Genomic DNA, 115144 nt, shown 5'->3' on the forward strand with positions numbered 1-115144 from the left:
TCTAAAATTAAATGTAGTACTTAATACCAAATTTAATATAATAAAGGTCAAAACGGACATGACGGACAAGGCAAACAGAAAAAAACTTTAAAAACTTTTCGATCTTAAAAACTTAAAACAAGATTTCTTACTACATTTTCATTTTTATTATATTATAAATTTTATTTTATTATTATTATAAATTTGTATATAAAGTATACATATTATTGATCAGCGTCAACAGCCGAGACGATCTAGCCATGTCCGTCTGTCAAAAATTTGAAACAAACTTGTTATGCGTGCAAACATAACAAATGCTGTCGAAAAACCATTATAGCTCTATCTCATATAGTCTCTCAGAACCAGTGTTTCATACAGACAGACAGCCAGACAGACGGACAGACGGATGGACACGACGAACACGACAGACAGAAAAAACTTTAAAAACTTATCGATCTTAAAAACTTAAAACACGATTTCTTACTACATTTTCATTTTTATTATACCCGCTACCAATAGGGTAGAAGGGTATTATAACTTTGTACTGGCAGGAAATGTATGTAACAGGTAGAAGGAGGCATCTCCAAACCTATAAAGTATATATATTCTTGATCATCGTCAACAGCCGAGACGATCTAGCCATGTCCGTCTGTCAAAAATTTGAAACAAACTTGTTATGCGTGCAAACATAACAAATGCTGTCGAAAAACCATTATAGCTCTATCTCATATAGTCTCTCAGAACCAGTGTTTCATACAGACAGACAGCCAGACAGACGGACAGACGGATGGACACGACGAACACGACAGACAGAAAAAACTTTATAAACGTTTCGGTCTTAAGAACTTAGAAAATCTATTTTTTTTTTTTAAGAAACTAAATTGTAGAACGTTTGATATTAATTTAAGAATAAACCTTTTTTGTTCAATTTTAATCTCATATCATAATATAATATTTTAAGCACGACTTTTTCTGTATAGACAAAAACAACAGTAAATACTTATTCATTCATCTTTAAATCATTTTAATAGTTAATCCTGTTAATATAATGTATAAAATATTATAGTACTTGCTTTAATCTTTTTAATAGTTTTGCTGCTAATAATGTATAACATATTCTAATTAATTCTTTAATCTTTTTAATAATTTTGATACTAATAATGTATAAAATATTATAGTAAATTATTTAAACTTTTGCACACCAAATGTTGATATTTACAGGGTCACTCTCAGTCAGTCTAGCTAATTGTATTCACTTTTGTAAGGCTTGAGTGTGTGTGATCCACTTTTAGCACTAATTTCTAGTTATTCATTTAGTTGCAACATTCATTTCGACAGCAATTCACACTAGCTGCAACGTTGTGGCAGCTGAGGCAAGGACTCACGAGTCAAAGTGAGTGTGGTAAAAGTAGTCTGTCCATGCGGACTCAAGTTGCCTTTTATTTATCAGCGCTAGAGCAGAGCCATCAAGTTGAATGCCTCCTGCAATCCAGCTTCTCTCTCTCTCTTTCGTTCCTCTTTCCTTCCTCTCTTCCTCGCCTGCCCACAGACGTCGATGGTTTTGCTAGTGACGAAATGGCTCTGGAATGGCAGTTACGCCACTGACAAAATGTTACTCTCCAACTAGTCGTATGCCAAAAAAGGTCATAGGAATATCAAAAATAAAACAAAAACCAAAATGACAGCAACTGCTTCCTCCTATTCCCCTTCCTCTGTCCTCTGTTTTTCCCCTCGCTTCCTAGCTCCATAAAGCGATTCAGCAAAAGCCACGACGAGTTGAGTTCCCATGGGGTTTTTTGGTCTCTGTCTCTGCTTCTGACTCTGCCAGAGAGAGAGAGAGAGAGAGGAGCCAAGGACAAGGGACGGGGGTGAGCACGGGGACGACGACGGGGAGCAGGCGGCAGTTGCTCTTGATGAAAGGGTTCACAACTATTTTCTAACTATGTATTTAGCGCGCATTATGCGACGCCGTCTACATTCCCTCAACTCCCTTTGCCTTTCATTCTGTCTTCCTATCTCTCTTTCTCACTCTCTCTCTCTCTCTTTCTCTTTCGTGCACTCGTGCATTCGTGCACTGAGCGAAATCACAGAAGAAGTTAACTTAATATGTTAAATTATATAAAATGCATATTCTTTCAATCTTCTACCTATAATATAATCTTGTAATATTATACTTTTGTTTAAATTAAATGTTATTCATTGATTTCAATGTTATTTATTTTTCGCAGTGTACTTAGCATTTTGCCTACGTCACTCGCTGTCCAAGCGATGCCTGTTTTTATGATGATTATATGTTTGTTTGGCCCACTGGGCCAGTTAACAGTGGGTCCAATGCATTGGTTATTTGTGATAATAACAGACTTTACATATTTCATTCGTATATTACTAAATAATATATTTATGAAATTTAAAAAAGTTGTTATTTATGTACATTACCAATTTGTTACTTACTTACTTATTAAATTTTAAATTTCGAAATGAATTAATATCAATTATAATAAATAGATATATGCAATTCATACTTCATAATCATAAAATTATTTGCTACTTAAAGTCTATGTTTTTCACCACAAGAATTCATTAAAACTATAAATGGTTAGATAGTCTTTTTTTAATACAACAAGTCCTAGAATATCCTACAAAAGCTTACCTATGAAACTCCTGAATATTTGACTAAAATCATAAAATTTCTCTTTAATCAAATTTAATGCATTTAAAAAATGTTAAAATTAAAAAAAATAATAATAAATAAATTATAATATACTTGACCTACAAATCAGTAGTCATCAGAGCAGGCGCAGCTGCAGTTACTTTTCATTACTTTTCAAATGTGTTGCTTGTAATTCCCAACTTGCGATTAAGCAATGTCTAGTATAAAAGGGGCATACTTTGTGTGGAGAAATCGGCAGTCGAGCTTCCTGCGGTGTCAAGGGTTGCCACACATCCCCGACTAGTTGTGCGGACCAAAACTTTGATGAAATATTGCAACAACAACTTACACAACTAATATAACCGACTTCGATGAAATACAACAACAGCGATCAAGGATGATATTCAACACTTCATAGGAATTTAAGATAAAAGTGAAACAAATCAAATCATCAGATGAGATGATATGTGACCCACCGTGAGAAGCTGCAAAATGATTGCCACTTTTTTGTAAAACAACAAAAATAAAAAAAAAAGTTTAATTATTATTTGACGCTTTTTGTAGAAACAAATTTTTAAACAAAATAAAAAAAAGTGAAAAAATAGTTAAAATAAAAAATGATTATTTAAACATAAAAAGTGAATTAAAGCAAAATTAGAAGCGGCACATAAAAGCTAAATCTAGATAACATACAAATTTTTTGTAATAAAATACAATGACAAATTATTTAAAATTAAAAAAAATATAAATAAAGAAATGCTTGAAAATTTATTTGATCAATTTAAATAAGTGGTTCAAAACTTTAATTACTTTTCAATAAAATTAATAAAATGCATATATAAATAAACGAAATGACAAGAGCATGTTACAAAATTATTATGAAATGCTTCGCAAATAGTTTGTGACCCACTGTGGATAGTCCGATGGTCTGTTGGCTTCAGTGGGACTGCTTGACCCCCCGAACCTCGACCCCGACCCCGACCACGACTACGACCCCTGACCCCTGGACTCCTGACGAGGCCTTCGCCCATGACTGCTTATGCCCACTTGTAACATATTTTTTGGGCAGCGGATTAGTTGCACGCCATGTTGCCACTTGAAGTGTTTATGTGCATGAAGTGCCACAAATACACACACTCACTCACAAGCACACACACACACACACACATTCGCATACTTACATACACACATCGTAGTATAATAGTATATCATGCGACACTTAATAAAAACAATGTGCTCAACATGCCGCCTTAAATGGAAATCCATTTTCAGTGTTTGTTTTTGCTCGCTTTTCATGGAATTGTCTCTCAACTCTTCTGTGTGCGTGTGTGTGTTTGTGTGTGTGTGTGCGTTTTGGTTGAGTTATTTAAATGTCTGCTTTTGCTGGCTCCAAAAATGTATAATTAATTGTTTTAAAGCACATTCTCTTCCACAGTCCATCCACAGAAATTCGTCACCCACTTTTTGTCTCTTTTTGCGAAATGCTTTTCCCATTGGGGAAACTCTATGAAGAGACAGAGACAGAGAGAGAGAGAGAGGAGAGAGAGGGGAGATTGTGGGGGGCGGTCGTCTGCTTACAATATCATTTTGTGGCTTTTGTTTATTGTATTTTGCTGTGATGATGATGATTATACTAACTATATGAATGTATATATATGTTACATACATACATAAGTAGTCCTCGTCACATGCTGCTTAATCGTTTTGGCAATTAGTTAAAGAATTCTAAAGTAAATATAGTTCGTTAACAAATCCGCACGATGAAACACAAACAAATCAAATAAATACAAATCATTAGCAAATAAAATATCCAAATAATTGAGAATGAAATTAATATTTCAAATATTTCAAATTTAACTTTAAACTAAGAAAGTAAAAATCGAAAGAAAAAAATTATTAAATTTAATATTTCAGAAAAAAGACTTTACTTAAAATGTAACTAATTTCCTTAAATACTTAACCTATTAAAATTTCTTCAACTCTATTTAAAAACCACTTTAAAATTTAAATTAAACAATACTTTAGTTATTACTGTCTGTACCAGAAATCGCCATTAGAAATATCTTTTCTGTTACTAAATTTTAAGCAATTTAATATTAAATGCAATTTTAATTCAGAAACACTTCTGTTAAACAGAAAATTTATTCATTTTCATTATTGTTTGGTAAATTTTGTGTGTTTATTCAAATTCGAGTCAAAAAGTTGATCCATTTCTTTATTTTAAGATTCTTTAAATAATTAATTAAATGCACAAATTTAATACAAATTTAGATATGTAATTAAATTGATATATTTTATACCAAGCAATTTTTGCATCATCGTTACTCAAAATCTCTCTCTTTCTCTCTGTCTGTTTGTGCTGTTAATCTGAATTTATCAGTTACCTGCATTATTTGACAAGTTGTAACTAGAAATTGTTGGCTTACAATTGAATGCTCGAATGCGAATGCTCGAAGTGGGGAAGGATTGTGGAAAGGATTGCACAATACTATGGCGATAAATGGATCAATATTCCCAAATGAAATCGCCCCTTTCCTACAAGATATGTGCATAGACAAGCTATTGGAATACGCAGCATAGTTATGCAGTGGATGGGAGAGAGGGATAGGGAATGGGGGATAGGGGATGGAGGATGCCTGTGTTCCGGCTTCGAAGCTTCTGTGGCTCCTATGGTGACCGCCTTAAATTGCATCCTTGCCAAGCAAAACGATTTCTAATGGCGCCTCCACTTAGATTAGGTCAATTGGACTCTGCTCTGAGCTTTCGTTGCAAAAAATCATTCATTTTACATACTCACACACACACATGCACACATACACACTTACAGTAGTAGTAGTATTTGTTGGTCAGAAAGCCAAAGGCGAAAAGTTTTTGATGGTCATTGATGGTGATACGTCCGGCGTTGAACTCTGAGGTAAACGCAAAGGCAGTTGAACAAGCGACTGCGGATGCGATTGTTGAAGCCAGGGCCGGAAGGAGAGCAGGGCTGCAGACTGAGAGTGCGAGTGCGAGTGCGAGTGGGAGTGGGAGTGGGGCTGCCCACTCGGTCACTCTGGTCAGCAAAACTGCTAACAAGCTGCTAGCGACCAAACGTTGACAACCCCATGGGACATTTGGTCGGCTCGGTTAGGTTTAAGTGTTTTATGAACTTGTTTCAATGAAGTCATACAAAGTGCGTATGGGAATGTGTGTGTGTGTATGTGTATGTAAGTGTGTGTGTGTGTGTGTGTGTGTACTTGCAGGTGACATGTGGCAACAGAAGCCATGTCTACGCTTAACCTGACCTGGCCGTGGTCTAGCTCTGACCCGTCCATGTCTGGGGCATTGAAGCTTTTAATTTGATTTTCGTTCAAGTGCGGTTTTCCTATACCCCTCTCTCTCTCACTCTCTCTCTCTCTTTCGCTCTCTCCTCTACGTGTGTATGTTTAGGTATTTGACAAGTTGTGAACTCAATTCGGCTTTGTTGGTTGCATTGAACTTGAGCTTCTGCTGCTGCTACACGTTGCGCTCTAATGAGCGAGCCAGCAGCACACATCTTAATTAAAGCTAGTCCAAAATTGACAAATATTTAACGACTTGCACGACTCTCACATACCCTGAAGTGTGCACACTTCAAACTAACAAATATATAAAAATAACACTTCCCCTCAATATGACGTATATTTAAAAGAGGTTTCTCTGTTTAAAACTATTTTGAGACATCAAAATGATTTGAAAGTAACATTACTTGATATTCGACCATTGCATACAAAGTGTATGCATAATTTGTATTCCTTCTTACGACCACATGTGCTCACATGAAGTTAAGAAAGAAAGAATTTGTATTAATTTATAGTAAAGAAATTCATTTCCCAGATTTCAATTATGTAGTGAAAAATTCTGTATAAACATGTGAAAATATTTCAAATAAATTTAAGGAACTTTTCACATTACATTTCGAGAACAAAAGCTATGCATTATGATATGTGTTTGTAACGATTCAAAATTTGATCAGCCAAAAGGACCAGGCACATATTATGTTAACAATTTGAGAATCGCCGAGAAAGGAGTAGCGAATTTATTCATCTACGGATAGTGTTAATTGTCTGCTAATTTCCACATTCTAACATTCACAACTTAGAAATGATTTTTGTAATGCATGGAATAGAAAGCAAAAGCAAATTGCTAAACGTTTCAAATTTGAGCAGGCATTGAAACAAAAATTTTCAGAATTTACAGAAGGCATTGTATTATTACAGTGACGAAACTGAAATTGGAATACAAACAATTCGATAAAAGGAATAAACAGCAATAAGCATGGCATTCAATCCTGGAGTTTACGAAGCCGTCAACAAATTACTGGCGACTCCGAAGCCAAAATATCCCTACAAGTACAAAAATGTGGAGCTTCATGTTAATCTGAAGAATCACTCTCATGTTTACTTTCATAGATTGATTCGGTTGAGCCACTCGATCCGTACCAAATTGAATGTGTGCGTTCTTGGCGATGAGTTGCACTGCGCTGAGGCTATTAAAAATGGCATACATTGCATTAAAGCAAACATCATATTCAAACCCAAAAAGACCGTCGAATACTATATGAAGAAAATAATCATGACCTATGATGCATTTCTGATTTCGGATAGTCTATGCGCTCAAATGCCAAGCAAAATGGCGGTCCAATTTTTCAGGGCCAACAAAATCTTTCGGCTGTTGAGCCACGACAAACCGATGATGGAAAAAATCGAAGAATTGAAATATACCATAAATTTCAAGTTGATCAACTCACGCAAACTGTGCTCTGTGATTGGCAATCTTCGCTTGACTCCGGAAGAGCTTAATGACAACATCATCACTGCGATTCGTTTCTTAGTCCCGCAGCTCAAGGGTAAATGGGGCAATATCGAAAGCGTCTATATCAAGACTCCCGAGGGAGAACCGCATTTGGTCTTCTAACTGTTTGAATCGTTGCATTTCTGTTTCATCCAATTTAAGTTAAACAAAAATCTGTGACTGCATCAAATAAAATGTAATCTGATGTTTGAAGTTTAAATTATTGCATTTATTTATTGTATATTTTATACAATTTTATCAATTTAACTGAATAATAGACTTTTTTTAATTCTTTTTTATAGAAAGAATTCCTCTAGTAGAAATGTATAAACAGCAATCATAAAATATTCCAGAAACCCGCCAAGTATAGTTTTAGACAAAAATTATAAAAGACCTCTACATATTTCTTCCCGTCTGTCCGTCTAAATAAACACGTATATCTCAGAGATTAATGAAGCTAACGTGCTTGAATTTGGCATGAAGACTATACGACAATAAATCAATAAAATGAATATACAATAAACGTCCCACAACTAATACTGAAATAGAAATGCCACTGACAAAACATTCACCAAATCGAACTGCATGTTTTCTTTTTCGATCAATTCGATTCAATCAGGTCTGTTGACCTTACGACATTAACTTGTGGCATGTTGCACAAGTTGACAGTGAAAATGTGCAGTGCAGCGTAGCGTTAAGCTGGACAAACACTGGACAAAAAATGCTCACAAAGTGGAGCGCAACTTAAGGCAAAGGAACGTAACTCATTTGACAACATGCTGCGGCTGAGCAAAGTGGCCAAGTTTGAATCGGAGCCCGCATCCGCATCGAAGCGAGTCAGCTGGCGAAGCATTATAGCACTGAATACGGATGAATTTTGCCGCAACACAAGCATACACGGACTCAAGTACATCAACAGTCGCAAACTGCACATTGCAGACAGGTGAGAAACAAGCACACAAAAAAACGACAGAATGATAAAAAAAAACAATGAAGGAATACAAACAATTCGAGTGCAGAGGGTTCTTTGGCCTGGCTCTGTTCTCGGTGCTTTGCTTTGCCGCCTATTTGATGCAGGACGCCTTCGTCCGTTGGAACACAACACCGGTGATTGTGGGCATCAATCCGGAGCCGACGTACATAACAAACGAACCATTCCCGGCGATTAGCATCTGCAATCTGAATCAGGCCCTCGCCAGCCAAGCTGCCCACATCCTCAACGACACCTCGAAGTTTGCCATGCTGCAGGTGTTGTGTCGTCGCAAGCTCAATTCCCAATTTAGTCGCGGCCTCAACAACTGGGAGCAGCTCATTAGCAATGTGTGTTTGTGTGTGTGTGGGTCACTTACACTATTTTGAAATTACTTAATTTCTTCTTACTTCACACAAACACAGATTTCACAGCCCTGCAGCGATCTGGTGATTAGCTGTCGCTTTGGTGCCGTTGACACGCGATGCGAACGCACTTTTCATCCCATTGTCACGGACGAGGGACTCTGCTGTGTCTTCAACATGCTGCATCCACGATTCATGTACAAACACAAGTAAGCACTTTGTCCGTCCGTCTGTCCGTCTGTCTGTCCAAGCGTCCCAATCTTCAAAAATGCGGAAGCTAATTATCTTTTTAGTATTTTTTATCATTATTTGTAACATATTTCAAGTAGCGCCATTCCCTTTTAAATTTATAACATTTAAAAGTAATAAATTTGTATTTACTTATAGTCGCATAATACCATTTTAAAGATGCTAATTTAGCTCTTATCTTCAGTAACGCATAAAAAGCTTTTCAAGCCATCCTCAAAAGTTGCATTGAGTATTACCCACAAATCATAACATAGTTTAGACTTTAAAAGACCTTTTACTTCACTTCAATTGAGATTTTTGAAAAAGGTTTACCAAAAACCTTGAAAAGCTCTTCAAATTATGACAGGTTTTGACATTTTTTTAGCTTTAAAAGCTTTACAAGCCGTCCTCAAAAGTTGCATGAAGATCACCCACAAATCATAGCAGTCTTTAGACTTTAAGAGACCCTTTACTTCTCGCTTCAAAAAATAGTTCAAAGTTATGAATTGAACTTGTTGAAAAAGCTTTGCCCACAATCTTGAAAAGCTTTAACATTTAATTGGCATATTTTTAGCTTCTTCAATACGACTTCAAAAGACCTTTTGCTTTTCATATCAAATAACTTAAAAAAGGTATTCGTAACCTCTTTCTTCATTGTTAAAGTTATCAATTGAACTTTTTGAAAAACCTTCTCCCACAATCGTGAAAAGTTCTTAAAATTATGGCAGGCTTTGGCATATTTTTAGCTTCTTCAATGCTTGAAAGAGTTATTTATAAGCTAAACATTTCACGAGCATCACTCTAAAATAAGAGTACATACTTACTTATAGTATTCCGAACCCCTTTAACTATTTTTAAAAAATATAAATAAAGGGTCTTACCGCAAAACTCTCTCTCTCTCTGTCACTTAATTTCCGCAGTGTGCCTTTAACGCTGCGCAACATCACCATGGAGAAGAGCTACCAGGCGGTCAATTGGCATGCCGAGCTGGGCTACAGCCGCAGCTTAAAGAAGCCGCATAATCACTACTATCCACGCGCCTCGCTGGGCACTGGTGAATCGCTGGGACTGTCGCTCACACTGGACGTGCAGGCGGCCACATATTACTGCTCGTCAAGTAATAGCATTGGCCTCAAGATTGCGCTGCACAGTCCAAATGAGTCGCCCAATGTGCGAGAGACCGGGATGCTGCTCTCGCCGGGCTTGGAGACCAAGTTGCGCATTGAGCCGACCAAGTTAATGACCGAGGAAGCGTTGCGCAAGGTGCATCGCAAGTATCGACATTGTTTGTTTCGCAGCGAGGGCAATTTGAGTTATTTTGCGCACTACACGCAACGCAATTGCGAAATGGAATGCATGTCGCGACTGTTGTTGCAACACTGCGGCTGCGTTGTCTTCTACATGCCACGCATCCATGGCAACGACACCGTCTGCAGCATACGGGAATCGCACTGCGTGGAGAGCGTGCGTCTGCACACGATTGGTCAGGCGGTTGAATCGTGTCTGGACAATTGTTTGCCCAGCTGCTTTGATCTCACATTCAATGCGATTCCATATTCAACGAAGATCTCGTACAATGACTTCAAGATGGCCAATCCCAGCATGCAGAACTATAGCGAACGGTATGTGGAGAGCAGCATTGCCTTGGTCAATCTGTATTACAAGGAGCACACGTTCCGTGCCAGCAAACAGACCGAGTTCATTGGCATCACCGATTTTCTGTGTGGGTAACAAACACTGTTGAAGAGGCATTCGATTCCATTTCTTGTTTTATTACAGCCAACGTGGGCGGCTTGATGGGCTTGTTTCTGGGTTTCAGTTTCCTCTCGATTGCCGAATGCGTGTACTTCGCCTTCATTCGCCCATGTCGCATCTGCACCGAGCTGCGTCAGCGTCGTCCCGTCTCCACGCTGGAATTGGCCAAAGCATCGCAATGCACAGTCAAAAGGGTCAAGCGGCGAGTTAATACTTTGTTGCCGCAAGTGGTGTGGCAACGACAGCGTCAACGTCAACGTCAGCGACAGCAGCTGACGAAGCATTCACCATTTCACATTTCGGCTGCCACCTGGTTTAAAACGGAACTGGGACTCCAATTGCATCCGGCTTAAAACGTCGTATTTATTATTAGATGTTATATGTTGTGTGTGTGTGTTTTTGAACTATATTAAATCAAAGTATTGTGTAACTACATCATTTTTGGGCAGCGCAAAGTTTTTGGGTCGCTCATAGGCCAGCATAAACTGCTTCGATACTTTCTTCACTTCATCATCAAAAATCTGGCAAAGAGAAAAGATTTTTAATAATTTTAGTTTCCAATTTAATTAGTTTACATGGCATACCATTTATATTTGTTAATGTTTAACTGTTTGTTTTGAGCACATAATACGCTTTTCTTTCAACGCAAATTTCACTCAGGAAATCTACATCATTCTATAATATGTACATATTCTCAAGCTCAAATCAATTCATAAGCAGAAATTCAACTTGAAATTAGCTACAAATAAATAATTAAACTGAAAAGAATTCCTTCTACAAATGTTTATCTTCTCCTACAAATGATAATATTCTCACATTTTAATAAATTATATCATAAATTCGTTACATATTTATAACTTTTAAAATGAGTTATAAGCTGTTGTACTTTTTTGGTCGTGTTTTTGTTTATTCAAAAATAAATTAAGTAATATGTTTTATGTTGCAAAATTTAACTAAAATCCAGCGTTTAAATAAATTCAATACCTCTCTTAGTTTGGTCAGTATAATGATTTGAAGTTGTTGGTAGGTGGTGCTTGAAATAAGCTGTGATCCACTGTCATTTGCTTCTACATAGTAATATCTTGGAACTAGAGCACTGATTAATTAATGAATTGATTCATTAGCTAATTTTTCGTAGTTATATTCCTTCTTAAAATAAAAATCTTGACGATCCTTTCATAACTAAGCAAAAGGTTCCTTCTTTAAATATAAATCCGAACAATCCTTTCCTATTTAACTAATTTAACATATTTTAAATTCTCAGCGTATAATTAACTTTGTAGTATTACTTACATCAGATTCCTTCATTTCAAGCAGTTGTCCCAAATCAAATTCCATGAGGGGCAGGCTTTTGGAGACGAAACGGGCCGCATTTGCAACCTCGGGCACTGCGTGTTTCTGCAACAAAACCATTTCCCACAACGAGCTGTTAATCGCACCGGTCTTTACCGGATCCAGCTCAGTGTCATCAAAGGGATCTGCAATCTCCACAGCTGACAACAGAAGACAACATTCAAATATGCAAATATATTCAGGAAGAACAACAGCATTAGAACTTACCACTTGCGGCAGCTGTGGCGCAGATCAGACGCTTGAGACCCGTGTGACGCAACAATAGATTGCAGACGAAACGTATGAGAATGATGGCATCCTCCGTTGGACTACGCAAAGCTAGACGTGACATGCGTTTGGCAAAAGCAGCCACGAGATTTTCGGGCAAATGCGTCGAAGTCAAAAAGATGTCCGCCAAATAAAAGAGACGCGCCTTATATTTGTTGTAGAACATGCGGGGATAGAACATATTGTACAGCTTTTTATACACATCCGGATACGTGATGTTCTGCTTTTGCATCAGCGAAAAGATGCCCTGCAACGCCAGCAAAGCAATGGGACCATCTAATACATAACAAAACGTTAACAAAATATACAAGATCTTACAGTCATATCAACAACAACAAATTACAACTTACCGAACTGATGCAGCGAGTCCATGAGGAAATCGGTAAGCAATATGGGATTCTCCAAATGCGGTAGAATGCGCTCTAAGAGCACAACCAGCACCTGACGATGCACCTGCTCATCAACGCCGCTGCAACGATCAATGATGCCTTGCCATACGATATTCAACAGCTTTTGCGTGTCAGCCAAATCAAAGCTGCCTGCCATGTGATACTGTTGCTCGGCCAGCACAGTTTTGCCCAAGTCCAATGTATTGACGATGCCCAAATAGTTCAAAGCCTGTTGTGGCGTCTCCACAAAACTAGCCGGCGTCAATTGTGGCAACAGCTCGTAGCTCAACTGCAGCACGTCCAGGCAGCGTGCATATTTCTCAAATGCAGGCAATGCCAAGGCTGGCGACGTCTCCGATTCAATTAAGGCACCCAGAATGCTGCTCAAATGTTTCTTTGGCCAATTCCCATTGTTGTGCTTGATGTGCTTTGCCTCGGTCACAATGAGTTGCATGGCAACTTTGAGTGCAACGTTGGCATCTTCTTTGTTGGTGCCCGCCAAGCGCTGCAGCAGCCAGCTCCACGTTTTATTGTAGAGTGCAAAGCATTTGGCATTGGGATCCGTGTCCAATGTTTTCTTGAGCTTTGCTTTCGCTTTCGCCTTGGACTTTTTGCCGGGTTTGGTCAGCTCTTCGTCGGCGGGATAAACACTTTGACGCTTCAGTAGGTTCTTAAAGATCACCTCAATAGTGTGCATGAGACCCACTTGATGTGCGTACCCCTCCTCAGCCTGGAAACCATGTATAAATTTAGTTATTTTGCATAAACACAACACATTTAACTTACAAAAAGTTTAACAATGCCACCCAGTACTTTGGTATCGACTTGGGTGGCATTCAAAAAGGCATTTGCCTTTTGCTGCAGCTCGACGGGCACATTTGAACGTTTGGCGAGTGTGTCCAACGCTGGAGCTCCTTGTTTCGCTTTATTTGTGTGTTTCATGATCGTATTTTCAAAACGTAAATAAAACGCGACACATCCAAATATAAAACGTGCGCGGCGAACTGCTGACTAAAATGCGGGGCTGCCAACTTGTGTGTGGACTGGACGCAACAAGCACGCGTTTTGGGCAAATTTTGCGCATTTCTCACGTTTATTCATCTGCAGCACATGTGTGTTCGTTGTTTGTTTATTTTTTTTTTTTTAATTGATATTATAAATAATTAAAATGAATGTGAGCACGGATTTTAAGCCTGTACCAACGCGTGCTGCGCTTGCACTACAGAAGAGTGCCAACAAAACAGAATTCACGGCTCTAGTCTTTCAAGAGCCGCAGACTGCAGCAACAACAAAAACAAACACAACAGGCGAAGGAGCTGAGGCTACATCAACAAATGCTAAGGACACAAAGACGGACAACGAATTCGACATGAAGCGCGCACGCCATGAGGTTCTCAACTTTGCTATGGCCAATCAACGGACCAGTAAAAACAAGCGCAAAATGGAAATATTTCAGCTGATCAAATTGGGCGCCAAGCCGCCGAAGAAGGCGTACAAAAACTACAAAGATCTGAAAGCGGAACGGCAGCGGCTCCAGGATATTCGCGAGCAGCGCAAGAAATTCCATCAGTTGGGCAAAAATCAAGCGGGCGCCGCTAGCGTTAAATGTACAACGAAAACGCAGCGAAATCAACGCGATAAGAAGCGAGCACCAGTTGCAAATATTGGCCAGCATTATGGCAAAGCCGAGACAAAACTGAAAAAGCGTAATTAAAGCATATTTCAAACAGAATTTTCAACATGGCCTGTTTTATTTTGTAAACAAAACGCATACGCATATGTCTGTTATGCGATGTTTATGTTTATTTTTTTATACCTGGCAGCCCAAAATGCGATTAGCGTTGCCAATGTATTAATAGCCTTTAACATTTTTATTTATCACACAATGAAGTTTCAAATGCAGAATGCGTAGCTATATTTATGTTTTAACTAAATACCTATGTAAGGGCATTTTTTATAGTTCTGCATTTGTACTTAGTAAACAAATGTATTTACATATCTTATGTATATTTTAATTATTTGGCAACCCCAAATGAGTTGGCGCTGCCAATCTTTTGGAAATCATATGTTTCTATTGCTATTGTTGTTGTTTTTTTTTTGTGTGCACTTGATTATTGGTCAGACGTGCGATTACGTGAATTCAGTTAGAAGCATTAAGAATTGTTATTAATTGCGAACAATACAAAATGAACGCAGCTCCACGTGCCGCCATCAATCAGCTACTACGACGCGCCTACAGCGCTGCAAGTGGTGCCTCCAAGCCCACAATCACTTCGAGTGCCGCTCCAGCTTCAGCTCCTGTTAAGAATGTGACTGGTCTGAGCAGCGCCTGTGTGAAGCCCACATCGACACCAGTTGGACCAGGAGCGTCAGCTAGCAGCGGATACAAAGTGCCCGAATATTTCTGCTTCAATCGCTTCTCTTATGCCGAAGCTGAGGTTGAGATGGCCAAATATCGCTGCCCTCAGCCATCTGCGGTGAAGAAGTAAAAGCGATTAAACAAACAATGTAATTATTTAGATGAAATGCATATGTATAATAAAAAACGTTAAAGAAAACGCAGCAAGCCAGTAATTATTTGACAAATTAATATAGGCACGCACATATATATATATATATATATATATATATATATATATATATATGTATAAACATATATACATATATGCATATATTGTGTAGCATATACAGTATATTTGTGTGTGTGTCTGCTGCATTGGCATGCCAACCTGTTGACCAAGGTTGGCAGCGCACACCAGCGCGCTCTGGTCTTGCAAACACACACACACAAGTTGGCAGCACCGCGATTTGCATTTATTTTTGTGCTCTCGTTCTCTCCCTCTTTTTCACTGCTATTTCTCATCGTAATTTCATGGCGAGTGGCAGTGCTGTGCTGTTCTGTTCTGGTTAATCGACATCGAAAATATTGAGCGCGGGAAGTGATAGAGAGATATTCCAACACACACTGTGTTGTTTTCACATCCAATTTGTCGTTGCAGTTAATAACACCAAAAAAAGTAAATCGCAATTTTATTTTTTTTTTCATTGCGTTCGTCTGCAAATTATTACAAAATAAATGAAAACGAAAAAATAAATGCAAAACAAACTGTGCAAGCAAGCAAGCAGTAAGCCACGGGGTAGGGAAGCGCAGCTCTCTTCATTGTGTTGTTTGTGCGTGTATGTGTGGTACAGTTGGGTAGAAAAAACATTGCTGGCCTGGCAGCGCCGTACAGCAGAACCAGCACAGTAAAAAAAGAAAATAGAAACAGTGAAGCAAGCAAAACTCAAAAAAAGAAAAAAAAAAAACAAATATATAATAATATAGTGACGTTATTTATTTATGAATTGCAAACTGTGTGTAAATGAAAAAGCCGTCGAACATTAATGAATTAGTGCAAAATAAAATGAACGGTGTTGCCAATTTGCTAATATTTTACAGCAGCAGGGAAGACTTCACAAACGCAATCGCAATCGAACGCAGTGCAGTGAAAGCAGAAATCATAAACGACGTTTATGCAAAGAAAAACGAAAAATGTAAAACCTTTTCAAAACGTAAGTGCAGTCTAAACAAAAAAAAAATGGTCTAGGTGAAAAAAAATTGCAATTAATTGAAAGGGGCAACACAGCAGTAGTTGATTAGCAGATATGCGCGTAGTTATATCTATTAAAATATATATCAGCGAGCTAGATAGATATATGCATATATATATGTGTGTGAGCGTGTGTACCTCAACTGGCGCGCAAAAATTTAGCATAGTGTAGTTTGCCTGAGATTGCCTGCTGCCGCTAGCCAAAACCAAAAATGTCTAAAATGGGCGCCAGAGTTGTCGCGCATTCACGATTAGAGAGGAGCGCGTGATTGATGCACGTAAAAGAATATTTAGGAAAATATATTAATCGAAAATGCCAAGTCAAGAAATATTTCATTTTCTTCGTGATTAGAATACATTGGCAGCTTCATCTAATTAAAGAGTAGCGCGCCAAAACATAGAGATATTATTTATATATATATATAGAGAGAGAAATGTATTTCATAAAAGTAATGTAAAATAAAATTGTGTCATATCTAATTACTTATGCCATACCTAATTAGGATAGTTTGCCATGGTTGCCACTGCGCTGCATTAGTATTGTTTTGTTATTTGGCAGACGATTTAAAAAATGTGCATTCTCTTTACGATTGCGTTTTCTTGACTCTTTTAATTCAATCAATTTGCAGTGATATATGTAAAAAATGCGAGCTGGTAAAAAGACGGCAACAGCAGCTGACACGACAGGCAAGACTCGACCGTGCATAGTTTATGTGAAGAATCTAAAGGAATCTGAGACCACTGAGTTGATCAACAATTCGACGCACTACAGCAAGCAACAGCAACGCAACGCATCAGGCAAGCGCAACATAAATACAACAACGTTCAAGGAGAAGGAAAAGGAGAGGGAGAGGGAGAAGACAGGAGATCTGAGAGAGACGCGCACATCGAGACGTGCCACATCCATAGCAAACGTGGAACTGTTGCCCAAGCGAGCAAACGCAGCCGTTATCGGCAAATCTCCAATTGTGGCTTCTGTACGCGGACGTCCTCCCATCAAGCAGCAGCAGCTGCAGCAACAGCAGCAGCTGAAGCGACGCAACACCGAGTTTCCAGTGGCAAGAACTCCTGTTGCTGCTGCTGCTGCCACAACTTTGGCTGCTGTGAAGCGACGGGACAACAACAACACAACCATCACAACAACGACAACAACAACGTCGTCAGCGAAAGGCAACAAAATGTACAAACAATCCAAGTTGGCCATGTCGTCATCAGCATCGTCGGCCATTGTCACATCACCGCCACCGACAATTGCCGCAAGTCGTTCGCGTCGCTCGATCAAACCGAATCCCAAATATGCCAGCGATGACATGGTGACACCCAAATATGTTGCCGCCCTGGCCAGCGATACGCCCAACAAGCGAGGAGGCGGGGCCAAGCAACTGTTTCTGGACGACGACGATGACGAGGACGATGATCTGCATGATTTGATTGAGGAGGATAACGATGATGAGCTCACCGATGCCGCCTTCAATCCGCAGCTGCACAAATCCGACGATGACGACGAAATCAGCGAGGCGGAATTCGAGGAGCAGCTGCGACGCGAGAAGGTGCCACCGAAACGTGGTCGTGGACGACCACCAAAGCATCCGCATGCCATTGCCGCCGCAGCGGCTGCTCAAGCGGCACGCAATGCGGCCCAGGCTCAGGCGGAACAGCGTGGCAGCGGCGGACGTGGCAATGTGGCGTCAGTAGGTCGCGGCGGCGGCACACATCTGCAGCAGCTGCGCCGCTCGATGGCCGTCAATCATATGGTACGCTCCAATCCCATGACGTTGGTGGGCAACAAACGCAAGCTGGAGGATCATCAGGATGGCCCAGTGGCACGCAAACGCATGGCCACCGAATTGAATAGCAGCGGCGGCGTTGGCGGACGCACAGCACCTGTTATCAATGGCAGCACATCGGTCGCAAAGACAGCGGCCATCGGACTGCTGGGCAATCAGAGCAAGACCAAGCTCATTGTGAGCAGCAACAACAATAGCGCAGGCGGCGGCATGCGCTTCATACAGACAACAAATGCCAAGCAACAGTCGCAGCAGCAGCAGCAGCAACGAGCTGTGTCCAATTTCAAGTTGAACTCGGCGTCGGCAACGATGCCGGGACGTCCGATTGGCAGTGTGGGCGTGGCACGTTCCGGTCCAGCGGCACGTCCAGTGGCCGGCAGCCAGCAGCGCGGTGTCGGCAGCGGCGGCGGTGGCGGTGGCCTCAAGATGCACAAGGCGTCGATGGGCAGCGGGGCGGCAGGCAATGCCAAAGTGAAGGTGGAGAGCAGCAGCAACGATGAGGTGCCGACATTTACCATTGTGAATATCGATGATATTATCAATCAGGATGATGTGCTCATCTCGCGCACCTCGAACAACAATCGCAAGACGCCGCACACGCCACGCAACATCAGCAGCAGCAGCAACAGCAATAACAACAACTCACGCTCCACGTCCGCCAACAACAACAGCAGCAGCAACAGTGCAACGCCGCTCAGCAACAACACAACTGGCAACAGTTTGAATTCGAGCGGCAAACGCATCAAGATGCTGTCGACAACAACAACAAGCACAGCGGGCAAAACAACGGGCGGCTTAAAGCAACTGACATTGGCGGAAGCGACAAAGCCGCGTCCACGCATCCTTAACGCTGAGATGGGCAAAAAGACGCCGGTGATGAAGCCACTGATGTGCATGGGCAAGGAACTGTGTCCCACGCCCAGCGATGGCGGCGATACCGAAGACGATGAGGATCTAATGTCGCATGAGATGGCCGATGAGGATGACATTGCAACCATATCACCAACCACAGCAGCCACAACAACGACAACAACAGCAGCGGGAAGTGGAGCATCGCAATCGCGTGTTGTGCGTCGCGTGCAAACTGCTAAATGGCTGCCAAATGCTGCACGACGCAACATTTTGGCGACGACACCGAATGCGAGCAATAAGCAACAGCAGCAACAACAACAACAGCTGGTGACAGATCGCAAGCTGACAAAGCTGCTGGGCGAGGGCAGTGATGATGATATGGTCTTTAAGAAGCCGGCAAGTCCGTCAACCTCATTGTCAGCCACAAACACGCCACAGCAGTCGGCGTTAGGTTTGCGTCGCTCCAAAGAGAATGCGAATGCCAATGCCAATATCATTATTAAAACCAGCAACAGTCCGAGCAACTTGGATGAGGCAACGACCATTGATGGCGATGTGGCTGCTGCCATGTTGTTGGATGGGGCAACAACAACAGCGGTTGCTGCGGACACGAAAACAACGGGCATTATCAAACAAGAGGCGAAATACTTTCCACCCGAAACAACCACATACTGTGAGGAAGATGGACGGATTGTGAAGAAGATCACATGCTATGAGACCTGGCATGTGATTAGCACACCCCGCGAGTCCATCACAAAGACACGCCAGCAACGCACCTGCCTCGAATTATCGCTGGCCAAGCTTGCGAATGTCGCCACACGCATCAAAGTCCCCTCGAGCAAATGGACCAGCAAGGTGACGCTGTACAAGGTGTCGCCATCGCTGATGCAGCGCCAAACGATGACCATATTCACCGGTGATCTGAAGACCTACAACATACCCGAGGAGGAGCGTCACAAATATCAGCCATCGTGTGTCCTGTTCCGACGATCGGTGCTCGATCGCAGCAAGTGCCGTGTGCCCTTCGATCGTGCCATCATCTTTAAGAACAAATGCTTCTATGCGAACATCGAGGGCAAGCATGTCAATTTGCTGGGCGCACCCGAGGTCGTGAATACCATTAAGGATGTGGAGATACTCATCGATATCGTTGATTCGCTGGCATTATCAAGCAATCTTGTTGAAATGGTTACTTCCAAGTAGTTCGTGAGCGGGGGGCACAACGGGGGGATTATGCTGTATGCTGTATAAAATATGCAACAAATAATTCAAAAAACAAAAAAAAGAAGAAAAAAACACAATACTACGTAATTAATTATGTAGAATCCGGACAGTTGAGAGTAAGTGGCGTACAAAATTCTTTGAAGAGAATTTGGATCAATTTGATATGATATGATGGGTTACGCTGAATGTTTCTTTTTTTTTTTAATTCGATTTAACTTAGTTGTAATAGTTACTTTAGCGTAATAGTTACTTTAGCTGCTCGTTATATATCTACATAAAAAATATATAATAAAACAATTCAACACAAACACACGCAAAAACCAACAACAACAACAACCACAACACAGCAATAACAACAATTTATACACATGCATATTTTATATATATACACAATTTTAATTTTCAATCATTATTTTGATAATATATTCTAAATGTGTAATGATGTATATCGGATAAATCGGAATAATCCCCAAGAGCAAAACTGTATAATTCGAGAGTCGAACGCGACTTTCAAAGTAAACCTAAAAATTAAAGAAAAACCAACTCTATAATTTTTAATAAATAAGTTTTACATAATGTATGTATGTAGGGCATAAATAATTTTTAAAAAAAAACTAAAAAAAAAAAACAAAAAATCGAGATAGAAAACCACTTTTTAATTTGCAAATATATAAAACTGTAGTTGATTTATATTGTAAACAAAAAAATAAAGAAAAATAAAAACGATCCGTAAAGAAAACAACATTACAAGATAAGGCGCGAATGCGCATATTTAAATTTATTTCTACATTTAAAGCAATGACGAGGGAGTAATAAATAAACATATATATTATTTTATTTCTTTATATACGATTAAAAGTTTAATCTAAAAGCTAAATGCATTGTATTTTTCAATCATTCTGGTTGGGTTTGGATTTTCAAAATAAATAAATTGTTTAATATTTCAGTACAACTTCAACGAATGCCAGTGTGTACACACTTGAAATGTGGCCCATAATTGTCATTTGTGTTTGTGCTATCGATTTTGCAACCCTCTGAAGTTTTGTTGTTTGATCGAGTGCAATTTATTAATTGTTACAGCATACAGACTTAATTTAAATGTTTAATTTCATTTGTACAATAGTTTTGTGGGTGCATACCTTTTCGGGGTAAGAAGAATCGATAGTTATCAATCGATGTGAACTTTTCTTCTTTGTGTGCCTGCAAAACAGCGTGACCGCATATGTATATTGCTAAATATACTATTTGAAGATGCGAACTTCAAGTATAAAACTCGCATTATTTAAATGGGAAAGCTTCTTATTAGTCCTGCTGCCAAAAAAAAATATTAATAAAGCAAACCGTCAAGTTTCTCATAGAAATACATGAAAAACAAACATAATACCAACATCAGCGGTCACACTGAAGTTGGCTTGTTTAAAATTCACATCGATAACTATCGCGTATGCGTGCGTGTGTGAGTATGTGCGGCGAACGTGTTGAGCATCCCTGGTTCGATACACGTATCGATATCAGTCTAGCGCTGTCAATTATTTACCTATATATATATATTTTGTCTCCCCACAAAAAATTATAATTATAAACGCCCAACCAAAAAGTAAAAAACAAGAAAAAACTAAAGAAAAACTAACGCAAAAAAACACAAAGTAAAAGTGTGCGGCAGCAAGCAATTGCGGTGATTGATGTGGTCTGTGTGTGCGTGTGTGTGTGTAGGAGCGAACAGAGGAGGGAGCAAATGAAGGAGGAGGAGCGCTGCTTGCTGCGGCTCCATTGACAACCCAACCCAAAAAAGCAGAAGCACAGCGACAAGCAGAAACGAGAGGAGTACACATACAGTGCATAGAAGAAGAGCGAGCGCAAAGGGAAAAACGCAGACAACAAAAAAAAAAAAAAAAACGAAGAAAACTGTGGAAACTGCATAATTAATATTTAACACATACAGTAATACACATAACTTAAGAAATTACATTGTATAAGTTAGGCAGCCTCCCCCACCCCCCACAAACATCAAAATGGATACCGAGCGCGGAGCAACAAATAATGGACAAGAGACGAAGGTGATTTATCACATCGACGATGAGAGCACTCCATATTTGGTCAAAATACCCATATGCTCGGCTCAGGTGACGCTCAAGGACTTTAAGCTGGTGCTGAACAAACAGAACAACAACTACAAGTATTTCTTCAAGTCGATGGACGCGGACTTTGGTGTCGTCAAAGAGGAGATCGCCGACGATGCCACCATATTGCCTTGCTTCAATGGACGCGTCGTCTCGTGGCTCGTCTCCGCCGATGGCACCAATCAATCCGACAATTGCTCCGAGCTGCCGCCAAGTGAATGCGAAATGCGTGTGCGCACTCATCTAATGCAACAACAGCAGCAACAACAGCAACAACAACAACAGCAGCAACAGCAACAGCATCTACAACAGCAATCACAACAGCAAACACAACAGCAATCAACACAGCAACAGCAGCAACACAAGTTGCCGCTGCAACTGCTGCAAGCGCCGCCACTCACATATCAATCGGCCTCGGTGCTCTCCAGCGATCTGGATTCCACCAGCCTGTTTGGCACCGAATCCGAACTGACCTTGGATCGCGACATGACCGACTACAGCAGCGTGCAACGGTTGCAGGTCCGCAAGAAGCCGCAGCGTCGCAAAAAGCGTGCGCCCAGCATGTCGCGCACATCCTCGTACAGTTCGATCACCGACTCGACAATGTCGCTGAACATCATCACGGTGTCGATCAACATGGAGGCCGTTAACTTTCTGGGCATCTCAATTGTTGGCCAATCGAATCGCGGCGGCGATGGCGGCATCTATGTGGGCAGCATCATGAAGGGCGGTGCCGTCGCCTTGGATGGTCGCATCGAGCCGGGCGACATGATATTGCAGGTGAACGATGTGAATTTCGAGAATATGACCAATGACGAGGCGGTGCGTGTGCTGCGCGAAGTCGTCCAGAAGCCGGGACCGATCAAACTGGTTGTGGCCAAGTGTTGGGATCCCAATCCCAAGGGTTATTTCACCATACCGCGCACGGAACCGGTGCGTCCCATTGATCCCGGCGCTTGGGTGGCGCACACACAAGCGTTGACCTCACATGACAGTATTATGGCCGATATACCGGAGCCGATCAAGGAGCGACTCGATCAGAACAACATTGAGGAGATTGTGAAGGCCATGACGAAACCGGACAGTGGCCTCGAGATACGTGATCGCATGTGGCTGAAGATAACCATACCGAATGCATTTATTGGTGCCGATGCTGTAAATTGGGTGCTCGAGAATGTGGAGGATGTGCAGGATCGACGCGAGGCCAGACGCATTGTGTCGGCGATGTTGCGCAACAATTTCATCAAGCATACCGTGAACAAATTGACATTCTCCGAGCAATGCTATTACGTGGTGAACGAGGAGCGTAATCCAAATATGCGATTGGCCGGCATGCACAATAATCCCCATGGCATGGTCGGTGGACCGCATGGCGGTGGGGCATTGAGTCATGCGGACACCGAGAGCATCACCAGCGACATTGGTCCGTTGCCAAATCCGCCAATCTATATGCCATACTCGGCCACATATAATCCAAGTCACGGCTATCAGCCGATACAATATGGCATCGCCGAGCGTCACATTTCGTCCGGTTCGAGCAGCTCGGATGTGCTCACCAGCAAGGATATCTCGGCGTCGCAGAGTGACATCACCTCGGTCATTCATCAGACCAATCAGCTAACGATCGCTGCGCATGGCTCCAATAAATCATCGGGTTCATCGAATCGCGGTGGCGGCGGCGGTGGCGGAGGAGGCGGTGGTGGTGGAGGTGGCAATACCAACGATCAGGACGTATCCGTATTTAATTACGTATTGTAGAAATCTTTTGCAATGAAATTGTGTGTTTATTATTAATTAATATAATTATTCTTTTTATACATATACGAGTATACAAGCGAAACAGAAACAGAAACAGAAAACAACAAAAACAAAACAATATAATATGTATATTTATAAGAAGCTGATCATAACGAAGTCGCAAGATATTGACGATGATAATGATAATGATGATGATGATGATAATGATGTGGACACTGTGTCAAGTAGGATTAGCTCGAGACGTGACGCCTCCGCAGCATGGATTACACGAATGCGATTGCGATAGAAAGAGAGAGCGCGTCGAGAATGAAAGTGAAAGAGAGAGAGAGAGAACAAGTTGCATGGGATGAATGGAAGCCAGCTTGTAATGAGCATAAGAATGAGATGATAATTTTGAATAAAGTTCTAAGAATTTAGTAATCAAAAACAAAAACAAACAACAACAAAAAAACAAATAAAAAATATAATGCATAATTTTTGCCAATTTATTTGTGTGTTCTTAAGCACTTTCTTATCTTGAATGTGTGATTTATTGATTTTTCAGCTCCTTGTGATAAAACAAACACAAAAACTTCCTATCCACTGGCAATGTGAACGATAAAAATACCAAAATTGCATAGATAAGCGCATTAACAATGGAAAAATGTATAATTTACAAATATAGATTATTATTTGCTAGCTTTTACACTGTTATTTTGAATTAGGCGCGCGGCATACGTTTTACAGCACTATGTCAAACATCGAAATGTATGCAGTAGTATATTAATACTGCAATTGGGTGTCTGGCAACGCTCTAAAAAAGTAAAGTTCTAAAATTTCGGTTTGTAAATGGTGAAGTTTTCATAGCAATAAATAGTGTAGTATAATTTATAATAATAACAATATTATTTGTCATTACACAACTACAAAAAATTAAATCGTTATCGATAACTCCCAGTGGTGAGTATGGTGGTATTTGGTATTTCTTATCGTCAGCGGTGCGGTCACCCTGTATTGTGTTTAGGCAACTTTTGTTAGAAATGTCAACAGAAGTTGAAACTTCGACTGCATCTGATAAATTCTCGGCCAATGCCGAAGAACTAGAAAGTTACTATTTAATGCTCGAAGCGGGCAACATACCAGAACTCCAGTGGCAATTCCCGGGCCGTCGTCCACCGTCGCCAGATGCCAGCGCCGGCGTCAACAACAAAGAGCTGGAAGCAGCCACCGAAGCTGTTGAACAAGAGTAAGACAAGCGCTTAAAATAAGCATATGGAATAAATATTTAATTGCTATTCTTTGCTTGCAGGCCACAGAAGGCAAACGACTTTGATTTCAGTGACGATGTGGCGCCAACTCAAATGCGTGTGCGCAGCCAGACTTCGACACCGAAATCGGCGAAGAAGAAGACTGCCAACTTTGCCGGTGTTCTAGAGACGCTTAAGAAGAAGAAGACGGAAGGTTCCTAGCACACAATTAATCCATATAGCATGCAGTTTAACTAGATCCAAAAAGGAACTGGAATTTCAAAAGAGACACATTCATTAGGACACTAGACACAATTGTCTGTTTATTATTTTGTTTATTTATATCATAGTTAACAGTGCTAATTAATTTAAGCTCGTTTAAAATTCTTAATTTCAATTGAATCTTTTCCCGGCAATCTATCGTATTTTTAAATCTTTTCCACATCATATATTTTCGTCCCCTTAGAATAACGAATTTTTTGTAAATAATTATATTTAAGTAGTCTATTTTTAACATACAATAGTTGTATACACAATATATTTATGCATTATATATATAAACCTTAACGTGTTTGTTCTTTTTAGTGAATTCGACATTTCTTATCTGAATTATGTTCATAGTACATTAATTGTTTGTTCATATCTATTTTTCATTTATCTTTAAATGGTGCTCATTCCCTGCAATTCATTCGTATATCTCTCTCTCGCTTCCTCGTACTATTCGCTATCTCTTTCGGTTATGTGTGAACAATGCTATTGCTTTTTTAATGCAGTTGACTATAATTTCAAGAAAATAATTTTATAGAAAAAAGAAGTTTAGAAAATAAACAATATCATTAAATACAAATTTTATGAAAAGAATACAAAAATATATATATATTTAAGATCAAAAATTAAAAATTGAACTATTAGTTTGCTTTCTTGTATCCCTGAGAGCGAACAACTAAATATAAAGCTTAGAAATGTAAAATTGAATTCAATTGTTAAATTCTTTCGCTTCCCCACAGGAAATTCGTGTAATTGCATTGATTTATATTGGTCATAGTTATAGTATGTTTCTTCAATTCCAGATACATATATGTATGAATTGTGTGTTTTAACATTCTGGAGAAATTTAGAAATAAAAATTAGAGTCTAATTCGTTGTGACTGAATAATGAGGGAAACAGAATAAATAATGATGGACAAAATCAAATTAGTTAATGTATTCGTTGTTTTTATTTATTTTTAAATGGCATATGTGTTCATATATATATATATAGTATATACATATATATGCATAAAGTATAATTGACTTCTCTGTGTGTGTGATCCGTAGTCAATTAGCGTTTTTACAAAGGATATATATATATATATATTATTATATAGAATATATAATCTATATGTGCACATAGTAGATTTCTTGAGTAAATTAGTATTAGATAATATACCAATATATATATATATATCATATATATATATTTGATTATTTTATTCGCCTGATTGCGTTAGGGTTTTTGTTACGCTTGCAAAAGCGTTTGTGCAGTTTTTTTTTTCAAATAATTTTCGTTAATTCTTTTTCGTTTTGTTTTCGTTTTTATGTGTTTTTTGTACATTTTAAAATTACATCAAGCTAAGCAATATTTAACAATGTTGTCTAAAAAGTTATAACAAACTAAAATGAGAATTGTTTAAATGCTTTAAACATAAAAGTAAAATGAAGGATTAGAAAAAAGAGATAGGCGTAGTGCATGTGCTTGTTGTCTGTGCTTTTTTTTTTTGTTTTGAGGGGGAAGAGAGAGTGTGTATGGGGGAGGGGGGGGAAAGCACATCCATTTATGTATATATAGTGTGAGAATAGTTGTAGTAGTGTATAAGTATATTTAGCTTAAATTTAAACAAACTTTGTTGCTGTTAAAGCACGTGCGTCCGGCGTTTTTAAAACGCCTCAATTATGTGGGTGGGTGATTCAAGCAGGGTGTGGAGAGGGGGGAAGTACAAGGGTTGTTGGTGTGTGTGTGAGTGTGTGAAAGTATAACAACTTAAAATACTACACGAAATAAATGAAAAACATCAACAAATTGTAGTTTGCGTGTTCACGACACACGGCTAGGCCAAGGTGAACGCTGATAATTAAGCCAAAAAAAAAAAAAATAAAGAGACAATTTTCTCCCCAGTCCATTTGTGTTTTTTTCTCTCTTTTTCATCCTTCATGATTATAATTCGTTGTTAAGTGTTGCCGGCAGTTCGAGTCATTCATCTTCCAATCCGCCTCTGTGATGCTGCTGTTGCAGTTGCTGTTGCTGGGGCTGTGGTTGCTGCTGCTGTTGCTGCTCGAGATTGCCAACATTATCGCCGATTTCACTTTGAATGATCTGTATGATTTGATAGAATGTGGGACGCGATTTGGGCGTCTCATGCCAGCAGGGACGCATCAACTCATTGTACACAAAGTCTGTGCAAAGCTCTGGCTTGGGTAACCTATAAATTACAACACACGGGAAGAAAAGATTCAATAGAATGTCTTTAAAGGTCTTATTTGGAATGTTTACCGCTCGCCACGTCGCAGTCGATTGAGGAAATCTTCCTGTGTAAGTTCCTGGCCAGGCAATAGATTCGGTATTTCGCCACGCGAGAACATTTCAAAGAGCGTTACGCCATAGCTCCAAACATCTGAATACGATGAGAATTTGCAGGTCTCAATGGCCTCCGGCGAGTACCTAAAAATAAATGAATTAATAAAGGAGGAAATCGTATTAATTACAGCATTATTTCAATTACCATTTGATGGGTATATCGCGCTGACTGATGCCATAATAATAGCCATCAGCATTGGCGAATTGCGCCAGACCAAAATCTGAGATTTTCACACACGAACGATCGACTAGAATGTTGCGCGCCGCCAGATCACGATGTATTAGCCCCTTGCCGGACAAATAGTTCATGCCCTGTGTGTACGTCATAAAAAGTGTGAAATTCAAATTGAGTACAAATCATCGTTAAAAATCTTTTGCGTTTCACTTACGCAGGCAATGTCCAAGGCAAAGGCCAAGAGACGCGCATTCGTTAGGCTTGGCTTGCGCGAACTGAGATACACAATAAATGAACCATACTCAAAGTACTCCATGATAATACTCAGCGATTTCTCTGCCCAATACTTGAACTTTACGACATTGGGATGATCCAGTTTCCTCATGATATCAATTTCGCGTATAAAATCATTGGTCACCTGCACCGTTTTGAGTTTCTTGATGGCCACCTGTTCGGTGGGACGTTCCTTGTCATGATATTCGAGTTCGCCGCGATAAACGGTGCCATAGTGTCCTTGGCCAATCTTGTGCTTCTCGCGATAAATCACCTTGCAGTCGGACAGTTGCATGACCAGCGGCAGATCGTGTGAGTGTGAAAAGAATTCACCTGGACCGCTGAATAGATTGCGAGCGGTTGCCTCGTCCATTTCGCATTCAGATTCATGGCGACCATTTGCCATCTGGCCATGTCCATTATTCATGACCATAAATTCGCCCTGATAGTCGCCATCCTCAGCGAACTCCACTGCAAACAAACGAGAGAGGCAGAAATTTAGTTTTGAATATTGTCAATTTGATAATGCAACTCTTACGTGATTCGGCTTCGGTTTCAGGCACATCGTAGTTGCGCTGCAGTCGCGTCTTGATCGCATTGAGGCGCGTAAAGATGTCGTGGTGACTGAAACGCTTCTCGGGATCATCGCTCCAGCCATCCATGATCGTGTTGTACATCTCGGTGGGGCACAGACGCTGATGCAGCGGCTTCAATATGCCGCCATCGATCGAACGATTGCGTATGAGATCGCGTTGCTTCATTCGATCCGGTGCGCATTGTGCACGCGAGAAGATCTCATAGATGGTCGTCGCAAATGCCCACAGCTGTGTGCTCGAGTCCTGTTTGGCGGCCTCCAAGTGGTTGTAGTACTTGATGGGTATCCACGCAGAGCTGGGAAGGTAAAAAGCAGTGAATTAATTAGTTGAATATTTGTTTTGAGTTGTTATAAGTTGTTATTCAACGAAAGTGAGATATCTGCTACTTATTTTGATTAATAGCCAGAAAAGTGATGTATTATTATTAAAATATACCACAAAAATACTAAGATATACCGATATATGGATATTTGGTATACCAAATTAATATACCACAAAAATACTAAGTTACACCGATATATATATATATATATATATATATATATATATATATATATATATATTTGGTATACCAAATTAATATACCACAAAAATACTAAGTTACTCCGATATATATATATATATATATATATTTGGTATACCAAATTAATATACCACAAAAATACTAAGTTACTCCGATATATATATATTTGGTATACCAAATTAATATACCACAAAAATACTAAGTTACTCCGATATATATATATTTGGTATACCAAATTAATATACCATAACAATACTTAAAAAATGCTGAAAGCTATATTTAGTATATTGATATAGTACAACATTATAAATATACCATAGGGTAAAACATACCAGATGTTCAGTCAATGCAACTAAGATCCGTAGTAATATACCACATAACTACTAAAATGTACTAAAGGCCATTTTTGATAGATATATATATATATAGAGCAACATTGCAAATATAGCATAGAATACTGAAATATACCAGATTGTCAGCCAAAGCAGCTAAGACCCGTAGTAAATAAACTTTTTTCCCCATACAAAACTATTTCTCAAATAATAATTGCTATTAACAACATTTTCAGGAATCTTAAATACTTAGTTATTGTATATGTTGTATGAAACAAGAATCGCTGCTGTAGCTTCAAAATTACATTAGTTTTTCAATTTGCTGAGGCAGAAGTGGGTGTGGCTAACATTTTAAATAAACTTGATCTGCGTACAAACATTAGAAGTGCAGCCGAAAAACAATTATAGCTCTAACTGTTATAGTCTCTGAGATCTAAGTGTTTGCACGGACGGACGGACAGACAGACAAATGATCATGGGTATATCATCTCGAAATATACTTAATGGGATCGGAGATGCCTTCAACTGCCTGTTACATTCATTTCCCTTCTACTCTATGGATAGCGGGCATAAAAGATACTCACTCTGATTGCTTGTAGGGACGCGGGTAGCCGGGATCACTGATTTTGGCATCGAGCACATACTTCTCGGGCTCGTATTTGGTAACGTACAGATTCGCACAGCGTATGTAGCTATGGATGATCTTATTATCCTCCAGATAGTGCATGCCACGCACCAAGCCATGCATCACGTCCAGCAGACAATACATGCTTAGATCGCGATGCGCCAACAGGAATTTGTTGAGTGGCCCATACTTGGAGTACTCCATGACCATGGTGTAGGGCACCGATAACGTCAGGCCATAGAGCTTGATGAACTGCGGCGACTGGATTAAGCTCCAGGTGTGCGCGAGCTGTGTGAACTCTTGGAAATTGGCATCGTACTTCAGCATCTTCATGGTGACGGGAACATCCTTGAACGAACCCTGTTGTATCCAATCGCCGCGCATGGTAAACACTTTGTCATCATCGCTGTGATTGATCGAGTCTGTGTGTGTGGATTAACAGGAATTTCATTTATAAATACAGTCAATAGAGTGAAAGAAATCTTTGTCTCTCACCTCGATACCATTGCAAATCGGTTTTGGGATTAAATATCTGGGCATTGCGACGCTGCAGTTCGCCTTCGCTTAATTCCATTTCAGTCTTTTTGGTTTTCAGATTTTTTGGCAAACAGAGCAGCAACAGCGGCGGCTTGTCATACTTCGATGGCGGTATGCGTATGCGATCGTTGCTATCAGTGCGTATAAATTGCGCCAGCTCCGGCAGCTGATCGAATGTGTGCTCATCGCCATTGTAGGCCAGCTTCCAGTGCTTCTCCTTTCGCACAATCTTGAACGTTTCCGTCTGGCAGCGCTCATGATCGCTGTTGCGAGCCACGCTAAAATATACGATATATATATTGAATATTTTCAAATCAATGACTTATAGTTGTGTCAAGCTTAACTCACATGCGTGTGTTGATGTCGATGTAGTAGGTGTTGTATTCACGATCACATTGCCGCACAATGTAGCTGCCACATTTGTCGCCATTCTCGTGCAGCTTCATAAACGAATAGCCGCCACCGATGGGGCCATGACAGCACAGTCTATCGAGCTCCTCCAGCGAGGGCGTCTTGTACGACGGGCACAAGTCCTGCATCCACTTCACGGTTAATCTGTCAGTTGGAAGAGAGAGAGTGTGTAAATTAAATAAAGTCATTAAACTAATTGAAATTCTTAGCTGCATTAAATGTTGATTTTATGCACTTATTACTCAATTGCTGATTGAAATAAATACTGCAATAAATAGTTCAATTGATCTGGCAAATTCTCACAAACTGAAAAACATAAATTAATTGATTTTCAATCGACAAAACGTGCCCAACGAACAAACGATTCATTTTTAGAAATGGTATTAAATTTCGAATGCCGTTATGTGGTTTTTCATGCTTCTGATGCAATAATATTGTACAACTGACTCTGACCGCATTAATTATCAATTTCCAAAGAAGTAGAAGCTAGAAGGCTGCAATTTTGGAAGCTGAAAGAATATTCATTAGCTTATGCTTGACCGAATTCTGCTTGCATGCTCTTTCGATATACTTATTCATTATGCTGACTAATTCTAAGCCTCAACAGTAAGAGCTAGAAGGCTGCAATATTGATATTTTGTGCGCTGACATTGATTGCATTAATTATCAATTTTCAATAAAGTGGAAGATAGAAGGTTGCAATTTTGAGACCTTACTACATTCTATAGCTTGTGCTTTTGATGTACTTATTCTGACAATATTCTTTATGCTGACTGACAGCTTGATTATTAAGTCTAAACGGTAAGAGCTAGGGGGCTGTTTCCATGCTTTTGATACACTTATATGCCATTATTTTTAATGCTAACTGACTGCTCGAATCATTCAATTCTAAACCTTAACAGTAAGATATAGAAGGCTGCTTAGAATTATGAGCTGCTGCTAATTGTTTTACCTAATATAAATGCCCAGATAGGAGATGAACGATTTCATTTCGTGTTCGGTCTCGAAGCGCATGTGATAACCCTTGGGAAAGCCGACAATTTCCATGCGCACCAGCTGCTCGCTCTCCTTGTACAGCGAGAAGATGTCCTCGACCACAGCGACGAGGCTCCACTGCAAATGCAAGTGCAAGAAATGCATTTTCAAGATTACAATATCTACTTCAAAGGAAATTGAGCAATTACTCACTTTGAGCGTGGCCTCTGAGGTGACGCGTGCCACTTTTAGACCGGGCTCGGCTGAATCATGGAACCAGAGACGCACATAGACGGGTATTGTGTTGGGCATCTGTTGCTGCAACACGCGACGCTGTGCATGTTGATGATTCTGATGCCGATGATGTTGTTGCTGTGATGCTGCTGACTGCGACCCGTTGCCATTGCTGCTGCTATCATTGCGTGGATGATGTGCGGTGACTGTCGTCGACAGCGTTGTATTCGAGCCTGTCACCAGCGTTGTGGTCGACGTCCGAGTCGAGTGACTGATACTGTGGCTGCTGCTCCCAATGCCGCTGCTCAGGCTTGGCGGCTCTGTGGTCGATTCGTTGGGGAAATACTCAACGGTGGCCTTAAACTGTTCCGTTAAATATGTGGGCGCCAAATGGCAAATCTGATGCACATAATGCCACTTAAGACTATCGACCGCCGGCTGATTAACGCTCAGCTGGCGGAATGTGCTGCGGATTTTGGCGCGCACAAAGATGCGATGTGCCCGCCACAGACTGCGGGGCAAATACGTTTTGTAGGCCTTCTCTACCGCCTGGGCCGCCAGTTGGCGTTCCTCCTTATCGATTAGCATATCCATGACCGCCAGGCCCATGACCTTGTCCTTGTGGTCGGGATAGCGTATCTCCTGGATCTGTTCGTGCAACATGTCGTAGCGCATCTGATGATACAGATACGTATGGCAATTGGCATCGATTTCGGACAGTTGGCGATCCAATTCAGGGACCCGGAATCGCATGCGAAAGCAATAGCGAACGTTGCAGCTCAAATGTTCGCCAGCCAATTGCCATTTGTTGCAGTTGGCGCTGTTGTTGTTGCTGCTGCTGCTGTGCGAGTTGTTGTTATTGCTAGAGCTACTGTTGCTGCTCCCGCTGCTGCTGTGCTCGCGTATGCCGAACAACAATTGCGCCGCTGGCAATATCTCCATTTGGCGGCACATCATGCAGGAAATCTCCTCGGCGAGCAGTGTGGGCGCAAAGCGATCATAGTCGTCCTTCAGAAAGTTGTAGACGTGTATGTAGCCATCGTTGGCAATGTTCTGACTTGAGCTGCCGCCGCTGCGCAGCGACGACGCTGCCAGGCTGCTGCTGTCCGCCAGCGAAGTGCGTCCGCTGCTGCTGTCGTCCATTTCTTTCCTTTCGCGGCCACACAAGCAACCAACCACACACACACGCACACACACTCGCACTTTTCTAATCAACAAATCGTGTTGTTGTTGTGGTTGTCGTCGGTTGTTGCTTGCGTCGCCACCTCATTAATATGCAGTTTGTTGTTGTTGTTGCTGTTGTTGTTGTTGTTTTCCTTTTCCTTTTTTCTCTTGCACTTGCAACACAAACCTAACAAACAAAAATGTATATAAAACTATCTGCGTCTTTCGTGTGCACACATACACACACACACACAGAGGCGCACACGCACACGCTATAACAATTTACAAATATATAAATACAAAAGACGGAGTACTAAAAAAAAAATAAAGAGTAATATGCAGTAATAGCAAATTTTTTGTTTTTTTTTTTTTTTTGTGTGTGGCTGTCCAAGTTGCAAACTATCGATAACTTGTTGCAGCCCCCACCATGTTCGTGTTGTTTCCCAACACAGTGTTTTTTTTTTTGGGCCAAAAACACTCTGGCAACGCTAACAGTGTCAGTTTTTATATAACCTCAAAAAACACTCGGCGTATAGCAAAAGCACAAAATACAAAAAATTCTAAGTAGCCGTGGGACAAACAGACCAAACATTTTTTTTCTTTCGTGCTATTTCATTTGTAAATTGACTGAACAAACGTAATTGCAACGTGTTATTACATCTTACATATACAATAGAGTAATCATGTCTGACTTTGAGAATCTATCCGGTAACGATAAGGAACTGCAAGAGTTTCTCATGATTGAGAAACAAAAGGCGCAAGTTAATGCACAGGTAACAGACACAAACTTGTATGCATAATGCCGGAGCATATTAAGTAATACAACAATTGTGATTTGCATAGATACATGAGTTCAATGAAATTTGCTGGGAGAAATGCATTGGGAAGCCGAGCACCAAGCTGGATCATGCCACAGAGACGTGCCTCAGCAATTGTGTGGATCGCTTCATTGATACCTCGCTCCTGATCACACAACGTTTTGCACAAATGCTGCAAAAGCAAAGTGGGGGCATGTAATTGCTGCAAACGCAATTGCAATAACAACAATAATACTGTGTGGCGTAAGAAGTACAACAACAACAACTGCTGTAATCAATTAGTTGGACCGTTAGTGGAGCGCACATGTTCGATAGCTATGTGTGTGGAGGCTGGCCAATCAATCGAATACCCTTGTGTTCCGTTTTACTATCGTTTATCGTTTAACACCGCAATAACAACAACAACCACAACAAAACCAAACAAAATAACTTTACACGTAATTTCTAAAAATTTACCATGTAAGAAGCGTTAGAAGAGTTTTTGCTATTACCCTTTTCTTTTCTCTTTTTTTGTGGCTTCCGAATATATTCTTTTGGACACAAAACGGTGCTAAATTTATCCTCTGTCGTTTCACCGTGCAGCGACCGAAACTTTAAAATTCCGAAACCAAAAAAAAAACCCGAGAGCAAGAAGAAAGAATAACACAAATCACACACACACACACAATCTGAAAGACGAAAAGAAACGCAAGATGAACTAGGAAAAAATACATTGTACTATATTGTTTTTTTTTTTGTTGTTAATTTTTTCTCGCATTTTTTTTGGGTTCTTCCAAGGTTGAGAATGTTTGATAAAAGATAAATAAACATTACAACAATGTTAACTAACTAACGACGTATCGTCGTCGTCGCCTCGTTGTTGCTATGTTCTTTTTTCAGCTGTCGATACAAATCAATCATCTTGCTGCGCTCCCCCTCTAGCATGTTGCGTGTGGCAGCTGGCAAATCTTTACGCTTGCCCTTCAGTTGTTGTTTCGTTGGCGTAGCATTCAGCAGCTTCTTCTTTTTCGCCTTGACGGGCGACGACGAAGTTGATGATTCAACAGTGTCTGCGCTCGATGTGGGTTTCTCCATCAGCGACTTGAGCAGAAGATTCGATTTGCTGCCTGGACGCGGCACAGTCTCGTTTTTGGCCGCCTTCCGTGGCAGCGTTTTAAGCGTGGGCGGCGCATGCACAATTTCGCCAAATTTGAAGACATCACGTTTGTATTCGGTAGGCCCAGCAGTCTGCAAATAGGAATAGATTACAAATAATGTTCAAATATGCTTCGTGCTCTTTTGGTGCGTGTCTTAGCTAGGCACATAGTATTATGGTTTGTGTCTGCACTAAGCACCGATTGATATGCATTCTCACCTCATCATCATCGTCGTCCTCTTCATCTGCTTCTTTGTAGGCACGCTTAATCAGCTCCTTGCTGGTCTTCGCATCCATTAGATTTGCCGTCTTCTTCTGTTGCTTCTTGCGTCCACTCTTCGCTAGGTGGCGCTCCTTTTGCTTCTGCTTGAGCAGCTCATCGATCTCGTTCTTGGGACGCTTCTGAACCGTTATTTCGCCTGTCTGCGGATTGCGTATCACATTCACGCCGTATTTGGCCTCGTATTGTGCTTCGCGCACCGATGCGCTTGTCATTCGATTCACACGGCGCAAATAGTCCTCGTCCGTTTCATCGGCCAGCTGCTTAATGTTGGTATGTTTATTATTGCTATTGGATTGCGATTTCTTTGGCAGCTTCGATGTTGTTGCTTTGGGCACATCCTCTTTGCCCACAGCTCCGAATTTGAGCTTTTTGCCTGCCTTGGCAGTGTCGGCCAAACGTTTGAACTGCTGAAATTTGTAAGAACCGCGTTGATCGTCTTTTTGAGTGGGCGGATTGTTTGTCACATTGGCTAGTCTAAAAAACGTATTGTTTAATTTAAATATGCTATGGATCTTCTTTAAGCTACTTACTTCTTTTCACGCTGTTCGATTTGCTGCAGCGGGTCACGAACACCGTGATGTTTTCTCACAGGAATTTTACGCTTTCGAGCCATTATTATAACAAAACAAAAAAAAATAAACGAAATGCGTTTGAACAACAAATAAATGTCAGTGACTCGTGGTCACGTTTGTCAACTGACAGCGTGATCAGCTGTTTGCGGTTACTACATTGCCGATATGTATCGATAAATGGCTAGGCATGCCCCATCAATTATCCTATTGGTTATACTTATCAGATTAAAAAGCAGTAGTGCGACGACACAAGAAAAATACTAAATTAAATAAAAGTTCAAAAATTCGCATAATTTTACAAGAAATTGTGTGAAATATTCATTGTAGTGTAGCCAGCTTTTAGCTACGCCAGTAGTTTTTGGTACTTTTCAAATAATCGTTTGTGGTCACACTGCTTGCATTTGCCGTGCGGTCGGCTGTGCGAATGAATGCTCGCACTGCGCATGCGTCGATTTCAGCAGACAGACAGAACGGCAGACTGTCCGACAGACAGACAGACTGGCAGGCAACGGCAAAGGCAAAGGCAAAGCGAGGCAGTCAGCAGAGCCAGAGCAGCCAGCCAAAGTAACTTGCGAGCTTATAAGAGAGAGAGCAGAAAATCCGTAATATATACATATATACAACATATATATTCTCAACGTGCTTCATGCCAAACGCAAACCGTAACTGTAATTTATTTTATTAAACACAGCAAAAAAGTAATACAAAAAATGCCTGAGGCCAGTGCCAAACGCATGTCCTTTCTTAACGTGTGAGCGTGTATGTAAATTCCAATTGCAATTTCAATTTGTGATACACATATTTAACAAAAAAAAAAAAAAAAACAATGGTAGTTACAATATTTTGATGTCACACACACGCAGATGTAACTACGAAAAATAGTGTGTACATATATCTCTTCTCTATGTACAGTGTAAGTGTGTGCATATGTAACAAAAAAAAAAAAACAAAAAATTAAAAAACGGTCCTCTCGGGTCTTTGCGATTGATGATTATCTGTGTGGTTGTGTGTGTTGTATTTTTTCTTCAATTTTTTATACGGTCCATATTATGTATGCAGCAGTACATACTTAACTATGTAGATGTATGTTCGTATGCATGTAAGCGAGGGATGTTGTTTAAAAATGAATAGTGATGAGTGCCCTGCTGAACATCAAATACAACTCTATATGTGTATGTGTATCTCTCTCTGTGTATGTGTGTATGCCTCTGCCCGTGTATGTGTGTGTAACGTGACAGCCGCAGCATCAGCTGCCCCAAGCGTCAGTGAGCTCATAACGGTGCGCGAAAACGACGAAACCTTTTTTTTATCCAACGTTTTTCTGCATTCTCTTTTTTTTAACGTTCGGGAGTGAGTGAAAACTTTCAACAGACAACAACCGACCTGAACAATAGGAAACTGACAAAACACATAAAAGCATACTTGTAGGCGCATAAAAAATCTCATCATACATTATGTACATCAGATGTAAGCATAAGAGTGTATACATACTTATGTACTGACTTAATTCGCATTGGCGGCAAATTCAGCAGCAATGTTTAATTATGCCACACATACATTAGAAAAATGTATGTATTTCTCACACACATTTACATGTATGTAACAAAGTTTGCTGGGTTAAGCTAAAAATAGCATTAATGCAAAATAACAAAACATACAAACGTAATAAAATAAATCAATGTCTCTTGCAGATGTACATATCTATATGTATGTACATGAATACATACATATGTACAATTAATTTAGCAGGTCTCTAAGTACATCAGTTTGTACATCCGGCTTGCACGTCATTTAACGGGACCCCAAGTACACACACACATATACATCGCATACAGCAAAATCACAACGCAGCGATGCGCGTCAAGGTCATCGCATAAATTTATCGGTGTGTCGCTCAAGCAAACTTGAAGAACACAAAAAAACACAAAAAAAAAATCGAAATGGAAATCGAAAAAGTACTTTATGGTAGATACTACAATCACACACACATCTACTAGCACTCTTGGTATTTTTTATAGCATACTTTAATGAGCTCTGCATGTGCGTGTATGTGTGTGTATATACATGTGCGACCTGCACGTGTAACCTACATCTAAATGTATGTGTGTGTTTGTGCGTGTTAGTGAGAGATATGTAAATGAAATACACACATCGTTGATGATTACACCACACTATATGTGTATATATGTAGATATGGATGTGTATGTGTAATAAGTCGTTTGGATTTAATTCAAGTCTTACATATAAGCTGGCATTTAAGAACATTTCATTGTGCATATCAATCATATGCCACGTGTAATTATTATAATTGCTGCTGCCAAAGCAGCAACAGCAACAGCACAATATAAATTACTTATTGAACGAATGAACGACCGAACGAACGCAGCCCAATCAATTGGCCCTGTTTAGGCGAAACGAAATGAAACGACAAACGACAGGATAAGAAGAGTAGCGAACAGAAGAGAAGAGAAGAAGGCTGTGCAGTAATCGGCTTGTAATGCCAAGCAGCACGAGGTGATTGAACTTGCCGGCGCTGCCAACCTTTCCCCACCCCACCCCATCACGCTGCCCACTCTTCATCCTCACTCGTCGTCTTCAACACACACACACACGCGCACATTTGCGTTCTCATTTGTTCATCAGCTCTTTCTTAGTCGTTCGCTCTTCTTCTTTCGCACTTCGATTGCTGGCAGTAAAAGCAATATGCATTGCAATGCTAAGGAAATGCAAGTTTGATTAAATTCGAATGTTACATTTCTATTTAACTGTGCTGCTTAAATAAAGTTCAGCTTCAACTTTAACTTTCTTAGCCTACTTTGTGGCGCTTGCCATAACATTTTATTTATTAATTATAAATAAATGCTCAATGCTTGATCGCGACACACACATCTACATACACACACATCTATGTATATACATTTTGAGTGAGCTGCAAGTTGAACAAGATGTCGCCACTCAAATTAGCAAGTGATATTGACGCTGAGCGTCAAAGAGGGCAACAAATAATTGAGCACGCCGCGCTCTCTTCAACAGTGTTGCCCTTTTGCTCAATTTTTTTATTTGTGAATGTGTTTTTGTGAACTTCATTAAGAGAGCATTTCGAATTTGGGGGAAAATGGTCGCTGGAAGCATAAGCATTAATTATTGCTGAAGCGTTTTTAAATGTTTTCTTTTTTTTACTCGCAGATCGCAAGCAATGAGCTTTTTAATTTGAATTTTCGTTTTGTTTTTGTTTCGTGCTTTGATTTATAATATGGCAACACTGCTGCGCGCCGCTCTCAAGGAACTACGACGAAGAGGCAGACAGAGAGGCAGGCAATTAGTTTGCTCGCTCGCTCGCACGCTCAGTTAGCCAGGCAGGCAGTCAGAGTCAGTTGTTGTTTTTTGTGGGGGGCGCGCGGGTGTCACGCATAAAGCATATAACATAAATTTGTTCAATTTCAACTCCAAACTATTACAAAATTAAAAAAGAAACTGTAACCAAACAAAAAGAATACCCAAAAATAATACACACAATTTTTGAATAGCTGCCGTTTCCAACATAATTCAGCATATATGCATATTTATGTATGTATATATAGATTGCGTGTGTGCCTGAGAGCAGAGAACTCGCTGAAATAGCGAAAAAGCAGCGCATATTTGTATGTGTGTGTGTGTTTGTGTTTGTGTAGCCTGGCAGACAGCGCAAAGCGGACATAGTGGACAGAGGACAGCAGAAAAAAAATCAGACAATAGTCGCGGCGTTGCCCGCAAACAACATTTTTGGGCGACAAAAATTTCGACATCGCAACGGTTTTTTGTTTTTGTACTTTTTTTGTATTTTATTTTGCTGTTTTGCTGCGTGTGTTTGTGTGTGTGAGTGTCTGTGAGCTGTCAAAGTTAATTATGTGAACTATAATGAGATGTGCAAAGATCAATTAATATACTCAATTTCAACATCAAACATTAAAATATATGTTCAATAACCATTATTACTCCACACACACACACACATACGCATTCAGATGTGTGATAAAAAAACATAAATGTAAAGGAGTGAAAGAGAGAGAAAAGCAAAAAACGATAATAGCAACAAAGTGGCAGACAACGCAACGCAAAACCAACAAGAATAAAAATATATTGAAAACTATAATAAATAGCAACGTTTAGTATACGCAATATACGCATACATATGCACTCAGTGTGTATGCATGTATTAGTGTGCATTTTGTATAACAAATCGTATAACAGAAATATTACAGCCAAGCTTATAACACAAACAGTGATAAATAGAGTTTAACGACATTCAACTAAACACACACAAGCAAAAGGCTCAAAAACTGCAGCCACAATAACAATAACAACAAGAAAAACAAAATCAAAAATAATAATAACAAGAACAACAAACAATATAAAATATACTATATATACAACAGCCACAAAATGCCAGTGAAAAAGCAAGGTAAGAAATCAAGAATATTTCTTCACAATCATATCTTGATGCTTTTATTTATTTTCCACAAAATTCATTTAATTACACGCATTTGTTTACTTTAGATGAAAGAAAACATTTTGCGGTTTATTGACTATATGCAATAAATAAATATTCCGAGTCCATATAAATTCTATATATGTACATACATATATAGTATAAACAATTGAATAACAAGTCGATCAAATGCCAGCCAAAAATTATTACGAGTTCATTTCGCACGTCAAGCTTTCTTTTTTTTTGTCTGTTTCATTATAGCATACGATTTGTGTTAGAAATGTTTGTCAAGCACATTTCCATATGTGTTATGCATATTATTTGAATACCCTGTACAAATAATTTAAAGGTGTCAATTGATTAGCTGTTGAATAGATACTTTGTTTGTTTTGCTATATCGAAAGTGTTTTATAATAACAATTTCATATTGCACTTTAAAATTAATATTTGCTTTGGAAATATATACAACATCTTTCATAGCTTTAAATATTACGATTTTTGTTGAAAGATTCTAATTTTGGAACTCTTTTTAATAACACAAAGGTTAAATATAAACTTTTATTAGTTTTTTTCTTTGTATTATCTGTCATTGGAGTCAATAAATATATTTCGCAAACTTTTCTGAATTTAAGAAAATAATTTCTTAGTAATTATAGAACTTTTATTTTCTTCTTTTACATTCTGTTTGTTTACACAATAAGTAAATTGTATTATAATGTTTAATTAACAGAAATAGCAGATTTACTATAACATCAGTTGGTTGGATTTATCTATTAAATATTTATTTATTTTATTTTATAGAAAACTTGAAAATTTAGGAAATGTGATTAGTATTAGAATTGAATTTTTTTTCTTCACTTTATCAAAAGTATTTTGTTATATAATTCAAGTTTACTGATTGAAATTCCGCATCAATTTCAGAAATATTTGATTTTAAGGAGCCGTGCAAAAAAAAGAAGCAATTTTAAAAAGTCTTTTCCTATTCACATTGTCATGGGCATAATATTATAGTATACATATTATAGTATATACGTATTTCGATTATATGGCTGCTGTGCAATCCACAGGCATCATCATGTCCATTGCACCAAAAACTAAGCGCACAATAAATAGAAGAAATATACCGACGAAAAAAAAAGAAATCGAGATGCAAACGTTGCCAAACTTTTTGAAATGGGCAATAAATGAAGGTCAACATAAGCATGTGACGTGCTTACAAAAGACGCCTAAGATGCTCATGTAATAAATTACAGAAAGCTATATCTGGTAGATATATTTGTGTCTGTCCGACTTTATGGCAATGTCATGCAATAATGCTGTGCGCTGACCCCAAGGATCTAATAACTCGCAGTATTCTGTTCTTCTCGGGGTTCGGGGTTGCCAAGCGACAGACAATAAGAGAGACAAAAGGTTAAGCATAAATAGTTTGGACCTGGTCAGGTTGGTCAACACACTGGGAATGCGAAGGGGAAGGAGAAGGGGGGACTGCTAATTTTGCTTTCTGTTTTTTAAGTCAATCTTTATTGATTTATTGAACACACACACTTGGGTTGGTTGGCTAGTTGGGTTGGCTGTTCAAACACCATCAGTTCAGCGTTGTCTTCACGCTGCACAAGTTGTGAGTGGTTGGGAATACAAAAAAAAAGCAAAGAAAAGATGGATTCAGACAGCGATTCGGATAGAGAGAAGAGCAGCGATCCGAATGAAGAGTTGCTCAGCAGCGATGACAAAACATTTCACGACGATGTCGATGAGGACTCCTCCGTTGGTGTCGATGACGATGAGGATGACGATGATAACGATAACGATAACGATGATAACTCTTCCTGCGATGTGCCCGCTGACCCAATTAGGCAACAAATCGATGCCCCTCAAGCCGAGCAACTGCTCGTTGTGCTCATGCAAACGGAAGCCATAGAAATTCAACATCAACAGCAGCAACAGCAACAAATCGATGTCCAAGTCGAGGAGGAAGAGGAGCATCAGCCACTGGCTGCCATCACTGAGGTGCCGCCAATTGCGAAAGTACCTCAAAGGGAACGGGAACGGGAAAGGGAAAGGGAACCTCTGTTGGTCAAGTACAGCGACAGCGTGCGGGAGTCCATCGAATGCTTCTATTCCGCCCAGGATCTGCTCGAGTATGGTCACATGTTGTCCTCGTCTGCTTCAGCGGAGCAACAGCGCACTCCCGATGTGGAGTCCGGGTACTTTGACAAATCCGAGAGCGATGATGTGTCGCGTGATGAATTCGAAGCCATCTCCTCGGGTAGCTTGCGGCGTCCGAAGGATTCGCAGTTGGGTGCCTTGGGAGGCGCAGCGATCGAGAGCAGCTCGGAGAGTTTGCGCATGGAGTTGAGTCGCTTTTGCAGCTCCATGGAGGCTTTTGAGCGGCAGCAACTTGAGGCAGAGCCACAGTCGATGGACTTTAACACGCAAGGGGAACAGTTGGAGGAGCATCACGGGAATAGAGCGGGCCACAGGGAGAAGAAGGTGGATCAGGAGCAGGAGGAGGGGACAGCGGATGAACAGTTCCTCGATACACAAAGTGAGCCATATATTATGCAGGTGTATCGTCTAGGTAATTGCCTAGGAATGGACGTATAACACCCCAAAAGTATTTTAGCGAAAGCGTGAGGAAGAAGAAGCTAGATGCTAGAGATGACAGAAGGCATTGAAATAGAAAGGAGAGTAGAAGACCGATATATAAATGGGAATTCATAGGATATATATCTGCAATAATAATATTGTACATCTAAATATGGGAATATTCACCTATATTCGAAAAGTTTCTATGGTTAATAGAAAAATGTATTTATTATAAATTAGAATTGAATTCTAGGGAAAGCCTTTTCCATAAATATCTATCATACACACAAAGAAAAGAATAAAATCTTTAATCAAGATTGTATGAAGTCAAAAGTGACCCAAGAAGGTTTTTTTTAAATCAAAATTAATATTCTACAAAAAATCTAGACTACTTCATTTTCAAGATTATAATCTTGACACAACAACAACAAAAATGAGGTTCTAATTTTAAAGATCGGAACATTTCCAACATTTTAAGAAACAATAACAAAATTCTTTTTTTTTTCTTAAAATCGAAAAGTTCTTAAATCCAGATTAGGAATCTCCTTTTCAATCTAGAATAAAGAATTCTTGAAGCAAGAATTAAATCTTAAAATAAAATGTTTTTAAATTTAATTTTTTAATTCAATTTAGCATAAAAATCATGATTTAAGATTTTTTTTAATCTACAAATCTTATTTCAAGATTGTTTTTGTTTAAGATCGATAAAATCTTAAATCAAGATGTGAAATCTACTTTGCAATTTAGATGTTTTTCTCTCTGTGTAGCTTTGACCAATAAAATTGGTCAAAAGTCAGCAAAATGCAAATTATATCAGCATTAAAAATAATATTGATTATGATATATTATAATAAATTAGTTCTTAGTAACGTTTACTGTAATCTTAGGAAACTTTAACTATTTGTCGCTTCATTTTATATTGCACTACTCGTAATAATTTAAGAGCTGTAATTTGTGAAACATAGATTTATTTATTTTGCAAATTATTGATAAAAAATTCTGTTTTTTATAGGAATTTCCATTTATTTTATTTTACACAGCTCGTAATAATAATTGAAGAGCTGAAATTTGTGCAAAATGATTTTTTTTTTTTGCAAATTATTTATATTCATTTTATCTTTTAATACAAGTAGGAATTTCACTTAATTTTTTTTTTTTCCAAAACTCGTAATATAACATTGAAGAGTTGAAATTTGTGAAATATGGATTGATTTATTATGCAAATTATTGATAATAATTTCAGTTTTTACTATGGATTGATTTATTTTACAAATTATTGATAATCTGTTTTTACTCAAAGATGATATATATATAAGAATTTCAAATGCATACTTAATATTAATGTCATTTGTTATCTTTTCTTGGTCTTTGCAGAAGCTCATCGAGCTCTTGAGCTGCTCGAAGACTATCATGCACGTCTGTCGGAGCCACAAGATCGTGCCCTGCGTATAGCAATCGAAAGAGTCATCCGCATCTTCAAGTCCCGCCTCTTTCAGGCTCTGCTTGGTGAGTACTTTGGATTGTGGTTTCGGTTTCTAGAATTGTGAATCGTATTGTGGCATGGAATTGACTTTCAGCTGATTCTGGCTAAATACAAAACAGAAAAAAAAGAAAGAGAGGAACCGTTAGAGAAGCACTTATAACTTGATATGCTCGCATTCTCGTATTCGAAGTCGAAGTCGTTTGTCGCACTCGTTAATTCAAGTGCCAGTCGGTTGCATAAACAAACGTTTCCAGTTCACATTGTGTATACATAAGTGCGCATATATGTATGTATATACTGTTATGTGTGTGTGTATGTATTGTGTCTCTATAGAGATACTCGTGTACTCGGCATATTGGCATCTCTGCTGTGACGTCGACAGGAAATTAAATGAGCACATTCAATTTTACATTTAGGCCACTTGACTTTTGTTATAGCACACACACACACACACACACACACACACACACACATACACCGACACACACACATACACCGTCAGCATATTGATTGGTTAGCCATCATCCCACATTTCCATTTCCATTCCCTTACCCATCGACCTCTGACCTGAAAAGTGCGCTAAACTTTGTTGCACACTGTCCTTTCTCTTCGTCTCCTCCACTCCCCTCCTCTAATCTTTCTCCCTCTCTTCTTGTGTTATTGTTGCAGTTGACAGCAGCATTTTTCTGCTACTCAAATTGTGTTTTGTTCAATTTGTATCACAATTCTCATTCTCTCTACGAAGAATCGTATTCAGATTTGTACACAGATTTGTAGTGATTAGTGTGACCAGGCTTAAACAATAAGTTATTTTGCTGTGCTTTGCATTTTGTGACTTTGACTAAAATGTGAGAGTACACTGCAAAAAATTGAAAGTCTTAAATGAATTAAAGGTATGTTTATTTTGAAGTTTACAGTTGAAATAATGAATAAATTAATTAATAAATTTATATTTATTGTAGATAGTCCCAAATCGGATTGGAGTGCTCGATATCTAGTTAGATCGATAAATTAATGTTCAAAAATTAAAACTTGGTTCTCTTCACTTCATATAATCAATTTTATTTCTTGAACATTTTCAATTTATGATATTAGATACTAAAGAGTTTAAATTAAAGAATCCTTTCCTGGGAAATTAATGTTAAAAATTGAAATTTGGTTCTCTTAAGTTCTTTTAATATAAGAAATTGAATTTTTTGTATATTTTCAATTAATGAAATTAGAAACTGAAGAGAGTAAACTTTAGGAATCCATTTCTACAATGTAAAGTGAATGGGAGTCCCCAAGATCTAGTTAGATTGGAAAATTGATGTTCAACAATTAAAAATTTAGTTCTCTTAAAGTTCCAATAATATAAGCAATATAATTTTGTTGTTACACATTTGCAGTTTATGGAATTAGATGGTAAAGATAATAAATTTAAATGAAATAATTCAATTCTATGCTAAATAAATATAATGTAAACTATTTTTATTACAAATGTATTGTAAAAGAAAATAATAAGATTTATAAAGAAGTTCGTGTGGTCTTATAAAGAAACATACTTTTAATATTTTACGATAGAAAACTTTAAAAAACATTATTCATTGAAAATTCGAATAATACTAATTTATGTTTTTTATATGCCTTACAGATATACAAGAATTCTATGAATTGACATTATTGGATGACTCGAAAAGCATACAACAAAAGACCGCCGAAACTTTGCAAATTGCAACCAAATGGGAGAAGGATGGACAGGCCACTAAGATAGCCGATGTAAGTGGAATATGAACTATTTACCTAAGTATATAGACTGATCAGATGATCAATTAGTTAGCTTTTGATATAATTGTCATTGTTAGAAAGCTGGAAAACTGCAGATTGATTGATTTATTGACGGTTAGACTGATTTTCAGTTAATGTTTGTTGTTCTTTTGGGATGTGTCAAAGTCTCTCTCTCTCTTTCTCTCTTTGTAGTGTACCTTAAGTAGTTGTTTTTATTATGTTTAACCTGTATTCAAATATAGATTAAGACGAATAGCCTAGGTGCATATCGTATCATTAACATCTGTCTTTACCTAAATATATGTTTATGCCTAACTCATTTAACTAGCTTTCTCATTTTTGATTTTCCTGTTCTGTAATCTGTATAATCTCTTTATGATCTTCGCTCTATTTATCTCATGCTGCTCTATAACAACTATACATATATATATATATCTATTCTATTTACTATTTACTTAATATTCACGCGTGACTCTACAGTTTATAAAAACTTCCAATCTTAATCGCAATTGCGCCTATGAGTTTAACAACGATGCCACAAATCCCAATCCAAGTTCAAATCTTAATCAAAACGTCAACGCGGCCGCGCATGCCGAAGCCTTAAGCAGAACATTTAAAAATGAATTGGAAGAGATTTTGGTAAGCACATCCACATTCCGTACACATTATCATACATATAACGTATCTACAACACATATATTCTAACTATATCATTATAACTTCAACTATATATCTATACATTGAATAAATGAAAAGGCCAACAAATGAAAATAAAATTATATATTTTATAATAACAATGAAATTTCTTATATATTCAAAGCCATTTCATTTAATCAATTTGCCTATATAAACTATATATCATAGCATTTCTCTATCGATCTATCTATCTAACTTTAACTACATTCTACATACTATATAATGCACTGAAGCCTAAGAAACTATTATTCATATGTCTGCCAGGCATAGCATACTTTTTGGATCAGCTGAGTTATTTAAGAGCAACTGTTTTATGGCTTTGAATATACTTTAACTTTTAGTATAGTCTAAATTCTGTAATTACTTTATGGCATACAAAGTGGCTTTTCCGACAAAAGACGGATTTCCCTAGAAATGTTTCATGTTTAAAGTCGTTAGCGTAAGTTTTTTTTTCGCGGCGAGATTTTGGATAAAACCCCAGGACGTATAGCATAAATAGTTCGTGTTGGAAGTCGTTAACTTTTTTTTTGTTTTTTGGTTTTTTTTGAGAGAGTATTAAAGCAATCAGCATAAGTTGACCCAGAGAGCATTTGAAGCCCCGCATGCTAAACTATCATTGACGGGCGTTGAGTGATGAGCGATGACTGATGACTGATTACTGATGATGGAGCTGGGTGTTGGTTCTGCATACTAACATACATATACAGTTATATAGACGTACTACATAGAGACAGACATAAAGTACAGGCAGGGCTTTGCTAATTATATTTGTGTTTGTATACACTAAAACACGACACGAGGAGGGCACGAAGGCACGACGGCAACGAAGTTATTATGCTTGCGTGAGGGCAAAAGCAGAAAGCCGAGAAAACAGTATGCTGTGACAGCATGCAAAGCAAAACAGCACAACAGAGACAACAATAGCAACAACAATTGCAGGAAGTCGCACAACTTTAACAAGGTGTCAAACGTTTCGCTTCCTCTGTGTGTGTGTGTGTCACACAAATTTTACAGCTTTTACTGTAATTCTAAGATTGTGCTCTTTACGCCAACCACCGCTCTCTCGCTTGCACTCGCTATCCTGCGCTCATTCTTCCATCGCTCTCGCCTGTTCTGCCCGCTCAGTCTAGTCTACGAGCTTTAGCAGGTGTGTGTTTGTGTGCGGTCCTTTTTGGTAGCCAAGCAACTGTCACACACACACATCTATAAACATATGGGTCGGATCATCCACCTAAACGAAGGTGTTTTGCTTTTTCTTTTCGTTTTACAAATTTCGTCTTTTTTTCTTTTCTTTTAATTTGATAAGGACTTAACATCTAGCAACATGATTTGTGTTGACCCAGTCAGTCTGACAGTGGGTGGTTGTCTTGGTAAGGGGAAGGGGAACGGGAGATGGCAAAACAATACAACGAAAGGCATAACACACAAATTGTTGTTGTTGTTGTTGCTGTGCTTTGGAGCGCTCGGCTTTTGTTACGGCTTCGGTGTCGCCTTCGTGTGACGCCTCCGTGCTTGTTCTTGTTTCGCTTATGTTGTTGTAGTTGTTGTTTTATTTTGTGGTGTGCTTGTTTTGTGTGGTGATTTGGAGCGAGTGTGTGGGGTGGGTGGTTATCGTTGTCGTTGTTGTTGTTGTTGTCCCGGGGTCGGCACAAATCATTCGTCGTTGTTTTGTGCTGCGCCGACGCCGGCCTTTTGTTATTGTTCAGGCTGCTGAGGTTCTGTTTTATGGGCTGTCGACATGCGTACTACGTTAACGTAACGTAACGTAACGTAGCGTAGCGCAACGTAAGTTATGCACGTATACACATAAATACACACAAATATGTGTTATGTGTATGAGACCAACTTGTTACTGAAGGATGTCGCCTTCAAGTGATAACTCTTTTAACTGATAAGCGATAATTGCTAAGGATGTGTGACAGTGATAACTCTCGTTTGGCCTCAATTGCTTAACTGAGCTGAGCTCGGCAGCTTCAAGTAGTCGCTTATGCTGCCCCGTCTAGACCCGCACCGCCCCACCCCGCCCTCTTACGATGCCTTTGGCCGTTTGACGTTGACGTTGCTGTTGCCATTGCCGTTTGACGCTGGCGTTTGGCAATTGGTGCGTCGCGCGTGGCGCGTGTGGCAGTAACAGCAGCGCTGTCGACGTGTCGAGTCGCACAACTTTCGCGTGTCCGTTTTTATCTCTCTATCTCACTCACTCTCTCAGTTACTATCACTGCCTTTGGGTTTTTTGTGTGCGTATCTCAAAACTCGCGTGCAATCCTCGCCCGGCTTTTACATTTTCTTGTTTTTTTTTTTAAGTGCGTGCCTGGATACACACAAAACAAACATTTAATTTAATTTAATTTAAATATTTTTTTTTTGCCCACATTTTTTAATATAAATCATCAAAAGTCGACGCAATTTCCAAATTTATATTTTTGCAGCAGCAATATAGCATTCTACACACACACACACACACACTCATGTGTGTATTTTCACATACACATATGGCAAACAGCTGTTTCACATCACACTAAAAGCTAAACGAAGATTTACAACATGTTGCTATCTCGCCTTAACTAATTCCAAGTGCAGTGACAACAAGAAATGCAAAATCCATACGCACACACACACATTTTCTGAAGGTTGCCATATCGTCGAAATGACTGCGGTTGTGTTTTGATCGTTGTTTAAAAAAAGAAAACAAAGCTAAATGCTTTTATTCGCATGTTTATGAGGATGAGTCTTTAGCTTTTAATACGGATGCCATAAATTTGTCTTATGATCTCGAATGCGCTGTCACAGTTAATATGCGATTTACCTGTAATTATACATACATATATACACACATGTGTATATATGTATGTTTTTGTATACACTATACAAAATAGATGTGTGTGTGCCTTGGCAATGTTTTCACAAAACAGATATAGACTTGGTCGCTATATGTCTGTCTTGTCTATCCGGTTGTCTGTCTTTAGGTGAACTCACTCGCTTGTTGGGCATCTCATTCATGTTCATTGGCATTGAGCAAACTTATTAAAGCAACAACAAATCTAGCCAGCCGCATATACATACAAACATATATGTACATATGTATGTATGTGTGTATATTCTATTGTGTCTCTTCTTCTTCGCTCCTTATTGTTTTGGCAGCTTGCTTTACTTTTGCTTTTGCCACCCGTCGTCGTCGTCTCGTCGCCTTTCGCCAGTTTTTCGTGCACATTCGATTGAAGCGCTAAGAAACGCGGCTTTTTTCTCATTCCTTCTTTTCGTTTCGTTTCGTTTGCTTGGTGTGATTTTGTCAGATGATTAATCGCCCCAAATATATCAATCTAATCTAATCACATCAATTACTGGAATTCGCCTATTGAGATTTTTCGCATTCGACAATTCAAGCAATTTGCATTGAGACACAAAGTATTGTGAATTTGTGTTACAGGTACACACACACACACACATACTCCCACTTACACACATATTTGTGTGTGTATGTGTGTGTGTGAAGAATGAGTGTACTTTGTGTGGGCGCGTGTTTTGTACACAGGAAATGAGGTCCACCCCAAAAGTACATTAAAACAGCACTTGCCAGCTGAATAGAAGCAGTTTAAATAAATTAATCTGAGCAAGAAAGTGTAATATCTGAAATTGTAAACCTTTATTATTTTCCACAGTAACTTTATTAATAAAAGTAATTTGAATTTCTGCATATTACAAAAATAATATTGTTGAGATTTTCTCAACAGTTTCTAGGCTACTGCCTTGCGGTGTTGTGGCATGTGTCTATGTTGTGTTGCCAAACAGATTTTCATTTGATGTTTCCCTGTCTGGTCGACATGTGAACTTTATTAGTGTGTGTGTATATACAACAAAACATACATACACAATATTGCGAACACGTAACCTGGCACGTAACATCAAATTTTAAAGCTAGCTACTAGCTGAGCGCTAAACACACATTAAGGAAACAAATACACACACACACACATACATACACAAGTCGTGAAACGAGCACGTTGCGAATGCCAACCATTGTTACAGTAACGCACATACACACACACACACACACTTACAGCATCTGGCTTCCATTTTGTAAGACATTTTGTTTTTTCTGTTGTTATGATGTGGGAGGGCGCGCTAAGGAATCTGGCAACTTGTTGCTACTTGCCAGTTGCCAGTGTTGCCAGATAATTACAACTTCTACTACACAACGCAGCAGCGCAGTGAGCATATTCGTGTATGAGAGAAAAAGAGAAAGCATGTTTTTTTTGTAAACACAACGAAATTGCACAAAATTGTGAAGAAGACTAAAAGCAAATAAAATATAAAACGTTAAATAGTGTAAAAATATGATCGATTGGGTGTCGATAGTACGGCATTCGCGACGTCGCTTTTCTAACTATGTTGGCTCGCGATCGCCGGTGCGAATGCGTCGACGTCGACGTCAGCTAGCAGCGCCGCCGGCAGCGCAGCCGCTGCAACAGCAACAGCCACAACAACAACAACAGCAACACAAGTCGCGTGCGCAGGAGAAGAAAGAGAAGGATAGCGATGGCGACGGCGATGGCAGCAGTTATGTCTGCTGCTGTTCGAATGTAAGAAGAGTGCAGCGACAGTTTGTAAGCTAAAGACACTAGCTTAAACGTGCGAAATATACTGCAGATGGAAACTGTTTAAATACTGAATTATTTTAATGTGATTTTAAGCAGCATGTTTTCGTCCTTGAAATTGGAATTAAAATGATACAAAATAATTTATTCATATTTTGATTTATGCATATTTCACTTGTTTCTTTGGCAGAATCAACGCATGCGCATTGAGACCGACTGTGAGAATGCCAAAGATGCCGCAGCCGATGATGCGGCAATCCAACAATTGCGCAACGCGCGTCCACCGCCACAGCATCAGCAACAGCAGCAACAAGTGGTTCAACAGTTGCAGCAACAGCAACAACAACAGCAGCAGCAACAACATCTTACGCAATCACAGTCCGCGACAACCAGAAGCGGGACTCAGATAGTAAGTGGCTGTAATTGAAAATTGTGCATTTTATTTTGATTCCCATAAAACACAAACTTCACTAATGGCTCGAAATTATGACTAAGTAGCTACCATAAGCAAAAACTCCCCGACAAAACCGGATGTCCATAAACGCACAAGAAACAAACATACAAAAATAATGAGAGCGAAAGTAATCGTTAGCTTTTAGTTAATTAAGTTTCATTTTGGCGCACTGAAATGAAATGGCTGCCAATGGCGCTTGTTTCCGTTTCCGCTAAAACACTTGTTGTTTTTTGTTGTTGACCTTTTTTTAACCAGTGTAATGCCAGTTGATGTTAACATCTACTATACATACATATTTTTTTCTTCATTCTCTCATTAATCCTACGCACATTCCATATTCCATCTAAAATCCACATACTATAAATGTTCGTATTGCTCAACTACATAAACCAAAAAAAAAAGACAACGTTTTTTGCATTATTTTTTATTGTTCTTAATTTTTATTGGGCATGATACATGTTAAATTTTAGATTGTAATTTTACTATATTTTGTACTTTTTGTATTTAATACAACCGACATTAAACAAACAAGTTATTAAAATTATCCAAAATGTTTTTACTCTATTTTGTGTGTTCGATTGATTTTTCAATTTTATGGTTTGTATAATTTTCTTTAGTAAAATTAGTTGTTATATTAATGTTTTTGTAACTTACCAATTTCAAATGTAAATACATATCCATACATGTAGTCAAATTGTGTTTATAGTATTCTTATTATCCACAAATTTAAAATTGCGCGCCTGGCTTACAATTCAGCCCTGGTCTACGCTTTTATCAGCGCCGCTGCAGCTACGATCGATAGTCACGCTGCCGTGCCATCGATAGGTGGGCTCTAAATATCGAGCCGCAGTTTCGTGTAGTATGACCATATTTGCAACAACATCTATACTTTAGTATCGGAATGCCGACATTGCAAACGATATTTTAATGGTCGATTTTAAAATCGAAACAAATCTTGTTGGACAAAATAAAAAGTCACGCTGCAGTGTAATGAGGATTACCAATTGTAAAAGTGGTATATTTATTGTGTAAAGCCAATTAGTATATTTCACAATTGAAAATGCGGTCACGCTGGTTCGGCGTCTAGCACCATCCGTCGCAAGCGCAAGCGTCACTCCCTAGATAAAAATGTAAAAAAAAATAAACACGTCGATGCTTTTCAGTGGTAGTGCGTGTCGTCAATGTGTGCAATCCGTATGTAATTATAAATAAGTAATAGTGCATCGTGCTGGCGCCAGCGTCACTCGTCAAAAGCGGTGTCAACAACCAAGCAGTTTTTTAAAAGCTGTAAACTTTACAGTGTCTCAAATACAGAGGCAGACCCAACTACCAAGCAACCAACTAGCCAAACACACACATACGCGCGCACACACACACATCAGCGTTGCCAGCCGTGACCGTAGAACCATTGAGCGGTAATATAACCGGTTACGCATACCAAAACATCGCGCGACACGATAGTTTTGTGTTAGCATGCTAGTGGTGGCCAATTTGGATGGGCAAGGCAGCAATCAAACGTTCGCGCAACTCAAGTCAGTCGCTGGCTCACTAGAAAAATGCCAACAACACAACACGGGGAAAAAAGAAGCGCAGGCATCGCATAATTGCGGCGTAAACGTACAAATATATATTTATATATATGTATATGAACGGAACGGTCGGTCTATATCTATTTGCCAAATCAATGCGAACGGCTAGTGAAAGAAAATAATGTGCGTGTTTCACTCAGAGTGACCCGATAAATGCCAGAAACAAACGCGATGTGCCTGAATTTTCTTCGTTTTTTTTCTTTTTGTTAATGTTTATACATATACAAGTGCATATACAAACATATACAAGTGTGTGTGAGATACCAAAACAATGTGCAGTCAATGCTTTCAGTTAGCAGTTTAGTTAAAACAAATTAATGTTTGTAATAAACTTTGTTGTTGCCTTTTTACTTGCGCTACATTTTTAACATTCGTCAAGTCAAGAATCGCACTTACACATACGTTCGTATGTATATGACTGCAAACGTATACAAACGTATATGTGTGTATGTATGTAGGTTATACACATGCAAGGCGTAGCGCAAAAAATACCAAAATAGTCGGCGTTGACACTGAGCAGAGTAGAGCAGTGAGCGAGAGAGGGAAAGAGAGCGCGAACGAACGAGCAAGAGTGCTCTTGTATGCGTGTGTGTGTTAGCGTTTGTTTTATTTTACTTTTTTTTTTGTGTGTGCTTTTTGCTGTGGCAAACAATAAATAAATATCTGTATGTAGATATGTGTGTAATTTGGAAAGCATAACCTATACATGAACGTGTGTGTGCGCGAGTGTGTGTGTGATTAGAAGATTCTCTCACGCTCAGTAGGAACAGAAAACAGAAACAGTTGAACGGCGGTGTCTAGCAAAGTTTTTAGCGATAGTTGTAGTTCGAACTCGCTCACGTCGGTAACAAAAAAAAAAACTAAAAACGCGCGCCGCTTCCACAGCGAACAAAATTATTTATTAGTTGTTATTTATTTACTTATATTTTTTTGTATACTATTTTGGGTGTGCTTTTTTTTGCTGTGTTGTTGTTGTACGAATGACACTTGTTAGTGTCCCCAAGCGTGTATCGTGAGTCACGCGACGTGAGTGCAAGTAACTGAATACGTGCGTGTGTGTATGCATATGTATGTGTATATACATTAATTTATTAACTTACAAAGAAACAAAGTTAAAGGCAATTGGTTTGTGTTTTTGTTTAGCACGTAACATCACAAAACGAAACGCGAAACGAATTGTCGTTGCAACGTAACAACAACAATTAACGTAAACGTTTAACGACGACGTCTCTCAACCGGCATTTGTGATTGTGATTGTGTGTTACGTTACGTTACGTGTGCAACGTTAAGTGCGAGAGAGAGAGAAAGAGAGTTAGCGAGTAAGCTCGTTGTGATAATATAAATAATATGACCACACGCAAAAAGAAGCGTCAGGATGGCAGCGGCAGCAGCAGTGGCGGCGGCAGCGGCGGTGGCTTCATTAAGAAAGTCTCATCATTATTTAATTTGGATTCGGTAATGCAAGAAATTGAGCAACAAATATTTTTGTAGCATGCAACAATAATACGACTTTTTTTTTTGTTTGATTAGCTTTGGCATTTCGATTAATTAATTGATAAAAAACAGTTCCCCCTTGCCTCTTGCTTTGACTTACAAGAAAGAAAAATGTTTTGGCGTTTATGCAATTTCCGTTTTTTGGTTATTTGGCAGCTGCTTTTGAGATTGTTGTTGTTTTTTTGGGTGGCGCTTTTTATACGTGTATATTCACTTGAATCATGTTTTGTTGTTGTTGATGATTCCATGGTTTATTTATAAATTGCGCCAGACATTTCGGCCAGCATAAAAAGAGCCAAAAAAGAAAAAAAAACAACAACAACATAATCTACAAGAAACACAAATTCTCTTGCTGTACAACGAGTTTTCTTTTTCTTTTCGTTTTCGTTTGTATGTGGATCAGTTGTCTGTAGCTGTGTGATCAGAACACATTCACATTCACACATTTAGCATTTTTGCATTGCGACATTTTTAGCAGCGCAAGAGAGCGAGAAAGATATTGAGAGAAATGTCTTCTTACGCATGCGTAACGTTGTGCACACACATACATATTTATGGGGGGTTGTGGGTGTGCGAGTGCGAGTGCGCACGCGCATACGTAAGTAAATGGGCGTACAAAAGAATTTGCAAAACTTGACAGCTGCATCTCTGTCTCGCTCACAAGTCGCCGCCACGCATAATGTCACCTACTTAGCTGCGCATGTACTTATGCATGTGTGTGTGTGTGTGTGGATGTGTTGTTGCTCTCCACTCAGCTCATCTGCTTTACTCTTTGCTCTACTACTGTTGTCTTGTTCTCGCGCGCTACTTTGCATCATTTTTGCTCAAAATAGATCTCGCACTGTCTGACCTCCCCTTCGTCCCCCAACTACCAACACCACCCAAACTGCAGTCAGCAGTCTCCAAAAGCTCGTTAAGCTTTCTTAGAGACAGTAGTAGCTATGCTCGAATTATTTTCTTGCCCAACTGAGTACAGTGAGCTTTTGCTATAACGATTTCAAAAGCATTTACACATATTAAAGATACTTTATCGAATCGCTTTAATATTGAAAAAAAGTAAAAGAAAAAATGTTATTGATTACGTATTCTTAAGGCAAAGCACGTCCTCTCTAATTTGTATACGTATTGTATTCGTGAATCAGCGGCTATTGAATATTATTGAACCACATTTGGGGAACACATTTGCTTTGTGGTTCGATTTTGCGGTTCGGGTTCGTTGTGCGTTGAGCGTTGAACATTGTGCAGGTGTCGATTCATGTAGATATAGTATAAAGACAAATATGTATACAATGTTTTGTCATTGTTTACACATATGCGGCTGCACTTTTGGCTTTACGTCAAACCGTTCCGAGAGAGTCACATCGGTAGGGGGGATTGAGGAGAGGAACTGAGCAGAAGAGCAGAGCAGAGCAGAGTAAATATCCCCACACACACCCAACGCATTTGTACTCGATTCACATTTGGTGGCAATTTACCGAGCCATATTTGGAACGTGCAGGGTTACATAGATACAACACTCAACACTCATGTGCACATCAATAGAGACGCAGAATAGATGCGAAAATATTGCGATCTCATATCAGGCTTATAGTTATGTATCATATTATAGAAATACTTGACTGTCATAACTGCAGAATAGATTATGGCCCTGTTAGATTAGGTATCATAAAATGCTATAACGGATTATTAATTATTAATTATTATTTATTTATTTATTACTCCATATGCAAATTATATTAAAAGAATGCTTTTCTTTTTCTTTACAATAAAAAGTAAATTAGTTGAGAAAAAGTGTAATAATAATAATAATAATAATAATTTTAAATTTTACTATAATTTTAATGGAGATAACTAAAGTAAATATATAAAAATTAACCAGAAATTAATCATAACAGAATAGTAATACTTGATTGTAGTATTATCTTCAAAAACTTTCAGATTTTACTAAAATTGTTTTACTTTTATCTTTTGATACGTGCTTAAAGTATTTTTTAATCAAAAATCAACTACTGCTATAACCGCAAGATGAATCATATCATATAGGAATATCTGATGGTTGTTTTATCTTTAAATTCTTTTACATTTTACTACCATACTTTTGTTTGGGACTTAATCAAGTGTTTCTACTTCGATAAAGACGACTGTGTTACGTTAGCAGTTGCGACTTGGTATCTTCTGTTAGCTGAGAAAGAAAAGAATGATATTACTACTTTGGGGAATTGAAAGAGGTCGCAGCACGTACAACAATCGTAGCGCAATCAATGTGGAAATTCAAGCAGCCCAACCCCCACACCCCAGAAGCATAGTCGAAAGCATATGATTCTCCCCCATTGATAAGATAAGAAGCTTAGCCATGTTTCATGCGCTGACTATGTTGCCGATTATAGCTTTGTGTGTATGTGTGTGTGTGTGTGTCTGTGTTTTAACATTGGGGCTCAGTTGTTGGGGCTGTGGCCTTTGTGGTTAAAACACAAAACCACAACAATTGAAAATACCTTTGTGGTGCTGTTGTTTTTATTGTTGTTGACATTTTCGAGGGAGCGATAGAGAGCGCCCATATTTAAGTTGACTTAACTAAATGGAAACCATGCGACCTTCGAGTATAAAAATATGGTTTATAAACCTTCCACCTGCTGCTGACAATATGATGTAATTGTGTTTACATAAGGCAAATGCTGTCTCTACTCACAACGAGTGCTCAATAATTAATCAAATCCATAGTTGAGCTATTAAGTTTCCAATGCAATCAAAATCGATTTACTTCGATGAGCACTCAGATCGTTAATGTTCTTTAGAACTGTTTTTGGGATCTATTTGCGGTTGCAAATTCTTATTGTTAAATTTTCTTATAGGGATTCCAATAAGTTGGCTGTAGTCTCTTTACACAATTTGATTAATATTTGCTGCATCTTCATCAGAATATATAAGTATGAGTATATCTGTATAAGTATATATTGCTTCAATGATTACTACTAACATCATTAGATCTTTTAACGTTGAATCATATAAGTGTTTTATTTAGTTTGGATAAATTTTCAAGAATTTTTAGAAAATTAAATATTTAGGTTGTGCAGTTTTATTTTTTTAAAGTATCCAAATGTCGAGACCGTTTTAAGATATTTTGTCTTTAAATTACTATTATTGATATTATTATAATTATTATGATTATTATTTTAATCATCAGCATTCTCATTATCATTATCATTGTCATTGTCATTGTCATTGTCATTGTCATTGTCATTGTCATTATCATTATCATTATCATTATCATTATCATTATCATTATCATTATCATTATCATTATTATTATTATTATTATTATTATTATTATTTTTATTATTATTATTATTATTATTATTATTATTATTCTAATAATCATTATTATTATTATATTTATTTTTGTTATTTTTATTACTTGTATATTTTTGTTTGGTAATTTTATCAATGACATCAATTTATCGTAATTTCCAATTCCATTTGGAATCAGTTCAGTTTTTCGTCTTAATAGTTCAAATAACTGGCTTAGCGATTTAACATTTATTTGATGAATTTAATCAATCAATCAAAATGTAGAATTTAATGCGTGTCATTCCGTTGGCATTGATTGAATTCTTCCTGCGTTTGCATTGAGTCATTCCTGATACGACTTAATCAAGGATTCGCATGTCAAGTGTGTGTGTGATGGGTGTGTGAGTGTGTGGAACCACATAAGCACATACACACACACACATAGAGAGGGAGATACGGAAAGTGAAACCTGACCTACCGCGCTCTCGTTAACTTGCCTCGTTATCTGGGGCTACTCTAGCTGCTAAAATTGCTCCAATTTGGGATGACGATGACGCTGATGATGATGATGATGTCGAGCATTACTCATGTCACGTACATGCAACACACGAGCAATACTTGAGCTGAGTTTTGACCCAACAGCGACAGCGACTGAGACAGAGAGAGTCAAAAGGTTAATAAGCAATTTCAGCACTGCGTCGCATCGCATCGCATCGCATCGCACGTGAGCAAGCAAATGAGGCAGCAGCAACAGCAAATGAGGCAGCAGTGGCAACTTTGCATCCGACTTGTTGCAATTTGTCGTGGCACTTGTGGCAGCAGCTTAATGAATTCATTTACACTTGCCTGCTAATCAATTGAACTCGTTTTCAAAAACCGCGTGTGCGTATGTGGGTGAGTGTACTCACTACACACTCACACACTCACACACACTCATTCATACATTCAAACATTGTCACGTTGTTCGAATGTTGCAATTTTCACATTTTCGAAAGTTTGTAACTTTTTTACGTAGGTCACATTTATTTTATGTAAACTTTTTATCTCTTTCCCCACTTCTCTCTCCTTCTATCTCGCTCTCTGTATCTTTCTCTGTTACACATTCGAATACCCAAGTGTGTCATTTGAATGAATTGATTTTGGGTGGGGCATTTTTTTTTCCAGATATATATGGTATCTCTATGCCATATATATATTTGTAGGGTTGGGCGAGCGTTGCGAATTTCCATTTGTGTTTCCATTTCCTTGCAATTTTTACAACTGTGAAATTTGCAAATTTTCCACACAACTTCGAAATTGTAGATAACATTAAAGTTTTGCGAATAAAACTATTTTCTTAGGTTTTAAAGTGAAAAGCTTTAAATTTCTTAAGGTTCCTTGAAGCATTTTAAGAGTTATTAATGCGCTTTTCTCTACAAATTTAAAAAGAAAATTTGAAGTGCACAATCCTTTAAAAAAATATGTATAATATATTATCAGGATTATTTAATTCTCATAATCTGATTAAATATGTTCATAGAAATTTGTAAGGTTTAAAGAGATTTTAGAGTTTCTTTAAATAACAACATAAAAATGAATAATGTAAATCAAACTCGAAGTTCTTTACACACTTTTCAATAATAAAAATTATGTTTGATTATTTATTTGTGAGAAATATTCTTTATTATTATTATTATTGTATTTTATTAAACCATTTTTCTGATAGTTTTAATATAGTTTCATAATTGGGCGAAATTGCATAATGAACTATCTCAATCATAATGGAACAAGAAAGCGGGTGAGATACCCGCTACCCATTATGCAAAAAACTGAAACAGTGTTGTATTATTCTTAAAATATACCTAATAATATACCACAAAAATACTAAAATATACTGAAGCCCGTATTTGCTATATCAATAAAGTATTACATTTTTAATATACCATAGCCGCTGATCAAGAATATATATGTGGTATTATTCTTATAATATACCGAATAATATACCACAAAAATACTAAAATATACTGAATCCCATATTTGCTATATTAATAAAGTATTACATTTTTAATATACCATAGCCGCTGATCAAGAATATATATGTGGTATTATTCTTATAATATACCGAATAATATGCTGTTCATATACTAAAATATACCAAATGATAAATATGGTATATTTATAAAGTATTAGATTAAAAATATACCATAGATACAGATGAAGAATATATGTGGTATTATTTTTAAAATATACTGAGTATTGTGCCATCAAAACACTACGAAAAAGGGTATAAATCTATATATGGGTAATTCTCTGAGGGATGTCGCGTGCGACCAGCTTTTCAGTTACAAAAAAAACATATTCTGAAACAATTTTAAAAATAAGTAAAGGTTATTTTTATAGCTCTAGATTAGTACTTTAATTAGAGCTAAGAATGGTTTTGGAATTTTTTTTCTGTTTTGTTTTCTGTTCTGATAATTGCAAAAATTGACAAATACGTACGCAAAACCAAAAAATGAACGAATTTATATATTTTATCGTAAAACAGAATAAGTTACTAAAATCAATCTTAGCTCTAAAAATAGTGCTAATCCAAAGCTTTAAGAAAAACCTTCACTTAATTTTAAAATTGTTTTAGTTTATGTTTTTTTTTGTCACTGAAAAGCTGTTCGCTCGCGACATTTACCAGAGAATTACCCATATGCAGATTATATGATGTTTCTTATTGAAGGTTCACCATGTCTTACTTTATAATCGTATCTTTCGTTATGTTGGACGGTCCACTTTTATGTATTCTTTTATGCCTTCTTTTAAAGTAGAATTATGAACCATTTGATGCAGATTTAGTTTGGCTATTTGTTTTTTTTTTTAACAAGTTTTTATTTTTTATTTTTGGACTATTAACAACACCTAAAAACAACAACTGCTACATTTTCAGCTTCACAAGGCATCCTCGACGAAGGTAATTGTAATTTGTGTCTCTCTGTGTTTACTTCATTTGTTCGTCTTTTATCTGCCATTATTTGTGTGTTTGTGGTGTCCCGTTAATGTCGTCCCCCTTTGGTAAACATTCCTTACATTCGATAATCATTCAGCGCCAGTCTAATATTTGTGACCATCGAAATGTTTTTGTATATCCAAAGTTGATTTCGAGTTCTAATCGTATTGCATTCTCGTTGCCTTGCAGGTGAATGGCGATGATAGCTGGTATTATGAGGACATTCAGCTGGAGCGTGGCAACTCTGGCCTGGGCTTCTCGATCGCCGGCGGCACCGACAATCCGCACATTGGCACCGACACATCCATCTACATTACGAAACTGATACCGGGCGGAGCCGCTGCTGCCGATGGTCGATTGAGCATCAACGATATCATTGTCTCGGTGAACGATGTGTCCGTTGTGGATGTGCCGCATGCATCCGCTGTGGATGCCCTGAAGAAGGCCGGCAACATTGTCAAGTTGCATGTGAAGCGAAAACGTGCCGCAAGCGCCACACCAAATGCTGCTGGCAACGATGTACACGACAGCGTCACAACGCCAGCATCAGCAACAGCTTCAGCAGCAGGGGCAGCAACAACAGCCGCGGCAGCAGCAGCTACGTCGGGGCCAAAGGTGATTGAAATTGATTTGGTGAAGGGCGGCAAAGGTCTCGGCTTCTCGATTGCCGGTGGCATTGGCAATCAGCATATACCTGGTGACAATGGCATCTACGTGACCAAATTGATGGACGGCGGCGCTGCTCAAGTGGACGGACGTCTCTCCATCGGTGACAAGTTGATTGCGGTGCGCACTAATGGGGTAAGTACATACATACATATATGAAGTATATAGTATAGATGTATGCTAATCGATATCTCAATTGACAGAGTGAAAAGAATCTGGAGAATGTCACGCATGAACTAGCTGTGGGCACGCTCAAGTCCATCACCGACAAGGTGACACTGATTGTGGGCAAGACGCAGCATTTAACCAGCAGTGCATCACAATCGGGTGGCGGCGGCAGCGGAGGTGTTGGAATCGCAGCCAGCTTAAGCGGCAGCAGCCAATTGGGACAGGCGCATTCGCAGTCGCAATCACAATTGTCGACAACGGCACGACAGCAGCAACAGCAGCAGCAGGAATCCACAGGTGCGCCATCAACAACAACAGCAACAACAGCTAACAATGTAGTAGGAACAGCAGTCTCAGCCTCAGCATCAGCATCAGTCACTGACTCAGTCACAGCTAACATAACAGCTAGCAATTCCAATTCCAATACCAATAGCAATATCAATATCAATACCACAACCAATTCCACTTCCATTTCCAACAACACCTTCACCACCAACATAACAACAGCCTCAAACAACAGCAAGAACAAGAACAAGAACATGAATCTCAACAACAACAACATTAACAACAACAATAAGAGCAACAGCAACAGCAGCAGCAGTAACAACAACAACAGCAGTAACAGCAGCAGCAACAACATCAGCAGCAGCAATAATCACAACAGCAATTTAGCTGCAACTGCAACTGCAACACAACAACAAGCAACACAGCAACAAGCAGCATCCGCTTCAGCCCCAGCCTCAGCCTCAGCTTCTGTTGTCTCCGCTCATAATAATGCTAAGCTTGCAATGCCAAGCGTCGAGTTCAACCGTTCCCAATCACCCTTGCCAAGGCGTAAGCGAAACGATCTTCATCTAGAACTCTCTCTCTCTCTCTCTCTCTATATATACTCATTTTCTATTAACAATGAAACATTTGCATCTCAGAGCCCTATTCAGGCATTGCATATTCCAATTCATACTTCAGCTAGCTGACACAATTTTCTATATAATATATATCCTCATATATAGAGCTGCGCTGCGTAGGGCTCTTTACTAACTGCTAAACTATCCTCTCTCTCAATCTCTCTCTGTATCTTATATCTGTCTCTCCTTCTCTCGACTGTTATCAATGCGATTTTGAGATCTAATCTCTTGAGAAGCTTGCACGGCTTTTTGCTTGCTTGCGTGCTTTGCTAAGCTGCTGGTTTTTAAGTGTGTTGTTTGTTATCCAGAATCTCTGCAGTATATAAAAATCACATTTTGCAAAACACTGGCTCCAAGTCCGTGTGCTGCTCCACTTCCACTCTCCCCCCAAATATCATCCACCACAACCACAGACAGATCCTGCCCAAGATATAAACATGATAATGATGATAATAATTATAACGTTGACCGACTCAAAATGTATCTTTTTTTAAACATGGCATCCTCTCTTCGGTTGCATGACTGAACAACAATAATTTGTTTCCTTTTTTTTTTACATTTTTGTTGTTTACGTATTCTTACTCTTTGTCTTTCTGTGTGTGTGTTTTTATTGTCCTTATTACGATAAGATCATATCTTATACTGTGTTCTTTTTTTTGTGTACTTTATATATCACAACTATATTTTCTAAATGTTTTTTGAAAAAGCTGGAAAGCAAACGATAACACTATATTCTATGTCTTTTCTCCAAGATCCTTACGTTCGTTCTTTTCGTCTCTTTATTCTTTTCTCTTGCTATTGATTTTTTCGATTGTTTCAGTTCGTGTTATGATTAAAAATCTGAAAAGCGTGCTCATTTACTTCTTCTTCAAAATCACGCTCTTCAGCCCTTCTTTTTTATAATCATCATGTGTCTAAAAACCCAGCGAAAGGCATTGAGAAATTCAAATCTCTGAAGTGAACTATATTCTGAAATATTTGTAAATAGGATTTTTCATCGCAAGATGTTTTTTTTTTGGTTTTAGCTCAACAAACTTTAAATTCGGTCTTTTTTCTACTCTACTTTTGAAACGAAAGAATTTATCTAAATGGTATTAAGTTAATACTGTACAATTAGAGTATATTAATGGTGTTGAGTTAATACTATAAAATCAGTATATTGACGGTATTAGGTTAATCCAATAAAATACTGATTTTAGTAATAGTATAAATTGAATACTATAAATTTAGTACTTTACTTTATGATAAAAGAATTAAGTGGATACTACAAAGTCAGTATGTTAATAGTATTAAGTTAATACTATAAAATCAGTATATATCTCATGTGACAACTTTCCATTTCTTTGAGATTTAGAAATCTCTTATTTTTTTTAATCAGATTTGCTTTGTCTTTTGCTGGTGTTTCCTATTTTTCCTCTTCTGATTTCATCAGTTTCCTTAATTCTCTTTGTTTTTTTTTTTTTTTTTGGTGACTTTTGATTGTTTCTTCTCTCTCTTCTTTGTGGCTCTATTCAAAAATTTTTGTGAACTCGCGAACTCTCCACTAATTACCCTTACCCCTCTTTCTTTCATGTCTCGATAAATGCACGTGTGTATGTGCAACAAATACTTTGTTTGTGTGTATGATGTGTTACACGTTACACGCGTTGTGGTTGTTATATTATATTACCAAAAACAAAAACAAAATTTGAATACGTATATGAAACAAAAACCACAATGTGAAAAAAAACGAAAAAAAAAAATACAATATTGTGGCGGTTTTTAGAGCCCGGCTCAAGATATGCATCGACGAATGTCCTGGCGGCCGTGCCACCGGGCACACCTCGTGCAGTGAGCACAGAGGACATCACTAGGTGAGTTGACAAGTTGGCATTCGTTGCACACCTTGTAGTTTATTGCATAAGCATAATCAAACTGATTAACTGTATTTACTTTGCATCTCTCAACAGGGAACCACGCACGATCACCATACAGAAAGGACCTCAGGGTCTGGGCTTCAATATCGTTGGCGGCGAGGATGGTCAGGGCATCTATGTATCGTTCATTTTGACCGGCGGTCCCGCTGATCTTGGCTCTGAACTGAAGCGCGGCGATCAGCTGCTGAGCGTCAACAATGTCAACTTGACGCATGCCACGCACGAGGAAGCAGCCCAGGCATTGAAAGTGAGTGATCGTACATCAATTTTGTATTGTATATGTTATCTAACTCCTTTCCCCCCACCTAGACATCTGGCGGCGTGGTCACATTGGTTGCACAGTATCGACCCGAGGACTACAATCGCTTCGAGGCGCGCATTCAGGAGCTGAAGCAACAGGCAGCGCTTAGCGCTGGCGGCTCTGGCACGCTACTGCGCACCACACAGAAGCGATCGCTGTATGTGCGCGCTCTGTTCGATTACGATCCGAATCGCGACGATGGGCTGCCGTCGCGTGGCCTGCCCTTCAAGCATGGCGACATTCTGCATGTGACCAACGCGTCCGATGACGAGTGGTGGCAGGCACGACGTGTCCTCGGCGATAATGAGGACGAACAAATTGGTATTGTGCCATCGAAGCGGCGCTGGGAGCGCAAAATGCGTGCACGCGATCGCAGCGTCAAGTTCCAGGGACATGCGGCGGCTAACAATAATCTAGATAAGGTAGATAAAAACCTACAAAACTTATGGAGTGGAGCTCACAAAGTGTGGAACTGAATTTAGGAAAGTTTTTGTTAGTGACTGATAGAAGTCAAATTTGATTGTAGATTTTTGAATTATCAAACACAGCTTGAGGATATTGATGTGCAATAGCATCAATAGTTATATTTAATATATAATAGAAATTATGTCCGAATGTCTCAATCTCTGAGAATGTGAGAGCCAGAGTTTTGATATTTATTATAAAGCTTGCTACACTTATAATATTTTATAGTGCAATTCGTCTATTTCAACGCAATACCAAAAAGTTATGTTTCTTAATAGAATTCATGTATGATTGCGTCTTGAAATTTTGTATGCTGATGATCGCTAAAGCTATATTTTTGATGTATTTTAACAACACACAAAGTTACGCTCAAGTTGTATTTAAAATAGTTACATTTTTAAATAGAATCAATATCCAAATAAAACGATCTTTGAGAGTGTAAAAGCCAGAACCGTTAAATTTGTTATAGAGATTGCATTAGTACAATTCGTTTACTTTAAAGTAACGGCAAAAAGTTGTATTTCTTAGTAAAATACTTGTAATATCGCTTCGATCTCTGGAAGTATGAGAGCTAGTGTCATGAAATTTGTTATACTGATCGTTAAAGCTATAGGGTTTATAAGTGCTCATATGTTACATTTCAAATAGTTATATTTTTTAATGGCATCAATATTCAAATATTCAATATTATGAGAGCTAGAGTCTTGAAATTTGGTAGGCAGCTTGCTTTAAACAAAGCCAGAGCTAAGATTTAGTTTGTATATAACTTTTTCCACTTTCAATTTATATTCGATTGAAAGTGTTTTTGCTAAACAGTTTCCCACAGCATATATAGAATTATGTATAGAGTTGTCTTTAGTGCGTTACACACATGACGTGACTTGGCAAGATTTCACATAGTTCATTCCACAGTCGACTCCACACTTTAAGAATTGACTCCAATTATCATTTGTACTCTGTTCTTTGACTTTTCTGCTAATCGTGTGTGTTTGTGTGTCTGTGCGTTGTAATTACAGCAATCAACTTTGGATCGCAAGAAGAAGAATTTTACATTCTCACGCAAGTTTCCATTCATGAAGAGTCGCGATGAGAAGAACGAAGATGGCAGTGACCAAGAGCGTAAGTAGCACAGTCTTCAGTCTCGCTGAGTCTCGATTAAATCAAAACAGAGCGCCAAACAACAATTTACTAACAACAACAACAACAACAAGAAAAACAACAACAACAGCAACTATATTAATAATAATAATTGTAACAACAGCAACAACAACTACAACAACAACCTGAACATCTCGAGCAGCAAACAGAGCAACAATTGAATATTGTCAATAATTTGTTAAATGCTCTCTCAAATCTCAAATTCTCAACTTGCGACGACTGTTTCTCTCTCTCTCTCTTTCTTTCACTGTTATGAACGCTTTCTGTGTGCATCTCTCTCTCTCTCTGTCATTCGAAACTATCTCTCTGTCTCTCTCTATCTTTGTGTGAGTGTGTGCAAGTTTTGTCTCTTTCTCTCGCTGTCTCTGTGTGTGGATGTGATTATTGTTTTAATATTCTCGTGATTTCTTTATTGTTTATTTATTAAGCTTAAGTACAAACTGTTTCTGTTTCCATTCAATAAACAACTGAGAAGTGTGTTAACTCTATTCTATTTTTCCGCACACACACACACACTCTCTCGACACACATACAAGAAAAAAGAAAATAAGTATTTGTAGTTTCCTCAAGGGAAACAAACATTCGCGTTCATTATTCAATTATTCACAACTTGGTTTCTACAGACTATTAATTAATTTATGAACAATCTTGTTTTGTTTTTGTGATTATTTGTTATTGTTTTTGTTTGCGTTGCGTTTCGAGTTACGTTTAAATATCATTGCATATATATTTTTATGTTCTCTTCGTTCTGTTTACTTTCATATTTGATTTGTTCCTCCTCTGGCAACCTCTGCGTATCCCTGAATTGATTCATTTGATTCACACCAACACCAACACACACACACGCCACACACTCACAACCTGAACACTCTGCGCGTGGACAACAACAACAACACTATCACACACACACACACACACACACATATCTTGTTGTTGTGCGTGTCGTGTGTAAATTTGTGCAAAATGGTGAACAACAAATAAAATTAATAGCGAATGGATTTGTAAACAGCAACAGTGAAATCGATGTTAACAATGTTAACAACAATCAAGCGAATGAACCGCAGCGTAAGTCTGTCTGTGTGTGCCTACAACACACACACTATTACACACACACACATACACTTGCAGCCAGTTTACTGAAATTAGATTTGGTAACCAAATCTATCTCAATATGTCCGTTTTGTCCTTGTTTGTTTTTTTGATTTAAGCTTTAGATCGTGGAGAATATAATTGTCTGTTTGAGTAAACTGAATAGGACTTATATCTATTATATAATACTAGTATTACATAGAATTAGGAAAGGTTTCGAGATATTTTACAAAAAAAAGTGTGACACATCATAAATATAGAAAGGGATTTCTTTGTTATTTAAGATTGGAAAAGTTTCAAGGTGAACAGTGATTTGTTATTTAAAAATGTGTGACACAACATAAATATAAAAAGAAATTTCTTAGTTATTTTATATTTCTTTTAAAATTGCAAATCAAATTGTATTCCAATTTCCGATTCCACTAGAGAAGACACTTCATAGATGATAAAGATTGTTTTGAGGTTTTATACCAAATGAAAGTTTGGTATTTTGTAACTTCAATAAATCATTATTTTAATAAAATGGAACCAACTTATCAGAACACTCCATAGAATAGAAGAAATTATATAAATAATATATAATAGATGATAAAAATTGTTTTTCTTTATTTCTCTTAAAAACAATTAAATTGAGCTTTTATACCAAATCAAAGTTTTGGTATTTTTTAACTTCAATAAATCATTATTACCATAGCATACAAACTACTTATCAGGACACTCCATAGAAAAGAAGTAATTATATAAATTATATATAATAGATGATAAAAATTGTTTTTCTTTATTTCTCTTAAAAAACAATTAAATTGAGCTTTTATACCAAATCAAAGTTTTGGTATTTTTTAATTTTTTTAAATATTACCATAGCATACAAACTACTTATTAGGACACTCCACATTTTAACATTTTTAAAATTAAAAAAGTTGTTTATTCTAAACCAAACACTTTAAAAATGTCACTATTATATTATGTTGTTAGTATATTTTATTATAGTATTTTGAACAATTACGAATCCCACAAGAATTCTAATACTTCTTAAACATAGGTGGAAAAGAAAAAAAAACATCCTAAGTATCAATTATTACCAAAATACAGGATCTAACAAATCCTAGAGTAAAGCTGCTGCAAGTTTATGCAAATGTCGGACTTTCGACATTATTATTATTGTGTTATACGTTTGTCTTTTGTTAATTATAAATATGTATATTTGTGAAACTGTGGGTATATACAGATGTATGTATGTACCGCTTAGTGTGTGTATGTTTAATATATACATGTTGATTCATTGTCTATATACCACGTAAAGAAAAAGGTATATGCACATCTGGTTTATGTTCTTGAGTGTTTATTTACTGGGATATCGGATCTACATTCTACATCTGCATACTGCATACTATATAATACACATGGCACATTATTTAAACACTAACTAACACACACACATACACACACACATGCATTTAACATTCATTTAATTATTTATGTAAAATTAGTGTGGATGTAAGAAATGAATTTAGAGAATCGTCGTGCTGCTTCAGCGTTCGCTTCACAGTTGAAACACAAATCTCATTTATGTGTTTTGTCGGCCAAGGATCAGCTACAACTACATACATATATTTTAAGGCTTTTACCCCTTCCCCCTGTTGCTAAGTGTAAACCGTATGGCTAAAGAATCATCAATACAACAACAACAAAAGAAAACATACATATAGTACAATATATATCACATGCATAATATTGTTATTGTGTATGTGTTTTTAGCTGCCATATTCTATATACATTACTACTACTATATATACTACTATTTATGACTACTACTATTTCTACTACTACTATCGATCTATCGATTTTTACCGCTATTCTGTTTTAAACTGACCAAAACATATATCTTTTTCGATTCTCTTTTTTTTCGTTTCCGTTTTCTCTTCATTTTTCCAGCTTTTATGCTTTGCTACACACAAGACGATGCCAACGCTGAAGGAGGTATGTACTTGACTATAAACCTGAAGCTTAAACTTAAACACACACACACACACACTACCACACACACACACTACCACACACACACACTTACACCTACACCTACACATATTTATAGTATATATATTAATAAAGATATTTACACAAAGTATTATAAACTACAAAAGGAAATTGAATCAAACTAATTCGACACTCACACAAGATCAATCATAAATTTGTGTATTTGTATTTATTGTTTAACACACACACACACTCACTCACTCACACACACACACTTACACATTAAAGTATTCACTATTAGTTGTCGATCGTATCAAACATTAGAGAACACACTTTATCAATCAAGAATACCTTTTTCACCCAGCTCATTCCACGATTTCTCTTCCATTTTTTTTGCGTTTTCGTTCGTGTCCAATTAAACAAAACATACATACATACATATATACATAAAGAACATAAACAATTGCATAAGTCATATAAATTAGTTATTAAGTACAAATTAATATTTGTTCTTTATTTTATTTCGATTTTGTTGAACATTTCCTATTTATACCTTAAACTACATTTCTGATCTACACTGCTATAAGTGTATGTATTTAAGTAAATATACATACATACATACATTCTATGTCTATGTATGTGTGTACATATGCGATTGAAAGAGTCTTTCGTATGTACATCTCTTATACATAAATACATATGTACATACTAACGTAATCTATACATAGTTAGTATCGATACCAAATACCAAATATAAAATATGATTATTATTATTATTATTATTCCTACATGTAACTACTAGTTTCTCTAACTGCATACTATAATTATTATTATTATTTGATTTCATTTGTTTAGTTTAGGATTGTGTATAACTCTTACTCTTCTCGTACTCTGTTGATGTATGCAACCGCATACATTTACATACTTACATACGATTGTGTGTGTCTTGAAAATTTCTTCATATTTTTGTCCTCGTTTAACTTGAATATTCTACTAAAATAATATCCACTTATTACTCTTTACGTAATTGCTCAAGTAGAACAATTCATATTGATTGCAATAGAATACTCCTAAAGTTAATGAGACAGCGATACACATTTGTCCGCTTACCGATTGAATTACTATCGTATAACTATCGATAAATGTAGATAATGGTTTCCTTTAAATGTTGAATGTAGTTTGATTATAATACAAAGTATCAGAAATTCAATGATTAACAATAATGTTGTCAACTTTAAAAAGATTTACATTTATCAACCTAAAGACAGGATTTTATGATTGCTCTTTTGAAAATCGTATTAGTCAGTTTTACTATCGTTCCGATTAAATCACAATTTTATCGAACACGTTCGATAGTTCATTTAATTTCATTTTAAATATATATTCAGAGTTGAACTTTAATCTTTCATCTAGGCATTTGATTACATTATATAGATCAACTTTATATATATGTACATACATCTGAATAACTGTATATAATTACATTTCTGTGTGCTATATTCGTCAGTTATTGTGTTGTGTTAATTTAAGTTAATTAATAAGTAAGTGTATACTTATTAAGTGCTTACATTTACACTTGTCTCAGGTCTCTCTCAACTCAATTTGCAAAATCCAAGACAAGAACTCCACATGACTTGAAGGGGGTGATTTCATTTTAGATTTTCCGTGTAGTCCTTTTGACTTTTTTTGTTTTTTTACAATACTTGCATTTAGTTTTTGTTTAGCATATTTACATTAAAGTAAATCTCAATTGAATCAATTCTTAAAACTAGCACTTTGCGCCCTGTAAATATTCACATTCTAAACGTGAATTGTCTGCTCAACTATCGGCAAGAATAATCGGTATACTATCGATAAGTTGAATAATAATTCATAATAGAAGAAGAAAATCTCCTCTCACCAATGACGAACACGTATCCTACACATTTACTACACTCTCTGAATACACACACACTCACACAAACACACACCACAGATTGTCTTAAATATTGCAGGGTATTAATAAACTATAACGATGATTAATTGTGTTTATCTTTTTCTTTCTTTTTTCTTTAATAAATGATTTCCGTTTTGACTAAACCTCTTTGTGTGTGAACTCTTTTGTATTTTTCGTTCAACAACAAATAATATATATTTGTCGAAATATATATAAATATCTATATACATAATATGTACAAAAATATATAAACTGCTTCATATATTTTCTGCTGCCTCCTGCTATTATTCGACTCTACTACTACTTCTATCATCACTCTACTACTCCTACTACTACTCTACTACTTTTGAAACTCTAATACTCCAACAAAAAAACAACAACTCTGTGTGTTAATCGATACGACATTGTTATAATTTCGTTACGTTTGATAATTTTATTTACTATATACTATACTATATCTATATCTATTTATATATTGTAATTAAAAACGAAAAAAAAAAACTACAACAACAAAAATACAACACAAATACCAACAACAAATACCCTTAATAATATCTATGAAATCTTGTCGATATTGATAATCTAATGTTCTATATACATATATATATTCTTGTTTTGTTTTTCTGCCTTTTTTCCACATTCGTGCCATTAAACCCTTATACCACCATATATCATATACTTTTCTATATAAATATATATTTACATATATATCGAACTATATATATATATATGTGTGTATATATGTTATCACCATGCGCTCGTTCATACTACTGCGACAACAATCACAAAATTGATCAACTATCTCCTCCGTATACAACATCATATAACCAATCAACCAACCAACCAACCAAATCAACTAATCTCAACCAATCGACCAACCTCTATTCGATATATATCGTATGTATGATAACGCATTGCGCACAGGCGAGATAATCTACAGAGTGGAATTACCCGATATGGAGCAGATAACATTAATCTACTTGGAGAATAATGATGCTGACTATCGTAAGTCGAGCAACTAAGCCAACAATTAAACAAACAAAAAAAAAAGATGCAAACCAAAAAAATAAAAAACATATAAATGCAACAAACAGCTATAAAAGGCCCTTAAATATTACAAATAAATTAATAAAAAAAAAGCTTACGTTTATTATCAAAACTATATAGGTTATCAAAAAAAAAAAAAAAAAACAATATCAAGAATATATATTTTTGTTCAGTTTTTTTCTATATACTCTCTTCTTTTTGGTTTCAAACAAATTTTTGTTATCAAACAAAACGAAAGTGCAAGCAATTTTCATTTTAGTTAGTTTAGTATTTCCTATTTCTCTCGCTCTCAAACTGTCTATCTCTCTCTCTCACACACACTTTCTATCGCTCTTAACCCAAGTGTCATGCTCTCGCTCTTGCTCTCAGGCTTAATCACTCATGCTCCTCTTAATAGATCTCTATTGTGTTTTTCTTTTTGTTTTCGTAACTTTCGATTAGCCTCATTCTTAACAAAAGTATTAGCAGAGCATTTTCATAATTTATGCAAAAAGGGTATTCCACAATAATAAATAAAAATACTTTTCAGCGATATAAATTTTTTGTAATAATCACACATTTAGTTACTAACCTAATTCTTACTACCTTCAGAGTCTTTTATACTTGCAGTTAGTAATACATTTTTTTTTTCTTTTTGAAATACTAACGATATTTTCGTATAAAAAACAGTTAGTTATCAGTGTGTTTCGTTTACTATGTTAGGCAGTGTATTAAATAAAGATCTTCCTCAAATAGAGTTTTGTAGTTTTCTTATTCCGTAGCTTAGACACAAAGACATAGTCTCAATCTTTCCCGTTAACTTGTAGAGTTTAGTTTTAGTTATTGCAGTGCGTTAATTTGCCTGATTCTTCTTCTCTTGTATATTTTCCAATCGTTTTTCTTTGTCATATTTTGCCATTTTTCTTTTTCTTTCTCTGATTGACAATTGCTTAGTTTCGTGCTGTGCTTTGATCTGCCCACTTTTATTCATTTATTGCAAATTTTCCTGTAGCAATGCAAATGAAAAACCGACAAAAAAAAAACAAAACAAAATGAATACGTAAATCCAGTCGAAAGCCTTTTTCAACACCGAATTAGATGTATTGTTATTGTCATTAATCGTTATCGATATCGTACCATTTTGCACGCACATTTCTCTCACGCTCTCATTTATCGGAATCGATCAACTTAATGCTCTCTCTCTCTCCCACACACACACACAAGAGGAAACCAAAAAAAATACCGAAAGAAAGAAATCCCTCTTTAATTTTAATTACTTCTATGTACTCGTAATAGTTATATAAGGATAAAACAGGGATGCGAAACGAACGACTATCGTTAGTGTTAATAATTGATACCGATGTATGATGAATATATATCTTGATTTTAAAAAAAAAAAAACAAAAACAAAAATGAAGATGAATAAAAGTGTTGTTTGATTTTGACCAAGTGTTGTTCCACAATTATTACAGACGGTTGTGTCATAAAAGAAGATAAGAATATCATCGAAAACATAGTTTATTCATTTATGTTGGTTTCCGTATTTAACCCTCTCCCCATTGGCATCATTTCTTTTTGATTCACTAATCGAAATAGTTGTATCTTAACATGAATTGCAAATGCTGTTACAGAGTGAGTAAACTATAATTTCAAACCACAAACCAAAAATCGAATCGACACCGCAACCGAAACCGATTACCGAATTCCCCGTTTAGTAACCACACACCAACCACCGCCACCACCACCACAACCACCAACCCCCCCTCTTAGGCTTCTATATATACGATATAATGTACCACATAAATGTATAGTCTAGTTATTTAAGTAATTTACATATATAAATATGATTAAAAAGAAACTAAACTTGAGATCATATCGTTCATCATTTCTTGTCACATTTTGTTGGTCTGTTTGGTCTCTGTACTTTCAACTTTCTACTAATTTATCAAACACACACACACACACACACATACACACATTGATTTCCATTTATTATTTGTTGTGTTGTTGTTGGGTTTTTGTTTTGTTCTTATTAAGTATTTGATAATGATTTTGGTAATGTGTATGCAACAATTAGTTAGTTAATTAGTTAGTCAAACAACACACACTCACACTCACACACACACCTACATACATATGTAATTGTAGTTAAGTTTTGGTGATTGTAATTTCGTGTATTTGTTGCTCGCTCGTCTAGAACATAGCACAATCTTTTTGGCTGTAACTTTGAATATGATACAAAGTATAATACAATATCGAATATCGAATCGACCATTATGTATATATGTATGTAATACAAAACGATTTCATTTCAATCTAGAAATCTTAATCTATATGATACAAATATTGATACTGATTTTGAATTACGAATTATTACGAATTATGAATTATGATTTATGAATTTATGACTTAGTCTTATGATTATGATTACAAATATTATTATTCAAATGGCAGTTAATTTTTGCTGTTTCTTAACCACCAAAACAACCCTGCTCCCTGCCCCCAGTCCCGCCTCCTTTTTGAACCTCAACCCTAAACCCGCTTCCTCCACGTCTATTTTTTCATTTTTGGCTTCAATTTCCATTTTTTAAGATTATTTCTTTTCATTTTGCCGTATCCTCGAATTGACGTATACTTAATGTAGCTCACAACTTTCTTTCTTTCTTGCAATATCTTTTTTTTGTTTGCAAGCTTTATGCTCGTTACACACTAAATCTAAAACTTAGCTCTACCTGTTTAACTTTTTTGAACCTTTAGCTAATGATTTTGTGAAGCTGAGAGCCATCGTAAACCAATTTCTTAAATGCTTGAGGATACCAGAAAAAAATGACAAATGACAAATGAAAAAAAAAAGAAAAGAAACATTTCCCCCTTTTTCCCTTTTGCGCTGTCTCTCGCTCTCTTCTCTCTTTCTCTTACACTCTCTATTATTTTTTGTTTTGTTTTATCTAGCTCACTTTCTTTCTGTTTCTTATGCATATGCGAATACGAAATTGATAAATCTATAACCGTATTTTACCTTTTATATATCTGGAAAATAAGAAATCTATATAATTTCGAACCCAACCTCTGCCCCTCTACCCAACCCCCGTTCCCCCCTCGAAAGACCCTCTCTCCACTCATTCTGTACATTTGGTTCGTTATGATTTTGCACCCGCACAAAACCTAATACCATTGCCTACTATGCTTACAGCTTCTGAGGAGAACGTGCTGTCCTATGAGGCCGTGCAGCGTTTGTCCATCAACTACACACGTCCCGTCATCATATTGGGACCCCTGAAGGATCGCATTAACGATGATTTAATATCTGAATACCCGGACAAGTTTGGCTCCTGTGTGCCACGTAAGTATTCGAACTATGCTATACTAGATCTAGATTAATACACATTTAATGCCAACAGATACTACGAGACCGAAACGCGAATATGAGGTCGATGGACGGGACTATCATTTTGTGTCGTCGCGCGAACAGATGGAGCGTGATATACAGAATCATTTGTTCATCGAGGCTGGCCAATACAATGACAATTTGTATGGCACATCGGTGGCCAGTGTGCGCGAAGTGGCCGAGCGTGGCAAGCACTGCATACTGGATGTATCGGGCAATGCAATTAAGCGTCTCCAAGTGGCGCAACTTTATCCCGTTGCCGTCTTCATCAAGCCCAAGTCCGTGGACTCTGTCATGTAAGTCGAGTAGTAGTAAAGAAGAATGTGTGCTCAATTTATAATTCCCTCTTAACTTTTGCTACAGGGAAATGAATCGTCGCATGACCGAGGAGCAGGCAAAGAAGACATACGAGCGTGCTATTAAAATGGAGCAAGAATTTGGCGAATACTTCACGGGTAAATCACAACAAAATTGATATACTAAATGATGGGTTAATTCATAATTGAATTGCAGGCGTTGTACAAGGCGATACGATTGAGGAAATCTATAGCAAAGTGAAGTCAATGATTTGGTCGCAGTCGGGACCAACCATTTGGGTACCATCGAAGGAATCTCTATGACCAACAGCCACAACAACATGGACACTGCCGCCTCGAGTACGTTGTCGACCTGTCTCGAGAACAACCAACACACAAGCAACAACATCATCAACAAATCAGTCGCACTGATGCACCACAGCAACAACAGCAACAGCAACAACAACCACGACGATGACGACAACAATAACAACCGCAACAACAACCAATTTAAAGAAACCAAAAGCAACAAGAACAAATCAGAACAAGAGCAGCCAACTAGATGTTGTTAATGATTAGATGGTTATATATTATATATATAAATACTATATATACATATATATAGTTAAGAATCCAGATTTAGAATTTCCTCTCCCCCCCCCCCCAAAAAAAAAAAACTTGAAGAAGGATTCTAGATTCTTACAATTTGTCTCTGGTTTGTCGCTTGTTGTGTGGACAAAGCTGTTTTTGAACTGCAGCGGCGGCTGTTTAGTTTTAGTTAGAACAAAATTGATATACAAACAAAAACAAAAACAAAAAAAAAAGAAGAAAACACAAAAAAAAACACTGATTGCATATTAATACATAAGATCTAAGGCAGAAAATCGAATGCAGAATGCGAGTCAAGGAAGAGGAGAAGTCGAAGGAAGAGGAGGAGGAGGAGGAGAACGTTAGTGTTGTTTGTTTATGTTGATGTTAATACGAGAGTTATAGCGAGAAGTTAGAGTTATGTTGACGCTAATAATGATAATGATCGCATATTATTATTATTATTATGTTAGGATACATGTATATGTAAAAGTCTTTAAGTGCGACTAGCGTCAAATATACATATACTACGTTAATGATAGCAATTGAAAGTTGACACACGATGACGAAGATGAAGACGAAGATGAAGACGAAGTTGAAAATGAAGACGACGACGACGACGATAAGTTGGTGCATTTGTTGTTAGATGTATTGTATTTTTTTCCCCCACGCGCGCGCCTTTGCCTAATGCAACACACACACACACAAAACGACATGAATATGTACACACACACAGACACAACTCCCATGTAGCCTATAACTAACAGTAAAAGCGTCAGCAACGAGCAAAAGAAATAAGAAACAGAGAGATGGGGAAAAACAATAAGAAGAAGAAGAAGAAAAACTTTCTTTCAATGCAAAAAGTCATTTTACTACTTAACAAGATTGTGGAAGAAGAAGCGTCGTGAAGAAAAAACAAAACAAAACATAACAAATAAAAAGAAAATACATACACACACACACACATACATAAGCATATTACGATCAATACAACATATACATATATAGTATATATACACACACACCGATACGGTTTAATTTTACAAAGAGAATATGCAACAACAAAAAGAAAAAAAAACAAAACTCAAATGCCCCCAACAGAAGGTATTTACATTTTTTTTTATATAATATATATACATATATATATCGACAGCAAACAATTAGCTAATGTTCAACAAAAAAGAAAAAACCAACAAAAATAAAAAAAAGCAAATACAAAACGAAAACGAAAAGAAATTTATGAATTGTAGACAACGCACATAACTGCTAACTATACTTTATTATAATTATTATTTTTTTTTATTCCTCCAACTCTTTTTGTTCTAAAGAAAATTTAGTAAAATTCAAAGTTTATTAATATTATTCTACTTTATATACATACATATAAATATACTATATATTTTTTTTTTTTTGTTTTTTTTCGTTTCGTGTGCCCATTAATTATATATTATTTTGTCTCAGTCCTTTAATTTGTAATATGAATATATACTACTTATAAATACACACATACTATTTTGTAAATTATGAACTCTCTTTGAACCCCCGCCCCGCTCCGCCCCGCCCCACGCTTATAAAACAGTATAAATTGTACGTGCAGACAATTGATGAGAACAATTGAACAATTGTTGCATGCAAAATTCATTTCTTTCACATTGTTGTATTTAATAAACACAAAAACCTAAGCGAATTATATTAATTTAAATCTAAACAAAAGAAAAAGCAGTAAATGTAATAAAAATAAACAAACAAAAAAAAAAAGAAAACAAAAAAAAAAAACAAAACATATATTTCATCAAAATGCGTAAACACTTTTTACTCTCGATTCTCTTGTCACTTATATAAAAATATATACGATAGACACGCCTTTAAAAAGGATAATGTTTAACTGCGAAACAAAAAAGAAAACTTAAAGAAATGAAAATGAAAATGCAAATAATTTTGTAAATTCAAATGTGTGTTCACCATATACCACAACAACAACAACAAAAGATGTCCCATATAAGAAATGTGTGTTTTTTTTTTTTATAAATATATATACGAGTATTATAATAGAGAGTGTATCGAAAGAGCCACGACTGCGAAAATTGGGGATGCTAAAGGGCGATATAATAGGTATATATTATATAGTTAATATATGTATAGTAGCAAAAGTCTCTTATGTGATGAAGATGACGATGATGATGATGATAAACCTGAGCCCATTTTTGAATCCAAATAACGATCGTATCGTATATGGAACTTATGATATTGTATTAAGCTGGTCGTCGTTAATTACATTTTTTTTTTAGGTTTTTTTTTTTATATAGATAAGTATACGTTCACCCATAAGACCTTAAACTGCCCATTGTCCAGTCATGCTAGCGACAGTTTTCCATTCTAGTATTTACCCCACACTTGCAGGATGGGGAGTTTTATCTATCTAGCTCTATATATACTATATATACAAGAAAAAAAGAAAACCTACATACTAGTACTAGTAGCCAAATCGCTTTCATCTACTGCCCATAGTTTCGATCAAATAAAAAACAAATATATATATCGATATATATATATTCCGCCTTGCATTATCTTATTAGTGAAGTACCTCACGCCTCTGTGTAAACAAAATCAAACGGAAAGCAATTTAAAGTACATAACAAAAAAAAAAAAGAGAAAATGAAGAAATTTAAACATTATTGAATAGAGCAAAAACTTGGAAAGTGAACGACGATGTTCAAATAGCAAATAGATGATAATAAATATGAGAAAATATGTGAAAAAAAAAATGGAAAACTTTATTAATTTACTAACTAATGTATCATTTATAAAACTAACTACACACTATACATATACATATATCGTATATCGTATATAGTATATATGTAGTACTAACTTATATACATAGAACATCACAGTGCAGTTCATTTTGGATTTGAGAATTGCATAAAGTAAAAGGTAAACTGTTCCAAAGCCTTAAATGCAATTAATTAAAGCATTTACGAGTATATTCATAACTTACACACACACACACACACACACACACATTCACACACACATTCACACACACATGCTTAATCATCCGAAGACCTATTTGTAATAACAAAAGAAACCGAAAAAAATGAAAAGAAAAGAAATGAAAAACAAAAAACCAAAAACTAAAGACAATTTTTGATGTAGCCTTAGAAACATGTATGCAAGAATTTACCTAAAAGAAGAAGAAAACCTAAAACTGAATAAAAATGAATAATGAATAATGATGTACACACACACACACGAGCGTACATATGTGTATGTATATATATATATATATTCATATACATAGTATGTATGTGATTTTGCGATTGCTAATACATATACATATATATACATATATACTGAGAGGCATTTAAAAAACGATCCATTGTTATAAACGATTTCGTGCTACATCATTCAGAAAATCGTTTTACACACATTATGTGGAAGCATTTCATCAAAATGGTGCCTTTATCAGTTATTCTTGTTGTTGGTATGCAAAAAGAAGCAGAAGATGAAGAAGAAGAAATTAATAATAATAATAATAATATGCATAAATTTATATACCTAAGTACTACGATTATCGATATACTTACAAGCATACATTGTTTATACATATAAATAATGCATACACAACACACTCACACACACACACACATAGATGTGGTCAATATCAAACAGTTGCGGGCTGTGATTACGACGAGATGCGAGTTTTTGGAGCTCGTGCAACTTGATCACTGCTTGATTCACACCCCCTCCCCTTCCCTACCCCCCATCACCAAAAATTGATAATTTATTAAATACAATACAATTATAACAATAATAATAATACTAATATTAATAACAACAAATGGTATACATCACACATAAAGAATGGATAAAAAAAAAACCACACGATATGTTTGTTATTGTTAACGATAGAGACAAAAAAAAAAGAAAAAGAAAAGTCAAAGAAATTATAGAAAGGAGAACGTATGTACCTAAGTACAACTTATTCGATTGCCTTTTAAAGTTAAACGATTTGTTGTCCTTTGGCGAATAAGTGCTTTAAGATTACTTACTAACAGTTTAAATACTTTAAGTTACCCACACACACACAAACACATGCGCACACACACACACTCACACATAAAGTCAGCGAAAAGAAAAAGAAAAAATTGTTTTCAAACCAGCGCTGCTATTGAGCTATATATCGATGATCGATTGAACGCTAATCGATAATCGATAACTGCATGTTGTGCAGCCCTGGCATACATTAATTGAATTGATTGATTGCTCGAAATTTAAAAAAAAAATCAACTTCTCTACGATTTAAGTTTATTGATCTGATAAAGTTATATACGATTAATTAGGTATACTAGCATATACGATATACACACATACATACATACATACATAGAGAGTATGTTAATACATATTGCATGTGAGAGAACGTGCAACGTGCATTTGTATTTGTATGTATTTGTTGCCCGTGTGCAGCTGCTGAACTATTCCAATAATACTCAACAATAATAGCTAATAGCATTGCGTGATATGCTAACGCTCAGCAAAAAACAAATCAGCAATCAACCTTAAGAAGAGAATTTCTTTTAAGTGCTGCGCATCTCTCTCTCTCTCTCTCTCTTATGTAATTGGCGGTCGTGGCCTAGAATTGCATACAACAACACGAACACACACACACACACACATACGCTAGCACTTATGTACATACATACATGCAGACACAGACTAACACACACACACACAAACATTGCTGTGTATTCGAAATTAATTATAACAAAAACAACAAAAAGAAACAAAAAAACATTTTGTGAATCAATCCTGTATTATTTATCATTTAATAGTTCATCAACAACAAAAAAGACAAAACTTAAAAATGCAAAAAAAAAACATAAAAAAAACCATGCGATATTCGTAATAAACATGAAATTCGATACGTAAACATTTTGTGTGTGTGTCATTTGCATTTGTAAATAATTTATGATGTAAGTACATAGGATATTCATCGTAGTAATCCAATTCAATTTTTTTTCTACAAAATATTCATATTTATTATACAATTTTGTATTCTAAAATGATTGGGAACATACATGAATTCTTCGAATTCTATTTATATTTATTACACATTCGTTCACCCAAAAAATATGCTAACATTAATTTATTTTGCAATTTTCTGCTCGACTTCAAATATTACGTATACGCAGATTTTTTTTTAGAGAATTCTTTAACTTAATTAATTTAATTTATTTTTCTTTTTATTACATTCAGTAGTTATATTTAAGACATATTTATTTGTATGCAAAGTATGAACATACTTTTTTCTATTCTTTGCTCAATTTAAAATATTAAGTATACGCAACGTAATCAAATGAAGGAAAAGTTTTTCGTTTGAATGAAATTTGTGGACTTTTATGAGTTTGTTATTCAATTGGATTATATTTTATAATTTGAATGTAGTTTAATATAATTATTTAATTTTCGTATTATTATTATCATTATTATGAAAGCATAGATTACATTTTTATCACTAAATTGCGTATACGCACGGTAGGCTGCTGCAGGTCGAGAGCTCTTTCACTGTGGTAATAAAATCATATTGTATTGTGTGCTCGGAATGAAATCACTAAACTTGGGTGTCAACAATTAGTGAAATTGGCTGCTGATTTGATTATGATTCGACATTGATATTAAGGCCACAAAACTAGCGTGAATGGCGTTGCGTGTTGGCCAGATACATATCGAACTGCACGAGCGTAATGAAGTAGGAGAAAGCTGTGACCGCGATGAGATAAATGATCCGACGATCCAGATACAAAAGGCCGCACAACATGGGCGGCTTATGCTGCAATATCTGCAGTGAAAACTGCTCCAGCTGCACAGAAAAGTAAAGTAAAGTAAAAGTGAAATAAATATATATACGAGTATAATAAAAATGTGGATTACCTCTTGATCCAAGCTGGGCGGCTGTAGTGAGGGATATCCGCTAAATTGACCAATGACCAAAGAGAGATTCTCCATTTCCTGTTTGATCTGCTCGTTGACCAACGTCACAATGTACGTATCCAGATAATAGGTGAGCGCATAGACAGCACTGATCAACACCGGATACGAAGCATTTGCCAGCGAATGCGATGATACCAGATTGAAGATGGTAAAGAAATTGGTCAGATTGTTGATCAGCGTTGTGAGTGTTAGTCCCAACAGCTGCAGCTGATGGATGCGAAAGCTCTCCACATACAGCTGATGGATCTCGATGAAACGCTGTCGCAACAGCGCCAAGCGATCGCAGAGTCGCCCACAGTTGACCATGAAGATGCCGCGATGTCGTGTTCGTTGCACATGTCGCACTTGGCGGAGGACTTGCTGCAACTGTTGCTGCAAGAGTCGGAGATATTTCAACACGCTGCTGTTCACCCAGAAGAAATAGTCGGCCATGTGTTCCGTATAGTTCCACAGTATAAACGAATAGATGGCAAATTGCTGACGCAAGCGACTCGATGCCTTCGCATCCGTATCATTATCTGGGACGTGGCCAGCGCTGGCAAAAATCCCGCACACCTGTATGATCATCATCGTGTTGATCAGCGTGAATTTGTAGTACATAAAGATCTCGAAACGTCGCTTCGGCCAACGAGGACCACGATAACTCTCGACGATGTCGTGCTCGAGGTGAGCTCGCTTCATGGTGCTGCCATTGTTGATGCCCTTGAAGTGGAATGTGTTGGCCATGTAGGTCAACACACAGGTGATGTACTTGATCAGTGTGTTGGCAAAGCCAACGTACAACACCAGCTGCATCCGACTGTCCACACCCGCCATCAGCAGGCGATAGTTGTAGCCAAAGTACAGAGGAACCACCACGATCAGCGTCAGGCTGAAGGCGTGACTGTAGATGAGCAGCAGCACTTTCAGGGGACCCTTCAACGGCTCGTGCGGCATGTAGTCGATCATCACCTGGCCATAGATGTTCGCATAGAAGTGGCCGAATGTGTAGAACTTCGCTTCGTGTCGCTCCCAGAAAGTCGGTTTGTCCATGGCGCCGCGCTCTGCATGAATGTGCCACAAAGGAAGTCAGTCGAACTAACTTTGCAGTACTTTGTGTTTGATTGCGTGAAAAGCTAAAGATAATCAAAGTTACTCAAATAACTTGCGTGTTATTAAGCCTTTCATTTAGTTGCGAATGTAACGAATATGAAAGAGAGTGACAAAAGGAGTAAGATAAAGAGAGCATGTGGTAAGCAGCAAAGGGAAGGAGAGAGAAAGAATTTTAATTTAAAATTTACAAATTTAACTTTTATTACTATTCAAAATTAATATGTAAGGGAGACACAAAAGGGACAAGATAAAAAGAGAAATTCGTAAGCAGAAGAAGGAAAAGTGACAAAAAGAATTTCAATTTTAAATTTAACAATTTTAATTTTTTCTCTCCAAATTTAATTTGAGAAATAATTTGTGAATTTCTACATGTTCTTAAATGCCAAATTGGGCTATCAAGTATTTTGTTCAATATAAAAAACAAGTAAGAAAGACAATCTGGTATATTTCTACCTTTATAGTATATTTAAATATGATATGCCAAATATGACTTTTGATATATTTTGTTAAGTATACAAAATTAATATATCATAAATAGTATTAATTTTGTATATTCGAAAAATAATTAATATAAAAGAAATATACTGAAATATACCAAAGGCTATACTTGGTACATTTAAATATACTATAAGGGTTAAAATATACCAGATTGTCAAAATTGAAATACATTTAAAAATTTCAATTTTTTTTCGTTTGAAACTCAACTGCAAAATTTAGATAGGAAAAGCTCATTTTATTGTTTCCTACATTTTTATTATTAAATTAATCAACAATTTTTGAATGACATGCGATATTCTTCTATTCTACTAGTTCCACGTCATGTTGTATAAATGAAAGCCTGTAATAAAACTTAAAAAAAATAAACTATTACCTTGATTAAACTTCCTTCTTGGGTTAGGTTTCTCCTATGACACTAGATCCGGCTCCGACTCCATTTCGAGCGGCTCAAACTGGGATTCAAGAAATTCGAGCTCGTTTGGTTCCGACTCCGTTATCAGCTCATGTTTGGACGCCTCCTGCATTTCGAGCGGCTCAAACAGAAAATCAAGAAATTCGAGCTGGTTTGGTTCCGACTTCCTTGGCAGCTTCTGTTCGGACGCCTCCTGCTTACGAGAACTTGACTGGTCTTGCTGTGCCATCATGTCGTCGATCTTCTCATTGAGCTGATCCATGCGAGTCTCCAACTGCATGATGATGATCGCATCGAAGATCTTACAGTCGACAGCCGCTTCCTTAAAACTCTTCTTTGTCCAAGTAACACTACGTTGAAGCTGTTGCATTGAAGCCCCAGTCTGTGTTGTCGAATCACCGAATTTCTTTCGAACATTTTCCTTTGCAATTGGTTTGTTAACTTTATTGTAGGATGGCTTGGGCTGAACTTGAGTCTGTCTGGCCAAAACTTGTGCAGTCTTACGCACTTGAGTCTGAATGGGAGATGTAGAAGTGTTTGGTTTCGGTCGCCCTTGAGTTTGCTTCGGTGTTTGTGTCGGAGTTTGCTTCGGTGTTTGCTTCGGTGTTTGTGTCGGAGTTTGCTTCTGTGTTTGCTTCGGCGATTGATCCGGCTTCTTCATGGCTTGAGACGGTGTCACGTTGCGGAATGTCTTGACCTGATTGTCGTTGGGTTTCAATGACCCCGAACGTCGGGGAGTAAACATTTTGAATCCCCTGCGTTCGGCACACATCACTTGATAGAGCAAATTATACAGTGCATAAGATTCACTCTTGGCCAACTCCTCCAGCTGTTTGCGTGTGACGCTTACGCCCATTTTGCGTAGCACCAACAAATTAAAGTTATCCCAGTTCTTCAACTTCAAGGCAAAGTTGTTATGTGCTGTATAGACTGAAGTGGTTGCGAATTTCTTGTTAATCAGCTTCATCGAGGACGCCACGGCGTTGAGATCAATGTTGCCATCCTCCAGGCTATTCATCAAATTGATCTTCTTGGTTTCCAACCAGTTGGTGAGGACCTCAAATTGTTTAGCACTAAGCTGACGAGTTTTAACCTCCGCGCTAACCATCGTTTATATCGTTTGCTTTTTGTTTGTATTTGCGAGTATTTTATATTTATATTTTCGAAAGTATTTGTGAGAATATGCTTTTGTGGAGTTTGTTATTGAAGTGAAAAGATTAAAGTTTATTGTGAGATCTGACTTAATGGTATAGACTACTTAATTTACTTTAGTCTCTTTATTTATTTGACAATAATTGAAATGAAGATATTCATTGAAAGGACTTGGCCAGCGCAATAATAGAACCAGATGTCTGTAGTATCTAGAAAACAAAAAGCGTGACATTAAAAACGAATTTGCAAATGAATTTGTTTCGAAACAAACTGCGCCAAAGGTGACCAAAGAGGGCGAAAAGAAGGGCACGGACATTGAGAGCGCACGTTGCGATCGCAGTATAAACATGTGCACATAACGACGATGTCGGGGCAGACATCGATGCCAGGGACAGCTGCCCATAACCACAGCCAGTTCCATGCTCTAAAAAAAACACAAAGGAGAGGGAAAAGCAAGCTCACAAGCATTGACTGCAACAACTTACGCTCTCGGCCACCAGCGTTCCGCCATAGCAATAGATGAGTAGTTGGCTGAGCGCTGCAATCGTGTAGCTCACGTAGAGCAGAGTGCCGAAACCATTGCCACCGACGGTCATCAGATTGAAGATGCTGACCGCAATCACCATGCTGGCGGAGACAAAGTGCAGCAGCGTGATGATCCAGTAGCGTTCGCCAAAGAAGTGAGTCAAATCGATGATGCGATTCTGTCGCTTGATCAGTTCCACCAAAGCAGCCTCAAAGCGTGCAGCGTGCACTCCATCTATTTGCAAGAGATCTATTGTAGAGAAAGGCAGTCACGTCATTAGTGAGTTAGGATAACAGAAAGTAAGAACATGATGAAGTCAGAGAGTCAAAAAGCCAGGAGAGAGTAAGGAAGTAGCCTGCAAATGAGAAAATTGGGAATAAACGAAGTTAGAGAATCAGGACATCGGGATATTGAAGTTTCAGGAAAACAGATGATAGAGAAACGAGCTTAAAGAAGTCAGGAAGACAGTGAATAAGGAAGTCAGGAAGACAGTAAATCATAAAGTCAGGATGACATATTGTTTCAAACCCAGGGAGTTAAAAACATAGGAAATCAGTAAGTGAGGAACTTGTGATGTGAGGAAGCCAGTAATTGGGGAGCCCAAAGACAGGAAAAAAGGACATAGACGTCATTAGGAAATAAGGAAAGTGCGTTCAATAGCCAAGATGTCAAGCATACAGAAAATCAGGGAAACAGGTGATTAGAAAGTTAGAAGATCAGAAGGACAGAATGTCAGGAAGGCAAGTTGACAAAAAGTCAAGAAGATAGATAGAGAGAGTTACCAAATAAGCAGTTAAGAAGCTATAAATTTAGAAAGTCATAAAGACAGGCAGTTAAGCAATAAAGTCAAATAGTCAGGAACTCTGGAAAATGGAAAGATTGGATATCAGGAAATACAGGAGTCACGACGACTTTAAGCCGGAGTGTTTCCCTGAGGTAGTTTTAAATCCATGAAGAAGCCGGAAAGTTCACCAGCATGTTGGGAAACCAGAAGACAGTAGCAAGAGCATAAGAAACCTCACCCTCGTAGGGCTGGAACAGAGCACGTGTGTCCACCTGCAAGGATTTGAAGAGTGTGCCAATATGCACACAGAACTCAAAGTAGAAGGCATCACAGCCGCCAAACATGAAGATGGTTATGTAGCCCGTGTACGCCGAGAAGATGAACATGGCCGGCAAATAAGGCCAGCTGAGCAAAAAGCTGGGCATGCTGCAACAAAGAGGGATTATATAGTGTCATGCATTCAACAGTCACTCAACTCACGTGTGATTGAAGGGTAAGCCCCAGACAATCTCATCGTTGCGTCGCTGCAGATGGAGCACCAAGGCCAAGAGCAACGGCTTCAGATTGTACATGCTGCTGGTGCTGAAGCCAGCGGAAAATGGCCAGAAATTGAAGCGAGTCGCCATCAAAGAATTCTTTCGTATAATCTCATGTGTTTCAGCAGCAATCTCATGGCCGAAAAGCAGTTCTCGCTGCTGATCGACCACATAGTGAAGATCATGTCGATAGTTCAGCATAAGAAACATTTTCAGCAGCGTCACAAACGATGTGTAGGCCGGACAAAAGGTCTCTATGGCCAATGAGAGTTGATTGGAGCGCGCAAACATGGCGCCAGCATGTAGCTCGGTCATAACGCCAATACCCAACACCATAAAGTTTATGTACGCCCTCCATGGCCTCTTCATTGGTGTCTTGGGACTCGGCCAGTATCCCATTGTTCTCAGACAGAGTTGGGGCACTGCGTAAAAGTACAGCTCCAATGGCTGATCGCGGCGTAGAAACCAAAATAATTTTGTCATATTCAAAACTGAACTTATGCTCTGCTCATGTTGCTGTTACTTTTTATAGTAAGAACCTATTGGATAATTGCTTAATTGACTTGTTGTGCAAGCAATTAGTTTAATTCGGTGCAAAACTTTCGATGCTCAAGCTGTCCGCTCACACAATTTTTGCAAATTGCTACCAAACAGCCCTAGGATTAGGGAAACCATTTAAACTTTTGGTTGCAAAACAAAAATTCAATTAAATTGGTAATTTAAAAATCGATAATATAAAACACAGTTATTCTTGACAAATCCTTAAGTATCTGACAAAGACATACCTTTCAAGAATCGGGGTAACCAGGCATATCGATTGACAGTCAAAGGTTTTAAGGATAACCGTTAAAAATTCGCATTAAATGTTTTCAAGGTAAGTATGGTAAGTATAGAAAAATAGCTAAAACTAGAAAATAAGTCGCGTCTCGTCTATTTAAATAACTCGTCTGATGGTTCTCATCTACATATATAAACTGACTGAGATAATGGACAATTATTCTGCAAACAGCCAAATTACAAGGATTTTTTGCTTTTTAGAAAATAGTGTATACAAATAGTGTATCTCTGCCATATCTTGTTTTTGTCGTTGCCCCGAATCTGGATTTTTAGATGATCCTATATTTTATTGAAGTCAATTAGTAGATTTCGCTACTACGAATCGAATGCAACCAGTCCCATCAAAATGCGCAAGAATATGGCCGAACTAGAATCATTTTTATCATTGGTGTATAATTAAGCAATGTGCAGCCAAATAATTTTGTGGTGCATACTTTGAGGGGCACTAATTGAAATTGTCATAATGACGACGCTACATAGATGGCGCCACTCCACATGCAATTGATTTTTAGCTTTTCCGCTTGCTACTGATTTATGTTCGCCTGGTATTTCACCTGCTGGCTGACACTTTTTCGTAGTTCTTAGCGACATCGAGGGCCCAACAACAACAACAACAACAACAAAGAGTACAACCAATGCAATAATTACAACAACAACAACAACTACAACAAAAGCAATAATAACAACAACAGCAATTGCAAACAGGATAACAATTGCTGAGAGCTTAGCTCTCACAGTTCCACATTGTGGAACATATGTGGATCGTAAGCAAGTGACTTTCTGTATGGCAACTTACTACGTACTTCTGCTGGCCTGGTAGAATATTTCGAATATGTATTTTTTACAGGCCAATTTTACTTTCCTTACTTGCCTTGTGGATCGTGTGTGGATCCCAAGCAAATGCTTTTTAGTTTCTCTGCTTTCTGCTGTTAATGACTTTCTACATGGTAACTTGCTACTTACCTCTGGTGGCCTGGTAGAATATTTCGAAAATTTATTTTTTCCACTCTGCATGAATTGTGGAACGTATGTGATTCGTAAGCTAGTGACTTTTGCATGGCAACTTGCTACTACCTCTGGTGGAGTGGACGTGCTTGCTTGTCTTTTAGTGGCTAAATAAAAAGCTTTTTATTATTATTTGTATTAATACATATGAAAATATATATTTTTAATATGATATAAATACTTCATGAAAGAAGTGACTTATTTTAATTAAGACAAAATTAAAACGAAGCTATTAATTCTGAGGACTGAAATTGAAGAGTTACAATAAAAATATATTTATATATATAAAACGAACTTGTTTGTTCAGCTATCATTAGTATTTTTGTGGAAAATACTAAAAATAATATTACACTTTGAGCTTTTGCTTAATTGACCTTAGTAAATCTTAATTTAAAAAGCACTCACGAATGCTCTATTTAAATGTATATTTATAGATGAACTACAATTTCTAGAGAGCTACGAATTTACATGTATTTTATTGAATACAAACAGGTTATATTTAGAGCTAAAAATCTGGCCTAAGTTTGCATGACCGAGCTAATAATGAAATTTATGTTTTGCTGATAGCCGCTATAGATTATCGGAATGCGGATCGCGAGCAAGTGTGGAGAGAGCAGCTTCTTATCAGCAAAGCGAATGGGAGAGCACAATTCTAATTGACGTGACATTGAATGCCCTACTGTCAATACAACAGATGAGCGAAAAAGTGAGAGAGAGAGAGAGAGAGAGCGAAGCCTAGAGATAAAGCTTAATCCAAAACGAAAGCTCACTGTGGATCAGGTCCGATGATGATAAGATGCGATGGTAAACACACAGCCAATAGACGCAGTTCACTTGCCACTGCTTTCTTCTAAGACGATTCAATTGTGAAAAGTTTCCGCTGCTGTTCAATACATTAATAATAATAATGTGGGCCGATCTGAGCAATAAAGTGATATTGGTAACCGGAGCCGGTGCTGGCATTGGTCAGGCTTTAGTTCAGCAATTGGCCAAAGTGGGCGCCACTGTGATCGCCGTGGCACGCAACGAACAGCAGCTGCAGGAGCTGGTTGCCTTCGATAAGGAGCACATTAAGCCGCTGCTGCTCGATCTGTCCGATTGGGAGAATGTCCACAAGGTGTTGTCATCGAAGCAGGTGCCTCAGCTGGATGGATTGGTCAACAATGCCGGTGTGGCCATCATTAAACCTTTCGAGCAGCTGAGCGAAGCTGATTTCGATACGTAAGTGTGCAAATAATACGACGATAAAGTTGGCTAGAATTTCTATATATACAACATAAAAGAAACTATAACCGGTTTAATGAAAAATGTTGCTTCCACATTATTGAGACACTTGCAGTTGATTTGAATCAATTAGTATAAAATAGTTTTGTTCGGATTTTAATTTCTCATATTTAAATGCACTTTTTATACTCACTGCACATAGCCTAGAAGGGTATTATAACATTGTGCCTGCAGGAAATGTATGTAACAGAGAGAAGGAGGCATCTCCGGCCCCACAATAATATCTAAAGGTCTTTATGATTCCACAAAATTTGCGATCAGATAAAAAGTGTAGAAGTTATTCAACAAATTCTTTTTGTATGGGGAAAAACACCAACTTACTTAGTCTTATTAGCTTTGGCTGACAATCTGGTATATTGTGCATATCAATATACCAATTATAGCCTATCATATATTTTTAGTATTTTTGTAGTATATTAATTCGGTATATATTAAGAATATTACCGCACTGTTTTGCTTTTATTCGAATTTTGTAGCGGGTATCTCGCAGTCTAACACACTCAACTGTAGCTTTCTTGCTTGTTTTTGTTTTATCTTTGAACTAGCTTTAATCTTTTGACTATTAGACAATACAACTTAAACAATGTTATCCGAAATGTTATCGTTATTCGTTAGTCGATATTCACTGTACTGTAATATTATAACATTTACTTATTTCCTCTATCCTTGCAGTCACTTTGATGTCAACATCAAGGCCGTGTTCAGTGTCACCCAAGCGTTGTTGCCCAAACTGCGCGATGGCAGCACCATTGTTAACGTCTCCTCGATAGCCGCATCTCGGAGCTTTGCCGGCCACACGGCTTACAGTGCCACCAAGGCGGCCGTGGACTCGCTCACCAAGTCGCTGGCCTTGGAGTTGGGTCCACGACGCATTCGTGTGAATTCCGTTAATCCCACCGTTGTGCTGACGCGCATGGGACGCGACAATTGGTCGGAGCCATCGAAGAGCGGTCCACTGTTGGCCCACATACCGTTGAATCGTTTCTGTGAGGTGCACGAAGTGACCGATGCCATTGGCTATCTGTTGAGCGAGAAATCCAGCTTTGTCAATGGCCATCACATCAATCTCGAAGGCGGTTACTCTGTCTCTTAATAAAATCTACACTCCATCCACTATGTGCAAAAGTAATTCCAATTAAAGTGTTTCTGGTAATTGTGTACTCGTATTTTTATTACTGCAATTTCGTAGGCCACACTAAGTCCTACACTTATTCTCACATTAGAAACACACAAAAAAAAAAGAAAAGGTAAATATGGTTATCGAATAGAAACGACTTAAATGTCTAAATTAACAACGATCTGCTATCATTTGAATCGTGTACATATTGATATTATGTACATGTTGATTATATATGATGTAGATATTGCGTTTTGGGAACTTGAAAACGTAATCGAAATCTTGGCGCCTCCTGTTGCTGCTCGTCCTCCTCTGCCTCCGCCTCCAGCTGTTGATGCTGCCCTCAGGTGCACACTTTGCCCTGTTGCCCGCCCTGCAGCTGTTGATGCTGCTTCTTTTCGCGTTCGCGTCTTCGCAACTTCTTGCGCCGTCGATCGATCACCGCCAACTCGCCCTTGATCGAATTGTAAGCCTTGCGCAAATCCTGAATCTGCTTACGCAATATCAATATGCACTGCTCAGCGCTAAGCGATGGATCTGCAACAATAAAGTGACAGTTTAGTAGAGTTTCATTTTGCAATTTTCTATCTTTATACTTACCCAACTCGACGAGGAAGTTGTAGGGACAGGGACGAACTCCGGAGGCAGTGACCACAACTTGTTGCTGCTGTTGCAGTTGTTGTTGTTGCTGTTGCAGTTGTTGCTGCTGTTGTTGCTGCTGTTGTTGTTGCTGCTGCTGTTGCAGTTGCTGTTGCTGTGCTTGCGGCAACAGTTGTTGACGTCCGCTCTGTCGTTGTGTCGTCACAACGTTATCCGAATTATCATCTGTATCCGAACCAGCTGCGAGCAAATTATACAAAAATTTATCATTAATTATGATTAATTCACATGCGAACTTTATGGAACTTTTATGGGTTCATATGGAAATTTTATGGCATTCCCATATATGGGCTTAATTTGCACAAATCGTAGAGGGGAATGCAAAGAAGTGTTCTGGTAGTATTTCTGAATAGGTGTAATGTTGAATTAAATTCAGAAAACAATTCTTGAATAAAATAGAAACTACTTTGATATTAATCATATGGATATTGATATGGAATACCAATATGATGAATCTAAATTATAAGCTATTATTGGATTTGCTATGAATTCTTTTTTTTTTTTATATATTTTTAGAAAACTTCATAAACTCGAAACAAATTCTCTTAAAACAATTCAAATTTCAAATTGTTTAATTACAATACTGGAATTTTATTCAAACTAAAACTATCAGCAAAAAATATGTTGAAGAAAATACTTGAATTTTAAAGTTTTTTTTGCCAAATCAATGTGGAATCGAAAATTACTTTCGCTGTAGAGAAGTTAGAACTTGGCAAATTCGACACTTTATAAAAAAGGATGATTTCTACATAATATCTTATTAAAATGTGGAAACTAACTTAGAAGAATTTCATATTTGGAAGCTAATGGATAATAATCTCTAACTAATACAAATTTACCTAAAACTATTGACATTTTTATTTCGTTTTTTATAACCAAATTTGAATCAATTCCAACTTAAACTTTTAAGTATAAAAGTTGAAAATAAGATATATTGGATTGTATATTTTTTGGCAAATGAATGCAGAATCAAAAATTATATACTTAAAAGAGAAGTTAGAAGTTAGCAATTTCTATACTTCCTAAGATATTCGTTCTACATGGAAACTAAAAAGAAGTTTCGTATTTGAAAACTAATTAAATACTGAATGTAAGACTAAAATCTCTTTTTGAGAGAAGTTGTTATCCGTATAAATGAAATTTCACAAATATTATCATTAATTTTTAGTGTAATAAAGAATACAATTCCATATTGCAATGAGCTTGAGATGAGATTGTATAGAGAAGTTTCACAGTTTGAAGTAATATAAAATGAAGATTATATTTGTAGGATATTAAAAATTCTTTCCTTAGAGAAGTGTCAAACATTTGTATAGAACAATTTCCACTGCAGTTTTAGCAACAACAGTGAAACTTCTCTATAATGCATCTTAAAAGGAATCTACTTCTATGGAGACTTGCAAACTCACCCGTTGTGGCTGTTGTTTTGCGCATGTTGCTCAAATGCTGTCGACGTCTCTTCTGCATCTCGGAGCTGCTCAACTGTCCAGCAGCCGCGGAGGAGGAGGAGGCGGTGGCTGTTGCATTCGACGCATTCGCATCGGAAGCCTTGGTGCGCGGTCGCTTGCGTCGGCCAGCCAGCGATGTGTTGCTCTCCAATACGCTCTCGGCATATTTCTTGGCTGCGCTTAGCATGCTGCTGCTGCCGGTCTCCTCGCTGCTGTCATCCTGACTCGCTGGCGATTCCGGTGAGCTGCGTGACGGCGACGGCGCACTTGCGGCTGCTGTTGCTGCTCCTGTGGTTGCTGCTGCAGTGGTTGCTGCCGGAGCAGCGGTTGCAACAGCAGCCGAAATCGTTGGCTGCACATGCGTGGCGCGTGGTGAACGCGGCGCTGGCTCCGGCGTCAATGGAGTGATGCCCGATATGGAGAGCACTGAGCTGGCTGAACTGACAGCAACGGCAGCAGCTGGTGTTGTTGGTATAGCAGCGGCAATAACATTGCTACTGCTGATGGAGGCAACAATCGGTTCGTCCTTGGTGCTGTAGTTGGGCGCCGGGCTGCCGGGAATTGTCTCCTCGCACAGCAGATTGATGGCCGCCTCGTTGTGGCTGGGATCGCTGATCAACGGACTGCTGGCAGCGGGAGAAACATGCATGGGCATGTCCTTCTCCTTCACGGGTTGGAGGACAAATGGACGCGGCAACGGTGACGAGGCAACTGCCGCTGACGACGTTGTTGTTGAGAAGAGCGAGTTGCCTTTAGCCAGCTCTGCGCCAGCTGCCACAACACTCGCATCCATTTGTTGCATGGGACTGAGCTGTGCGGGGCAAGGTTTCAGCAACAGTTGCTGCTGCGCTGTGCTGCTGGCTGCCGTCGCATCCACATCAGCAACAGCCAAAGGTGATGGCGGCACTTTCGTTGGCTCCGTCTTAGGCGATGCTGGACTGCTAATTCCGCTGCTGCTGCCGCCGGCTGCGCTTGGACTGTGACGCAGGGCAACGACCACGGAGGCGGGTATTTCGGGGAGCACAATGGGCACATAGATGGGCATGATCGGTGAGATTGTGCCAGGCGGTGTTGCAGCTGCTGCTGCTGCAGCTCCTCCGGCTGTTGGCGTCCGCGAAAGCAGACGCGGCATTGGCTTCAGTGCAATCGGTGCTGCAACGCCGCTCAACTGCTGTTTGCTGCTGCCGGTGGCCTCGAGTTTGACGGGCGCACTGCCCGACAGACTGTCGGAGGCGGTGGACATGGGACTCTTCAGGTCACTGATAATGCTCGGCTCCTCGACCATCACATCCTCGATCACCAGCCGTTGCTCCGAATCGGTGCTGTCCATCGACTCGTCGGAGAAACTTTGCGGCGCCGTCGCCGTCACCGGCGGAGTGCCCGCTGTTGAGGAGGCCAACGATTGACCGGCGACGGGTGTTTTTCGCTGCTGTATGGCGCACTCGAGCTTCTGGATGGTCTCGGTGAGTTCGCTGTTCTTCGCCGTCAGCGAGGCGTCCAATATGGACTTGGTCTCGGGGCTGTTGCTGCTGCTGGTGCGATGATTGAGATCACTCAACACACCTGGCGTCAGGATTTTGAGGGGTTCGCTAATCAGTTGCAGATTCAGCAAGCTGCTCAGCTCAAGTTGCTTCAAGTTGGCGGCTTGCGGCAATGTTTGTGGCGATGGTTGCGGCTGCTGCGGCTGTTGTTGTGTTGCTGGCTCTGTTTCTTTCTCTGCTGCGTTGCTGCTGCTGCTGGTGTCCGCCTGACTCTTGCTCTTGCTCTGCTCGACCTCCTCCTTCTTCTGGCTAATGGCCTTGAGCACCTTATCCGCTATCGAACTTGGTTTCTGCTCATACTTTACCGCATCGAGATCGAAGGGACCCGCAGTGCCGGCGAGCAAGATTTTCACATTCTCCAGCTTCTCCAGTTTGTTGTCCTTGTTCGATTCACCGGAACTGTAGCCGCTGCCCTCGTTCGAGGTGCTCAGCTCAAACACGTTGCGTGTCTCCATGAAGGGACTGCCAACAATCGATTGCTGTTGCTGCTGTTGCGTTGCCTTGGCCACGCCCATTGCTTGCGGTGGTGTGCTTAACTTGGGCGAGACAGCAACCACGCCAGCTGTTGGTGTAGCAGCAATTGTTGCTCCTACTGTGGCAGCATTCGCTGGCGGTGTTGCTGGCGTCGTCGGTGGCTGCAGTGCATCGGTGAGAACGCGCGTTGTCTCCTGCACAGTTTGTGCCAACTCCTCGTTGAGTGCGGTGATATTTAGATTGAAGCTCGGCGATTTGCGCAGCACATCGAAGGGCGTCGCATGTCCTGGTGTCAGTTGTGTGACGCCAACTGTTGCTGCTGTCGCTGTTGTTGGTGCCACCTTTGCAGGCGTTGCTTTCACGCTGCTGCCACTTGTGGTTGCCGTTGCTGGTTGCTGCTGTTGTTGCTGTTCGAGCTTGGGCATCTTTGGCTTGTTGTCGGGTGCCGTCAACGTGGCTTCCTTAAGCGGCGAACCGCGTTTCTTGAGCTTGCACGGCGTTGCCACAAAACCTGAGGCAGCACCAGCAACAGCCACAGTTGATGTTGCTGTTATTGCTGTCGCTGTTGTGGCTGCTGCTGCACCCGTTGTGGTTGTTGTTGTCGTCACATCAGCCATGCTCTGCATCATTGCACTCAGCTTCAAGTTGTGCTTGCGTTGCGTATCAAAGTTGCCGGCAACATTGCTGCTGCCGCTGCTTGTTGGCGTTGCGCCGGCAATCACCGAGGCAGCGACGCCACCGCTGCTGCCACCACCGACAACCATCGATGTCATGGGCGAGATGCGTTTCTCGAACTCAAAGGGTTCCGTGTCCTTGAACTCGTACACATCCGACGACAGCAATTTGATGCCGCTGGCAATGTTGCTGCTGCCGACGTTGATGTTGCTGCTGCTGCTGTTGGCGCCACTGTTGCCGCTGCTATATTTGGACTCCTTGCCCGCCGCAGCTGATGTTGTGGCCGTGATGCCGCTGCTAATCTCCAGTTTGCTCATGTCAGGCAACGATCGGGTAGCTGAGGAGCTGCTCACGCTGACTGTCGTGATCGCCGAGCTGTTGCTGCTCGAGCAGAAGGAGCTCGACGATGAACTGGAGCTGGAGGGTGAGCACACGGCGGGTGATTCCAATTGCGTTGCCAGCGGGCTGCCCTTCTTCAGCAGCTCCATCTTCTTGAAGATCGAAATCGAGCTGCCAGTTGCCCCCGCTGCTGCTGTTGATGTTGTTGTTGCTCCTCCGCCAGCTGCTTCGGTTTTGCGCAGCGGCTTCTCCACAATCACCGAGGTGCATTTGCTGCCGCTGGCCGTGAAGCGAGCGGGAGCAATCAGCAGTGAGCTGCTCGTCGACGCTGTCGTTGGCTTGATGTCCGCACCACTGTGGAAGGGTTTCGTTTGTGGCTCCTCCTTGGGCTCCGTTTTGAAGGCGCTCGGTTTGCTTTCGCCCGTTGATGTCTCATGCTTGATTGGCAGCTGTTCGGCTTGCTCCTTCTTGATGATTGTCTCGCTTGGCTCCAGTTTGGTCTTCTCCAGACTCGACTTCGTCTTGATGCGATAGTCAACCTTCTCGGATGATTGCGAATCTTCGTCGAGGTACGAATCTGTTTCTGAGGACTGCTCAGTGGAGCTGCCCGTCTTGGGCTCTTGTTTGCCAGCAGCAACCGTTGCTGTCGCTGATGTTGCTGTTGTGTTTGCATCGCCTGGTTCGCTCTTGATGGCAGAATCCTTGCGATCCAAAAGTTGTGGCTGGAAACCTTTCAGCTCCGAGCGTATCTCGCTGAGATCATAGTCGCGTCCTTTGCTCGCTGCAGCAGCAGTTGATGCGCCAGCTGTGGTTGCTGCTGCTGCTGTTGTGGTTGCTGCACTGCCGCTGCTCAGCGCACGATTGCCGGCGCGTTGTCGCTGCACGGGCGTTGAGGGTTGCTGTGCCGTGGACTGCGCCTGCTGCTTACTTGGCGGCATTTCGTCATCCTCATCCTCGCTGTCATCGCTGCCGCTGTTGTGGGCCAAGCGCGCCGATGCAACCTTCTTGGCCATTGCGGCTGTTGCCTTCGCAGACTTGCTGGCAAAGCTCTGCTGTTGCTGCAGTTGCTGTTGCTCCTTGGCATTGAGACGCTTTGGGCGACGCACTGGCTCATCGGAATCGGTGTCCGTGTCGCTGGGCATCGATGCATCCGACACATTCGCTGAGACCGAAGCCGAGGCTGAGATGCGACGCGGCTGATGCTGATTGCTGCTGCTGCTTGTGGCATGCGGCAATGTGCGTGTGGCACGTTTCTGCTTGAGCTGCGACTGCGATGCGGCTGCTGCTGGGGATTTGGTGCGACTCGAATTGGAGGCCACCGATGAGGGTGTCGTTGAGCGCGGCGGCATTGAATCGCTGCGTCCGCGACCCCGTTTGCTGCTCGTCAACGTGGGCGTGGCTGGCGTCGATGCCGGTGTCTTGCCTAGACTCTGCAGCGAGCCGCCACCAGGTGGCTGCTGCTGTTGTTGCTCGGATGATCCACCAACTGTTGCTGCACCTCCAGCAGACTTGCCGGGACCATCCTTGGGCTGCAATCCGCTGCCCGCTGTGGTCGCATTGCCATTGCCACCGTTGCCATTGCTGCCACCACCACCGCCGTTTCCACCGGCAGCGGCTGATGAGGAGGAGCCAGCTGCTTGGGCGCTGTTGCCGCCGCTGCCGCTGTTGGCGCTGCTCGTGCTGATGGTGCGCGTCTTCTGCTTGGATCCCTTGGTCAGATTCTCGGCGATGCGTTCGCGGGGCACCCATTCGTCGTAGCGATTGTTCCAGCCGGTGTAGTGCACCAGATACATGGGCACACCGCGCTGCACGCTAATCTCGATGACCTTTGCCTCGTACGTGCTGCCATGGGAGCTCGGTGACTTCTTCTCGTGGTAATTGACCTTCAACTTGTCACCGATGCCCACTATAAAGTCGCCCGTGTCAATTTTCTCAACACTCGTCTCGTCCTTTTTGCGCTTGCCGCGTTTCTCGTCGCCTTTCTCCACCTGCTTGCGCTGCTGATGTTTCTCCTTCTTCGACGTCGATGACGATGCCGACGACGACGATGTCGATGCACCTGCTGCTGCTGTCGCTGCTGCTGTTCCTCCTGCTGAAGTAGTTGTTGGTGCTGTTGTTGTTGTTGTTGCTGCTGCAGCCGTTGCTGTTGTTGTGGATGTTGTCGTTGCACTTGATCCGCCTGTTGCTGACGACGCTGCAGCTGTTGTTGATACTGTTGCTGCTCCTGTTGTTGTTGCTGTCGTTGTTGTTGTGCTTGATGTTGTTGTTGCCGCTGCTGTTGTTGTTGCTGTCGCTGCTGCAGTCGCTGCCGCCGCTGCGGACGACGTTGTTGTTGTTGCTGCTGCAGACGCTGCACGGGTTAGAAAGAGATGAATGCATATTAATAACACTGAACAGATAATCGGTCTGTCTCTTTCGCATACGCAAATGTATATTGCGGGTATTCGCAAATTAATCGAAGACCAGCAATTTAATTTCATTTAACTTAAGTTGCAAACTATTAATTGTACATCTTAGATTATTTATACACATATGTAAAAATAAATCAATTCATTATTATTAATGAAGTCAATATAATAACAGCTTTGCAGCTTCAAAAATCCCCATTTTATTACGTTTTACTTTTAATTATCAAAAAACCTACGAAAACCCAAAACGAAATCAGTTAAATAAATTTGTAAAATGTTCAGTTGCATAAAAATAATACAAGTTTGTAGATATTAACAAAGAGTGCATTTTTAAATTCAATACATTGAATACGCAAATTTTGCCATTTTTGTTTTTGTCTTTGCCAAATGCTAATCGATAACACGCATACATTGTTGCACACTGTCAAACTATCGATAGACACAGCGCCAAAACAGGTGCTTGTGGTGGAGAAGCGAAACGCAAAACGAGAAGGCGAAAACAAAACAAGCAGAGTGAAGAAGACCCCACGACACGCTGTCGTTGCCGGTCACGACGAGCATTATTCATTAAGTAGAGATTAGAACAAGTCAGAGATTAAAACGAAAGAAATTGAAATTAAAGCGCTTAGCTTATCGGCAACTAAATTTGATTTGGAGGCCAGGCCCGCTGCCAAAAAAAAAAAAAACAAATAGTGAAAACACACACACAGAGGCGCACTCGTTCACACACACGCACACAGATAATGATAGAGAGTGAGAGAGAGAGAGGAGAGCGGAGATAGCGGCTAACAACAGTGTAAATAGAAGAATTAAGCTCTAAAGTGGCAAAGTGCTGTTTATATAATAACAATAAAACAACATGCGACTGCGACTCCTGAGCCAAGCGAACAGACTGCGATTGTTGCAACGCCAACGTTGGCTGGCCACCACAAGCAGCACAAATCTCGCCCAGCAACAGCAGCAAGGAGAACGCAACGAATCGAGGGGCAAAAGGGATTACAATGGCCTGGTTTATGGCGCCGCAACTTTGGCTGGCATTGGCGCCGGTTTCTTGCTCTTCAATGAACTAGACAAGCCACGTAGTAGCAACAACATCATCACCACAAGCACAGCAACTGTTGCTCCAGTTCCAGCTTTAGATGAGGAGGCCACCGCGCGTCTTTGGCACACAACGAAGCGCAACGATTTGCCCGTCTACAGCGTCGATGAGGTGAGCAAACACAACACCGCCGAGACGGGCATCTGGATCACCTATGGCCTGGGTGTCTACGATGTGAGCGAGTTTGCACCCAATCATCCGGGTGGCGATAAGATTATGATGGCAGCCGGCAGCGCCATCGATCCCTTCTGGGCCATCTTTCAGCAGCACAACACGCTCGAGGTGCTGCAACTCCTCGAGGGTTTTCGCATTGGCAATCTGCCGCAGCTGGAAGCCGCGCCTGTGGAGGTGGAGCATGATTCACCCTGGTCACAGGAGCCGAAACGTCATGCGTTGCTGAAGCCAACGAGTGAGCGGCCCTTCAATGCGGAGCCACCGATTGCGATGCTCTCGGAGAAATTCCTGACGCCCAACGAGTATTTCTATGTGCGCAATCATTTGCCGGTGCCCACGCTGCAGCCCGAGGACTACGAGCTGGAACTGGAGGTGGAGGCGGGCGAAGGGCAGAAGAAGCTGAAGCTGAGCTTTGCGGAGATCAAGGCGCTGCCCAAGCACTCGGTCACAGCGGCCATTATGTGCGGTGGCAATCGACGCTCCGAGATGACCAAAGTGAAGCCGGTCAAAGGTGAGTGAAGAGACGATCTAAAGAGACGATAATCGAACTCATCTATCTCTCCTATTTCAGGTCTGTCATGGGGCGCTGGCGCCGTGGGCAATGCCAAGTGGTCAGGTGCGCGTCTTTGCGATGTTTTGCGTCAGTTGGGCGTTCAGCCACACGAGCAACTTCATGTGATATTCGAGGGTGCTGACTTGGATCCCACATCGCATCCGTATGGCGCCTCCATACCGCTGTCCAAGGCACTCGATCCACGCGGCGATGTGCTGCTCGCCTACGAGATGAACGACCAGCCACTGAGCCGGGATCACGGCTTTCCCATACGCGTCATTGTCCCAGGCACCGTCGGGGCACGCAACGTCAAGTGGCTGACACGCATCATTGTCGCCGATCACGAGAGCGATTCGCATTGGCAGCAAAATGATTACAAGGGCTTCAGTCCCAGCACCGATTGGGATACGGTTGACTTTAGCAAATCGCTGGCCATTCAATCGATGCCCGTCACCTCGGCCATTTGCAGTCCCATGCCCGAGGAGCACGTTAAAGTCGATGGCGACGGATTCATCACGGCTCGCGGTTACGCTTGGAGTGGCGGTGGACGTCGAATTGTGCGTGTGGATCTGACAAGCGATGGAGGAAAAACATGGCATGTGGCCGAGCTGGAGCAGGAGGATTTGCCCGATGGCCGACACTATGGCTGGTCGCTATGGACAGCGCGTTTGCCCATCAGCGCCGAGCAGCGACAGACGCAATCGGTGGAGTTGTGGGCCAAGGCCGTGGACTCAGCTTACAATGTGCAGCCGGAGGCCTTTGAGCACATCTGGAATTTGAGGGGTGTGCTAGCCAATGCCTATCACAAGGTTAAAGTGAAGCTAGTCTAAGCTAATCAATTAACAATTAAGCAAGCAAACAAACAACGCGATTAACGACAAATGTGAAATTAATTTGAAATTATGTGCATCACAAACTATTTTTTTGTAAAAAAAAAATATGATTATTTTTCATATGACACTTTACACTTTTAGAAAATTAAAGACGTTTCAAAAAGGGAAAACGTCAGTGAAATTATAATTATGAAAGTGAAATTATATGCATCACAAACTATTTTTTTAGATTCGACAGTTTTGTAAAAAAAAAAATGATTATTTTTCATAAGAAAATTTACACTTTTTTGGGTTTCAAACTAGACGACTAGAAAAAGGGAAAACCATAAGTAAAATTAAAATTAAATGTGAAATTAATTTGAAATTATGTGCATCACAAACAATTCTTTAAGATTCGACTATTTTGTAAATAAATGTATGAATATCATTCAAAAAACAATTTACACTTAAATTGCTTTACAGTCAAGTTAAAATCTTTTATAAGATTAAAGTTTTGTTTAAAGACGATTCAGAAAGGAAAAAAAAAACAAATGAAATTACAATTACACGTGTGAAATTAATATGAAATTTTAGTTTCAACAGTTTTGTAAATAAAAATGAATATTTTTATAAAAATAATTGAACTTGACTTGAAAATATTCTCAAGGCGAATCAGAAAGACCAAAAAATATGTAAATAGGTGAAGCATTATCAACGTAAATTTAAAGAGTTGAAACTAAGAAACTGTCAACTGATTTATAGTTTACAAAACAAGCAAATCGATCAACAAATAATGACAAATGTAAAATTAATTCGATATTAAGAGTTCTTGTAAATAAATTTTAACGTTGTTAAAAAAAAGATACCCATTTAGTTTAACTTAAAATACTTCTAAGTCATTAGATTGAAGTTGGTTTAAAGATAACCCAAAATAAGTAAGAAAGCTACAATCGAGTGTTCTCGACTGTGAGACACTCGCTACTCAATAAGAACAAAAGAGTGCGGTATTGCTCATAAAATATACCTAATTAATGTACTGAAATATTGATATACTACTATAATCAAAATATACCAGATTATCCATTTCGCATATCAGTTTAACTTGAATTTCTTCTAGGTTCAACAAATCATATTAAAAAAACAACCACAAAATATATAAAACTTAAGAGACTGAGTTGAAAAGAAAAAAACTTTTTAATACTCCTGTCATCCGCTTAATAAATTACATTTAAGGAACACAGTCGGTTTGTTTTTGGAAACTTAGCAGGCTGTTAGAAAATGTACGTTGTGAACATTCTCCAGCTAGCATCTCAAATAACAATTCCTTCTAATCTTTGGAATTGAGCAGCCAAAATTACAAACCACATATATAAGGTTAACAACTTGAGAATCGTTGAAGAGGAACTTGCGAAGCTACAAGTTAATTTAAATCTCACTTTTGAGAATCACTGAAAAGGGATTGCATTTTGAACATCACTGAAGACTGGAAGTGTCCTCTAGACACATAGTATTTAGTACTTTTGGAATCTATACGCCACTTCAATTACTCTAATGACTAGCAAGACGGTGAGTAAAGCTTTGCAGAGTCGATAATGATGTTTATAGTTGAGTCGGTCAATCAAGGCAAACACTATGAGGTATAAAGGGGAAAAGACTTCATGCAGTCATTTCCTTTTTTTAAGAATTTAAATGTAAGAGAGAATTGAGTTGAATTCAATTAAGACTTGGTCTCTAAGGTTCTACATCTAATGGTTGTTCATTTGCCGTACCTAAACAGTGAAATTGATCTCTCAGATAGTACAGCATGCTTAGCTTAACTTAAGACTGCACAAATTCATTAATTCATTGATCACTCACCCGCTGTTGGCGAAACATCGCGACTTCGCTGCGCCTCTGCTGCAGCCTTGCTGGCTGCATTGCTGCCCCCGGCATTGGGCTCCTTATCGATGCTGTTGCGTGTGACGGCAGCTGCTCTGATCTTGGACAATGGCACATCGGCCTCGGCATCCTTGCTGCTTGCCGAGGCTGCAGCAGCGGCGGCTGCTGCTGCTGCTGTTGTGGCGTTTGCTGTTGAAGTGTTTGCGGCTGTTGCGGCAGCTGTTGATGCAGTCGAAGCTGTTGCGCTGCTGCTGCTGCTGTTGGCATTCGAGGCGGAGGAGGAGGATGAGGTGGCTGCTGCGGCAGCTGCTGATGATGTGCTCGCTGCTGCTGCTGATGATTTCTCGGTGGTCTTCTCCTCATACTTCTCCACAAGACTCTTCACTTTGCCACTGCTGGCTGCGGATGCTTTGCGTTGCTTCTTCACCGGCTCGACAACGACACTCGATTCGCTTGTGTTCTCCGATTCCTCGGCCGCCGACTGTGATGCCGTTGAAGCTGCACGTGCTGGCGTCGAGGCGGCAGCTGAAGTCGATGCAGCCGCGGCAGCTGCTGCACTTGATGTTGAGGAACTGCTGCTGGCTAAAGCGGCAGCTGTTTGATTGGCCACCGCTAGTTTGCTAATCGATTCCATTTTCGAGGTATCCGCGGGTTTGGGCGATGCCACCGAATTGGCACGCACCAGGCTGCGTCCTTTGCTGCGATTCGAGTTGCGCGACGGCATCAGCATGGAGCAGCCGAGTTTGCGATGGAAATCGCCGTAGGGTTGCAGGAATTTCTTGTACGCCTGCTTCACCAGATTCATGACGCTCAGGGTGCAGGGCGTGAAACCCAAACGCACCGCAATCAGCTTCCATTGATTCTTGGCGGTGACACGATTGTAGCCACCGCGTTTTTGCACCGCCCGAAAGAGACGATATAGATCCACATCGCGACTCTGTATTGATGGCACCTTGTTCAACGGTGTGCCACGATCATCCATGTATTTGTACAATTGAGCGACAAACAAATCCTTCTCCTCATGCGGTTCATCATCGGATGAATCTGAATCGATTTCGCCATCATCATCGCTGGTCAAATTGCTCAACCCAAACAGCGAATCACGATCCCAATGCGCTGGCAGTACGCTGCTATCGAGAAATTCAAGGGCCGCCTGTATGGCCGGACCATCTTGTTTGGTGGACATTTCGCGTGTGAACTCGTTGGCCTCCTTCTTGGGCACCGTGTAGTAGCGTCCATCCTTGAACGAACGCACCAGATACTCGTCCTTGACGCGTATGCGCACCGTTGCCTGGTTGGGTGAATTATTAATGCAGTTCTGCAATTATATTCGAGGGACACCGGCGGATACTTACTTGTTTGCTCACCTGCGCTGTGGGCGCAACCACAAGCGCCGGGAACCATTTCTCTTTGTCCTTCTTCTTCGATTCGGTCTCCACGCACACCACTTTGCCAATGTTCTCCTCCTTCTCGTTGACCACCTCCTTGGCATCGCTTTCGTCATCATCATCGGAGCTGCCATCGTTCAATTGGCCACGCCTACGTCCGCGTCGGCCGCCCACCACCGGATTGCCAAAGTGTTCGGGATGTGTGAGCGGCAATTGATCGAGTGTTTCGCTCTCATTGAAATGCCGGCCACTCTTCAGGCACAACGCTGTGCGACGCAATGTTGTTATGTCGCCATCGTCAAACACAACCGTGTATTGGGAGCAATCCTGTATCTTTGTAATCGTCGCCTCGACGTATTCCTTGCGATCCGGGTGCCGCACCTCGATGACCGTGCCGACACGCAGTTGTCCGGGTGCCGCTTTGATGGCATCATCGGACACAATCCCAGAGCCGAGACCTTGTTTGTAGGCAACCTTCACTTTAATGTTGCGCACCACTTTGCTGACTTTGGCCTCGCAGAAGGCGCCCTTGTATTTGGCGCTCACCTCGGTGCCCACGGGCAGCGATGGCGGATCGTCCACTTGCTGCAAATTGTACAGTTAGTCAAGTGGAGAAGTTGCTTTGAGCATGGAAAAAACTTACCTGCATTTTTCAATTGTTTTTGTTTTGTTTTGCTGTTACCCCACTTAGTTTAGCACTTGTTGTTGTTGTTGCACATTTTCAGCTCGTAATTGTTATTGTTTGTAACGAGACTCGGAGCTGCTCTTTAACTCTTGCCTTGCCTCCTTTTTTACGTTATAGCTTTGCTTTTCCTTTACGTTTGCCTTTCCCCCCTCAAAAGGGGTGGGGGACGGTTACCTTTTTGCCGCGTTGCGTGTTCGTATTGACTTTCTTTTAACCGCTCGATTGCTATTTTTACTATTGCACAGTGCACATGCAGTGCTGCAGCGGTTTTCCTTAATTTGTTATACGTTTAGTGTTTGTCTTAATATTTTGGCGCAAGTTTAATGTGAAATTTTCGTTTTCTGCTGCATTTGCGTTGTTTAGCGTCGCCCAATGAATGTTGGGCTTAGTGGTGGTAAAACATCGTCAACCCCATTCGATATATCGATGCTTTCTCCAGTTTTTGTAATAATCGATTACTGTTATCGTGGATATTGCCGCCAATTAAAAATCATTTTTATAAATTATTTATTATTATAACAAAATATAAAAGAATTTGTTAAAATTTTTTAATAAGTGTTTAATTGATCGGTGTTAAAATTGTTTAGATATGCGGAGTTTTACGCTGTGCGGATGATATACCAAATATACCCCATAGCTGCCACCCTGTTTCACTTCTTATTGTATACCAGAAGGCGGGCTCTTTTAAGCAGCCTGTTATTTTCGAGATTTTCATAGCTTTGTGTTCATGAATTAGACTTTAATTTAATTATTTAAATTCATTGGAAGAATAAAACTATTACACTTTTTATATATAATTTACAATTAAATGCTTGGGACATATTTTCTAACTAATTATGTATTTAAAAAAGAATCTATTCAAATGATGTACGATATTTCGATACAACTCTGTTAACTCGCTGTACAACTGCGTTATCGATAAGTCATAAGAGCAATAATTTTTCAAGGAAAGTGGCAACGCCATGAAAGATACTTACTCAATGCACTGCTCTCAATTTTCACTCAACGATTGAGTGTTTTTTTTTTATGGGCAACTGTTGCGCGCGCGTGATGCGGAAGCACTCAAAACAAATATTGTGCTAAATGGTATTACTTTCACGCAGCTGCAATTGCAATAATGCAAATGCAACAAATTGGTGAATTTTCAATTAGCATTTAACACGTACACACTCTTGCACATAATCTAATTAAAATTAAACTGCATTTGTGCATTGCAAATTTGCTTTGCGAAATGTGAGTCAACTTCATAAAGAACATTTTGATTGTGTTGGCGATATTATTAACATAGGAGAATATAATTATTATAACTTTTGTAATTCTATTAAAATCTTAACAAGAATTGCAATGCGGATTTCATTCTTTTATTTTTATTATATACAAAAACTAATCAAGTTCATATTTATCGTTAATTTTGCGTTCAATTTAATTTAGTTCATTAGGTCGTTCTTGTTTTGTTGTTGACATTTGATCTTTTCGTTTACTGTTAAATGTGCTGCACACATTTGTTCCCATAAAAAAATGATCTAATGAGAACAAAAATAAACGAACGATATTGTACAGTAAATAAATTGAAAGATGTTTACACAGCCATAGAAGTTTGTGCTCATTAAACCCAATTGGAATTGAGAGCGTAAAGTCAATGAGCTAATGAGCTTTTCACTTATTAGGCGAACACGTAAAGTGCAAATAATCGCGATGCGCTGCAAATTTCGCAGTGGGTGGGCTGTTTGTTATGCGCTCATTGAGCGACATGTTCACGCGCACTAATTGAATCTGCAGTAAAGTTATCAGCTAATGCTGTTGTTGTTAGTGTTGTTGTTGGTGTTTCTGTCACCCAAAAAAGCAACAACAATGCCAAGGGACTCGGTTACATTCGCATTTCTTAGAGTTGTCCCACATTTGACTTTTGCTTTTGTGTGCTTATGTGTCCGTATATGTACATATGAGTGGGTGGGTATGTGTGTGTGAAAGCGGGGGTGTGTGTAACTAACATTACAACGCAATTAGGAAATGTTGTCGTAACGTTGTTGCTTTTCTCTTGTTTTGCTCAAACTTTTGAGGTAACTACTAAAGTACATATTAAACCATCGAAAGTTTGTAAATATAATCCAAAGCAAGCAACCAAATAATTGAATAAAATTACTTAGCAATAAGTATAGCTTGCATCATGGCTGCAACTTTATCAATTGCCCTAAATATTAGTCGTAAAGCAATCTCTTATCGCATTTAGCGATTAATGCAGCTTTGTTATCATTGGACGTGGCACAATGTGGCAAGTGATTAATTTTCTCATTTGCATTAAAACGATATTAGCTGCATGAATACACACACACACATACATACATACACACTTCAATATGCATGTGCATAGAGCTTTATTGTATTTGATTTGGCTGACTGACTTTTTCGAATTGTCTGGCAACTCCACCCCCAAGCCACTCACACCCCTGGACACCTCTGCTCCAGCAGCCAGCAGCCAGCAGCCAGCACCCAAGCTCAGTCCGCTGCGTGCGCGCAAACAAAGGCCAATAATTCTGTGCTGCTGCTGCTGCTTTTCAATTATCATTACAAAAAAAAGTGCAAAAAAAAAAAATGAATCGTAACGAAAGAAAAGAAAAAACGCAAAAGAAATGAAGAGAATGAAAGGCAAATAAAGAGCGTAATGGCCAAGGCACAGCAGCGCCAAAGTAAAAAGGGTTTTGCTTTCTCCTTCTGCTTCCAAGGAGTAATTAGTGTGCATTTCCTTTCTGCCGCATGTATGCGCGCGTGCGTGTATGTGTATGTATGTGTATGTGTCGGTGAACGCGCGTGTGTGTGTTTGTGCAACATTTACTTTTCCACTTCGTTTGCGACAATCAAATGTAACAAAAGCGGCCAAGCAGCATGAGGAATAACTGCTAGGCAAGACAAGGCAAGGCCGGCAAAGTATAAGAAACAAACACTCGCATATGCCCGACTCTGAGATACCCTCTACTAAATTGAAAATTTAAATTCCGTTACTATTTGAACTTTGAATTTTTGCTTATACTTAAATTTGTTTGGTTTTGCTAAGAACGTAAATCTAAATTTGACGCTAAATCCACGTCTCGCTCAACACGAGATTTTCCTAGAAGATAACGTAAATTAGCAATTTATAATACCCTGCTAGCCTATGGCTAGTGGATGAATAAAAAGTCTGGAGCCGTAGGAACTGCTGCGATGCTTAAATGATAGGCTGTGCCGCATGCCGCACTGCATTCGACACACACAGAGAGGCATCAGGGAATCGGGGAATCAGGAACTCAGTAGTGGGCGCACCTGTGCAGCTATTTTTACGAGTACACTCGTATGTTGTGTATCATCTAAGGACGCAGCAGCGTCATCATCATCATCATCATGAAACGTGACATTGAATACATGCTCCGTTGACAATGCCCTCAGCCTCCCTTCAAACCAACTCTACTCCCGCTCTCTCTCTCTCTCTCTCTCTCTCTCTCTCTTTTCGTTGCTCTCTGGGCAGCCATGCTAATCTCTTTGTAATTAAGACTGTCACTCATTCTGGCATTTGCTTGCCATTCACCATTCACCATTTGCCATTCAGTTTTACTTTTTCCATCTTTTGCTGCTTCTTCTTCTGCTGCTGCTACTTGTCTCAATGTCTCCTCCTGTCGAAGGCGTCGAAACAATGTGCCAATTTGAAATGCCTTTAATTGCACACAGTCATTGTTGTTGTTATCGCTACTGTTTTTCCTCTTGGCCATGGCCGTGACGTTAGTGTTACTGCATTGCAAAACGTACTCTTAATGGAGCCTAAAATATACACTTCATCCGTTTGACATTTTGGACATCAAGCAAAACGACATATTAATTATAGCCTAGTTCAGTTTGCTTTCCTCAATGTTCTTGAATAACTTTTTATTCTCTTCTGTATTTAGATGTAATTTTGTACCCAGTGTTAAACGTTCTTCAAATAGATGAGAGTTTGATAGATCTACAAAATCTCAATCTAAACAAAAAAAATCTTAAAGCTGGATTAATGGGTGAACTTTAGACTTTTAAAAGATTACAATACATTCAAAGTTAGGCAACAGTTTTATATCCCTTATAAGTAGACTTTGAATTTTGCATATTTTCATAAATTTATATAAAATTTTGTATTAACATGCATTATATTTAGAATAACTCTTTAAAATTTGTGTTTTCAACTATTGTTGCAATGAGGCGATACCATCTATCGTATACATAAATAAATAAATTAACTTTACGATTATTTAAAAAATATAAAAGTATGCGAAAGCATCGGATTTATATTATGTACTTATAATTTTAATAATAATTTATATTTTCTATGTATTTTGCTTAGTACAAACTAAGTTTCGCTCACTCTTTTTACTGTGCAGTAATAAACATTTTAGTTTTTTGTTTAAATATAATTTTAACAAAACATTTAAGTGTCCATAGTGTTGATTTAATTTATATGATATTTGTCAAGTTGTTTTCGCTTATTTTTATGGAAACTTAGGCCATTAGGCTGACAAATTATGTTTTTTATAGGCATCATAAATAAAGTTTTATTTAGAACAAAATTAATGACAATACAAATGATTCCATTAGTATTTCAACTCGTAAAGTTTAAGCAGATATATAATTTAATGTGAAATATGTTTTACTTTAATATATCTTTAAATTTTGAAAGAAAAAATCGAAAAGTTCAATACTCGAAGTAATATTATACATTCACAGTAAATGTTTGGCCAAAATTTCAATAGAATTTAAGCGACATAATCTGAATATTCTATGCGCTGTGTGTGTAAACACTAGATTAGCGATTAAGTGTAAACGATTTATTTGGATTTAGATGGCATTATATAGTATAGTAGAGAGGGGGGCGGTAAATGCGCCGTTATTTATTGAGTGTTCTCGCATTTGGATTTCGAAATCGGCATTTAGTCGCAGATTGTCTTGGGAATGATAATGATGTGTGCGTGGGATGTGCATAAATTTCAGCTAGTGTCTCGAAATTTATATGCATTTAAATGCGAGTTGCGAGCTAAATGCGTAATACTACTACCAGTATACATGCATGCCACATGCCACATGCTACATGCCACATGCAACATGCAGAGCTGTATATGTAAATGTAAATGTTGTTGTCTGCATTTCGCTTGGGGCCATAACATCGATCAAAGTGCTTGACTAGCAGGCAGTCGAAACAGAAACAAACGCTGCATTTGTTTATCACCCGAGCCTCGCAACTCGAAGGCGTGCTCTGCCAGTGGGAGTGGCACAACAACAACAACAACAACAAGAGCCAGCAAGTTGCACGAGTGATGCAATAAACTGCAATGCTGGCCACTTTATTTGAGGTACACATAGAATCGTTTGCTATTTATAAATAACTACAAGACTCTCTCTCTCTCTCTTCCCACCTCTCTCTCTCTCTTTCTCTGTGCAACAGCTGTGCCTTTGTTGCTGCCACAGTTCGGGGCTTCTTCATTAGCACTTGGCGCGCGCGCGGCTCAGTTTAAAGTTATGTGGCAAGTACTGTTTGCTTTCGCTGCTGCTGCTCTTCTTGCTGTTGTCTTTATAGCTGCCTTTGGGGGCCATTGACATCAGCAGCAGCAACAGCAACAGCAGCAACATCAGCAGCAGCAACAGCATCATCAACAGCAGCTCTTCGGCATCTGCCATGCCATAAAGCATTAAACTCACAGCTATCTACTTAACACACAAGTTCATAAGCAAAACTTACTTTGAATTCAAGCAACAAGTAAAAGGGAGACAGACAGTGAGAGAGAGAGACAGAGACAGAGAGAGGGAATGCCGATAAAATGTTCTTCACTCATGTGGAACAAATAATCGTTAATTTTGTGGAAACAGATTTTGCTATAAAGAGGAAATTGCATTTTTCAGCAAAATTCTAGAAAGTGTTCAACAAAGTTGAGCTCGATCACAAATTTCAGAACTAAGCATTAGTAAGAAAAAAATGCAAATACAAAGTCTGGAAATTTAGAGTTAAAAGTTAAAGCAAATAAACATTTAAGAATGGAAAAATCCAAAGGGAAAAATCTAAAATCAAGATCAAACAATCTTAAGTTCTTAATCTTCTTAAGTTCTTATCTTAAGATTTGCAATTTTCGTTTCATTCACCAATAAAACATTATTGAATCAATTTATTAGTCTTAAAATAAGATGTTTTTATTCTTAAAATACAAATTCAGCATAAAAATCTTGATTTAAGATTTATTCAACCTAAAAATCTTATTCAAGATTGATTTCTTTTGAAATCTAAAATATCTTAAATCAAGATATTGTAATGTAGATTTTTTTCTCTTTGTGTACACAATAATTTGCTTGAAATATGACTTCTTACTATAACTAACATCGGACCGATAACGAAATGAAATAAAAGAAGAATTTTGATCTGTAGTTCAGATTGATAATTTTAAATCACTAAATCATTTTCACCGAACTGTTTTCTATAAGTCAATTCAATTTATACAGATCTACAATTTTCTATTGTACATAGAACATCATTTTGGATGAGTTTGAAAGTTGTGAATAAAAATATATATTAGCGAAAACTAATGTCTAACTCATGCAATCCTTTGGTACAACTTTGTTTCGAATTGCATGTGTTAGTTTAGATAGTATATATATATATATATAGTTGGAAATGTGGGAACGATTGTTCGAAAGGGGGGGATTGGGGAAGTGGAAAAACGGGGGGCTGACCACATAGACATGAGAGATGTCACACAGTTGACGCAGCTGTTGAATGTTGACTGACAGCGCAACTCATTAATAAGCCGCTGCAACGTGTCATAATCAGGCATCAGGACTCAACAATTCAGCAACGCGCCAGACAGTCAAACTAACCACCACCGCTGCCACCACCGCCACCGCCAACAAATGCCCCATTTGCAACCCCAACCCCAATCCCAACCCCATCCCACCATCATTCTCTGGTGTTTGTACGTGCTCAACGGTTTGCCCAACTTCTTGTGGTTTCCCAGTGCTGTGTGCTAATTTTTAATACCTTGTGGTGTTCGCCACGATTGCGCTGCTGCCTGTCACAAACTTTAAACAGCCAAACACACACACACACACACACACACACACACACACACACACACACTCACACACACTCTCTCGTGGTGGGTTTTCGGGGCATTCAGTTTGACTTTTGTCTAGCTAATGACATGAAATACGCAACGTATGCGTGTGTCCCTCAGTGTCTATGACACAGCGTGCTGCGTGCTGCTTAATGCCGCTTAGAGTATGAGATGCATGCGGCTAAGCCGCTTATCGCCAGCCCAAGTCCTGCTGATCACATCAATTTCCACCTATTTCTCAACAATCAGTTTATACCCCGTGCCAAAAGCGTGTCCACAATTGCGGTATAACAAACTAGACACCGATTGCAGCTAGGCTACTGAAGAGATAGTGGAATTCATCAGTGAATTCCTAAGGAAAATTCATAGAAGAGATTTTTCTTATCTTTAAATGATGATTCATAAATTAATTTTAAATTATTTCTGAACGTTATAATGCGGTATAAAAAACTAGTCAGTGACTGCAGCTAAGCTACTGAAAAGATAGTGGAATTCATCAGTGAATTCCTAAGGAAAATTCATTAAGGAGTTATAAATGAATTTTTCAACCGAATGCTTAGAAAAATAATTGAAAAGATAGTCGAATTCATCAGCGAATTACTGGGAAAAAATCGTTGAGGAGTTGTTTAAACCTTAATTACTTAATCATAAAATAATTTTTAATTATTTCTGAACAATCAGCTTATACCCAAAAGCGTGTCCATAATTGCGGTATAACAAACTAGACACCGATTGCAACTAAGCTACTGAAAAGATAGTTGAATTCATCAGTGAATTCCAAAAGAAAATTCATTGAGGATGAATGAATTTTCAA

The 115144-nt window shown here is 38.8% G+C and overlaps 18 protein-coding genes across 49 annotated transcripts; 11 read left to right on the top strand and 7 right to left on the bottom strand.

Annotated features, from left to right (window-relative positions):
* Positions 1–6729: 6729 nt before the first annotated feature.
* Positions 6730–7661, top strand: LOC117574158 (60S ribosomal protein L10a-2-like). The gene is made up of 2 exons (XM_034257847.2): positions 6730–6999; positions 7060–7661. The coding sequence occupies exons 1-2, from the start codon at positions 6926–6928 to the stop codon at positions 7562–7564; spliced, it is 579 nt and encodes a 192-aa protein (XP_034113738.1). The 5' UTR covers positions 6730–6925; the 3' UTR covers positions 7565–7661.
* An 815-nt stretch (positions 7662–8476) lies between these two features.
* LOC117568117 (pickpocket protein 28) lies at positions 8477–11113 on the top strand. The gene is made up of 4 exons (XM_034248524.2): positions 8477–8761; positions 8837–8985; positions 9925–10727; positions 10784–11113. Exons 1-4 carry the CDS (start codon positions 8513–8515, stop codon positions 11110–11112), a joined length of 1530 nt encoding a protein of 509 aa, XP_034104415.2. The 5' UTR covers positions 8477–8512; the 3' UTR covers position 11113.
* On the bottom strand, positions 11093–13795 carry LOC117573806 (nucleolar complex protein 4 homolog B). The gene is made up of 5 exons (XM_034257221.2): positions 13555–13795; positions 12730–13498; positions 12320–12655; positions 12053–12252; positions 11093–11280 (listed from the first exon to the last, which is right to left on the bottom strand). Exons 1-5 carry the CDS (start codon positions 13708–13710, stop codon positions 11164–11166), a joined length of 1578 nt encoding a protein of 525 aa, XP_034113112.2. The 5' UTR covers positions 13711–13795; the 3' UTR covers positions 11093–11163.
* Positions 13796–13866: 71 nt separating this feature from the next.
* LOC117573814 (uncharacterized protein C1orf131 homolog) lies at positions 13867–14500 on the top strand. The gene has a single exon (XM_034257235.2). The coding sequence runs from the start codon at positions 13937–13939 to the stop codon at positions 14480–14482; it is 546 nt and encodes a 181-aa protein (XP_034113126.1). The 5' UTR covers positions 13867–13936; the 3' UTR covers positions 14483–14500.
* A 349-nt stretch (positions 14501–14849) lies between these two features.
* On the top strand, positions 14850–15330 carry LOC117573819 (uncharacterized). Its single transcript, XM_034257249.2, has one exon. It carries the CDS (start codon positions 14955–14957, stop codon positions 15255–15257), a length of 303 nt encoding a protein of 100 aa, XP_034113140.1. The 5' UTR covers positions 14850–14954; the 3' UTR covers positions 15258–15330.
* Positions 15331–15632: 302 nt separating this feature from the next.
* On the top strand, positions 15633–20772 carry LOC117567840 (uncharacterized). 3 transcript variants are annotated; one of them, XM_034248094.2, is made up of 3 exons: positions 15633–15785; positions 16208–16320; positions 16988–20772. In XM_034248094.2, exon 3 carries the CDS (start codon positions 17003–17005, stop codon positions 20198–20200), a length of 3198 nt encoding a protein of 1065 aa, XP_034103985.1. In that variant the 5' UTR covers positions 15633–15785; positions 16208–16320; positions 16988–17002; the 3' UTR covers positions 20201–20772. The 3 variants fall into 3 exon arrangements, with proteins under 3 accessions (XP_034103985.1, XP_034103991.1, XP_051858178.1); XM_034248100.2 differs by lacking the exon at positions 16208–16320; XM_052002218.1 differs by lacking the exon at positions 15633–15785 and having other exon boundaries at positions 15812–16320.
* A 950-nt stretch (positions 20773–21722) lies between these two features.
* On the top strand, positions 21723–24583 carry LOC117573373 (segment polarity protein dishevelled). The gene has a single exon (XM_034256514.2). It carries the CDS (start codon positions 22234–22236, stop codon positions 24097–24099), a length of 1866 nt encoding a protein of 621 aa, XP_034112405.1. The 5' UTR covers positions 21723–22233; the 3' UTR covers positions 24100–24583.
* A 493-nt stretch (positions 24584–25076) lies between these two features.
* LOC117569464 (uncharacterized) lies at positions 25077–26150 on the top strand. The gene is made up of 2 exons (XM_034250635.2): positions 25077–25324; positions 25388–26150. Exons 1-2 carry the CDS (start codon positions 25119–25121, stop codon positions 25545–25547), a joined length of 366 nt encoding a protein of 121 aa, XP_034106526.1. The 5' UTR covers positions 25077–25118; the 3' UTR covers positions 25548–26150.
* A 438-nt stretch (positions 26151–26588) lies between these two features.
* On the bottom strand, positions 26589–34148 carry LOC117569455 (tyrosine-protein kinase hopscotch). Its single transcript, XM_034250623.2, has 10 exons — positions 32600–34148; positions 32364–32524; positions 31349–31555; positions 30959–31278; positions 30423–30885; positions 28926–29278; positions 28329–28858; positions 28085–28251; positions 27856–28023; positions 26589–27784 (listed from the first exon to the last, which is right to left on the bottom strand). The coding sequence occupies exons 1-10, from the start codon at positions 33761–33763 to the stop codon at positions 27556–27558; spliced, it is 3762 nt and encodes a 1253-aa protein (XP_034106514.1). The 5' UTR covers positions 33764–34148; the 3' UTR covers positions 26589–27555.
* A 138-nt stretch (positions 34149–34286) lies between these two features.
* On the top strand, positions 34287–35224 carry LOC117574610 (mitochondrial import inner membrane translocase subunit Tim8). Its single transcript, XM_034258498.2, has 2 exons — positions 34287–34557; positions 34628–35224. The coding sequence occupies exons 1-2, from the start codon at positions 34468–34470 to the stop codon at positions 34799–34801; spliced, it is 264 nt and encodes an 87-aa protein (XP_034114389.1). The 5' UTR covers positions 34287–34467; the 3' UTR covers positions 34802–35224.
* Positions 35096–36723, bottom strand: LOC117574598 (uncharacterized). Its single transcript, XM_034258489.2, has 3 exons — positions 36551–36723; positions 35957–36494; positions 35096–35829 (listed from the first exon to the last, which is right to left on the bottom strand). The coding sequence occupies exons 1-3, from the start codon at positions 36631–36633 to the stop codon at positions 35431–35433; spliced, it is 1020 nt and encodes a 339-aa protein (XP_034114380.1). The 5' UTR covers positions 36634–36723; the 3' UTR covers positions 35096–35430.
* Positions 36724–40814: 4091 nt separating this feature from the next.
* LOC117578177 (disks large 1 tumor suppressor protein) lies at positions 40815–79663 on the top strand. Of its 30 annotated transcripts, none has more exons than XM_052002184.1 (19): positions 40815–41033; positions 45021–45152; positions 46763–46887; positions 47377–47535; positions 52378–52596; positions 61927–61950; positions 62176–62787; positions 62856–63654; positions 65491–65578; positions 65675–65888; positions 65951–66364; positions 67424–67526; positions 68556–68630; positions 70590–70634; positions 73492–73572; positions 76787–76936; positions 76995–77277; positions 77345–77436; positions 77495–79663. In XM_052002184.1, exons 1-19 carry the CDS (start codon positions 41015–41017, stop codon positions 77599–77601), a joined length of 3741 nt encoding a protein of 1246 aa, XP_051858144.1. In that variant the 5' UTR covers positions 40815–41014; the 3' UTR covers positions 77602–79663. The 30 variants fall into 30 exon arrangements, with proteins under 30 accessions (XP_051858144.1, XP_051858173.1, XP_034119375.1 ...); XM_052001938.1 differs by lacking the exon at positions 40815–41033 and adding an exon at positions 42702–43638; XM_034263467.2 differs by lacking the exon at positions 40815–41033 and adding an exon at positions 42702–43638 and having other exon boundaries at positions 62856–63117.
* Positions 79664–83290: 3627 nt separating this feature from the next.
* Positions 83291–84891, bottom strand: LOC117568111 (gustatory receptor 10a). Its single transcript, XM_034248512.2, has 2 exons — positions 83800–84891; positions 83291–83728 (listed from the first exon to the last, which is right to left on the bottom strand). Exons 1-2 carry the CDS (start codon positions 84889–84891, stop codon positions 83558–83560), a joined length of 1263 nt encoding a protein of 420 aa, XP_034104403.1. The 3' UTR covers positions 83291–83557.
* On the bottom strand, positions 84768–87098 carry LOC127565251 (uncharacterized). The gene is made up of 2 exons (XM_052002925.1): positions 85823–87098; positions 84768–84902 (listed from the first exon to the last, which is right to left on the bottom strand). The coding sequence occupies exon 1, from the start codon at positions 86967–86969 to the stop codon at positions 85857–85859; it is 1113 nt and encodes a 370-aa protein (XP_051858885.1). The 5' UTR covers positions 86970–87098; the 3' UTR covers positions 84768–84902; positions 85823–85856.
* Positions 87099–87108: 10 nt separating this feature from the next.
* Positions 87109–89342, bottom strand: LOC117573903 (odorant receptor 10a). The gene is given in 4 exon segments (XM_052003279.1): positions 87109–87222; positions 87285–87437; positions 87499–87788; positions 88562–89342. Coding segments are annotated over 4 exon segments (1275 nt in total). The 3' UTR covers positions 87109–87171.
* Positions 89343–91501: 2159 nt separating this feature from the next.
* LOC117578165 (L-xylulose reductase) lies at positions 91502–93231 on the top strand. The gene is made up of 2 exons (XM_034263443.2): positions 91502–91922; positions 92658–93231. Exons 1-2 carry the CDS (start codon positions 91609–91611, stop codon positions 93076–93078), a joined length of 735 nt encoding a protein of 244 aa, XP_034119334.1. The 5' UTR covers positions 91502–91608; the 3' UTR covers positions 93079–93231.
* LOC117578166 (pneumococcal serine-rich repeat protein) lies at positions 92989–107622 on the bottom strand. Its single transcript, XM_052008423.1, has 6 exons — positions 107195–107622; positions 106519–107136; positions 105143–106454; positions 95172–100589; positions 93703–93942; positions 92989–93639 (listed from the first exon to the last, which is right to left on the bottom strand). The coding sequence occupies exons 1-6, from the start codon at positions 107198–107200 to the stop codon at positions 93446–93448; spliced, it is 7788 nt and encodes a 2595-aa protein (XP_051864383.1). The 5' UTR covers positions 107201–107622; the 3' UTR covers positions 92989–93445.
* LOC117578163 (sulfite oxidase, mitochondrial) lies at positions 101123–103504 on the top strand. Its single transcript, XM_034263439.2, has 2 exons — positions 101123–102431; positions 102492–103504. The coding sequence occupies exons 1-2, from the start codon at positions 101507–101509 to the stop codon at positions 103301–103303; spliced, it is 1737 nt and encodes a 578-aa protein (XP_034119330.1). The 5' UTR covers positions 101123–101506; the 3' UTR covers positions 103304–103504.
* Positions 107623–115144: the final 7522 nt, after the last annotated feature.

This window comes from Drosophila albomicans, chromosome X (genome assembly GCF_009650485.2).
Source record: "Drosophila albomicans strain 15112-1751.03 chromosome X, ASM965048v2, whole genome shotgun sequence".
Taxonomy (NCBI): Eukaryota; Metazoa; Arthropoda; class Insecta; order Diptera; family Drosophilidae; genus Drosophila; species Drosophila albomicans.

What these genes read in the sequence shown, in the direction of transcription:
- LOC117574158 (XM_034257847.2), top strand. Translation starts at nt 6,926, where the DNA reads ATGGCATTCAATCCTGGAGTTTACGAAGCCGTCAACAAATTACTGGCG. An exon ending in AAGCCAAAATATCCCTACAA is followed by an intron (nt 7,000 to 7,059) that starts GTACAAAAATGT and finishes TTACTTTCATAG; the next exon opens with ATTGATTCGGTTGAGCCACT.
- LOC117568117 (XM_034248524.2), top strand. Translation starts at nt 8,513, where the DNA reads ATGCAGGACGCCTTCGTCCGTTGGAACACAACACCGGTGATTGTGGGC. An exon ending in CGATTCATGTACAAACACAA is followed by an intron (nt 8,986 to 9,924) that starts GTAAGCACTTTG and finishes TAATTTCCGCAG; the next exon opens with TGTGCCTTTAACGCTGCGCA. An exon ending in TGGCATCACCGATTTTCTGT is followed by an intron (nt 10,728 to 10,783) that starts GTGGGTAACAAA and finishes GTTTTATTACAG; the next exon opens with CCAACGTGGGCGGCTTGATG.
- LOC117573806 (XM_034257221.2), bottom strand. Translation starts at nt 13,710, where the DNA reads ATGAAACACACAAATAAAGCGAAACAAGGAGCTCCAGCGTTGGACACA. An exon ending in CGCCACAGCTGCCGCAAGTG is followed by an intron (nt 12,253 to 12,319) that starts GTAAGTTCTAAT and finishes TTCTGTTGTCAG; the next exon opens with CTGTGGAGATTGCAGATCCC. An exon ending in TTGAAATGAAGGAATCTGAT is followed by an intron (nt 11,281 to 12,052) that starts GTAAGTAATACT and finishes TCTCTTTGCCAG; the next exon opens with ATTTTTGATGATGAAGTGAA.
- LOC117573814 (XM_034257235.2), top strand. Translation starts at nt 13,937, where the DNA reads ATGAATGTGAGCACGGATTTTAAGCCTGTACCAACGCGTGCTGCGCTT.
- LOC117573819 (XM_034257249.2), top strand. Translation starts at nt 14,955, where the DNA reads ATGAACGCAGCTCCACGTGCCGCCATCAATCAGCTACTACGACGCGCC.
- LOC117567840 (XM_034248094.2), top strand. Translation starts at nt 17,003, where the DNA reads ATGCGAGCTGGTAAAAAGACGGCAACAGCAGCTGACACGACAGGCAAG.
- LOC117573373 (XM_034256514.2), top strand. Translation starts at nt 22,234, where the DNA reads ATGGATACCGAGCGCGGAGCAACAAATAATGGACAAGAGACGAAGGTG.
- LOC117569464 (XM_034250635.2), top strand. Translation starts at nt 25,119, where the DNA reads ATGTCAACAGAAGTTGAAACTTCGACTGCATCTGATAAATTCTCGGCC. An exon ending in ACCGAAGCTGTTGAACAAGA is followed by an intron (nt 25,325 to 25,387) that starts GTAAGACAAGCG and finishes CTTTGCTTGCAG; the next exon opens with GCCACAGAAGGCAAACGACT.
- LOC117569455 (XM_034250623.2), bottom strand. Translation starts at nt 33,763, where the DNA reads ATGGACGACAGCAGCAGCGGACGCACTTCGCTGGCGGACAGCAGCAGC. An exon ending in ATCGACATCAACACACGCAT is followed by an intron (nt 31,279 to 31,348) that starts GTGAGTTAAGCT and finishes CGTATATTTTAG; the next exon opens with CGTGGCTCGCAACAGCGATC. An exon ending in CGACTGCGACGTGGCGAGCG is followed by an intron (nt 27,785 to 27,855) that starts GTAAACATTCCA and finishes TGTAATTTATAG; the next exon opens with GTTACCCAAGCCAGAGCTTT.
- LOC117574610 (XM_034258498.2), top strand. Translation starts at nt 34,468, where the DNA reads ATGTCTGACTTTGAGAATCTATCCGGTAACGATAAGGAACTGCAAGAG. An exon ending in AGGCGCAAGTTAATGCACAG is followed by an intron (nt 34,558 to 34,627) that starts GTAACAGACACA and finishes TGATTTGCATAG; the next exon opens with ATACATGAGTTCAATGAAAT.
- LOC117574598 (XM_034258489.2), bottom strand. Translation starts at nt 36,633, where the DNA reads ATGGCTCGAAAGCGTAAAATTCCTGTGAGAAAACATCACGGTGTTCGT. An exon ending in ATCGAACAGCGTGAAAAGAA is followed by an intron (nt 36,495 to 36,550) that starts GTAAGTAGCTTA and finishes TACGTTTTTTAG; the next exon opens with ACTAGCCAATGTGACAAACA. An exon ending in AGGACGACGATGATGATGAG is followed by an intron (nt 35,830 to 35,956) that starts GTGAGAATGCAT and finishes TCCTATTTGCAG; the next exon opens with ACTGCTGGGCCTACCGAATA.
- LOC117578177 (XM_052001938.1), top strand. Translation starts at nt 42,717, where the DNA reads ATGGATTCAGACAGCGATTCGGATAGAGAGAAGAGCAGCGATCCGAAT. An exon ending in ATGAATTGGAAGAGATTTTG is followed by an intron (nt 47,536 to 52,377) that starts GTAAGCACATCC and finishes TTTCTTTGGCAG; the next exon opens with AATCAACGCATGCGCATTGA. An exon ending in ATTTGGCGAATACTTCACGG is followed by an intron (nt 77,437 to 77,494) that starts GTAAATCACAAC and finishes ATTGAATTGCAG; the next exon opens with GCGTTGTACAAGGCGATACG.
- LOC117568111 (XM_034248512.2), bottom strand. Translation starts at nt 84,891, where the DNA reads ATGGACAAACCGACTTTCTGGGAGCGACACGAAGCGAAGTTCTACACA. An exon ending in CGCCCAGCTTGGATCAAGAG is followed by an intron (nt 83,729 to 83,799) that starts GTAATCCACATT and finishes TTTTCTGTGCAG; the next exon opens with CTGGAGCAGTTTTCACTGCA.
- LOC127565251 (XM_052002925.1), bottom strand. Translation starts at nt 86,969, where the DNA reads ATGGTTAGCGCGGAGGTTAAAACTCGTCAGCTTAGTGCTAAACAATTT.
- LOC117578165 (XM_034263443.2), top strand. Translation starts at nt 91,609, where the DNA reads ATGTGGGCCGATCTGAGCAATAAAGTGATATTGGTAACCGGAGCCGGT. An exon ending in AGCGAAGCTGATTTCGATAC is followed by an intron (nt 91,923 to 92,657) that starts GTAAGTGTGCAA and finishes CTATCCTTGCAG; the next exon opens with TCACTTTGATGTCAACATCA.
- LOC117578163 (XM_034263439.2), top strand. Translation starts at nt 101,507, where the DNA reads ATGCGACTGCGACTCCTGAGCCAAGCGAACAGACTGCGATTGTTGCAA. An exon ending in CAAAGTGAAGCCGGTCAAAG is followed by an intron (nt 102,432 to 102,491) that starts GTGAGTGAAGAG and finishes CTCCTATTTCAG; the next exon opens with GTCTGTCATGGGGCGCTGGC.
- LOC117578166 (XM_052008423.1), bottom strand. An exon ending in CAAAACAACAGCCACAACGG is followed by an intron (nt 93,943 to 95,171) that starts GTGAGTTTGCAA and finishes ATTTGCTCGCAG; the next exon opens with CTGGTTCGGATACAGATGAT. An exon ending in CAACTTCCTCGTCGAGTTGG is followed by an intron (nt 93,640 to 93,702) that starts GTAAGTATAAAG and finishes TTATTGTTGCAG; the next exon opens with ATCCATCGCTTAGCGCTGAG.